This window comes from Cherax quadricarinatus, chromosome 30 (assembly GCF_038502225.1).
Source record: "Cherax quadricarinatus isolate ZL_2023a chromosome 30, ASM3850222v1, whole genome shotgun sequence".
Lineage (NCBI taxonomy): Eukaryota > Metazoa > Arthropoda > Malacostraca > Decapoda > Parastacidae > Cherax > Cherax quadricarinatus.
The window spans coordinates 12,482,447-12,626,319 of NC_091321.1; the positions used below are offsets into that span (position 1 = coordinate 12,482,447).

Consider the following 143,873-nt stretch of genomic DNA (forward strand, 5'->3'; position numbering starts at 1 on the left):
TGATTTTAAGCAGAAGCGTGCGATTGCTCGCCGTGTCATCCGTGACGCTAAACGCACTTGCTGGCGAGATTATGTCTCCACCATCACCTCTGCTTCCTCTATGAGTGCAGTCTGGAAAAAAGTTCGCTGCCCCTGTTTACTCCGTCCCTTCTCTCTTCGCCTTCATTCGCTCTTCGTCTTCTCTTCAATTACCACCTTTCTATGTTCATGTAGCATATCACTTTTCCCTACCCCCCTGGGAAGTTCCAGCTGTTCGAGTCTGTTCTTTCTCTCTCCCTTGCTCGAAAGCCCAACTGTCTACGGTCGCTTCCCGCTCTCTCTTTCTTGACCACTTTCACTCTCATTCTCATGTCATTGCTGTGTACACAGATGGCTCTAAGTCTTCTGACGGCGTAGGATTTGCAGCAGTGTTTCCGGACAGCGTCGTACGAGGGCATTTACTATCTTCGGCTAGTATTTTTACTGCTGAATTGTATGCGATCCTTGCAGCACTTATCCGTATTGCATCTATGCCTGTGTTATCATTTGTGGTTGTCTCAGACTCCCTTAGTGCTTTACAGGCTATAGAGAAATTTGATACACCTCACCCCTTAGTCCTCCGTATCCAACTTTGGCTACGCCGCATTTTTACCAAGCATAAAGATATTGTTTTTTGTTGGGTCCCTGGTCATGTTGACGTACAGGACAATGGACAGGCAGACACTGCTGCGCGGCCAGCAGTATATGACCTACCAGTTTCATATAGAGGTATTCCATTTACGGACTATTTTGCTGCAATATCTTCCCACCTTCACACCTGTTGGCAACACCGTTGGTCTACTATGCTCGGCAACAAACTTCAATCTCTTAAACCAAGTATAGGTTACTGGCCGTCTTCTTATCACCAGTGTCGAGGTTGGGAGACTACTCTCTCCCGTCTTCGCATTGGCCATACTCGTCTTACTCATGGATATCTCATGGAGAGGCGCCCTGCTCCTCTCTGTGAGAATTGCCAAGCTCCATTATCAGTCAGCTACATTCTGTTGGACTGCCCACTTTATCAACGAGCACTCAGAATTTATCTCCGTCATCGTCTTCGCTCCGCTGCTCTCTCTTTACCTTCCCTTCTCACTGATGGACCCACCTTTCATCTGGACTCTCTCATTGACTTTTTGACAACAACTGACTTACTTCACAAATTCTCTTCTTCAAGGGGGGCTCCTTGGCGTGGTGAAGAGGCTCTTGGTCTGAGGAATTAGCCCTGTCGGTCTTCTTCCTCAGACTGAACCTAATTACCCCCCATTCTCCCCTCCCCTATCCCATCCTCCCCTTTTTCCATTCCTCCTCCTCCTCCTCACCCCTCCATTTTGCCCTTCCTCTTTTTGGCCTTTGGGATTTCTCCCACAGGCACGCTAGTTCCTAGGTAGGGGAAAGGACACCGGGGTCCATCTCATTCCGTTGAGGTTCTTGGCGGTGGCGTAGTTTGCCGTGGAATCTGGATTGCCTGGGGATGTCCCGATCCCTCTCCGGTATCCCGGAGTGGCTTTGGGTGTCTTTCGGGCGACGGGTGTATCTCTGGAAGCCACCTTTCGGATGCCGGGGGTGGTGGCCGAAGGAGGTAGGCTTTGTGGCGGATATCCGGCCGCCCTCTCTTTTGTCCACCGAGGTAGCTCGGCAGATGTGAGGTTGCTATCCCGGATTGCTGGTTTACTGGCATGAAGGGTAGGGTATGGCTCGGGTTCCATGCTGCATCTGCGCTACTAGCAGTGCTGAGGTCCTCTTGGGCGCGGAGGGAGATTTCCGGCCCTTTCATTCCTCCTGGGAACTATTCCTCCCCGCTCCCCCCTTTTTTTATTCTTTTTTTTTATTTTTCTTTTCTTTTCTTTTCTTTTTTTTTTTTTTTCTTAAAAACAAAAAGCAAAGGAGTAACCTAACCATGGCAGCCCTAGTCCATGAACCCACTGCCCCCGGGCCCCTTCTTGATACCGCACCCCATTCTGACCCTGCCTTGTGTTTAGACCACTCTTCGGACACTCCTGATGCCCCTGTACCTCTTGCTGGTGCTGTTTCCTCACCCGCTTCAGGTACCGGGGCTTCGACTGACTCCTTCGATTTGTCTGAACTCCGCTCTCCTTTGACTATGCTTCCGGCTTCTCCTGCCACGGTACGGCAATTTTCAAATCGCCCGCCCATTTCACGCTGGACCAACTCCGGTCCTCCTCCTAAACGCCAACGTCAATCTCCTGATGATGCTCCTTCGTTACCTTCCCATTCTACTCGGAAAAGACTGACACGTCAAGCACTCCCTCTCCACGCTCAGTTTCGGACCACACAATGGACTAAATTCTTTACTTTAAGACCGACTTCTTCTTCTGCCTACCTTTCTGACCATAGTATTGGCAAAGCGCTCCTGCGTCATGTTGGTAGAGATATTTCATTTCATGCTCTCAAGAGCGGTATGCACATCGTCACTGTCCAGAATGCTACCCAAGCTCATGATCTTTCTCACCTTTCGAATATCGATACTACTCCTATCACTATTGAAAAACATCTTTCTCTCAATTCTTGTAGTGGTACTGTCATTCTGCCCCATACCATAGTCCAACAGAATTTCCAGTCATGTGGCAATGACATTTTTGAACAGCTGGAACTCCAGGATCTCCCAATCCTCAAAGTAGACACTTATGTCCTTCCTGCCCGGGGGCGGAGACGTTACCCTTGCAATGTGGCTCGTTTAACTTTTGACATCCGAGAACTCCCGTCCTCTGTATATGTCGCGGGACATCGGTTACAAGTTTGAAAGGTGATACCTACACCGCAACAATGTAGAAATTGCTGGCGTTTTGGTCACCCAGCGAAATATTGCAGATCTATGGCCGAATGCCCAGTCTGTGGTGCCGACAACCATTCTAATACATCTTGCAGTCAACCTCCATCTTGCCTTAATTGTAATGAAGCTCGCCCTTCGTACTCCCGCCGTTGCCAGGTCTACTTAAATGAACGTGAAATCCGTTGCCTCAAAGAGGCAGAAGGTCTCCCTTATGCTATGGCAGTTACTCATCTCCGCCTCCAAGGGAGACTACCCCGTGTTTCTTATTCTTGTGTTTCCAAACATCCCCCCACTTCTGGGGTCCCATCTTCTGCAGCCTCCTCTGTTATTACCCCTCCCATAGCCACTACGGCATCTAATCCTTTTGCTGTCCTTGGCTCTGACATCCCGACTACAACTCAGTCTGTTCTCACATCTTCGCTTCCTTCCTCACAAGCCCCAGTATCGACAAGACCTCGTACGACACCTAATACCAATCGCCCCTCTACTCAGAAGTCCAAAAAAATCCACATTGCTCAAATCTTCTTTGCCCCTTCCTTCCCTTCTCCCACCTCCACACTTTACCTTTCCAGTCTCTGTACCTAGTTCTTCCCCTCTCTCTGGCTCTATTACAAGTGTGGAGATTCACCCTCCTCCTCTTACTATGCCTTCCACCCCCGTCCCCTCCCAAGTTTCTCCCTCTTCTGCCACCTCCCAGGTTTCTGCCTCTTCTGTCCCCCCCCCCCCACACTTCATCTCCAGTCCCTTACACTCTTCCCTCCCCCTCTACTTTGGTACAGTCCATTACTGTCCCAATCTTTACTCACCCTCCTCCTTCTATCTCCAATATGGTCTCCCATACATCTTTGAATTCAGAAACACTTGAAGCCATTTCAGAATATATTGCAGAGACTAAACCTTCAATTGACGCTGATTCACTTCCTGTTCCTTCTCTTCCCTCTCCTCCATCTTCACAACCCCATTCTTCGCAACGCTCCGTTCCTTCGCTACTTGAACGTCTTCCAATGCCACCACACGTTGACTTTTCTAACCCCTCTAGTCCGTAGGTGCCTTTACCTACAGATTCCTGGTATTTTCTTCATCGCCAATCATGGCCTATTTACAGTGGAATATCCGCGGCCTCGGGTAATCGGGGTGAGCTTCAGATGTTGCTTTCCAGGTTTTCCCCTGTTGGTGCTTGCTTACAAGAACCAAAATTACACTCGGCTGTTTTCCAACCTATCTCAGGCTATAATTTATGGTATTCTTCGGATCCTTTCTCAGATGGGACCTTTAATGAAAGTGCCCTTCTTCTACGCAATGATATTCCGTACTGTCAACTATTTGTCCATACCTCGCTGCATTACACTGCAGCCCGTATCCACTTGAATAAGTGGTTTACAATATGTTCTTTATATCTCTCTCCTTCTCGGGCATTTTCTATCCCAGACTTTGCCTTTCTTGTTTCATCCTTACCGCCACCACTTCTGTTACTTGGTGATTTTAATGCCCACCATTTCCTCTGGGGGGGGGGGTCTCATTGTGACTCACGTGGCATCCAGTTGGAGGCTTTTCTCGCCTCTCACCCCCTCCATGTTTTAAATACGGGTACTCCCACCCATTTTGATCCTCGTACTCATACTCTCTCTTGCATCGATCTATCAGTCTGCTCTTCCTCCACTGCACTAGACTTCACCTGGTGTGTTCTACCAGACTTACATGACAGCGATCATTCTTACTTCTCCTTCCTATTCACCACCTTTCCGTAGCCCTCGCTGCCAATTTGATCGGGCAAATTGGGATCTTTACTCACACCTCACTGCTTTTAGTGAGGTTCCTTCTTCATCCTCCATTGATGAGCTCCTACACATCTTCTCGACGTCAGTTTATACCGCAGCTTCTCATTCTATACCCCAAACCTCAGGCAGGCATTCTCAGAAGTGCGTGCCTTGGTGGTCTCCTGCTTGTGCTCGTGCAGTACGTTTGAAACGTGCTGCATGGGGCAGGTACTGGTACAATAGAACCACTGAGAGACTTCTTGATTTTAAGCAGAAGCGTGCAATCGCTCACCGTGTCATCCGTGAAGCTAAACGCACTTGTTGGCGAGACTATGTTTCCACCATCACCTCTGCTTCTTCTATGAGTGCAGTCTGGAAAAAAGTGAGGAAATTGAGTGGTAAATACTCTCCTGACCCGGCTCCTGTTCTACGGGTCGCTGGTGTTGATGTAGCAAACCCTTTCAACGTTGCCATTGAACTTGGCACACATCTGGTCCATATTTCCCGAGGGCTCCATCTATGCCCCTCGTTTCTTTCTTCAAAGTCTGCCAGAGAGTTAGTACCCTTGGACTTTTCTTCTCTCAGAGAAGAACAGTATAATGTACCTTTTACACTTCAAGAACTGGAGGCAACGCTCTCAGCTTGCCGATCATCGGCAGCTGGGCCTGACGACATTCATATTCGTATGTTACAACATTTACATCGGTCAGCCCTTGTAGTCCTCTTACACCTCTTCAATCTTATTTGGGCACAAGGAGTTCTACCCCAGCTGTGGAAATCTGCCATTGTTCTCCCTTTCCGCAAACCGGGTACTACAGGACATGATGCCTCCCACTATCATCCCATCGCTCTTACTAGTGCAGTTTGCAAAGTGATGGAACGTCTCGTAAATCGACGTTTAATGTGGTATTTAGAGACACACAACAGTCTCTCCGCTAGTCAATATGGCTTTCGTAGGGGTCGTTCTACCATAGACCCCTTACTACGCTTGGATACGTATGTTCGTAATGCCTTTGTGAATAATCACTCAGTTATTGCCATATTTTTTGACCTAGAGAAGGCATATGACACAACTTGGAGGTACAGTGGACCCCCGCATACTGCACGCATTGCATACCGTACAATCCGCATACCGTTTGCTTTTTTCGCAAAAATTTTGCCTCGCATACCGCCCAAAAACCCGCTCTTCATCCGAGACGCGTCCAATGTGCGGCCTGAGCCACGCTCACATGTTCCGCCAGTGGCATTGTTTACCAGCCAGCCTCCGCAGTAACATCCAAGCATACAATCGGAACATTTCGTATTATTACAGTGTTTTTGGCGATTTTTTCTGGAAAATAAGTGACCATGGGCCCCAAGAAAGCTTCTAGTGCCAACCCTACAGCAATAAGGGTGAGAATTACTATAGAGATGAAGAAAAAGATCATTGATAAGTATGAAAGTGGAGTGCGTGTCTCCGAGCTGGCCAGGTTGTATAATAAACCCCAATCAACCATCGCTACTATTGGTGGTACAGCTGCTGCTGCTGCTGCACTGTCAGCTGCTGCTGCTGTTGTACCACCGTCAGCTGCTGCAGTACCATCTGCTGCTGCTGTAACATCGTCTGCTGCTGCTGTAGCATCGTCTGCTGCTGCTGTAGCATCATCTGTTGCTGCTGTAGCATCGTCTGTTGCTGCTGTAGCATCGTCTGCTGCTGTTGTACCACCGTCAGCTGCTGCTGCTGCTGTAGCACCGTTGTTGGTGTGGCTTATTGAGAATACCAAGAAACAATTAACCCCAGAGGATTTGCCACCCAGGATAACCCAAAAAAGTCAGTGTCATCGAAGACTGTCTAACTTATTTCCATTGGGGTCCTTAATCTTGTCTCCCAGGATGCAACCCACACCAGTCGACTAACACCCAGGTGAACAGGGAAAAATGCCTGGAACTAGTGCTCATATTGGTGAATTTAAAGCCAGCAAAGGTTGGTTTGAGAGATTTAAGAATCGTAGTGGCATACAGTGTGATAAGGCCTGTTCTGGAAGAAAATGCCAAACAGGACCTACAGTACTCAGGAGGAAAAGGCACTCCCAGGACACAGTGTCTCATCAGTCATTGCTGCATCTTCAATAAAGGTAAGTGTCATTTATTCTTCATTTAGTAGAGTAGTACATGCACAATATATATTGTGCATGTACTACTCTACTATTGTGCATGTATCCTTGTCTTTGTGTGTAGGAAAATGTATATTTCATGTGGTAAAATTTTTTTTTTCATACTTTTGGGTGTCTTGCACGGATTAATTTGATTTCCATTATTTCTTATGGGGAAAATTCATTCGCATACCGAACATTTCGCATAACAATCAGCCCTCTTGCACGGATTAAAGTCGCTATGCGGGGGTCCACTGTATAATATTTTGGCCCAGGCCCATTCCTTAGGCCTCCGAGGCAATCTACCATCCTTCCTTAAGAACTTTTTAACTGACAGACATTTCTGTGTTCGAGTCAACAATGTTCTTTCCCCGGACTTCGTCCAAGCTGAAGGTGTCCCTCAGGGATGTGTTCTAAGCACAACACTTTTTCTCCTTGCTATAAATGATTTGGCCTCTGTTCTTCCACCCAATATTTGGTCATCACTCTATGTTGATGACTTCGCTATTGCTTGTGCAGGCGCTGACTGTCACCTTATTGCAGTTTCTCTCCAGCATGCGGTCGACCGTGTTTCCACTTGGGCCACCACACATGGGTTTAAATTTTCAAGTACCAAAACTCACCAAATTACTTTCACTAGACGCTCTGTTATCTCCGATCATCCTTTGTATCTCTATGGCTCCCGTATCCCCGAACGTGATACAGTCAGGTTTCTAGGCCTTCTCTTTGACCGTCGGTTATCCTGGAAACCTCACATTACCTCTCTGAAGGCAACTTGTCACAGCCGGCTAAACCTTCTTAAAACCCTTGCTCATCTTTCCTGGGAAGCTGATCGTCGAACTCTGCTTCGCCTACATTCATCCCTCGTTTTATCGAAACTCGATTATGGTGACCAGATTTATTCCGCGGCCTCTCCTGCTACTCTCTCTAGCCTTAACTCTATCCATCACCAAGGATTACGTTTGTGCCTTGGTGCTTTTCGCTCTTCCCCTGTTGAGAGCCTCTATACAGAAGCGAATGTTCCATCCTTGTCTGATCGCCGTGATGCCCATTGCCTTCGCTACTATGTACGCTCTCACGATCTCCACAATCCTTCCATTTATAGAATGGTCACCGATATTAGTAGACATTCTTTATTCGTTCGCCGCCCCTGTTTGCTCCGTCCCTTTTCTCTTCGCCTACATTCACTCTTGTCTTCCCTTCAGTTACCACCTTTATATGTTCATGTAGCATCTCACTTTTCCCTACCCCCCTGGGAAGTTCCAGCTGTTCGGGTCTGTTCTTTCTCACTCCCTTGCTCGAAAGCTCAACTGCCTACTGTGGCTTCCCGCTCTCTTTTTCTTGATCACTTCCACTCCCATTCTCATGCCACCGCTGTGTACACAGATGGCTCTAAGTCTTCAGACGGCGTCGGATTCGCAGCAGTGTTTCCGGACAGCGTCGTGCGGGGGCTTCTACTATCTTCAGCTAGCATTTTTACTGCTGAACTGTATGCCATTCTTGCAGCACTTATTCGTATCGCATCTATGCCTGTGTCATCATTTGTAGTAGTCTCAGACTCCCTTAGTGCTCTACAGGCTATACGAAAATTTGATAAATCTCATCCCCTAGTTCTCCGTATCCAACTTTGGCTATGCCGTATCTCTTCCAAACATAAAGATATTGTTTTTTGTTGCGTCTCTGGTCATGTCGACGTACAGGGCAATGAACAGGCAGACACTGCTGCGCGGTCAGCAGTACATGACCTACCGATTTCCTATCAAGGTGTTACATTTCTGGACTATTTTGCTGCAATAGCTACCCACCTTCGCACCCGTTGGCAACAACGTTGGTCAACTCTGCTCGGTAACAAACTTCATTCTATTAAACCGAGCATAGGTTACTGGCCGTCTTCTTGTCATCAGTGCCGAGGTTGGGAGACCACTCTCCCGCCTTCGCTTTGGCCACTCGTCTTACTCATGGGTATCTCATGGAGAGGCACCCTGTTCCTCTCTGTGAGCAGTGTCAAGTTCCAGTATCGATTAGCCACATTCTGTTAGACTGCCCTCTCTATCAACGAGCACGCAGAATTTACCTCCAACGTCGTCTTCGTTCTACTACTCTCTCTTTACCTTCCCTTCTTGCTGATGGACCCTCCTTTAATCCTGACTCTCTCATTGACTTCTTGACAACGACTGATTTACTCCACAAACTCTGATGATACTTTTCGCACTCCCCTCAGCCCTTTCTAGTTCAGTCTCTTGCTGCCCTTTACCCTTTCACCATCCACTACCCCGCTGTTATCCGTAACCTATTACTCATCCATCTCCCTTTTGCCACCTGATGCCCTCGCCTCCTTCCTGCCCTGCAGCGCTGTATAGTCCTTGTGGCTTAGCGCTTCTTTTTGATTATAATTCACAAATTCTTATACCTTCAGCCCTTTCTACTTCAATCTCTTGCTACCCTCTACCCCCGTACTATCCCCTGCCCCGCTGTTTTCTGTAAGCTACTGATCATCCCTCCTGCCATCCAATACCCTCGCTTCCTTCCCTACCCTGCAGCGCTGTATAGCCCTTGTGGCTTAGCGCTTCTTTTTGATTATAATAATAATTCTCAGGAGGTTCAAGATAAAAATTTGCTGCATGAACCCATTTTTTAGAAAACATATTTTGTATATTTATCAGCTAATTATGGAGAATAAAAGACAAAAATAAGAGAGAAAACATTTTAAGTGACAAGTAATATTAGTAACAACGTGTTTCAACAGTATTAACATGTTAGAGACTAAGAATGATTGTTAAATAGGAGCCTTGATTGTGCACTATTCAAAGTCCTAACAAGAGAAGGAACCATTAAACATATGCACAGCAATCACAGAGGATCAGGTACAATGTTGTAGTGTCTTCACCCAGCATGATTACTCTTAGCAGGGAACTCTGTATTTAGTGCTATTTTCCACTATTATTTTTTTCCTTTAACACTTAGAGGATGGCTGCGGTCATTTTACTAAATCTATCAACATATGGTTTTCTATGTTTTGACCCTGAATGTACTGAGAATAAAGTTTTATATACTTTTTATCAAGTTTCCTGTTAAATTTTATATAATTCTTTAAATCGTTTTGGTGTTTTGATAACTACAGAGTTCCCCAATTATTCCTAGTATTGAATACTGATATCACTACTGATACTCAGGAAGTGAAATATCCAGGAAGAGCTTTGGCAGTGGGTTTGAACAAATATTTTCAAACTTTGCTGGAATGTCTACACTGGAAAAATATTTTAACCCTTAAACTGTCCAAACATAGATCTTTGTTTTTTTTACGTTCTTTCTTATGGAGAAAATCAAGGTCGGAGTGCTACGCGTGCAAATGTAGATCTACGTTTGGACAGTTTAAGGGTTAAACATCTCATAACAGGAAAAACAACAACAGAATGATTGTTTCATTTTTGGCATTAAAGTTGCAAAAAGTACTCTCATTTTCACAAATCCTTGATAAGAGAAAGCAATGGTAATTTGCTCTTTTGAACTGTTTTATTAGGGTGGTCATCAGTATCTGGAATAACAGTAGTGACACACCAGTACTCGTACCTGTACTATACCGTACTATACTGTATTCTTGTACAGAGGTATGTGTAGTTAAAATGTTGGCCTGCAAGCTTAAACAATACATGAAGTACATTTAAAATTAGAGTATAATATTGCTACAGAGTTCATTAGATATGCTAATACAGATATATTAAAATTCATCTTCCTTTCCAAATATTTAAAACATTCTAGTATCTTGGCATACTTTACAAATTTATTTACATTTACTGGATTTTACCATGCATCTGAGTGAATGTTGTTGCATTTTTTGGCATATGTTATGCTCATTGGTAGATGTGATATCTTTCATTGAATGCACTTCACTTGGTGGATATAATCTTATACGTAATCAGCATTTTCCTAAGTAAATGTTGCACTTAAGTTCTACTTGGTGGATGAAACATGACACCGATATACACTCTGACCATTTAATTAGATACACCTGGGGTAGGGTCTCCTTTTGCCCCCAGAACAACCTGAAGTCTTCATAGCATGGGTTCAACAAGATGCTGGAAACATTCCTTTGAGATCCTGGTCCATGTTGACATAATAGCATCATGCAGTTGCTGCAAATTTGTCAGCTGCACATTCATGCTGCGACTCTCCCATTCCACCACGTCTCAAAGGTTTATGCCAGATTCTGACCCTATCATCTGCATGTCACAGCAGAAACTTTGATTCATGAGATAAGGCAATATTTTTCCAATCTTCAACTGTCCAGATTTGGTGAGCATGTGCCCACTGTAGCCTCCATTCAAGAGTGATTAATTTACATTTATATCCAACATATTTTCTTGTCACTATTACATGAGATGTTAATGAACATATATTACCAAAAGTGATTAATGAACATTTCCCATTTATGCTATCTGTGACTACTTATTTTCCAGTCATTAGGTAGCAAGATGCATTAGTACAAAATATCTGCTCCGTTCACCAGTAGGTATAGTAGCTAATCACTGACAGCCATCATCCAAAATAATCCCTGAACATACTGCAGGATAAATGAGAACTGTACCTCTAACAGTATATGTTAATCATATATTGCTACCCTTATATGTATTATATATATTTACTTTATTACACTTCTAACATCATTTAACTTTCCCTAAACAATTTCAAATGTGCATTATTTGTCATATTGGTCAATAATGTGGATTTACTATTTTATTCAGAATTTCTAATAATTATTAGTAAGCAGAAAATTATAACATTTTGTCATACAAATATTTTTTTAGATTTAAGGAGTATAGATGTTTGTTACAGTCTTCTATGCTTATGTCTTCACCAAAAGGATCAAGATACATGTTATCTTCCAATTATTGTTATAATAACAATCTTCATGTATTACATTATGTTCTAATATATAAGCTAAAAATATATTGCAATTTATATTACTCATATTACTATTTAATTTTTCAGTCCAGCAGTATTCTATAGTAACTGCAAGTTACATACAGGGACAAATTACTTTAGCCCTTAAACTGTCCAAACGTACATATATGTGTGCTCGCATAGCGCTCCGAACGTAGATCTACTTTTTTTTTTTTTCCCACAAAGAATGTAAAATCAAACGTAGATCTACGTTCGGAGCGCTATGTGAGTAAATGTATAGCTATGTTTGGACAGTTTAAGGGTTAGTCTTGTACAGTATCTCACAAACATCACTTATAAAAATAAATCTAAATAACTATAAAGCTTAAGAAAATACTATATATAACCCTTTCACTTTTGGGACCCCTAAATTTAAAAGTACTGATAATGTCAGGGATTCTATTGAAATGGTTGAGAATCTTTTTCTGAACGAAATACATGAAAGTATAAAATTTGATGGAGACTTTTGGAATTGTGCAGGCACAAAGTTGGGAGTTGGGACACAATTTACACATCAGTGGTTTCACTCACTTCCTATTTTAAGCCAATTCCATTGCTCAGTTCAAACAAGGTCTTAGCGATTTTGCTAGTATTCCTTCCGTTCTATCGAATGAGCAAAAGAGCCACTCATTCAATTTTTGGAACTATCCTACAAAGTGCACAGAAGTCAGCAATTTTGCCAATTTGAAACAAAATTAAAAAATTTCAATTTAAAAACAATTCAAAATAAACAAAGCATCCCAGCCACTAAAGCAACATTTCCTCTGTTCATTAATCACATCCTCAGGCTAACTAATTTGAATTCATCATCCTATAAAAGATCAAAAGTTTTTACCTTATTTCTTAGATTTAATAAAACAACCAGGAATGACTGATCATGGTTTAGGGCCATTGCAATAATTAAAGCTAAAAATATATTGCAATTTATATTACTCATAAAACAGATTGGGGAAAGAGGGGGAACCTTGCTCATCCTCAGGAAAATCGTCAAAAATTTAATATTTCTGCCACTTTGAGCCTGATTTCAAGGTACTTCCAATATCATCTCCAGTAGTATCTCTTCTATTCTACCAAATGATACCAAGAAACAGTCAATAAAATCATAAAAACCATTCTAGAAAACACCTCAAATTTACTGTTTTAAAGCAAACCTAAGGTCATAGGCTTACTTTTCCCATCAAATACCACATGGGGGCAGGAATATTTTTTATACTGTGCACATTCACTGCACAGACTCATTCTCTTATGTCTAGGCTAAAATCAGCTCAAAACACAGATCTACATAAGTAATGCTGGTGTCAATAATCTTGATTTACATAAGAGATAGTGAAAGGGTTATATAAAGTAATTGTTAGGTTTAAAGCCTACCGACTGGATGATGGTCATTAAGGCTGCATAACACCTGTACACTGAAAATGAAGAAACTAACCACTTAAATATGGATTTACAAAAACAAATATGTACTACACCTCTCAGTAGACATTACATACAAAACCTGAATTTTTTTTTTCTTTACTGTGAGGCTTGTTAATGTACTGTTTTCACACACTAGGGCAGACAAGATCTTGAGTTATAATATCATGTGTCAAGCGTGCACACGATACTAAAATAATCAAAGTAAGCGCTTAACCTGAAAGAATAAAATTAGAAAAACTTATGCTAGTACCAGTGTGACTGATCCTTTATACCTAATCCCACATAGTGTAAGATTTAAGTAAATATATTTTCCTGCACTTTTAACTACATATACTGCACTACAGTATACATATGGGTTAAATATTACTCAAATTATTTACCATGTCTGAGTAATGGATGACTAGTGAATGCTCAAAATACATTCTCTAAATACTTTATTTTAATTATTTATCAGCTATAGCAATTTTCTTTGGTGCTGATTAACTTTCAAGTAAGAAGCTTTATCAAACATACCTTGATTCTGGTGAGGGGGCTCTTCATCCAAGGAATTGTATCTATCCTTCCCATGGATTGAAGCTGATTGCTTTCCATTTCCCAGGTGTTGTATTACCTCCAGCTTTAGTATGTCTGTGATTACACTAATAATCTTCTAGATACTGTAAAACTAACTATAAAATCAGATTATGAATTTTCCAGGAAATAGGTACAAAGTTAATCTGAATCACCTTAAAATATGGGGAGTTCAAGAAACAGCAGTTCAAAAACAAGCAGTTCTGAAAATATATCCAATACTATATATGGGAGCAAAATTGTAATCACACAAATTTACATAAGCAAAAAATCTGAATGATTAATTATGATACAAAATTATATAAGCTCAGTTAAGAACGAACTAGAATTTTGATTATTCAAAAACAAGGTATGCAGATTTTAAGTTACCCTAGGTTACATCATTATTATACATTTATGGGTGAGTGCTAAACCTGTAGGGTTCATACAACACCTGGGGGAAATGGAAGGCATTTAGACTCGCTTCAAGAAATTGAAGCACAGTTCTAATTCCATAGATCAGTGGCCCCTCACCAGGATTAAGAAACCTCCCTTGAGGAGACCCAAAGTAATAAGTCTAAAACACTCAAGAATAAGCCAACTATACAATAGTTTTGAAAGACAAAGCATTCATAATCTTAAAAAAAAAAATAGGTTCTGTTATCTATAATATGACCCTACTTATATACCAGTAACTAAATTTTAGCTCATTTTAAATACTGGGAATTATCAACAGATCCCGTCTTCAAAAGGGAACAAAACACGTACCTCCAGGAAATTCCTGATCAGCCAGGCTGATGCTGGACTGTATACTTTTAGCACACAGGCCATCAACCATGAAGCTTGATCTGGGACCAGGCTTCAGGAAGTAATGACCCATGGAACAACAAAGCCAGAAGTCAACAATATCCAGCACCCACTTAAATCAAAATACTACTGCAAAATTTTAAAATACATCTGGTTAAATTTGTAGGAGATAAGGGGACCAATGATGAATTATAGATTTTCCATGATGAAGCCACTAAAGCTATTAGTCATGGGGTAAAAAACCTTTGAACAGTAAAATCTTTATCATAGGAGTCTCTTTATGGATAAGATATGTTTCATACCATGTCAGCTGTACTAAGCTCATTCAACCTATTAACACAATTCTACATAAGAATCTTCAGTACATTTTGCAAACACCACCAATTACATATGAAACTGCCAAGTGAAATGAGACATCACATACAGTAACAGTGAATTCACTTTTAAGTAAAGCCCCTTATAAAGCCAGGGTAACTTGTATAACTTGTATTTCCTTTCATCATACATCATTAAAGTGGCAAGTTCAGTATCTGCTGATACTAAACCAATTGGGGTGGAAACCAGTGATATAGCCAGGTTCTAAAGTTAGAAGAGGAGCACAAAAAATGGCACCATGACACACCAAATAATTTTAAATTCATTATACATTTTTATTTTGTTTTTAAAATCAAAACACAAGGAAGACACAGTTTTAAATAAAGTACATAATTGTTATTTTGTTTTTAAAATCAAAACATAAAAATTTTTTACAGTAAGCTCATAAATCTCAAAATAATAATTTTTTTAACACATCAGCTGTTTCCCTCCATGGCAGGGTAACCCAAAAATAAAAAAAAAAAACTTTCATCATTCAACACTTTCACCATCACTCATACATAATCACTGTCTTTACAGAGGGGCCCTGATATGACAGTTCAGATGTCACTCCAAACAGCCAATATCACAAACCCCTTCTTTAAAGTGCAGGCACTGCTTCCCACCTCCATGACTCAAGTTCAGCTAACCAGTTTCCCTGAATCCCTTCACAAACATTACTCTGCCACACCCCAACAAGCTTGTCAGGCTCCAAAAACCATTTGTCTCCATTCACTCCTAACACGCTCACACATGCTGCATGTTCAAGCCCCTTGCACGGAAAACTTTTTACCCCATCCCGCCATCCTTTCTTAGGATGACCTCTACCCCTCCACTCCAGATTTATACACCCTCCAATATATTTTGATCCATCCTCTAAATGACCAAACCACCTCAACAACCCCTCTTCAGCCCTCTGAATCATACTTTTAATAACTCCACACCCCCTCCTAATTTCCACACTATAAATTCCTTGTATAATATTTACACCACACATTGCCCTTAGACAAGACATTGCCACTGCCTCCAGCCTCCTTGTTGCAGCACTTACAACCCATGCTTCACACTCACATAAGTGTCAGTACCACTATACTCTTGTACGTTCCCTTCTTTGCCTCTATGGATAATGTTTTTTGTCTCCACAGATACCTCAATGCTCAACTCACCTTTTTTCCTTGATCACTTCTATGGTTAATCACATCCTTCATAAAACCATCTGCTGACAAGCCTACTCCCAAATATCTGAACACATTCACTTTTTCCATACTTCCTCCCTCCAATGTGATATCCAATTTTTCTTTACTTAACTCATTTGATGCCCCTCATCACCTTGCTCTTTTCTATGTTCACTTTCAACTTTCCTCCTTTACACATGCTCCCAAACTCGTCCACAACGAGCTAGACAAAGAAGAACCTGAAGAAAAATTTAACATTGCAATAGTTATGTGAGCAGTTCCATATTATTGGTAAAGTTGCAGATTTTTTCACAATTCTAGAAGCACTCAGTGCTGTATAGCCCTTGTGGCTTAACACTTCTTTTTGATTATAATAATAATAATCTAGAAGCACTGCTCTGAAATGAGGTCTAGAGCAGCTGATGATGCCTTACCATCAGCTGTGTCAAATACTGAACCTATTGTAACATGAGATTTCCTTGTAAGTATTGTCTTGATGGCACACATATTATGGGCATTAAAAATGCACATTACAGTATATGTACATGGTATTTTTAACCCAGGATAATCCAAGCAATCCAAACAATGTGCCTTATTTCCATGTTTCAAGAGGAATTACACCCTGACTCAATTGTAATATCATAAGATTTCCTTGTATATAGTTTTTGAGGAGAAAAGCAATCAAAAGAAATAAGGGGAAAACAATTATTTGCATGAATTTATATTGTATATTTCAAGTGGAGTTAAGTATCTTCCCATGTTTTGAGTACTAAAAGCATCTTCCCATGTTTTGAGTACTAAAAGCATCTTCCCATGTCTTGAGTGCTAAAACACCTTGAAACACATCTATCAGCATAAGAAACTAGTACGTATGCAGTGTTTGACACTAAAATAATAATAATAATAATAAAAAAAAAAATTGCTTAGTGGAACTGAAACACTGTTGCTCACAGCACATCATTTTTCACCAACTTCAGCATGCCACAAAATGGTAAGTCACTATCAGAATTCCTTCTCCCCTGTCGTATTCTACTTAGAATTTTTTTTTTTAATCCATAAGAAAAAAATTTGCTTTTCATTTTCAAAAATTTGCCACAACACCTGCATTATTTTTATTTTTGGGCATGTTGCATTTAAAGGGTTCATATGGGTGAAAGTAACTAAATGAGGTTATTATTTATGAAAATCATAGTATGCACAGCATTTTAGGTGACTAATACTAATAGCATGCAAATGAGAAATAATGCAAGATGCCAAAAGTACTAAGCAACAATACAATGTTATGGAACTTGAAGTGGGTTATTTTGTAGTCAAAATTTTTATATTCATAAGAATAATGAAAATGACATAACAGTAGATGTACAGTAATACTGTAGTTAATTTAATCAGCTGAAATATAAAGTGATGAAAGTGTAATACTAATGAATCTGGCATTAATAAATGGTTTACATTTTGAAACACTGTACCTAGTTTATGGGATAAAATATAAGACAGTAATGTAAACCACTGGAATGATAATATTATTGATCAATTGGATGTTAAAAATTGTAAAGAAATGTTTTCAAGACTGACTAAGATTAAAAGATTAGAGAATTATTCTGAACTATGGTAAAAATATTCAAGTGTTTATTCAACAAATTTTACATTACTAAGGTTCTGGTATCCTGGTCCCGAACATCTGTTTAATAAATTTGTCATGTACATTAGACTGTATTAGTGGTGAATCTTGCATGCATGCAGCAGTGTGCTTAGAGAAATGGTATGGAGCCATCCAAAGGATGAGCATCAAGACAAGCATGGTGGCCTGGTTGTGGACATGGCTTCCACCCTGGATTCTCTTCATCATTCCACCGCCAATGGGGCTCATGACGAAACATATAGTCACCGTACTGAGCTAGAGCTTTCTTGCCAGGATTCCAAGGACCAGGTAACCAGTTGGAGCCCACACGTACAAAAGAACTGAGGTAGCATGAAGGTGGCATTTTCTTTTCGCTTTTGTTCAGTGTCAAGTTCTTCTGGATTGATTTTGCAACTTTAATTGGTGTTGGGATGTGTCCATGCTGAAGACACACCAGATTGTCTGGATATTTGTTCAGTTTTTCCAGTGTTCCCAATGATGGCATTGTTTTCCTGCCCCATAAATCCAATGCAAATCCCCCCTGACTAGTTGCATAAATATATTTACTTACAACAGATTTATTCCCTTTGTTGGCTTGATCACTAAAGTATGGAGAGAGACCAAGTCGTCTCATCCGTTGTTTATTTCTGATAAACACTTCTGCATCTGAATTTCTATAATATGCATCATCATCAAAATCCCAGGGAAGACCATCTTTAAATTTCAAAGCACCTAAAAGAGTACCAGAGCTAATTTCATATGGTACTCTGTTCTCTTTTGCAATTATATCAACAGTGTTTAACATTTTATTCTTCAGTTTTAAACAACATGGTGGAAGGATGTAATATCTTACTTTAATATTAGCACTACAATCGTAATGTACTTCTCGGCAATTGTACTCAAAACTTGTACCATTGTTAAAGGTAACAAAATTAAGTTCCCATTTCTGTGCCAATTTTCTGTATTGCCTCTTGATAGCCCACAGCTGTGCTCTTGCCTGTTTCCTTTCCTCCTTGGTTACACAGCTTCGGTCTGATTCTCTGTGCTGCTCCTTAGACCTGAGACTTCTTTGCACATGAAACATTACATCTGGACATGTCACTGTCAAGTAACCGTGTCTTTGCAGCCTTAAACTCCAATCAATAACCTGAGATCTGTGAGACATACTTAGATCATATGGCACATCAAGGAGAACCTTAGTTGCTGCTAAGAAAGAAGAAATAGTGACATCACAGAAGAGACAGGCAGCCCTGGAAAACTCATATCCATCTCTAAGAGTGAGACGCGAGTTCCTAATTGTTAAACGTGTGCACGTGTAGTCCCATGACCCATCTCGCCCACGTTCTGAACCACTTACAATGCCTACACCAATAGATCGGAGTCCTAGGGCCACAGAGAGCAACCTTGGAAGATCTAGGTCATCTGTGATGGCAGAAACACCATCCAGGACTAGAACAAAGGGGGTTTTAACAAACTTTGTCAAACTGCGAAGGTCACTTCGCCTCCATTTCTCACACTTCATCTGTGGAAAGAATTCAAAATCAGTGCTAAGAAGATGAGACATTATAGTCATTGATACTATATAATACACTAAATAAAATTTATTATTAAAAAATTATGCTGTAATGTGATAACTTTTCAATACACATTTTAACAGGGAAGCGCTAAACCTGTAGAGTCGTACAGTGCCTAAGGAATGAGCTCTATTTCAGCATCAAGGCAACTCTTTTTGAAAGGATAATTCCTGCACAAATAGCTAAAAATTATGAAGACAGATTCTAGTACAATACAATATTAAATCCTACTGAAAAGACCTCATCAGCTATAAGTGAGCTCCTGAACAAACTGAAGGGCATTCACAAGAACTATGACCTCATTTTACTGCATGTTAGGGATGACAGTTCTATAATCAGCAATTCTCTCTAGCCATAGAGCACCATGAGGGCAGACTCTTTCTTTATGTGGTGTCCTGGGAAACACTGGCTGAGGTTTACCATCCCAGGGCAGCTGAGGCTGCAGAGATGAAATGAACACTACCTCCAAGTGTTTCCCTGCAAATTGAGCTTGCCTCTAAGAGCTTTATTAATTCATGTGCAGCATGATTTTGGTGGAGTGGATAGAGGTAAAAGTGGACTTTTGCTGCAGGAGGAGAGCTAAACTCAGGGTACCCCTATTGTTTTTTAATGGCCCAGTGGTTATAGCACTTACTACAGTACCTCCACTTGTAACTAATTCCATTGTTCTACCACTCAGTATGTGAAGAATAACTTTCTATCATCCTTTCAGTGTTTCCTCAGTTTATTCTCTGATCTCATGTTTTGCCTGTTAATGGTGTCAGGAAGCTTAATCATTTCTTTTGTAGCCTTATATAATCTCAGATGTAGTTACATTATCATGTCTTCTTTTCCTGCCATCAGCCAAAGATGAAACATCCATTGCTTTCAAGCCTTTCTCTATAACCATTTTTTTTACCTTTGGGAGCTAGATTGAACTTTTTCAAGCCTGTCTTTTTTTTTTTTCTCGGGTGTGGACATATGTGAATTTCAGTTTTTCCCATGTCTATCTAAAGGCCATTTTTAAGTTGATCAGTGTTGCAGTGGTTTCTCATTATTTCATTTATGTAATCTGATGATATTATTATTATTATTATAATCAAAAAGAAGCGCTAAGCCACAAGGGCTATACAGCGCTTCAGGGTAGGGAAGGAAGCAAGGGAATTGGATGGCAGAAGGGAGGGGGGATGATCAGCAGGTTACAGAAAACAGCGGGGCAGGGGATAGTACGGGGGTAGAGGGTAGCAAGAGATTCAAGTAGAAAGGGCTGAAAGTATCAGAATTTGTGAAGTAAGTCAGTCGTTGTCAAAAAGTCAATGAGAGAGTCCGGATGAAAGGTGGGTCCATCAGCGAGAAGGGAAGGTAAAGAGAGAGCAGCGGGGCGAAGACGACGACAGAGGTAAATTCTGCGTGCTCGTTGATAAAGTGGGCAGTCCAACAGAATGTGGCTGACTGATAATGGAGCTTGGCAATTCTCACAGAGAGGAGCAAGACGCCTCTCCATGAGATATCCATGAGTAAGACGAGTATGGCCAATGCGAAGACGAGAGAGAGTAGTCTCCCAACCTCGACACTGGTGATAAGAAGACGGCCAGTAACCTATACTCGGTTTAATAGACTGAAGTTTGTTGCCAAGCATAGTAGACCAACGTTGCCAACGGGTGTGAAGGTGGGAAGATATTACAGCAAAATAGTCCGTACATGGAATACCTCTATAAGAAACTGGTAGGTCATGTACTGCTGACCGCGCAGCAGTGTCTGCCTGTTCATTGCCCTGTACGTCAACATGACCAGGGACCCAACAAAAAACAATATCTTTATGCTTAGTAAAGATGCGGCGTAGCCAAAGTTGGATACGGAGGACTAAGGGGTGAGGTGTATCAAATTTTTGTATAGCCTGTAAAGCACTAAGGGAGTCTGAGACAACCACAAATGATGACACAGGCATAGATGCAATACGGATAAGTGCTGTAAGGATGGCATATAATTCAGCAGTAAAAATACTAGCTGAAGATAGTAAATGCCCTTGTACGACGCTGTCCGGAAACACTGCTGCGAATCCTACGCCGTCAGAAGACTTAGAGCCATCTGTGTACACAGCAATGGCATGAGAATGAGAGTGAAAGTGGTCAAGAAAAAGAGAGCGGGAAGCGACCGTAGACAGTTGGGCTTTCGAGCAAGGGAGGGAGAAAGAACAGACTCGAACAGCTGGAACTTCCCAGGGGGGTAGGGAAAAGTGAGATGCTACATGTACATAGAAAGGTGGTAGTTGAAGAGAAGACAAGAGCGAATGAAGGCGAAGAGAGAAGGGACGGAGTAAGCAGGGGCGGCGAACAAATAAAGAATGTCTACTAATATCAGTGACCATTCTATAAATGGAAGGATTGCGGAGATCATGAGAACGTACATAGTAGCGCAGGCAATGGGCATCACGGCGATCGGATAAGGATGGAACGTTCGCTTCTGCATAGAGGCTTTCGACAGGGGAAGAGCGAAAAGCACCAAGGCATAAACGTAATCCTTGGTGATGAATGGGGTTAAGGCTAGAAAGAGTAGCAGGAGATGCCGCTGAATAGATCTGGTCACCATAATCAAGTTTCGATAAAATAAGGGTGGAATGTAGGTGAAGGAGGGTTCGACGATCAGCTCCCCACGAAAGATGAGCAAGGGTTTTAAGAAGGTTCAGCCGGCTGTGACAAGTTGCCTTCAGAGAGGTAATGTGAGGTTTCCAGGATAACCTACGATCAAAGAGGAGGCCCAGAAACTTGACTATCACGTTCAGGGATACGGGAGCCATAGAGGTACAAAGGATGATCGGAGATGACAGAGCGTCTAGTGAAAGTGATTTGGTGGGTTTTAGTGCTGGAAAATTTAAACCCATGTGTGGTGGCCCAATTGGAAACACGGTCGACTGCATGCTGGAGAGAAACTGTAAGGAGGTGACAGTCAGCGCCTGCACAGGCAATAGCGAAGTCATCAACATAGAGTGATGACCAAATATTTGATGGAAGACTAGAGGCCAAATCATTAATAGCAAGGAGAAAAAGTGTTGTGCTCAGAACACATCCCTGGGGGACACCTTCAGCTTGGATAAAGTCCGGGGAGAGCACATTATTAACCCGAACACGGAAATGCCTGTCAGTTAAAAAGTTCTTAAGGAAGGATGGTAGATTGCCTCGAAGGCCTAAGGAGTGGGCTTGGGCTAAAATATTATACCTCCAAGTTGTGTCATATGCCTTCTCAAGGTCAAAAAATATGGCAATAACTGAGTGGTTATTCGCAAAGGCATTACGAACATACGTATCCAAGCGCAGTAAGGGGTCTATGGTAGAACGTCCCTTACGAAAGCCATATTGACAAGTGGAGAGACTGTTGTGTGTCTCTAAATACCACACTAAACGTCTATTTACTAGACGTTCCATTACTTTGCAAACTGCACTGGTAAGAGCAATGGGACGATAGTGGGAGGTTTCATGTCCCGTAGTGCCTGGTTTGCGGAAAGGGAGAACAATGGCGGATTTCCACAGCTGTGGAAGAACTCCTTGTGACCAAATAAGATTGTAAAGGCGTAATAGGACTGCAAGGGCTGACTGATGTAAATGTTGTAGCATACGAATATGAATGTCGTCGGGCCCAGCTGCCGATGATCGACAAGCTGAGAGTGTTGCCTCCAGTTCTTGAAGTGTAAAAGGCACATTATACTGTTCTTCTCTGAGAGAAGAAAAGTCCAAGGGTGCTAACTCTCTGGCAGACTTTGAGGAAAGAAATGAGGGGCATAGATGGAGTCCCTGAGAAATACGGACCAGATGATTGCCAATTTCATTGGCAACATCTAGTGGGTTTGCTATATCAACACCGGCAACCCGCAGAACAGGAGCCGGGTCAGGAGAATATTTACCACTCAGTTTTCGTACTTTTTTCCAGACTGCACTCATAGAGGAAGCAGAGGTGATGGTGGAGACATAATCTCGCCAGCAAGTGCGTTTAGCGTCACGGATGACACGGCGAGCAATCGCACGCTTCTGTTTAAAATCAAGGAGTCGCTCTGTGGTTCTATTGTACCGGTACCTGCCCCATGCAGCGCGTTTCAAACGTACTGCACGAGCACAAGCAGGAGACCACCAAGGCACGCATTTCTGAGAATGCCTGCCCGAAGTTTGGGGTATAGAATGAGAAGCTGCGGTTAAAACGGAGGACGAGAAGAGGTGTAAAAGCTCATTGATGGAGGACGAAGAAGGAACCTCTTTAAAAACAGTCAGGTGTGAGTAAAGGTTCCAATTTGCCTGATTAAATTGCCAGCGTGGGGTGCGAAGAGGTGGCGAATATGAAGGGGAAGTAAGAATGATTGGGAAATGATCACTGTCATGTAAGTCCGGGAGAACAGACCAAGTGAAGTCTAATGCGGCGGAGGAAGAGCAAACTGAGAGATCGATGCAAGAGAGAGTATGAGTCCGAGGATCAAAATGGGTGTGAGTACCTGTATTTAAAACATGGAGGGGGTGGGTGGCAAGAAAAGCCTCTAACTGAATTCCACGGGAATCACAGTGAGACCCCCCCCCAGAGGAAATGGTGGGCATTAAAATCACCAAGTAACAGAATCGGTGGCGGTAATGACGAAACAAGGAAGGCAAAATCCGGAATAGATAATGCCCGAGAAGGAGAGAGATATAAAGAACAGAGCGTATACCACCTATGTAAGTGGATACGGGCTGCTGTGTAATGCAGCGAAGTATGAACAAATAGCTGATGGTACGGAATATCAGTGCGGAGAAGAAGGGCACTTTCATTAAAGGTCCCATCAGGAAAAGGATCTGAAGAATACAATAAATTATAGCCTGAGATGTGAGAAATAACAGCAGAGTGTAATTTTGGTTCCTGTAAGCAAACACCAACAGGGGCAAACTGGGAGAGTAACATCTGAAGCTCACCCCGATTACCCCTGAGGCCGCGTATATTCCACTGTAAAAAGGCCATGATTGGCAATGATAAAGATACTTGAAATCCGCAGGTAAGGGTTCCTACGGACTAGAAGGGTTAGAAAAGTCCACATGCGGAGGCAGTGGAAAATGTTCAAGCAGCGAAGGAACGGTGCGCTGTGAAGAAAGGAGTTGCGCAGATGGAGCAGAGGAGAGAGAAAGAGCGGAAGGTGGATCAGTGTCCATTGATGGTTTGGTCTCTGCAATATATTCAGAGATTGCTTCAAGTGTTTCGGAATTCAGAGATGTCGTATGGGAGACAATATTGGGAATGGTAGGGGGAGGATGAGTAAAGATTGGAACTGTATTGGACTGTACCAAGGTAGGGGGGGGCGAAAGGGTGGAGGGAACTGGAGAAGCGTGGCAGGGGACAGAAGAGACAGGAACCTGGGAGGTGGCAGAAGAGGAAGAAACTTGGGAGGGAACAGGGGAGGAAGGTACATTACGAGGAGGAGGGTGAACCTCTGCACTTGTAACTGAGCCAGTGAGAGGGGAAGAACTAGGGACAGAGACAGGGAGGGTAAAATGAGGAGGTGGAAGATGGGTAGGAGGTGTTACCGGACCTTTTTTTGACTTTTGAGAAGTAGAGGGACGATTGGGAAGAGGTGTCGTACGAGGTCTCGTCGACACTGAGGCTTGTAAGAGAGAACTCGAAGAAGCGAGATTAGACTGAGGTGTTGAAGTAGGGACGTCTGAGCCGAGGACAGCAAAAGGATTAGATACAGGAGTGATTATGGGAGAGGTAACCACAGAGGTGGGTGTAGAAGATGGGATACCAGAAGTGGGGGGACGTTTTGAAACACGGGAATAAGAAACACGTGGGAGTCTCCCTTGGAGGCGGAGATGAGAAACTGCCATGGCATAAGGGAGACCTTCTGTCTCTTTGAGGTAACGGATTTCCCGCTCGTTTAAATAGACCTGACAACGGCGAGAGTACGAAGGGTGAGCCTCATGACAGTTAAGGCAAGAGGGAGATCGATTGCAAGACGTATTAGAATGGTCATCGGCACCACAGACTGGGCATTCGGCGATAGATCTGCAATATTTCGCTGGATGGCCAAATCGCCAGCAATTTCTACACTGTTGTGGTGTAGGGATCACCTTTCGAACTTGTAACCGATGTCCTGCTATATAAACTGAGGATGGGAGTTCTCGGCTGTCAAAAGTTAAACGAGCCACATTGTTAGGGTATCGTCTCCGCCCACGGGCAGGAAGAACGTAAGTGTCTACCTTGAGGATTGGGAGATCTTGGAGTTCCAGCTGTTCTAGAATGTCGGTGCCACATGTCTGGAAATTTTGTTGAACTATGGTATGGGGCAGAATGACGGTACCACTACAAGAATTGAGGGAATGATGTTTTTCAAGGGTGACAGGAACAGTATCTATATGGGAAAGACGAGAGAGCTCACGAGCCTGGGTAGCATTCTGTACGGTAATGATGCGCGTACCGCTCTTAAGAGCATGAAAAGAAATATCTTTACCAACATGGCGTAGAAGTGCCTTGCCAATACTATGGTCAGAAAGATAGGCAGTAGAGGAAGTTGGTCGTAAAGTGAAGAATTTAGTCCACTGTTCAGTCTGAAACTGAGCGTGGAAAGGTAGTAAAGGACGTGTCGATCGTTTCTGAGAAGAACGAGAAGTATCATCAGCAGGTAATTGTCGTTGACGTTTAGGCGTGGGACCAGAGTTGGTCCGACGTGGAACGGGTCGGCGATTTGAAAATTGCCGCACCGTAGAGGGAGAGGCCGGAAGCATAGTCAGAGGAGAGCGAAGGTCTGATAAATCGAAGGAGTCAGTCGAGGCCTCAGTACCTGAAGCGGGTGAGGAAACAGCACCGGCAATAGGTACAGAGGCATGAGGAATGTCTGAAGAGTGGTCCAAAGACGAGGCGGGGTCAGAACGGGGTGCGGTATCAAGAAGGGGCCCGGGGGTACCAGGTTCATGGACTAGGGCTGCCATGGTTAGGTTACTTCTTTCTTTTTGTTTTTAAGAAAAAAAAAAGAAAGAAGAAAAGAAAATAAAAATAAAAAAAAGAAAAAAAAGGGGGGACCGGGGAGGGATAGTTCCTAGGAGGAATGAAAGGGCCAGAAATCTCCCTCCGCGCCCAAGAGGACCTCAGCACCGCAAGTAGCGCAGATGCAGCATGGAACCCGTGCCATACCCTACCCATCATGCTAGTAAACTAACAATCCGGGATAGCAACCTCACATCTGCCGAGCTACCTCGGTGGACAAAAGAGAGGGCGGCCGGATATCCGCCACAAAGCATACCTCCTTCGGCCACCACCCCCGGAATCCGAAAGGTGGCTTCCAGAGATACACTCGTCGCCCGAAAGACACCCAAAGCTACTCCGGGATACCGGAGAGGGATCGGGACATCCCCAGGCGATCCAGATTCCACGGCAAACTACGCCACCGCTAAGAACCTCAACGGAATGGGATGGACCCCGGTATCCTTTCTCCTACCCAGGAACTAGCGCGCCTGTGGGAGAAATCCCAAAGGACAAAAAGAGGAAGGGCAAAAGGGAGGAGTGGGGAGGAGGAGGAGGAAAGGAAAAAGGGGAGGATGGGATAGGGGAGGGGAGATTGGGGGGTAATTAGGTTCGGTCTGAGGAAGAAGACCGATAGGTCTAATTCCTCAGACCAAGAGCCTCTTCACCACGCCAAGGAGCCCCCCTTGAAGAGGAATCTGATGATAATCTTTTGTCAATGACTCCTAGTTCTTATTCTTATGTCTTTAGTATTTTAACTCACAATATATATTCTTTGTGTGGCTTGTCTTCACTTTCTCCCATTCCTGTTTACATGGCATTCATCCACATTATATTAATTATCAATCTCTTACTCCACTTGCTCAATCCATTTAGGTCTTCCTGAGAAAATATTGATATATACACTTATTCACTATGCATTACCCTTGGAGTCAATGTTTTGCACGAAGGCAAGGTCTTTCTAAGTCATGACTTGAAATGCCTCACCTTAAAGCAAAAGTTTGTTTAATATAGGCTTGCTCTGCTGTAAGTGCTTGAGGGGCTGACTTATTAGTAGAGATCAAATGAATGGAGCCTGACAAACCTATAGGAAAGAAAGAGTAGGGGAGATAGGATAATAAATAAAATGCTTAGAGGACTTTATAGGGCAGAGAGACAGGCTGTTTGAAAGGTGTGGACTGGGGATACACGAGTATCAATGGAAGCCAAAAGTGCCAATGATTCACATATAGCAGTAAATTCTTTAGGGCTGTCAGGAAGTGAAATAACCTAATTTTATGGATGGGTACAATATGGGCCATGAGGCAGGATGCTAGGCAGGGACAGGAGTTGAGACTACTCTACAACCACAACTAGATAAATACAGGGTACAGTGATATAGTGATAGAGCAATATGAAGAATTATGCCTCAGCCTTAATTAAAATACCATACTGTACTGTGCTTATGAAAAAATAAGAGCACCTGAACTCATCATATGTTTAAGTCTCTATTTAAATTATTACAGTTTGATTCTCTTTGAACTTAATAACCTTTCTGATATTCACTCACTTCATTATTTTTGTACATGCCTCAACAAAAATATATTGTTACCCTATATCACTTTTTTCTTAGTTATGTAACATCATTAAGTTCGTATAGTACCTGTCTTTATATTTTGTTCTACACAATGGGTTTTTTGTGTATAGATTCTGATGAACCACTAAGAAGACAATTATTACTTTTACCTCCTAAACCACCAGTTTAGGAGGTAAAAGTAATAATTGAAACTATTTTTGTTTCAACTCAATAAACCCACTTATATTTTTTATATAATGTGTGCTTTCTTTGCAATCTTAGGGAGTGTCCTCACAATGAGAGCTCAATCTCATGATCAACATCATCAGTTACCATAAGTACCTTTCAACTGTGTTATGGTAGGTCATGAAACTGGTGGTTTAAAAGGTATAGCTGATAGGTTATAATCCTTGTGGTCCATCAAACTCAATACAAAAAGTACCTTTCATTCTTCAAAAGGTGTAATTTATGCAACACAACGAACCTAACATCAAAGAAACCTTTCTTAACATACAAGTCTTACATACCACATATGTCTGAACAGAAAAAAATGTAATCCCCAAACCTGCTTTGTTAAAATTTTAACTGTTTAATGTCTACAAAGCATTACAAAACTGATACATGTATTTGCCTGACTAATCAATATTATGTTATATACCTTCCACTGTTAAGAAAGCTTATTCTACAAAGCACATCTATTCACTCATTCCTTTTGTCATAATACAGTGGTACCCCGAGTTTCGGAATTACTTCATTCCAGAATGCTGTTTGAGTGCCAATACTGAATGAATTTGTTTCCATAAGGAATAATGTAAATTAGATTAGTCCGTTTCAGACCCCCAAAAATACACTCACGAATGCACTTACACAAATACACTTACATAATTGTTCGAGTTGGGAGCAGTTCGAAACTCGGGGTAGCACTGTATTATAAAGCTTTATTATTCTATAGTATTTACATACATGCCTCCTCTCTTTTTCCTATATTAGAAAAAAGAGAGGAGGCATTTACCATCACTCGTGCCAAAGCTGTCTTTCCAGAAGGCCGTACACTGAATATCAGCATAAACACTAACCCTTCAGAGGACAGGCACTACTTCCTGCCTCCAGAACTGAAGTGCACCTAATTGGTTTCTCTGAATTTCTTCTTTTTCCTTGAAATAATGAGGTAATCATTTTGTTCATTCTTCACATGCTCTGCCATTTCTCCACATTGCTATCTGCACGAATTTGCCATAACCAGTTATCTCCCCCCCTCCCCTCTGTCCATCCAATGTTATTTCAATCACTGCCATCATCCACACCACATACATTTTTTATATTTTAACACAATACAGCTTTTCTTACTTATGGTAGCATTTATAAGTCATGTAGAAAATATACAAAACAAGGATTAATTATATCTACCAACCGTAGCAAGTGTTACACCAGACAGATGGCTAATATCCTCCACTTCTGCCTGCTTTTCCTCTTCCACACTCACAACAATGCTTATACTTGGCCATGCTGCTCTGGCTTGGCGTACCACACTCGTAATGTATGGCGGAGAGGAACTGCAGCCATCTAAAATAACTGTTACCTGGGTTGGCAATGGTGGAAGAGGATCACTACCCAAGTCTTCTAAGTCAGCTATGCCAGGTAAGTTATTTATTAGGTCACCTGGATATACTGGGTAGATTGATCGAACAGATTCTGAATAGTCTAGTTTGGAAGAGTGCTGGGGTTCCTCCTCATCTTCATTATATAATGTGGATTTGTCTTTAAAACTTCTTTGTTTCTCTAGCAATAGTTTTAAATTGTGAATTCTGGATTCTTCTAAGTTTTTCCTGTTTATTCTTTCAGAAAATGTCCTTTTCTCTAGGCTTTCTAAACTTTCAGATGTATATGAATTTAGTGCAAGTGTGTTTAATGAAGTATCATTTAACTTTTGAATAAATTCATTAAATGTTTGCTCACTAAAGTTATTCTTAAATTTATTGTAATAATATCTAAGTCTTGAGTTTAATCCATATTCTGATCTTCCATTTCTTATCAATTCATCCTCAGAAATATTGTGAAGTAGTGTTGAGTTACTTAAGAGAAAGCTGAGAGGTGCAGGAGTAAAGCCAGACTTAGGTGGTGGAGGGCCCCTAACTTTTGGGTCGTAACGAGAATCCAGTAGTGCTGCTGTTGACTCCAGCTCTGCAGCTACTGATAGTATGTGACCAGCTCCTGCAATATAAAGTGAAAATGATAAAACATAAGAGAGAATGAATGCCTAAGAAAACAAAAGGATCCAGAATAAGTATAACTTTTATACAGCAGTGTACTGTACATATATAATAAATGGTCATAACACACTTACCCAAATACAAAATCTACATATTGTTACAGTTTAGAGACTACAAAATATTAGCAACAATACATTATTAACCTTGCAAAAATCTTGAAGGATGCCGAGAGAACAAAATTTACCTCGGAAAAATTAAACCTGTGTTACTTATGTAAATAACTAAATCTAATGCAAAAGATCATCATTTAAATATATGCCATACTAAAACCTATACTGTATCACATATAAAACCTAAAGTAAGAAACAAAATACCTAGTGACCCAAAAGCAGCTTAATGATAATTTATAAGTTTTCAATTACAGTGGAGCACCAAAGCCTAATCAATCTAGGCCCAAAACAGTCTAAAGTTACAGTTGGTTCAAAGTTACTAATCATGAAAATCTAAGGGAATTTTTCAAGGAAAAGTTTGCAAGACAAGTACAAATCAAATAAAAAATTGTACTCACTAATTTCTGTTGTCTTTTTCCCTCTTGTAAAATGTCTGTGGGGGTTGCTATGTACAAAAGGTGCTTGATCTGTGCATTACAGTCAGTTGAACATGATGTAGCTACATCATGTCAAGAATAGGATCATGTTGCAATAGGGGTTAAATTATGTTCTTCAACCAATCTATTAAACTCCTCTAAATAACTGTCTATGCCAATTTGATCAGCAAAAAGGTCTTTGTTTTTTTCCATCAAAAAATGTCCCAGATATCTGAATGATTTCATTGCAACACTCGCAAAGCTGTTCACAAAACACTTTATAGACATCTTTGTTAGCAGGCACAAGTAAAGTTTTCCAATTAGCAGTTTTTCCATAATATCTTTGATCCTTTCTTTATATTATACACAAGTGATTCTTCAGTACCATGGTCTATTGACAGAAGAGTTACTTATCATACTGTCTGATTTCTTGAGTAATTCCATTTTTTCCCACAGTAAGGTAATTTAAATTGTTGCACTTGCTTCTGTTCAGTAACACAATGACACCTCCATTATTTTTTGGGGGTTATAAGGTCTTTTCTTGCTTCTGCTGCAGTTATCACTCTTACAAGAAACTACAGGTGTTGCTTCACCCAAGGTGGATTGTGTAAGAGATTGATTGAAAATTTTAATGATCTGAGTATAAGCACACTGCATCAAAGTGTGGGCAGCCAGGGAGTAACATGGGGCAATGGTTGTTCCACGAGCACTTGTGGCAGGGAAAAAAAAAAAAAGGTATTGACACCTAAGACCCACCTTCCCCTCACATCCCACTTAAGCCTACCTGAATTGCTGTTAGGCAATGAATGGCCTGCTCCCCGTGCCATGCTGGAATATCAGGATACTGCCAGAGTAATGGGTCATGTAATTTTAGAAACATCACAGTGAAGCTTCTGATAATCAGAAAAATCAATTCCAAATTAACAGTACTCTACTGTATTGCCATTTCAGTTTGTATTTATTGTATAGCTGTTGCAAGCTAGTACATTCACCAGGTGAGCCCCAGCCCGGGTCTTCTCAATGTGGTGACTTGACAAGGTTTAGTAACGTACCAGGGTGTCACTATAGCTCTTAGATAGTGTCAAGATTGATTGTAAGGAATTACATATGTAAGTATCATCTCATCATATATATTCTTTATATTGGAGCCATTAATGATGTCCAAATTTACTAGCTTTTGCAATTTATTTTGAGTGAAGTAGTTTACAAAGTATGCACAGTACTGGATATGTGAACATTAATTTATAAGAGCTAGGTAGCACGGAGATGCATTATAAAGTGGCTGCCCAGCTGGTGCAACTAATCAAAATAAAATATACAAGAATGAATCTTTGAAAGTTAATCAGTACAATTTATCTTTAAAACTGATTCTTAATTAATAGAGTAACTATATTAAATTTAGTTAATGTAACAAGTTACATTATTCATACTGTAACTACAGTACATGTATTATTAAAATTCAGCTGCTACAAAATGGCATTCCTTGTGCAGTACTTAATATTAAGAAGCTAAACAAAAATCTTGCAATATTTATAATGAAAATGCAGTACTCCTGTGCAACACTAATTAAAAAAAAGGGACCACATTCATAAACAATGACTGTAACATACCAAAGAAATGTTGCAATATTAGTGACCTTGGCACTGGTGAGGCAATATGGACGCTGTGCACTTCTTCAGGTCACTTTGGTTAAAAGCTGTTGAATAAGTGGATGGGTGATTTGTGTGACAACAGCGTGGGCAACACTAGGAAACTTTATTAAGAAAACATTTCACCTTTGCTGCAGGCTTTATCAGTCAATTACAGAGACAACAGCATACAGTAGTGAGCAAATTAATTGGGACAGGAGTAAATTTTGTGATTATCTCAAAATATGTCTTAGTCTCTTTCTTTATTAATGTAGTTTGGGCTTTCTTTCCATAAGAGTTTGCTATTGACTTTTGGTAACCATCCAGCTGTAGTGCTATCCTGTGACTCTCCTCAGTGCTACAACAGTTGTTGTTCCGTAAGTGAATGTGCTTTTGCTAAATTCTTCCCTTCAATTCATGATGGATGTTATACCAGGAAGCATGCAAGTATTGTAGCTCTTAGAAACATGCTGATTTGAGTATCAAACACATTGCCGAAAATTCTGAAGACAGCTGACAACACTAGTGATTATGGAATGCTGTGTTGAGGAAGATGCAGAAGAAAAACCAATGCAACACCTCATGATGACGAGGTTATCATAACAAATAGTGTGAAGGATCCCAAGAATGCCATCAAAGATCTACAGAGAGATTTGGCTTTAGCTGCTGTAAATGTTGATTCTTCAACTGTTCAACGAAGGCTCCTCGAAGTTGGCAGAACTGCCAGAAAGCTGGTAAAGAAAATTATTGACTGCTGCTATGAAGAAAAAACAGCTTCAGTGGGCACCCGATGAACGGAGAAAAGTTATATTTTCAGAAGTGGCACATTTTTGAAGTACACATGGATAAAGATCTGTGGTAGTGAGACAGGGCAAAGCCAAACCTCTTCATAATGGACACATTCAACAAGCACCAAAACACTCACCTAAGATGTTCTGGGGTAGTTTTACTGCTAATGGCCCTGAATGGCTTGTTACTGTTGAGGGAATGATGAACAGTGACAAATACAAGGCAATCCTGGCAACTCATTTGCTTCCCATTGTGGATAGAGATTTTCCTGATAGAGGAGGCATTTTCTTGCAGGATCTTGCTCCATGCCACACTCCCAGAAAAATGTTGACATTCGTTGAAGAGAGTGGACTACGCATTCTAAATTGGCCTACACTTAAATAGTATGTAAGTCTTATGATTAGTTTGTCTGAAATGCATTGCATAATTAGTGGCTTTCTTTTATGCCTGCATTTGTATCAAATTACTGTACATATGAACACCTACTGTAACTCTTCGTATGGCTCATAAGAAATAATAAAACAATTTTTTTTAAAGAGTAACTGTGATGACTCCCACTTGGTATCAAATTCACTATCTTTTCATCCTACACTTTTTTTTCCCAACACCCTAGTAATTCTTTCTTTTATAACCCAATCTATAAATACTAAAGAATCATGGTGACATCACATCCCTGTCTAAAACCTCATTCTATTCATAAAAACACTTACTATTTTTAACATTTATACAGTACTGTACTACCTATACCATACATTGGCAAGATCTTCCACACTGATCCTTTATTCACCCTTTCATGTGTTTTCTAAACCTATAAATGCAAAAAACAGTTCTTTACTCTTATCCAAGTATCATTTGCTTATATGATTCAGTTTAAATATTTGGTCTGAATTGTGGCTAACAGACAGGGCATAGACAGTGTAACCTGAATAAACCAAGGTGTGCATCTGATATACACTACACAAATAACTTACTTTAGTTCTTACTTTACAAATTAAAGAATTCACATTTATGTGATTACCCATTTGTGGTTACAGATTCGGATCTATCAGGGTGCCATACCATCAGTATTTAATCAATGGTACATAATTTTTTAAATATCCAATGGTTGCAACACTCACTACCTCCTCTTGAATCCTATTCCGTGGTGCTACCATACTGTCTGGGAAGAAAAGCTTAAATATTCTTATGGCACTGCTTTTTTTTCTTGGTTTAAGACCATGTCCCCTCATTCTCCATATTGATGACACTAAGAGCTCTTCTTTATTCTTCTGTATCTTTTTATGTCATTATGATGTCTTCTGTTTTCCTCTTATCATACAACAGGAGCATTTTTAATGTTTTCAACCTTTCTTAATAACTTAAAATGTATTTTGAGGCTCTGGGTGCCATTTTCATAGTTTATCTTTGTACTTTTTTCTCTCTTTTTCACATGATTTTCAATTTTTTTGTAGTTGCAGACACAACACCTCTGCTGCATACTCTAATTATGGCCTAGTAGGTACAGTATTGTTAGCATTTCCCCATCCACATATCTGAATGCTATTTTATAGTTTGCTAAAGTAGCATTTCTCACAGTTTCATTTTTATAGTCTTTTAGTGACAATCTTTTATCCATGATAACTCCTAGATTCCTCTCTGAGTGACAAAAAATATACTGCATTATGTATTACAATCTTCATGTGACCTGTTACTGCCTTTCTCATATCAAGATAAGACCATATAGTAATTTTTATTGTTTATTTTGTATAGAATCTTTGCATCATCTGCAAAGTTGCTCAATTAGTTACTTGCAAAACTGTATTAACACGATTGTAAACAACCTGTTGAACAGGGTGGGGTTCAAATCCTTGCAGCCAACAAGTCATTCATAATGACTCTGAAAGGAGTCTAATACCAAAAAGTTTAAATGCTGGAGCATGAAAACATTCATATCATCAGGCCCAGGTGCCGTAGGTTGGCACTCTGACAATGCTGACGCAAATTCAAGAGCAGTCAATGGAACATCAAGAGATGAAATCTATAACTTGAGCTAGAGCTTGCCACAACCATACTGTTGTGAGATTCATTTATGAAAACCTGCCTTTGTGGTCACAATGGGGGTAGGGGGGCACACTGGCCTACTAGTTTTAGGACTGGCTTGCCACAGGTTCATATCCTACTCCATTCAGTGGGTTGCCCAATTATTTTTTTTATTCCTCCTGCTTTATACAATTACAATTTTAATCATTTATAAATAATGGAGCAAGCACCGGTCCTTGTGGCACCCCACTGGTGATGCTTTCCTAAGAGGACATGTTCCTTTTATCAGCATCATTGATATTATTCTCTTGCACTCTACCTTTTAAGGTATGTCAGCAACCATGCTCTCTGATCAGTACACAAACTGTTAGTAGTAACACTAGAAACTTTGACTTACTTCTTGAATTTAAACGGGTTCATACCGCAGTCACTAGAACACTTCTCAGATTTCTTTTTCTGTTCCAATCCTGACACTAATAAAGGATTATAGTTCTTGCATAAAACTATTCAATTAAGAAAAACAATGAATCAGTTAAGTAGGTGACTTAAGTCATGGTGACATAAATAAGACACACAAAACTGAGAACTCTATATGTCAAGAGTATGTCTATAGGTTTATTCTTGGAAAAATTGTTGGGGAAAGCAGTGAATCAAAGTCATAGCTCCCTTCAATACCCCATAGTAACATGAAGCCTGGCATTAAGAGTATCTGCCTTCACTGCAAAACATGCTATAATACAATAAATGCACTAACGTCTGCTATAATGCATCAACATTTCCTATGATATAAGAGACATGCCATAATACATCTACAGCTGCTATAAGAAAATATGCCATAATACAGTACATATAAAGATACCAATACAACATATTTAAGAAAACAATGAAACTCTCCACTCTACTTTATAACAAGCATTTCACTATTACAAAGAAAACAATTACTGTTCCATCTAAGATGACACAAAAATTGAAAGCTTATCAATACACAAATTAGTCCAACAAAATATCTATAACAAAAAGCCCTGCCATTAACAAAACACAGTAATACATTAACTACAAAAAAAATCTGTCATTTCAGAATTTTGCATAACATCTATCTTTACAAAAATCTGATATACCCCTTGGTAATGGATACCAAAATGTAGTTTAAAAAGATATGTGAACAAACACCAGGACATATTTATTAGAAAACACTTCAAATCAAGGACTGATGAATAGTACGTAGCTCAACAGCTAGTTCAGCTCACACACTGAGGTTTGGGGAGCAATCCCCTGGTACGGCTGGAAAACCTTACGATATGTTTCCATAAGAAACCTGCTGGCTGTCCCTGTTCACCCATCAGTAAAATGGGTACCTGGGTATTAGTCGACTGGTGTGGATCACATCCTAGAACAAAACTGACCTAATTTACCTGAACTGCTCTGCATAACAAGGGGGCTTTCTATATGATAGTACAGTATGTAACTGATGTCAGCTAGGCCTGCATACCTCGTACATATACTTGTAGAAATAAAGATATTATTTATTATTATTATTATTAAATATGTCAGTGTGAAAGAGGACACTTATGAATAGTGTCTTTTTCACATTTTGTCGATATCACCATACCATTTTTTAATGTGTCATAGTGTGTGCCCACACGTCTTACAAACTGCTATTAGAGCACAATACAGAAGAACCCTTGAATCCACTGATTCGGTATCCGCGGTTTCAGTTATCCATGGTTTACTGTGGCCCAAAAATACCTCTTAATTTTACATTAATGTAATTTTATAATCTGAATGTAATCTTGCAAAGAAATAAACTTTATTTGTTTCTTTTGTTTGTTATAATAATTGCCCCAAAGTGCAAAGGTAGAAAAGCTGTCATTTCTTTAAAGCCTAAGAGAAGCCGTGAAAAAGTGATAATTCTCCACTTATTGTGCATAATTTATCAATTAAACTTTATAATAGGCATGTATAGGACTTTTATATTATACAAGGTCTGCTACTATCCACGGTTTCGGGATCCACGGTAGGTCTTTGGAATGTATCCCCCGCAGATACGGGGGTCCTTCTGTAATACTGTACAATATTTATCCATGGGGATACTGGACTAGCATTCTTTCCTATAAGCCATGCATGTCATAAAAAGCAATTAAAATTCCTGGAGCAAGAGACTAGTGCCCTCCTGTATTTTGAAACTGGGGTGTCTGAATGTTGGTGTAGTACAGATAAAAAAAGAACTGATTGTTAATATTATGAATTAAAAGAAGTTGGATGCCATAGCACTAAGTAAAACAAAACTAAAAGGTGTGGGAGAATTTCAGCTTGGAGGAATAAGTGGGATTAAGCCAGGTGTATCTGAGAAAATAAGAGCTAAGGTAGAAATAGCAGTAATATTAAATGATCAGTTATGGAAAGAAAAGAGGGATTATAAGTATGTAAACAAGAGTTATGTAGGTTAGAATGTAGGCAGAATGTGAGAAGTGATTTATAGTAAGTGTATATGCAGCTGGAGGCAAGAGGTGTGTTAAGTGAAGGTATAAGGAGTTTTGAACCAAATGAGAGAATTATTGCTATGAGGGACCTAAATACTAATGTGGGCAAGACAGCTGATGGAGTAGTAAGCAAGCTAGGATTGCCAGGAAAAAATGAAAAATGGGGGGCCCTTGATAAAATGTTTATTTCTTTATGCTGTACAGATAATGTAATTTACATGAAAAAATAATACAATGGCAGGCACAAAAGAACACCACTAATTATGCAATTTAGATATTAGTGAGTGTACGTGTCAGTCTAAGAAAGATGAGGTGAACCACATCAGCAAATAGGTCTGTGAAAGACAAAGTCAACCAAAGAATAGATGAGGGGGGAAAAAATGTGTGGTGTGTCCAGGCATCAGAGGAAAGTTTATCTGTGGAAGTAAAAAGAAAAAAAAAGGGGGGGGGGGGGAACATACTAAAGTACAGCAATGCAAACTCTTACACACGGTTATGAGACATGTTTTTTTTTTTTTTAACATTGCAGTAAGGAGTCTAGAAGCAGTGGAGATGTTATGTTTAAGAACAATATGTGGTGTGAATGTTATGCATAGAACTCAGAGCATAGAAATTTAAAGATGATGTGGGATTACCAAGGGTGTATATCAGAGGGCTGAGGAGGGGTGTTGAAATAGTTTAGGCATGTATAATGGAAGGAGAGGGATAGGACGACAAGAGGGTGTATAAATATGATGTACTGCATAAAGGTAAGAAGGTAAAAACGAGTCTTTGAGTTTCAGGGGTTTAAGCATCTGGCAGGCTTGTGTGAGTATGTTAAAATAAGACTGCATGGCAACTGGTTTTTAATTAATGGATGTGTTGCAGTGTGAGCAAGGTAACCTCTATGAGGGGACATAAGTCCTGGAGGTAAGAAGTGCAATGGCTGCACTCTGAAAGAAGGGGTGCAGATGTTGCAGTCAGAGAGGTAATGTGTACTGTGATGTCAGCACACTTATGGAAAGACTAGAACTGACTGAATGATAGAGACTGTGTCTTTTTCTTTCTTTGGGTCACCCTGGTTTGGCAGACAATGACCACTCAGGTAAAAAAAAAAAAAATACTACATTACAGCAAAACCAACCAATGCACAGTTTTATTATAAAACAAAACTGTCCAAAATATAATTTATTAAAAAACTAGAATTACATAAAATCTAGGACACTACAAAACCCACCACACCACAAAAATGCTATTATAAAACCTGTGGTAATACAGTAAAACTTTGGTATTAGCAACAAAGGTACTTGTGTAAATCAACTTTCTGAAGTGATCCTTTGGATGAACCTGCAAAAACACTTCTCTGTTATGGGTCATTTGCTGGGTTCCCACGGGTCAGCCAGTTCACAAGAGTTGAAATGTAAATATTGTATAGTACATAATAAATTTCCATATAATGTACTGTTCTGTACTACACAAATAAATGCTAATACTGCACTGCATACTGTACAATACAGTACATATGCACTGTAAACTGATTAAACAATGTCAACTTCTTAAATACTGTATGTCCTTGGGACACAAAGTTTGATAGTTTAATTATGTATGTATTCCATACCCATCTGACAGGGTTATGTATTCTAATTTTTCTGATGGCCACAGGCCTTTTTCATGAGTACAGCACTCGTGGGGATCTCAAAAATGCATCCCTTGTGTATGCCAAAGTTTTACTGGTGCACAAATAAAAAAACATTAAACAATTCCTGTTTTAATAAAATATTACACTGTACAATGAAGTTTGCCATAACATGACAGAACCTTTTAACTTTAAAAACCCTATATCATTACACAACAAAACTGCCAAAATACAATAAAACACCACAACACAACAAATCCTTCCATAAAAGCTACTGACACACAATAAAGCCTCCATTATATATCTAAGGTTGCCATAACAACAAAAGCTGCTGTAACTATAGGAATCAATAAATGCACTCCTGAACACAAAAAACAATGATTCAACTTGCAAATACCTTATGTCCCCCACATGGACTAATGTATTCAAGCATGGAGACCACAGCTACAGATGGACATCACTGGAAAATGTTTAATACAAAGACACCAGAACTAAGTTACCTTAAATATCATGATCTGCTAAAACTACTGAGCTAACCAATTTTTAAAAAAAGTATGACAGGACAAATCTTTTATAGAACAATCTGGGTATAATAAAAGCCAACCATTAGTATTAAGATGTCAAATGTAACACTAACAAAACAATAACTTGCAGCTTCCCAAGTGATGAGATTCACTTAGTTTTAACATTTTATGGTTCCCAATTTTCATGTTGGATATTATATGGGGCTACGGGGTTACTTGGAGTAGTGCAGACTGGGGTAACCCAACTAAGGAAAATCATTAGGAAATACCAAACAGGTAGTGATGAGTGCCAATAAGACATTTTCCAAGGCACTGTACAAGCTGGCCAAGCTGCATATATTTCTAATGGAGAATTTAGATTAAACATGAATGACCCTAGGTGGATAAATAATAGACTCAAACATCTCTTAGGTAAAAGAAACACATTTACAGGCAAATCAAATGAAGTAGGGGTCACCTTACTGAACAATACACTATTCAATTTAAGAGAAGTAAAAAAAATGAATAACAAAAGCCATAAGAGAATATGAAATAGTTAGTTACTGCAAGGAAATCATAGATCAATCCTAGCTCACACATTGAGGTCCGTGGTTCATTAGGATGTGCTTCTTTAAGACGCTTGCAGTCCATGTTCACCTAGCATTTAAATAGGTTCCTGGGTGTTAGTCGACAGTTGTGGGTCGGATCTTAGGGACAAAACTGACCTAATTTGCCTGACATGCTCTGCATAACAAGGGGCTTTCTATATCACAGTACAGTATGTCACTGATATTACTTAGACTAACCAGCAATGGACCCCAATGGAAATAAATCACTTTGACTTTTTGGGTTATCGTAGGTTCTCTACACATATGCTATGTATGATAATCTATGTAACTGTATTTGTGTATACAGTAGACCGTCGTTTAACACGATTTTGTCTCACATTTTTGTTACAGCACGGCTGAAGAATTGCAGCATATTTTTGTTTAACACTTCGTAAAATTAGTTTAACACGGTTGCATGAGGGAAAAAAGTTTTGAGCACGCAGTCGCCTGCCAGGCGGGATGGTCTGTGGGTTAGTGGGTTACACCACTGTGTCAACGGGGGAGACCTATCGCCATCCCCTGCCTCCCTAAGCCACCCACACTACCCTCATAATGAAGCATTTAATGCTGATGAGACACTTATATCAGTCAGCAAGAGAAAAGTGCACCGGGTTTCAAGACAGCAAAGGATCGCTTTACCTTGCTCCTTTTCGGTAATGCGGCAGGTAATTTCAAGTGTAAGCCCATGGTTATTTACCACTCTCAGAATCCTCGTGCTTTGAAAGGTGTAGATAAAAACACCTTACCAGTAATTTGGAAGTCAAACCAGTTAGCATGGATGACAGAGGAAATATTTATTGACTGGTTTAAGCATCACTTTATTCCTGAAGTCAAGTTTTACCTACACAGCAAGAACCTTGCATTCAAGGTCCTCTTCATTCTTGATAATTCCCGTACTCATTCACAAGCTTTGCTGGATGTGACCCCACATGTAAAAGTTGTATTTTTACCTCCAAATACATCTCTAATACAACCACTGGATCGCGCGCGGAGATAGTCATTCAAGTGTAACTATACAAAAAAAAGTTATGAAAAAACTAGTTGCATCAATGGACTCTGACTCCAACCTGGCAGTACTAAGGTTCTGGAATAAATTTAACACTGCAGATGCCATCAGCTATGCTAGAAGTGCATGGAATGAAGTGCCCCAATCAACAAGTTATGGCCTTCTGTAGTTAATTCTTTTGCTGGTTTTCCCTTGCTTGAGAGTCAGGTTCAAGAAATTGTTCAGCTGGTAAGGAGATTACCAGGTGATGGTTTTGAAAACATGAATGAAAATATGAATGAGCTCTTAGAAGATGATGATGAAGACAGGAGTCCAGGAGTCCAGAGGAATTGTTGGCAGAGCTCGATGCACAGATACAAGGGAGGGAGATAACAGAAGAAGATGAAGAAGAACCTGAAGAAAAACAGTTAACATTGCAGTAGTTATGTAAGCAGTTCCATGTTGCTGCTAAACTAGCAGACTTTTTCACTGAAGAGGACCCTGACAAATCTAGAAGCAGTGCTTTGTAACGGGGTCAAGACCAGCTGATGATGCCCTACTATTAGCTGTATAATGCACTGCAGGGTAAAAGAGCCCAGAGATCCATTACAGAATTTATGCACACTCCAATACAACCATCGACTTCAGTACCAGAACCTCTACCATCCACTTCTGCCGACAACCAACAGCCATCCACCTCAGCCCAGTAGGGCCACACCATCCATATTCATGCTCCTCACAATCATCCACAAACACCATTACCCACAATTTAAGGTAAGAAATACTATTATTTCTATTGCATTTGTAGTCTTAAGCAGTAATATATCATGACAATGCACTAGAATTACATATTCACTTTTATTTTGTAAGATTTGGAGGTCTAAAAAAAAAGTCGTTTGATTTTTTGGGGGGCTCTCAGGAACGTAACCCTATTTTTCCCATAAGGTCTTCAGTTTGTCTAACAGCGTTTTCAGGAATGTAACTACCATGTTAAACAATGGTCTACTGTACCTGAATAAACTTACTAGCACAACTTCTGTTGCTGAAACTATCTAGTATACAGTGATTCTCAGCCAGGGGTAAATTTACCCCTCGGGGGTAAAAAATTACATGGCAAGGGGTAAATATTTAATGTACCTGATAATTCAATAATACAGTGAAACCTCAAATATCGAACTTTCTTCGGTCCAGAAGGCTGTTCGAGTGCCTTTACCGAATGAATTTATTCCCATCAGGAATAATGTAAATTAGATTAGTCCATTTCAGACCCTCAAAAATGCACTTATAAAAGCACTTACAAAAATACACTTACATAATTGGTCGTGTTGGGAGCAGTTTGATTTTTGAGATTCCACTGTAATTCAATTAAATTTTTCTGACCTTGTTTTTCTGTTCCTTTTTGATGGCGATAAATTTTTTTGTATGGAAGTAAGGGGGTAAATGGAGAAATACATCAAGCTGAGGAGGTTAATGATGGAGGAAAAGATGAGAATCCCTTGATGATGTACTAGATTCAAGTACACCATCTAGTATTGTGTGTGACAAGTTTGCTGGTGTTAAGGGCCACCAAACCTTATGCCTTACTGAGCACTACTTTCTGAGATGCAGGGAATAAGTTGCCCAAATCTGGACAAGAATTATAAAGGAAACGAAGTGTCCGGAAAAAGAAATGGGAAAAGTAAGTTCCCAATTATGTCAGGTGGATCCTCTTGCCTAAATTTCAAAAGAGCCAACCACCCCATACTCCTCCACCTGAGTCAACAATAACAGGCCCTACCCAAGGCAGGGCTGATAATGACAACTGTCATTATCAGTTGAGTGAGACAGTAACACCCAACCAAGACCAACATATTAGCCCTTGTGTCATGCCGACCCTAAGCCTAAATACTGGCAGAGCCAAACGCCTCCCTGAATCAATAACTGTGTATAATTCATCAACTCGAGGAAATAAAACTAGATTGGAGTGGAAAACAAATCCCAACCACACAACAGAGCGAAAAAGTAATGGGAAGGACCTGGGAGTGATAATGTCATAGAATCTCACTGTCAAAGACCACAACAATGTCTCTACCACATCTGCTAGGAAAATGACAGGATGGATAATGAGAACCTTCAAAACTAGGGATGCCAAGCCAGTGATAATTCACCTCAAATTGCTTGTTCTCTCTAGACTGGAATACTGCTGTACACTAACAGCCCCTTTCAAGACAGGCGAAACTGCAGACCTATACTTCTACTTACATGTGCACTTTCACTGCACGTATAAGTAGAACAAAGCACCTAAATTACTGGGAATGGATGAAGTCCCTTGACCTGTACTCCATGTAATGCTGGCAAGAAAGATCCATGATAACATACACTTGGAAAATCCTAGAGGGACACTTAAGAGGCAACACAATAAGTGTCAGGGGCCCAAGACTGTTCAACTGCCTTCCAGCATACATAAGGGGGATTACCAATAGGCCCCTGACTGTCTTCAAGAAGATGCTGGCTGTGGTTCTTACATCAGTTTACATGTGGCTAGCAGTAACAGCCTGGTTGATCTGACCCTGATCCACCATGAAGCCTGGTCTCAGACTGGGCCGCGGGGGCATTGACCCCCGAAATCCTCTGAAGGTATACATCTTTCTACATCAATGCTTCTGCTGCATCTGTATTCGCCTGAAGAAGCCTACTGTGTAGGCGAAACTTTTCGGAATAAAGATAATTAACTGTTGCACATGAGTCTTACTTATCCTTCATTTCATTTTGGTACTTCGATAAGTCAAGGTCATCAGCTTCAAATCTTGGGTAAATTACTGGCAAAAACACCGATTCCTAAAATAGGGAATAAACTAAACTTCTCGGCACATATACACCTCCCTGTGTTACAAGTATTATGTACTATGTCCCAGGCACACCGTCACAAGACGCTCTGTTCCAGAGGCAGCGTCCCGCTGGTTCACTATTCGCTGAACCCTCTCCTAGGACACTGTGACAATTCTTTGCTTATGTTGTGAGTGAGGGGAGTGATAGAAAGGGTTGGAAAATATACCATTACATCTAATCATGTACAGTGGGCCCTCAGCTAACGATATTAATCCGTTCCTGAAAGCTCATCGTATGCTGAAATTATCGTAAGCTGAATTAATTTTCCCCATAAGAAATAATGGAAATGAAATTAATCCATGCAAGACACCCCAAAGTATGAAAAAAAAATTTTACCACATGAAATATTAATTTTAATACACACAAACTGACACTTACCTTTATTGAAGATCTGGTGATGATTGATGGGATGGGAGGAGGGGAGATGTGGAAGTTGTTAATGTTTAGAAGGGGAATCCCCTTTTCTGGGGTTACTTCCCTTCTTTTAATGCCACTAGGACCAGCTTGAGAGTCACTGGACCTCTGTCGCACAACATATCTGTCCATAGAGGCCTGTACCTCCCGTTCCTTTATGATTTGTCTAAAGTGGTTCACAACATTGTCATTGTAATAGTCACCAGCACGGCTTGCAATAGCTGTGTGAGGGTGATTTTCATCCATAAAGGTTTGCACTTCAAGCCACTTTGCACACATTTCCTTAATCTCTTTCTTCATATCCATAGTAATTCTCACCCTTTTTCCTGCAGGGTTGGCACTAGAAGCTTTCTTGGGGCCCATGGTGACTTATTTTGCAGGTACAATCACTAAAAATGCTGTGATAATATGAAATGTTCCGATTGTATGAGTGGATGCAACCGCACTGGCTGGCTTGTAAACACTGGCACCCACGGGACAACTGAGACACGCTCAGGCCACACGTGGACGCGTCTCAAATGAATCGCGTAGGGTGAGTTTTTTAGCGTTAGCTGAGGCAAAATTTTTGCATTAAAATGTATCGTATGCTGGATTTAACGTAAGGTGATGCCATCGTTAGCTGAGGGTCCACTGTAATATTATCTTTTTATGGGATGAACTCGTAAGCCAGTGGAAAATTTCTGTTAAATGATTAAAAGCTCCACGAATTAGGTCATTTATGACCAGTGTCAGAAAATTTTTTACTAATGCTGATATAAAAAAAAAACGATATCAGTACATAACTAATGATAATAGCCATGAATATAAACACGTGTATATCTCTTCAGATATGATTAAATAAACTAAATTCAAATTCTTTGTGTCAGATGTATTTTCTTTTATTAATCTTTCATGCAGGAGCGGCTAAATAAAAACAAAACACTAGCGTGTAATTCCGAAGGCTGACTGGCTCTATAATCCTTTCAAGACCACAGTATTAGTATAGAATTGTAATGCGTGCAAAAACGCCAATCCCAAAGGGAAATCTGCTCAAATGCAAAGCTTTTGTCTGACTGGTTAAGACACCTGAAATACATATGAGTAGAATAACAGACTACTCAACAGCAACATACTGCATGTGACCACAGAAAATATTCGATTACTGCATAAAAAAGGGCAGATATGGGATAAGATGGTGATTAATAACCAAGCTTTATTAATTACTGACAAAATTGCTGAATAATGACTCAAATGAAACTGTGTAAACAGATAATTGCAAACGGCTTGAAATTAATGGGGAAAATTGAATAAAAGAAAATATAAAGACTGATTAATAACACAAGCAAACTGAATAATAAATAATATAAGAACAGATTTTTAAGATAAAACTGAACAAAAAGAATATAAGTAACTTAATAAAATCCAGGGAGATTAATAATAAACTGATTAATATGATAAAGGCAGACTAATAATATACATGTATAGGGTGATTAATATGATAAGCACAGATTCAATACACAAATAACCCGCATTTAGGAGACAAACTCATGACGATATTTCAGCTCCCTTTCCTTCACGCTTCTGGACTAGTTAATGGTTCAATGGGACCGGAACTGTCATAAGTTTCAGGCCCTTATGTGTGGGTTATTTGTGTAATGTTGCAGTGTTCACGGTATTGTGCCTTTTTTATCCTTGAGCATAGATTGATAATAACAGACTGATTAATAATTATTATAGGGTGCAATTCTTAAAGTAAATGCTGATCAGCAAGATATAGGCAAATTAAAAAAGTCTCATTAATAATATAAAGTAATTAATTAATAAAAGATAAAGCTGATTTAAGGCTAAGACTGAGTGGTATTAACAAGTGTTTTACTACCATCCAGAGAGCATATATTAAAACCACTAGTTAAGACTCAGTCAGAGCAAAGTTAATAATATGTACACACACTGGGAAATGTGTCTACATGACTAATGCTATGCATAGTTTAATAGAAGAATGAGTGGCAACACTGAACCGAAGAAAAGCTTGTGTAAATATTGAGGTGTCCTAAATTTGTGTAAATATAGTTGTGTGTCCTGGGCTTGTGTAACCATACTGAGATTTGCTGAGCCTATGTGCAAATATATTGATGCATCCTGGGCTTGTGTGAGTATGAATAAGACAGATGTGCAACACTTAGGCATTTATCCTGCTTCTCCAGTCTCATACAAAGATATCCGACTGAAGAAGTATGCTTAACAGGCGAAACATATCAATAAAGATACCCAAGTGTTGTTTATGTATCTCATTTATCAATTTGTCAATATTGTACACCATTAATATTGTGTGAGAATACTGAGGTGTCATGACTATACATATAACTATAGTGAGGTGTATTGAGTATATATATAAATATACTGTGGTGTCATGAGCATATATATAAATATACTGCGGTGTTCTGAGTTGTATATATAAATATATTGAGAAGTCTTGGTCATAACCATGTGGTCATGGGACCTGGCTTAAGCAGGACACAATACGTATCTACCCTCTACCAGGATACACAGCAATCCACAACTGCAGACCATACCAAGTTGGGGGTGGTATTACTCATCAGTCCAAGACTGATGAAGCCACTGTGTGGCGAAACGTTTCCTGAATAAAGATTCCCATATGCTGCATAAGTGTCTCAATCTTCAACTTGTCGGTTTTTCAAACCATTCATCACAACTGTCAGACACGGCAGCATCATGGGGTCTTGTTACAAAGAATTCTTCAACACTTGTTCAACCTTTGGACGAAGACCTACTTCGACTAGTGGATGGTACCACTATGACCCCGCCTCCATCTGCTTCACGTCACCTCACTACAGTATATAAGCCACGTCTACGGCCCTATGCTGTACATTCTACAAGATTGATGGACTGAACACATCGACTCCAGGTTGAGGGACTGATTACCTCATTCTCCTCCTCTCCTTACGCCTTCCTCTTTGTATTGGACTGATGAAGCCACTGTGTGGCGAAACGTTTCCTGAATAAAGATTCCCATATGCTGCATAAGTGTCTCAATCTTCAACAGCTAACAAGATAAACGACTTCTTCTCAACCATAGGTTCTAATCTCGCCAATAAAATCCCACGTACAATAAAGTCAATAAAGTCCCCATGCCGGGGACTACCTAGATGGGAATTTCCCAAATTCCTTCTATCTTGCTCCAACTGAGCCCACGGAAGTCACCGAGATTATAAAGTTACTTAAAAATAACTCAGGGAATCTGTCTCATGTCCCACCATTATTGTACAAGAGAGCGGCCCATGTCCTCTCGCATGCTATCTCAATACTTTTTAACAAGATTAGATTTTGCCACCGAAGTGGCTAGTTTATTGTGCACCCCATATCCATCCTGTGGACGGTAGCGCGAGAGCATATGGATACACAAAAGGCCTAGGAACTAGGCCCCAAAGGGTTAACAGGAATACATATGGATTTATATCTACATATCTATAGTTCACATATCTATAGTTCAAATTAACAAGTCACTAGAAACTAGCAAATTCCCGAAACTACTCAAGACGGCAAGGGTTACACCAATACATAAAGGTGGTGACCCTACAGATTTAAACAACTATAGGCCAATATCAAACTTACCATTGCTATCCAAAATCTTTGAGAAACTCGTGCACAGGAGACTATATTCATTTATAACAGCACAAAACATACTCAACCCCTGCCAATTTGGATTCAGGAAAAATAAAAGCACTAACGATGCAATCATAAAAATGCTAGATCTGCTTTACACAGCATTGGAAAATAGGGAATATCCACTAGGAATTTTTATTGACCTAAGAAAAGCTTTGACACAGTAGACCACGGCATCCTACTCCACAAACTTGACCATTATGGTATAAGAGGCCATGCGCTTGCATATTTCAAATCTTACCTTACTAATAGGTATCAGTATGTCACCATTAAAGACACAGCATCAACAACACAGCCACTTGATACTGGAGTTCCGCAGGGAAGTGTCCTTGGTCCCCTGCTCTTCCTCATATACATCAATGATCTTCCAAACGTATCTCAACACCTGAACCCCATTCTCTTTGCTGACGACACGACTTATGTCATCTCTCACCCTAATCTTGCCACCCTCAACACCATTGTTAATGAGGAGCTGATCAAAATATCGACTTGGATGACAGCCAATAAACTTACGCTTAACACTGACAAAACATACTACATTATGTTTGGTAGCAGAGCAGGAGATGAGCAAATTAACATTAAGATCGACAACACTAATTGCCAGGCATAATGAGGGCAAATTCCTAGGCCTATACCTCGACAACAACCTGAACTTCAGCACCCATATCCAACACATAACCAAAAAAGTATCCAAAACGGTTGGGATCCTCTCCAAGATACGATACTACATGCCGCAAACTGCCCTTCTCACACTATACCATTCACTTATATATCCATACCTCACCTATGCTATCTGTGCTTGGAGATCAACTGCAGCAACACACCTAAAGCCAATAATAACCCAACAAAAAGCCGCAGTAAGAATAATCACTAAATCCCATCCCTGGCAACACCCCCCCCCCTCTTCATAGATCTAAATTTACTCCCTGTTCAGTACATCTACACTTACTACTGTGCAATCTACATCTACAGGACCTTAAATTCCAATATTAACCTTGACCTAAAACGCTTTCTTGATAGTTGTGACAGAACCCACAGGCACAACACCAGACACAAACATCTCTATGACATTCCCCGTGTCCGACTAAACCTTTACAAAAATTCAATGTATGTCAAAGGCCCTAAAATCTGGAACACCCTACCTGAAAATTCTAAAACTGCAGACACATTCATCACCTTCAAAACTACCATCAGAAAACATCTTATCTCCCTGATACACCCTGTCAACTAATTACACGAATACCACCTGGTGGTTAACACTTACACTCACTCACCCATTTGACCATAAACAGAAATATCAATCTCAATCTCAAAATAATGAATCTTAACTAGTCATAAGTTGGCCTGTGATACTCCAATACTGAAACTATGTATAGTGCCAAAACAAAAGCATTCACACTGCTAAACTCACAAACTAGTATTTAGTCACTTAGCCACAATACCAACTTACCTCATAATTTTGTAATATTTTAAACCTAAGATTTAATCTAAGTCTGCCCGAAATGCCTAGCCATACTAGGTGTTCTAGTGGTACACTCTGTAATTATTTTACTACATGTAAACCACACAATAACCAAATTCTGTAAACTCAGCATTGTAATCCTTATAGAGAATAAACTTTGAATTTGAATTCGAATTTGAATGTGTCCTGAAATACATATAAAATATACTGAGGCACACTGCAAATTTGTCACGTGCGATTTTTACATAGCATGAGGCCAATACAAGAGTTTGGTTATGTGAGTGTGTGTTCGTGTTGAGGTGTACTAATGTGCACACTTAAGACTCGTATAGAGATGGTATAAAGGATGGTTATATGAATGTACTCGGCGAAGTGTACGTATCAGGCGCACATACACAACTATATAGAGGATGGTTATGAGAGTACATGTACTTGGTGAAGTGTACGTAACGTGCACACATACACAGTATAGCGAGACTTGAATAACTATAGGCCAATATCCAACTTACACCCTCTCTCCAAAATCTTTGAAAAATAAATCCATAAGCGTATCTATTCCTACCTCATCTCCCACAACATACTCAACCCCTGTCAATTTGGGTTCAGGCCTAATAAAAATACTAATGATGCTATTATCCACATGCTAGAACATATTTATACAGCAATAGAGAAAAAAGAAGTCCCACTGGGGATCTTCATTGACTTACGTAAAGCTTTCGATACAATTGACCACGACTTGCTCCACATAAAATTGTCGCACTATGGTATAAGAGGGCACTCCCTCAACTACCTAAAGTCATACCTCAGCAACAGAAGCCAATATGTGTACACAAATGGGGCAAACTCTTCAGCACAGCCAATTACAGTTGGTGTCCCACAGGGAAGTGTCCTAGGCCCTCTTCTCTTTCTCATATACATAAATGACCTACCAAATGCATTGCAGCTACTCAAACCCACACTATTTGCAGATGACACTACATACGTCTACTCTCACCCGAGCCCAGTCATGCTAGCCAATACTGTAAATACCGAATTACAGAAAATATCAACCTGGATGAGGACCAACAAACTTACTCTAAACATTGACAAAACCTACTACATTCAGTTTGGTAACAGAGCTACAGATGTGTCTCTAAACATAATGATAAATGGATCACCTACCACAAAACTCAGAGGGAAAATTCTTAGGAATCCACCTTGATAATAGACTCAAATTTCAAACACATATACAACAAATTTCCAAAAAAATTTCCAAGACCGTAGGCATACTATCGAAGATATGGTACTATGTTCCACAGTCAGCCCTCCTGGCCCTATATCACTCACTTATTTACCCCTATCTCACCTATGGAATTTGTGCATGGGGCTCAACAACAATAAACCATCTCAGACCACTAATCACCCAACAAAAGGCCGCAGTCAGAATAACAAATTCCCACTACAGACAACACACTCCGCCAATATTCAAAACACTAAACCTACTCACAATTCAAAACATCTATACTTAATACTGCACCTACTACATACATAGAACACTTAACTCTGACATAAACCTTCTCAAACATCTCCTTACCAACCTTAACAGAACACATGACCATAACACAAGGCACAGATCACTCTGATGTTCCTTGTGTCCATCTCACGCTATGCAAAAACTCAATGCACATAAAAGGCCCTAAAATTTGGAATTCATTACCTGTGAATATAAAAGAAACACTGTCTGTTTATAAATTCAAGTCTCTTCTCAAAAATCACTTACTCACAACTAAATAAATACTGAATAATTGTATCTAATAAATTGTATCTCATATATGTATCTCATTATTGTATCTCATAAATGTCAACCTGTGACCCAATCAAACTTTGTTACTATTTAACTTCATTACCTAACAGAATACTCCATTCTACTGATTACACAGCAACACAGTAAATGACCATATGACCTGTATTTGTAATACTCATTTGTACTAAATTGTTATCTGTTTTACAATAATTTTTGTACCACTGAATATATCATTGCTTAGTTAATCTTAAGTTAATTTTAAGCCTGCCCATAATGCTCTGCATACAAGGGGCTTTGGCATGCTGCACCTTAAAAATTGTATTCCTTGTACTTCTCTGTATCATGTTCAAATTAATAAATAAATAAAATATGGTACATACGAAGGTCATAGGAGAGACGGATGAGAGTGGAAGCTACGTAGCGGCGTAGCTGTATAATGGCGTCTGGTCCTAGAGTCTCCTCCTTCACGCTCCCTCCACACGCCCATAGCCCACCCACACACACACCTGCAGGGGGTAAAGATAGAGATAGGGGGCTGTTAGTGCCAACTCAGGAACATACTTATGGGAGGTTTATAGCTTGAAAACAACAGCTAGTGCAACTCATGTCGAGGCGCCACACGCTTTCCCCGCCAGAAAAGACTGCGAACAAATTTGGTTTTAGGGAAACACAGTGAGGCTGACAGCGCAGTAAATAAGACGGTAAATGTGCCTGGAAAACAGCATGGAAGAACTTTGATCATTTTCTCATTATGTGATGGCCCTCTCATGTGAACTACATTGCAAAACGCTGTTATTAGTTTCTGCGGGTTTAGCTCTTAACAAAAACAGAAACAACAATTGTTGCAGCTTGTCAGTGATTTCATACAAACAAATAACATTTCTTATACTAAGATACACACTCAGTGAAAGTCTGAGGTCGATCAGAAAAAGAATTCTTAAGGCAAAAACCTGAACCGAAGTTACACTACTTTTTTGGGGGTGGGTGCCCGGGAGGAAGGAATAGGTACCCAAGGTAAAAACCGCACAATTTATCACCAATATTTTTCTATAACAAGTATTTCAATAATACTGTTTGTAAATTCAAACGTAGATTACCAAAATAGAGAAAATCTTATCTTACTAAAACATGTGAAAGCTAAACACGTTCTAGGGCTGGCCTATCCGAGACTATTCAAATTCAAATTCAAATTCAAAGTTTATTCTCTATAAGGATTACAATGTTGAATTTACAGAATTTGGTTATTGTGTGGTTTACATGTAGTTAAATAATGATTACAGAGTGTACCACTAGAACGCCTAGCATGGCTAGGCATTTCGGGCAGACTTAGTTTAATTATTTATTTTAAAATATTACAAATTATGAGGTAAGTTGGTATTATGGCTAAGTGACTAAATCCGCATGACACCGAGCATTATGCAACGTGTGCAGCCAGTTTGGTGTAGTTACTCTGGTATGTTGTACCTGCAACGACCACACTCCATTACCCGCAGACAATAAAAATACCGATTACTTTCCATAACACTACCAGGGAGCTACAGTTAAACGAGCACCTGCCAGCTAGTTTAATGACCACATGTAAACAACCACCAGGAAAATACATGTAAACGATCACCAGACGGCTGCAGTTAAACGACCACCAGAAAGCTATAGTTAGACGAGGAGGAAGTATCTTGATCCAAGGAAGTGGACTTGCTTTCCCTTCCTTGGATCGAACCGGATTACCTCCCAGCTCCAGGTGCTGTGTGACCCCTATGGGTTAACGTTTTTTCCCTTATTAAAATAAAAAAAAAGTGGAGAGGGGAGGAGCCTGAAGCAGGTGAGAGGAAGGAGAAGAGACAACGCTGTCATCAGTATAACTCACCTCAAAAATTATATTGGCTGTTATCTGTTCACAAGGTTCTATTTTCTTTTTACCGAATCCTTTCGGCTGATAATAAACGCAGAATAATGTGTACACACACACACACACATATAATATATATATATATATATATATATATATATATATATATATATATATATATATATATATATATATATATATATATATATATACCTGGAGAGAGTTCCGGGGGTCAACGCCCCCGCGGCCCGGTCTGTGACCAGGCCTCCTGGTGGATCAGACCCTGATCAGCCAGGCTGTTACTGCTGGTTGCACGCAATCCAACGTACAAGCCACAGCCCGGCTGGTCAGGTACCGACTTCAGGTGCTTGTCCAGTGATTTTCGTGTGCAAGTTTGGTACTAATCCCTCTTAAGATTTTCCAAGTGTATATTATCATGTATCTTTCTGGCCTGCGTTCCAGGGAATACAAATCAAGGGACTTCAACCGTTCTCAGTAATTTAGGTACTTTGTCGTACTTGTGTACCGTGAAAGCTCTCTGTACATTCTACAGGTCAGCAATTTCGTCTGCCTTGAAGGGGACAGTTAGTGTACAGCAGTATTCCAGCCTAGAGAGAAAAAGCGATATGAAGAGAATCATCTGGGCGTCTCTAGTTTCGAAGGTTCTCATTATCCCTTATATCATTTTTCTAGCAGATGAGGTAGATACACTGTTGTGGTCTTCGAAGGTGAAATCCTGTGACTTTATCACTACCAGGTCCTTCATATTGTGAAGCGGATCAGATCAGAAAAAGCATTCTTTAATTACTGAATATAAATGAATAACTCTATTTATTCAATAACACTGGCAAACTGGGACTTATGCCACCCATAACAGCGTGAGTCTTGTGTTCAGAAAACTACACTAGTTTAGAAAATTTGAATCCGATCAGAAGATGCATTCTCTAGTTATTGCACGGATTCCTCAGAGTCCAATCTTATTTAACAATTTTACTGCATTATCATATTTGTCTGCATACAAACAAAACTTAATGTGCACTATCCTGGCCCACTAAATACTGACGCCACTCCGAAAAGTTAAACTGAGATTTATTTAATGTGGTTTAACAGGAATAAAAATTCCACATTGTTTTACATATAATACGTCAAATCTGCAACTACACACTTTAATTTCACTCTCCACCGTCATCTAATTAATGAGGGCAACTTTTACGAAATTCTGAAACTACACCACTGAGGGTTTTGGAAGCTATCCGAGCCATTCCAGGATGCTGAGATAGGTTCAACAGATTTGATCATAGGGCACCTGCACATCCCATTGGTTCCTAGAGCCTGGTCCTCGTTACAGTACACAAATGTTCAAAATCTTAATCCGATCGGATGTGGGATTCTCGAGTTAAGAGCGAAACAAAATCGAAAAGTTATAGGAAGAAAATAACAAGAAAACAAGGCAACTATCTACAGGTCCCCATTCGGGGATTCCTAAATAAACGATCATGTTGAGTTGCTTAACATCTCGTAAGATGGCAGTGAATAAAAGTTAAGCTCCTTCCATCTGTGTATTACAGTGATGTATTATACTGCATCATAATTACAGAGGATGGGGGTTTGTTCACAAATATGCATTATACGTGCTTGAGGAAGTTTTGTTGCAAGGCAGCAACATTCACACTTCACGTATGAAGCTTCACTAACCCCACACGTCACTCCATCAGTTACTCCAGCAAGTAAACTCCACAAAGTCAACTTCACCAGTTACTACAGTAAGCCACTCTTTTAGTCCAACAATCAAGTCAGTCTACCTGATAACTACCAGTTCAACCACCGGGTTCCACTACCAGCTAACCAACTCATCATTCTACTGGCCAACATTAGCAGTTAGACAAAACTACTCCATTAGTTCAATCTGCAAGATGGATTCAGGTAGTTAAGGGGTTGTTGTAGGTTAGAAAACACCTTACAAAGTGCTTTATGCAAGCCTACACGCAACTAGCCTTCATTACACGCAACTTGCCTACTCTACACACTACCCACCGCCTGTACACACAACACACCGCCCCTACACGCAACCCACAGCTACTAAGGGCAAACTTCTTTCTTAAAACGCCAGACACATTCTATGTATCTGCAGAGGTAATCTGTGACATATTACTAACGCGAACACGCACACCTGAATATTTTTTACTCCGCCCTGTGACTATTCTTGTGACTGATTTTCGTAGCTGTGTATGTACGTAGGTCTGTGACCAACACGTTATACAGCTCTCTCTCTCTCTTTCTCTTTCTTTCTTTCTCTCTCTCTCTCTCTCTTTCTCTCTCTCTCTCTGTATATATATATATATATATATATATATATATATATATATATATATATATATATATATATATATATATATATATATATATATATATATATATATATATATATATATATATATATATATATATATATATATATATATATATATATATATATATATATATATATATATATATATATATATATATATATATATATATATCAAGAAGTCCAATATTTTACTTTGCTCATTTCTATTGAGAGAGAGAGAGAGAGAGAGAGAGAGATTATTATTATTATTATTATTATAATAAAAAAGAAGCGCTAAACCACAAGGACTATACAGCGCTGCAGGGCAGGAAGGAAGCGAGGGCATCAGGTGGCAAAAGGGAGATGGATGAGTAGTAGGTTACGGATAACAGCGGGGTAGTGGATGGTGAAAGGGTAAAGGGCAGCAAGAGACTGAACTAGAAAGGGCTGAGGGGAGTGCGAAAAGTATCAGAGTTTGTGGAGTAAATCAGTTGTTGTCAAGAAGTCAATGAGAGAGTCAGGATTAAAGGAGGGTCCATCAGCAAGAAGGGAAGGTAAAGAGAGAGTAGCAGAACGAAGACGACGTTGGAGGTAAATTCTGCGTGCTCGTTGATAGAGAGGGCAGTCTAACAGAATGTGGCTAATCGATACTGGAACTTGATACTGCTCACAGAGAGGAACAGGGTGCCTCTCCATGAGATACCCATGAGTAAGACGAGTGTGGCCAATGCGAAGGCGGGAGAGAGTGGTCTCCCAACCTGGGCACTGATGACAAGAAGACGGCCAGTAACCTATGCTCGGTTTAATAGAATGAAGTTTGTTACCGAGCAGAGTTGACCAACGTTGTTGCCAACGGGTGCGAAGGTGGGTAGCTATTGCAGCAAAATAGTCCAGAAATGGAACACCTCGATAGGAAATTGGCAGGTCATGTACTGCTGACCGCGCAGCAGTGTCTGCCTGTTCATTGCCCTGTACGTCGACATGACCAGGGACCCAACAAAAAACAATATCTTTATGTTTGGTAGAGATACGGTGTAGCCAAAGTTGGATACGGAGAACTAGGGGATGAGATGTATCAAATTTTCGTATAGCCTGTAGAGCACTAAGGGAGTCTGAGACTACTACAAATGATGACACAGGCATAGATGCGATACGAATAAGTGCTGCAAGAATGGCATACAGTTCAGCAGTAAAAATGCTAGCTGAAGATAGTAAATGCCCCCGCACGACGCTGTCCGGAAACACTGCTGCGAATCCGACGCCATCTGAAGACTTAGAGCCATCTGTGTACACAGCGGTGGCATGAGAATGGGAGTGGAAGTGATCAAGAAAAAGAGAGCGGGAAGCTACCGTAGGCAGTTGAGCTTTCGAGCAAGGGAGTGAGAAAGAACAGACCCAAACAGCTGGAACTTCCCAGGGGGGTAGGGAAAAGTGAGATGCTACATGAACATATAAAGGTGGTAACTGAAGTGAAGACAAGAGTGAATGTAGGCGAAGAGAAAAGGGACGGAGCAAACAGGGGCGGCGAACGAATAAAGAATGTCTACTAATATCGGTGACCATTCTATAAATGGAAGGATTGTGGAGATCGTGAGAGCGTACATAGTAGCGAAGGCAATGGGCATCACGGCGATCAGACAAGGATGGAACATTCGTTTCTGTATAGAGGCTCTCAACAGGGGAAGAGCGAAAAGCACCAAGGCACAAACGTAATCCTTGGTGATGGATAGAGTTAAGGCTAGAGAGAGTAGTAGGAGAGGCTGCGGAATAAATCTGGTCACCATAATCGAGTTTCGATAAAACGAGGGCTGAATGTAGGCGAAGCAGAGTTCGACGATCAGCTCCCCAGGAAAGATGAGCAAGAGTTTTAAGAAGGTTTAGCCGGCTGTGACAAGTTGCCTTCAGAGAGGTAATGTGAGGTTTCCAGGATAACCTACGGTCAAAGAGAAGGCCTAGAAACCTGACTGTATCACGTTCGGGGATACGGGAGCCATAGAGATACAAAGGATGATCGGAGATAACAGAGCGTCTAGTGAAAGTAATTTGGTGAGTTTTGGTACTTGAAAATTTAAACCCATGCGTGGTGGCCCAAGTGGAAACATGGTCGACCGCATGCTGGAGAGAAACTGCAATAAGATGACAGTCAGCGCCTGCACAAGCAATAGCGAAGTCATCAACACAGAGTGATGACCAAATATTGGGTGGAAGAACAGAGGCCAAATCATTTATAGCAAGGAGAAAAAGTGTTGTGCTTAGAACACATCCCTGAGGGACACCTTCAGCTTGGACGAAGTCCGGGGAAAGAACATTATTGACTCGAACACGGAAATGTCTGTCAGTTAAAAAGTTCTTAAGGAAGGATGGTAGATTGCCTCGGAGGCCTAAGGAATGGGCCTGGGCCAAAATATTATACCTCCAAGTTGTATCATATGCCTTCTCAAGGTCAAAAAATATGGCAATAACTGAGTGATTATTCGCAAAGGCATTACGAACATACGTATCCAAGCGTAGTAAGGGGTCTATGGTAGAACGACCCCTACGAAAGCCATATTGACTAGCGGAGAGACTGTTGTGTGTCTCTAAATACCACATTAAATGTCGATTTACGAGACGTTCCATCACTTTGCAAACTGCACTAGTAAGAGCGATGGGACGATAGTGGGAGGCATCATGTCCTGTAGTACCCGGTTTGTGGAAAGGGAGAACAATGGCAGATTTCCACAGCTGGGGAAGAACTCCTTGTGCCCAAATAAGATTGAAGAGGTGTAAGAGGACTACAAGGGCTGACCGATATAAATGTTGTAACATACGAATATGAATGTCGTCAGGCCCAGCTGCCGATGATCGGCAAGCTGAGAGCGTTGCCTCCAGTTCTTGAAGTGTAAAAGGCACATTATACTGTTCTTCTCTGAGAGTAGAAAAGTCCAAGGGTACTAACTCTCTGGCAGATTTTGAGGAAAGAAACGAGGGGCATAGATGGAGCCCTCGGGAAATACGGACCAGATGTGTGCCAAGTTCAATGGCAACGTCGAGAGGGTTTGCTACATCAACACCAGCGACCCGTAGAACAGGAGCCGGGTCAGGAGAGTATTTACCAATTTCCTCACTTTTTTCCAGACTGCACTCATAGAAGAAGCAGAGGTGATGGTGGAAACATAGTCTCGCCAACAAGTGTGTTTAGCTTCACGGATGACACGGCGAGCGATCGCACGCTTCTGCTTAAAATCAAGAAGTCTCTCAGCGGTTCTATTGTACCGGTACCTGCCCCATGCAGCACGTTTCAAACGTACTGCACGAGCACAAGCAGGAGACCACCAAGGCACGCACTTCTGAGAATGCCTGCCTGAGGTTTGGGGTATAGAATGAGAAGCTGCGGTATAAACTGACGTCGAGAAGATGTGTAGGAGCTCATCAATGGAGGATGAAGAAGGAACCTCACTAAAAGCAGTGAGGTGTGAGTAAAGATCCCAATTTGCCCGATCAAATTGCCAGCCAGGGCTACGGAAAGGTGGCGAATAGGAAGGAGAAGTAAGAATGATCGGAAAATGATCGCTGTCATGTAAGTCCGGTAGAACAGACCAGGTGAAGCCTAGTGCAGTGGAGGAAGAGCAGACTGATAGATCGATGCAAGAGTATGAGTACGAGGATCAAAATGGGTGGGAGTACCCGTATTTAAAACATGGAGGGGGTGAGAGGCAAGAAAAGCCTCCAACTGGATGCCACGTGAGTCACAATGAGACCCCCCCCCCAGAGGAAATGGTGGGCATTAAAATCACCAAGTAACAGAAGTGGTGGTGGTAAGGATGAAACAAGAAAGGCAAAGTCTGGGATAGAAAATGCTCGAGAAGGAGAGAGATATAAAGAACATATTGTAAACCACTTATTCAAGTGGATACGGGCTGCAGTGTAATGCAGTGAGGTATGGACAAATAGTTGACAGTACGGAATATCATTGCGTAGAAGAAGGGCACTTTCATTAAAGGTCCCATCTGAGAAAGGATCCGAAGAATACAATAAATTATAGCCTGAGATAGGTTGGAAGACAGCCGAGTGTAATTTTGGTTCTTTTAAGCAAGCACCAACAGGGGAAAACCTGGAAAGCAACATCTGAAGCTCACCCCGATTACCCCTGAGGCCGTGGATATTCCACTGTAAATAGGCCATGATTGGCGATGAAGAAAATACCAGGAATCTGTAGGTAAAGGCACCTACGGACTAGAGGGGTTAGAAAAGTCAACGTGTGGTGGCATTGGAAGACGTTCAAGTAGCGAAGGAACGGAGCGTTGCGAAGAATGGGGTTGTGAAGATGGAGGAGAGGGAAGAGAAGGAACAGGAAGTGAATCAGTGTCCATTGAAGGTTTAGTCTCTGCAATATATTCTGAAATGGCTTCAAGTGTTTCTGAATTCAAAGATGTATGGGAGACCATATTGGAGATAGAAGGAGGAGGGTGAGTAAAGATTGGGACAGTAATGGACTGTACCAAAGTAGAGGGGGAGGGAAGAGTGTAAGGGACTGGAGATGAAGTGTGGGGGGGGGACAGAAGAGGCAGAAGAGGGAGAAACTTGAGAGGGGACGGGGGTGGAAGGCATAGTATGAGGAGGAGGGTGAATCTCCACACTTGTAATAGAGCTAGAGAGAGGGGAAGAACTAGGTACAGAGACTGGAAAGGTAAAGTGTGGAGGTGGAAGAAGGGAAGGAAGAGGCAAAGAAGATTTGAGCAATGTGGATTTTTTGGACTTCTGAGAAGTAGAGGGGCGATTGGTATTAGGTGTCGTACAAGGTCTTGTCGATACTGGGGCTTGTGAGGAAGGACGCGAAGATGTGAGAACAGACCGAGTTGTAGTTGGGATGTCAGAGCCAAGGACAGCAAAAGGATTAGATACCAGAGTGGCTATGGGAGGGGTAACAACAGAGGAGGCTGCAGAAGATGGGACCCCAGAAGTGGGGGGATGTTTGGAAACACGAGAATAAGAAACACGGGGTAGTCTCCCTTGGAGGCGGAGATGAGTAACTGCCATAGCATAAGGGAGACCTTCTGCCTCTTTGAGGCAACGGATTTCACGTTCATTTAAGTAGACCTGGCAACGGCGGGAGTACGAAGGGTGAGCTTCATTACAATTAAGGCAAGATGGAGGTTGACTGCAAGATGTATTAGAATGGTCGTTGGCACCACAGACTGGGCATTCGGCCATAGATCTGCAATATTTCACTGGGTGACCAAAACGCCAGCAATTTCTACATTGTTGCGGTGTAGGTATCACCTTTCGAACTTGTAACCGATGTCCCGTGACATATACAGAGGACGGGAGTTCTCGGCTGTCAAAAGTTAAACGAGCCACATTGCAAGGGTAACGTCTCCGCCCCCGGGCAGGGAGGACGTAAGTGTCTACTTTGAGGATTGGGAGATCCTGGAGTTCCAGCTGTTCAAAAATGTCATTGCCACATGACTGGAAATTCTGTTGGACTATGGTATGGGGCAGAATGACAGTACCACTACAAGAATTGAGAGAAAGATGTTTTTCAATAGTGATAGTAGTATCGATATTCAAAAGGAGAGAAAGATCATGAGCTTGGGTAGCATTCTGGACAGTGACGATGCGCGTACCGCTCTTGAGAGCATAAAATTAAATATCTCTACCAACATGATGCAGGAGTGCTTTGCCAATACTATGGTCAGAAAGGTAGGCAGAAGAAGAAGTCGGTCTTAAAGTAAAGAATTTAGTCCATTGTGTGGTCCGAAACTGAGCGTGGAGAGGGAGTGCTTGACGTGTCGGTCTTTTCCGAGTAGAATGGGAAGGTAACGAAGGAGCATCAGCAGGAGATTGACGCTGGCGTTTAGGAGTAGGACCGGAGTTGGTCCGGCGTGAAATGGGCGGGCGATTCGAAAATTGCCGTACCATAGAGGGAGAAGCCGGAAGCATAGTCAAAGGAGAGTGGAGTTCAGACAAATCGAAGGAGTCAGTCGAAGCCCCGGTACCTGAAGCGGGTGAGGAAACAGCACCAGCAAGAGGTACAGGGGCATCAGGAGTGTCCGAAGAGTGGTCTAAACACAAGGCAGGGTCAGAATGGGGTGCAGTATCAAGAAGGGGCCTGGGGGTAGTGGGTTCATGGATTGGGTTCTCCATGGTTAGGTTACTCCTTTGCTTTTTGTTTTTAAGAAAAAAAAAGAAAGAAAAGAAAATAAAAATAAAAAAAAAGAATAAAAAAAGGGGGGAGCCTGGAGTTTACCTGGAGAGAGTTCCAGGGGTCAACGCCCCCGCGGCCCGGTCTGTGACCAGGCCTCCTGGTGGATTAGAGCCTGATCAACCAGGCTGTTGCTGCTGGCTGCACGCAAACCAACGTACGAGCCACAGCCCGGCTGATCCGGAACTGACTTTAGGTGCTTGTCCAGTGCCAGCTTGAAGACTGCCAGGGGTCTGTTGGTAATCCCCCTTATGTGTGCTGGGAGGCAGTTGAACAGTCTCGGGTCCCTGACACTTATTGTATGGTCTCTTAACGTGCTAGTGACACCCCTGCTTTTCATTGGGGGGATGGTGCATCGTCTGCCAAGTCTTTTGCTTTCGTAGTGAGTGATATTCGTGTGCAAGTTCGGTACTAGTCCCTCTAGGATTTTCCAGGTGTATATAATCATGTATCTCTCCCTCCTGCATTCCAGGGAATACAGGTTTAGGAACCTCAAGCACTCCCAATAATTGAGGTGTTTTATCTCCGTTATGCGCGCCATGAAAGTTCTCTGTACATTTTCTAGGTCGGCAATTTCACCTGCCTTGAAAGGTGCTGTGAAATTGCCGGGGAGGAATAGTTCCCAGGAGGAATGAAAGGGCCGGAAATCTCCCTCCGCGCCCAAGAGGACCTCAGCACCTCTAGTAGCGCAGATGCAGCATGGAACCCGTGCCATACCCTACCCTTCATGCCAGTAAACCAGCAATCCGGGATAGCAACCTCACATCTGCCGAGCTACCTCGGTGGACAAAAGAGAGGGTGGCCGGATATCCGCCACAAAGCATACCTCCTTCGGCCACCACCCCCGGAATCCGAAAGGTGGCTTCCAGAGATACACCCGTCGCCCGAAAGACACCCAAAGCTACTCCGGGATACCGGAGAGGGATCAGGACATCCCCAGGCAATCCAGATTCCACGGCAAACTACGCCACCACCAAGAACCTCAACGGAATGGGATGGACCCCGGTGTCCTTTCCCCTACCTAGGAACTAGCGCGCCTGTGGGAGGAATCCCAAAGGCCAAAAAGAGGAAGGGCAAAAGGGAGGGGTGGGGAGGAGGAGGAGGAATGGAAAAAGGGGAGGATGGGGAGGATGGGATAGGGGAGGGGAGAATGGGGGGTAATTAGGTTCGGTCTGAGGAAGAAGACCGACAGGGCTAATTCCTCAGACCAAGAGCCTCTTCACCACGCCAAGGAGCCCCCCTTGAAGAGGAGAGAGAGAGAGAGAGAAAGAGGAACCGGTAACTTGTCAGAGTAACATAAATATTTCAGCATTTTTTTTTACATCGCGGATACTAACAACGCCACGCCTTGTGAAAACACGCAGGGTATGTGCAACGCGAGGTATATCATCAACATTATGTATACTGCGAGGTGTGTATGTTCCAGGGTACATACACTGAGATGTGTATATCATCCAGAGTACATACACTGAGAAGTGTATATCATCCAGGATGTTTTATTTATATGCTGTGGCCAATGAATTCACGTCACTGTAAACGAACTTCATAAATAAGTCTAAAGTCTACACAGGGAAAAGTAAAGTAGACAGAGGCCTTATTATGAGCTATTCATGGTGGCTATGTAGGAGTATAGGTTCCATTTCATTCTTTAAAGCAATGCAATTGTTTCTCCACTTCTTTTCTTATTCTTGCATGTTTTTATTTACAACTTTTTCTGATTATCCTCATCTTTTATGTTGTTTCTCAGGTACTGTTCTTTTATCAAGCCATTTTGTTCTATTCCTTTGCATCTGGACATTCTTGGATGCTCAAAACATGTTTTTTTTCTTATTCTCTCTCTATACGACTCAACTGCCTCCGGGAATTTCTTCATTCCTTGCAAGGCTTTCCCTTTTGAATCGGTGCCTCTCCTATTTCTTTCTTAAGCTTCATTTCCAATAGGTACCATAATCATTTTGTTTTTGCACTGGATGATCACCGGCCCCTTTTTTTTTTTATCCTGTGCTTGTTCATAAACCACCATATTATTCTTTCCATGAATTTTGCTGTCCGTGTTCCAGGTTCCCTGTGGAGCGTCCTAGTTAACACGAATGGTTTCCTTTATTTCTTATGTCATTAATTGGTGAGCTGTGATAATGGTTGTGGGTAGACAGGAAAAAATAGGTAAGAAAGTTAAGCGGCCTAATATCTCACAAAATCATTAGTTTTGCTTTAGCTCTCCTTGGTGTCTCGTCTCAACTGCTTTGTCAAATGTGTATCATAATCTTATTGTTTTTATGTCCTCTCATGGTCACCTACTGTTCCATGGAGGGATTATATACTACTGCCAATAATATTTTAAACACTCCAACCATTATTATTTTTGCTATGTGATTTCCAAGTTTGCCATTTCCTCGACTCCACTGTTTTCTTCTCCCTTTCCTTCCACGCTACTTTAAACCCACCATGAAACACCGTTTTTGGTAAGCTCCGTAAGACTTATCATGTCTAGTCTCTTCAGGTATTATCTCCTTCAGGTTTCCACTACTATTTGGGATTCTGTCTGCATTTGTGCACCAAAGTTTGAGTCTTGTATGTGTCATCTTTCCATTTCTTGTTGTGTGTGTGTGTGTGTGTGTGTGTGTGAGAGAGAGAGAGAGAGAGAGAGAGAGAGAGAGAGAGAGAGAGAGAGATATGACTAGAGTATGGATGACTCGAGTATGGAACACATTCGTACAGCATAATGATGTCAACGAGATAAAGTCAAATGATCAAATGAATATGCTGGCCCACAGATGGCTCCAACTTAATCCTGTTCCCTACTTGTATGTCTCATAACAATAAAAATGCTTTCCAATGAGCTGATGTAGGTAACAGCTCTTAGCTTGTCAATAAAGTTAGGAATCCTTAACCTGTAAATAGCTTGTCAATAAAGCTAGGGATCCTTAACCTAACCTCGTCAAACCCTGTGTAAAAAGAGAGAGAGAGAGAGAGAGAGAGAGAGAGAGAGAGAGAGAGAGAGAGAGAGAGAGAGAGAGAGAGAGAGAGAGAGAGAGAGAGAGAGAGAGAGAGAGAGGAAGGCGGGAAAGGTTAGTGAAGGAGCAAAGATAGACATTCTGGACTAAATTTCCATGTTGCTCGTGACTTATTATCCAGCGTCAATCATGCGAGCTTTCGAAAAATCTAAAATCATAGCAATTATTGCAATAATAATCGTACCTCTTTTTGAGAAAGGACTTTTTCTTTGCCTTTGATAATTAATACATTTTCCCTTTTAAATCGTTATATTTGAGATACGAGGATCGCTTTCATGTCTAAGGTTAAGAAATAAAAACTGAAATGACGCCACTATTCTAAACTAAAACTTTACCTATATAACAGAGAAAGTATTTATGGCACCTAATCAAATCATGAGACACAGCCTAGACTAAACTTCACTAGCTTGAAGTACGATAAGAAAATATGCGCAAAAAAGTGCAAGAGCAAGCTAGCGAAAGGAGAGAGAGAGAGAGAGAGAGAGAGAGAGAGAGAGAGAGAGAGAGAGAGAGAGAGAGAGAGAGAAGAGACGTGCGAGCTTTCGCACCCCCATGCTAAAAGGACTGACTAAGTAAACAAGCTCATCCAACACAACAAGCTACATGAAGCCGTGCACCCTGCCACCACCCACCCTGTGTCTCTACCCAGCAGCCTCAACAAGCTCCAGGTGACGGTAACTAACTGCACCGTTATGTCTTTGTAGAGCGTGGGGGGGGAGGGGGGGACGGGGAGTGCGGGTCCAACACGGATGAAGCAGACAAGGAACGTAATGTATGTGCAAACATGGATCCTAAACCGCGTGTGCGGTTGCGTGTGTGCGTAACGAGTCAGTCAACTTGCTTGCGTGTATGCAATCATTAACATTAAACAAGAATTAAGCTGGATGTCAACTGCAAATATAAGTCAGAAATGTATCCTGGGTGAATGGATACTTTATTCCAAAGGTCACCTTCTCCTTACCACAGAGAGAATATGAATAACACACTCCATTATTATTATTATTATTGTGGTTGTTGTTGCTGTGTTGTAAAGAAATATATCCTGCTTTAATCTGACAGACTGAATGTAGAAGCTTTCAAAGGCCTCAAACCATTTCCAGAATTACCAGGTTTAATTCCCTCAAAGACGATTTTGGTAACTGCACATTGTTGGAAAAGAGAGAGAGAGAGAGAGAGAGAGAGAGTTCTTACTAGCTGCAAGAACTGTGTCACAACAGGCACGAGGAGGTGCATTTCCTTCTTAAACCAATAAAAGGCTGTGGCCCCAGACAAGTTAAGCCCAACATTGTTGAGATGTGCAGACCAGCTTACAGCACCTCTAACTCACATCTTTTAGCACTACCTAATACAGTGTAAATGGCCCTCTCTGTGAAAAGAGGCAAATGTAGTCCCTGTTCACAAAAAGATGAGCAGAGCAGAAATCAGCAACTACAGACCAGTGTCACTCCTGTCAATCACTGGCAAGATCCTTGAGACAATCATCTCAAGACAAATGACAGAGTTTTTTGACTACCACTCAATATTTTGTGACCGTCAATATGGCTTCAGCAAAGGTTACTCAGCTGCTGATCTGTTGTTAAACCTCTCCACTAAGTGGCACCAGTCACTGGATGAATCTAAAGTCAGCTGTGTGATAGCACTGGACATTGCTGGTGCTTTCGACCGAGTGTGGCACCGGGGCCTCTTAGCAAAACAGCAAGCTCTGAGAATTGCAGGCTCTACGCTGTTTCCTCAGTGATTGCCTTCATGGTAGATCTCTAAGTGTAGTTCTCAATGGAACGGAATCAACAAGACATCCTATTGGGGTAAGTGTTCCACAAGGAAGCGTGCTGGGACGATTGTTATGGAATGTCTACTTCAATGACCTTCATCTCGTCCCAGAATCCAATGCATATGCAAACGACTGTACACTGACATTCACTTATCCAAGAGAAGAAATGCCAGCTGTTATAAGCTACATCAATCACCAGCTAAGAGCTATGTCAGCTTGGGGAAATAAATGACAAGTAACATTTGCACCTGAGTCAACACAAATGATGATGGTCTCTAGGCACCATGATGGTAATGCCGGTGCAGTAGTAAGGATGAATGGGAGGGTGTTGGCACCTGGGGAAGAAGTTGATATCCTTGGGGTGAAATTTGACTCCAAACTGAACATGAAGAACCACATTGTAAATCTTGCAAACAAGGCAGCCAGGAAGCTTACGGCACTTCGCCGCATCTCACATCTGCTTGACAGTAGGGGTTGCAAGATCTGTATGAGGCACAAGTACGCTCACACCTTGAGTATGCTCCACTTTCTTGGTTTGCCTGCCCCCCCCCTTCCTCTCATCTGCGACTGCATGAAAGAGTAGAGAACAGAACAAGACGTCTCATCTCTCGCCTGGACCAATCTTGGATAGATCTGTCATTTCAGCAGAGCCTTCAACACAGGAGGGATGTGGGAGGCCTTACTGTTATGTACAAGGCCAATATTGTCAAAGTACCACATTTGGATCCACTTCGAGGACAGCGTGAAGCAAGCTTATATAACACAAGACGGGCAGAAAGCAGTAACTTCACTCTGGCTGTACCCTTCTCCAGAACATCACTTCATCCGAGATCATTTATCCCCAGGATGACTCGAGTATGGAACACATTCGTACAGCATTATGATGTCAATGAGATAAAGTCAGTTGATCAAATGAAAATGCTGGCCCACAGATGGCTTCAATTTCATCCTGTTCCCTACTTGCATGTCTCATAACAATAAAAATGCTTTCAAATGAGCTGATGTAGGTAATAGCTCTTAGCTTGTCAATCAAGTTAGGAATCCTTAACCTGTAAATAGCTTGTCAATAACGCTAGGGATCCTTAACCTAACCTTGCCAAACCCTCTGTGTGTGTGTGTGTGTGTGTGTGTGTGTGTGTGTGTGTGTGTGAGAGAGAGAGAGAGAGAGAGAGAGAGAGAGAGAGAGAGAGAGAGAGAGAGAGAGAGAGAGAGAGAGAGAGAGAGAGAGAGAGAGAGAGAGAGAAATATGAAGAACATAAAAATGCTCATAAATGAACCATATGGAACATACAAAAAAAACCAGCAAATAAGAAAGAAGACACTGTATGTAAAGAAAGGTAAAAGTAATATGAAGAACCCTTCCATATTAAAAATAAAATAAAAAAAACTTTAGTTTCACATAATATAAAAACAATCGATGCTCTTTAACTCCAGTAATTAAACATGAGAAGATGGAACCGTAGAGTTTTTTTACGTGAACTCTGCCAATGTTTTAAGTAATGAGAACATTTACAGCGCCGTTAATTTTGGCATTGTTAAGGATGCTTGTACCTCATCATATAGCCACGTGAAGAGTATCTATATATCACTACAAGGCCACGTACAATAATTTATACCGCAGAACTAAGAAACGGGAGATTCGAAATGGACGATTCACATGATAAAAATGATATAGCATGGATGATGTAAGAATGATACAATACGTACGATGCAATACTAACCATGCAACATATACCAGGTAACAAATACGATGCGAGACGGACCAAGAAAGGTCATTATAAAGTTGTAATACTATGCTGTCATGCCCCAGAACTCTAATGATTTAAGTGCGGATGATTAAGATGAAGTAGGGAAACACTCCACGGGGACTCCCTGAAAGAGAGAGACGGAAAGGGAGAGAGCAAACACCTGTGTTAGTCCGGTACCCATCTACGAATGAGGTTAGAAACTAAAGTGTTTCATGAGCAAAACAAATATTTCTTATAGGGGCGAAAAAGATTTAGTCGAAGGATTCACTAGGTGTTTATGACTGAAGTAAATAAGAGTCAGAGGTAATTACCCTGACAACATTGAGGGTAATCAAACTAAAGACAGCTCACATCAATTAAAGTTAACTGGCAAAAAATACCGTACAACAGACAGAATGTGGAAAATACTGTATATATTTTCCAGAAATTCAGTATTTATATGTAAATAGATGGCCATACTGTATTTAATAATATTTGTCATAGAAAACGGAAAGCCTGTGTCTGCGCAGACGGGACTCGCCATCTTGGTTTTGAATTTTGTACAAACGTTGGTGTAATGGGAAGAATTTTTCGTGCTCTAGAGGTTAAAATTGTGTTGACACCTCTCAAATAGGAGGCGAAACTGGTGGATGTGCATTCCTGCATAACTTGAGATATCAGACGACTGGACAAGACAGCTCCAGGAACCTCAGATAAGCTCTCTAGATTTGTGTGTAATTCTGGCCAGCATTATTTTCATAGATTTAGTTAGAGAGAGGTTTTCTGAGTATGATACACATTAATCTCCAGTCAAATTGGTGAGTGATATTAAGATATATTTTCCTTCTGTTATGTAATTGTGTATAAATATAACCATTTATTATTTTTAATATACAGTCCACAAATTTATATATTTACCAGTATTCCTGGTGTATGTATATTTCATTTAATTAATAGGTCCAGAGCAACTTGTGGTTATGACAGTGGTAGGTATCGAAGGGGGACATTTTTTGCGACCTAGGTGTCCTAAATTCCTACTTGTCTATGTAACATTGATAAATAATAATTATCTTTGTTATCATTTACTGTTATGTACATAATTAGTTACAATCAGATAAATGCAATTTTCCACACAGAATACGTAAAACGCACTCTCAATATTGTACAATGAGTAACAGATCTAAACCATATAACATCACATACATAAATACTTGTTAATGTATAAAAGCACACAGAAAACATGCAACAGAGAACATGTAATGGAAAACGGATATACATCATCCAGCAAAAAGACACGAGGGAATGGTGTAAAAACGAACTCACAGACGACGTGCAAAGAAAAATGGCAGAAGACATTACAAATAAAATGTAAGGAACCAATTACAATCAAATAATAACTCATGCAAATTACCAGAAACATTATTTAACGTAACACGAGGGATAACAGGTATATCTTGGTACTTCTAATTACAATTAGGTGACACTACACATGAATGTACATCCATCTGGGCTTTCTTCTATATTCTTAATAGTTCTTGTTCTTTATTGCCTCTTACCTCCATGGAGAAGTGGAAAAGAATTTTTCCTCAGTAAGCCATGCGTGCCGTAAGAGGCGCCTAAATTTTCGAAAGCAAGGGACTAGTAACCCCTTCTCCTATACAAATTACTAAATTTAAAAAGAAAACCTTCGATTTTCTTTTTAGGTCACCCAGCCTTGGTGGGATACGGCCGGTTCGTTGAGAAACAAAATTATTTAAAGTAATGTGAATTTCGTCTCAAATTCTTTAATCAAAAGTTTTTAAATATCCATCAGAAATTAAAGCGGATGGAAGTTGGAGGGAGGGAGGGAGGGAGGGAGGGAGGAAGGGAGGGAAGGAGAGTGAGAGAGAGATTCATGGTTTTATGATTTTGCAATTATATTAGAGCCCCATATCCATCCTGCCGTGTGCACAAGACTTCACTTGAGTGGACTAGACCAAACTAAACTGAAACAGTATAAATATAGTACATGTATATTTATACTGATTACATATTTATACTGCTCGACAGGATTGCAGTGCTTTGTTTATTCATCTCAGGAATACAGGACATTGTACAAACTGGACTAACTATATTATTCAATTTGATATTGTAGTCTTAATAATCATCGCTCACAATATAAATATAAGCTGGGGGGAAGGGAGGGAAAGGTGCCAGATATTGACTTAGGACGCTGAAAACAAAAAAAAAGTACAGCACCGAAAGGAAATAGGAATTAAAAAATATGTAGTGGTAGTCAGGAACGGAAAGATAAAGTAGGGAAGAAAAGACATCATGGAAAGCAGGAGGGAGAAAGGGGAGCAGGTGGTGAGGAAACTGCGGGTCTGTAAATCTAACTACAGGGACATGGGGAGGTGGGAGGAGCAGCCAGCACCTCTAAGCCCGCATATCCTCCCAAGGTCGTATCCACTTTCCTCTTTCCCCATCTTTCTCCCTCCCTCCCTCCCTCCCTCCCTCCCTCTCTCTCTCTCTCTCTCTCTCTCTCTCTCTCTCTCTCTCTCTCTCTCGTTCTTTTTCCTTTTGTTCATACACTCCTTCATGCTCCCCTTAATGAGACATTTGCTTAATTAAGTTACCATGAGCATCTAGCTCCCCGCCAGTGACATACCAACTAGCACGTTGGCATCACTACTACAACAGCTGCTACACCGTTTACTACAGACCTGGCATTTTTGATACACCGACCTGATATCACTGCTACAAGAGTTGCAACACCTGGCACTGCTGCTACACTAGTTTCTATACGCTCTCATGTGAGGTGTAAAAAATAATTCGTAGTGTACGTAAATGCACAGGGTATTAACGTTATGCCTGGTTTGATTTTATAGTCAAAACTACACAAGATACGTTATAATGTAACGCTATGGTGCTTATGACATGCTGTAAGGTAGTGTTAATTGTTGACTAGACACATCCTAATGGTCTGTAAACCGAGAAGTGGTGGTTATTGTTGAATACATACACCCCAATGGTTTGTATGTTGAAATGGGTTTATGTTGCAGAAACAAACCCATACCACAGGTGTGCTGTGCTGATAGGGTGTTTCAAGTGGCTAGGTCCATAGTGTTTGCCAGATGCGATTTGATGCAGGTAACATGCGTGAGGCACGTCAAGGCACACGAAGTGGGCAAGGTGATACAGGAAATATGCGTGAGGCACGTCAAGGCACACGAAGTGGGCAAGGTGATGCAGGTAATATGCGTGAGGCACGTCAAGGCACACGAAGTGGGCAAGGTGATGCAGGTAATATGCGTGAGGCACGTCGAGGCACACGAAGTGGGCAAGGTGATGCAGGTATGCGTGAGGCACGTGAAGGCCCACGAAGTGGGCAAGGTGATGCAGGTAATGTGTGAGGCACGTCAAGGTACATGAGGTGGGCAAGGTGATGCAGGTGATATGTGTGAGGCACGTCAAGGCACACGAAGTGGGCAAGGTGATGCAGGTAATGTGTCAGGCACGTCAAGGCACATGAGGTGGGCAAGGTGATGCAGGTAATATGTCAGGCACGTCAAGGCACATGAGGTGGGCAAGGTGATGCAGGTGATATGTGTGAGGCACGTCAAGGCACACGAAGTGGGCAAGGTGATGCAGGTAATGTGTCAGGCACGTCAAGGCACATGAGGTGGGCAAGGTGATGCAGGTAATATGCTTGAGGCACGTCAAGGCACATGAGGTGGGCAAGGTGATGCAGGTAATATGTGTGAGGCACGTCAAGGCACACGAAGTGGGCAAGGTGATGCAGGTAATGTGTCAGGCACGTCAAGGCACATGAGGTGGGCAAGGTGATGCAGGTAATATGCGTGAGGCACGTCAAGACACATGAGGTAGGCAAGGTGATGCAGGTAATATGTGTGAGGCACTATATCTATTATCCGTTAATAATTTCCAGAATCATCGCCCTCCGCGGCACGGTCTACGATCAGGCCACGTAAATTAGAAAGAATATATTAAAGGAATACGACCAATTAGGAAACACAAGAATTTAAGTAGAAGTTTGTATGAGTCTCATGTCATCTTACATAGTTTAGTCAAAGAAAACACCATTATCCCTGCACGCGCAACAAAATTTAACAGGTTCGTTTCTTGCTCATATGACATGATAATACCTCCCTGGATGGTTGATGTCTACAAGACTACCGTACTGTACTACTTACGTTTCACACTCATAAAGAAGGGTAGTTAAGTTGCTTCCATCCAGAGCATAATTATGTGTCTACATTATCTACAAAACACACCTACAAGCACTATAAAAGTATCTTCGCAATATGATTCGCTTATACTCCTTTCCTATATTTATGAAGAATAAAACTACCTTCCCAGACATTTGCGCGGTGTACAGGAAACGAACGTTTTCTGTGGCTATTAAGGTTTCTCCTAAATTTACATGCCAGAACAGTATAATCTTCTGTTAAATTACGTCCAGTAAATATTAGCATTTAAATATGAGGGAATGCTATTTGAGAATCAAATTCTTATGCGTGAAAAATTATCTTTAATTACTCTTGCATATATGAGATGAGGAACTAGAAAAACATTACCCACTGCCTATTTATAAAGTAATCTCATACAACACTCCATTCTCCCTCTTCAACTGGGTATTCAAGAAGTGGAATCAATTGGACGAGGTGGTGGAAGCAAACATCGCAGTTTTGAGCATGGGTACGACAATGCAGGACTAGTAAAAGCAGCCGTCTACAGTTAAAAGGATCCTGAAGCAGAGACTCGGCCCCCGTCCCCGGCTCAACAATACGCATACAAGGATAAAAATGTGCTAAGTAAAATGCGGTTTAATTTTTCATGAGCTAAATATTGTTTATTTAATCTATCGAGTTATTTTGATAGTAATATAAATTATACAAGATGGCAAACAAAAATTTACTTACATTTTATATAAAACTTCTGAAAATTATTTTAAAATAAAATAATATTGGATAAGATTTGATTTAGAAATAAATAGAAAATAATGATGAGAGAAAATGTCTTCATTGGTTGATATCATATTGAGGTCTCGCAAGAATAGGTGCTCACTTTTACTTGATTAGTTTACAACAAATAATTAACCAGAAGGAATAAATATATAAGCGAGGCTATTTGATCAGCAGCCGGGAGTCCAAACCTAACAAGACAATGACACGCCTTGCCAGACGTGCCAACTTCATTACCAATTTCCTTGTGGTTAAACATAAGTTTTTATAGGTCAATTTATGTTAACCTATAACAACCTAACCTATAAACCCGTCGCTGCCCGACTGGCAAATTGTTCGTTACCCAGGTACCAGGCTAATACACTCGTAAATACATGTATATACAAATATTTGCCGATGATGCAAAAACCTTAGGATATTGATAGAGCCAGAGAAATAAAAATGTGAAGCTGGAAATTTGTATTGGTAAACACTACATAATGAAAATGGCTGAAACGATAGTCAGCATAAAGATATTTTGTACAACATTTAATATTATGCATTATTATTATTATTAATATTATAACACATTGGCCGACTCCAGTTAGATATTAATTAAAACAAACACATGATTGTTGAATCTAATCAAAATTAATAAAATGTGTACAGAAATATCAACAAGCTCAAGATACGGGTTGGTGACCCTGGTAGTGTCGACCAAGACTATGCTGCTTTGCACTTTCAAAATTTATAAGAGTTGTTTAATAAATCATGTATTAAGAGAAACTTCTCAAGATATGTAATAAATTAATAATGAAAAAGCGAGAAATTAAAACAAAATTATATGAATATAATTCTATTTATCAGCAATTCATCTGACGTTCAATTTGTTAAGGAATTAAATGATTAAGAATTGCATTTTTTCAGCATCGAATTATTGCTTCAGTATATTAAATATTAAGAGTTAACATCTTTTCTATTTTTCTTGAATTATCTTTATAACTGCATACTACTATTTATATCATATATTATTATTCAGGTTTTTTAAAAAAATTAAAACATACACTAAACATAATTAAAAATAATAATCGACGGTATATGATTAGTTATCAATGTTATTGTCACTGTAAATGTTAGAATAGAAATGCCAGAGGCTATCTTCATAAATGAAACACTTAAAGTATATATGGTATATATGAATGTTTCAAGAATTACGCAATTACTTATTAACCACTTTATCTGAAACTACATGTTTCGTTTTATAGTAAAAATGATTATTACTATTTTTTTATTATTATTATAATAAAAAAAGAAGCGCTAAGCCACAAGGACTATACAGCACTATTTTTTTTTATTATAATCAGGAAGAAACGCTAAACTCACAGAACTTTTATAATGACTGGGAAGTGGAAGGCAATTAGGTTCAATCGTAGGAAAGGGAGAAGACACCTAATTCCTTGGATCAAGAGCCCGTCACTGGCATCAAGGCACAGCGCTTAAAACACAGGATAAACATGAATGATTTCCATCTACCTACCAGGGGTGAAATGTAGGATACACAAGCGAGTATAGTGTTGGTAACCAGTTTCGTCTTTTGATGGCTACTACCCACCTTACTCGACCAGCGATTCCAACATTCTTGTGATAAAAGAAGACGGAGTCCTTTATGCCACCTATTTGAACAAGCCACAATCCAACAAGTCTCAGGATTGAACAAGCCACAACAAATTAAGTCGCAGAATTGAACAACCCACAACTCAACAAGTCCCAGGATTGAACAAACCACAATCCAACAAGTCTGAGGACTGAACAACCCACAACCCAACAAGTCTGAGGACTGAACAACCCACAACCCAACAAGTCTGAGGACTGAACAACCCACAACCCAACAAGTCCCAGGACTGAACAACCCACAACCCAACAAGTCCCAGGACTGAACAACCCACAACCCAACAAGTCCCAGGACTGAACAACCCACAACCCAACAAGTCCCAGGACTGAACAACCCACAACCCAACAAGTCCCAGGACTGAACAACCCACATCCCAACAAGTCCCAGGACTGAACAACCCACAACGCAACAAGTCCTAGCACTGAACAACCCACAACCCAACAAGTCTGAGAATTGAACAAGCCACAACAAAACAAGTCTGAGGATTGAACAAGCCACAACACAGCAAATCTCAGGTTTGAACAAGCCGCAACACAACAGGTCACAGGAGTAAACAAGCCACAACACAACATATCTCAGAACTGAACAAGCCACAACACAACAGATCTGTGCTTATCCTTCACAAAGACGGTTTTATGCGACTCTCGTCAAGTAAACACAGCATCTTTGTCACAAGCTTGACCGCCAATATGCCCGACGATCACACTGAGTCGTCACCAGCAAATATCCACTGGGAAAATGTGGGAGTAGGAGGATGTGGGTGTGTGGGAGGGGAATGTGCAGGAATGATGTGAGTGTGGAGGGATAATGGGAGTGTTTAGGAATGGATGGAGGGAAGCGTGTGGAAGTGGGAATTGGGGTGTGTATAAGAGAATTAGCTGGAATTTGAAGGAATGGAAAATAGGTGAGAGTGGGAGATGAGGAAAAGTAGAACAGTAGGTGAGGGAGAGTGAGAGGTAAGAGAGTGCAAGGTAAGGGGGAGTGGGTGAAGAAAAGTGAAATTGAGGTAAGGGAAAGGCGAGAGCGGGGGGGGAGGGGTGGAAGGGAGATGAGAGAGAAACACGAGGGAGAATGGGAGGAGGGTGAGAGGGAGGTGTGCGAGGTGGGAGAGGTGAGCAGTATTGACCACCCACCCACTTCATCTGCAGTGCACCCCCCATCCTCCCTAATCCTCCCAATGGTACGCGCTGCTTGGAAAGAGGAACAGGAGGGAAAAGAGAACAGGGGTGATAAGGAAAGGAGGGAACATAAGAGGAGAAAGAGAAAAGAAAACAAGGGAAAGATAACACAAGAACAAGAACTAAAATAGAGAACAAGAAGGGAAAGAGAACAGGGGAAAAGAGAACGAGGGAGAGTAAACTGGGAAACAGAGATGGGGAAAAACAGAAGACCGAGGGAGAACAGGAAGGGAAAGAGAGAGACGAGTAAAGCACTGCAGATACACAGTCATAAACACTAGAGGAAAACACAATTACAAACACTGCAGGTACACAGTCACAAACACTGCAGGTACATTCACAAACACTGCAGGTACATTCACAAACACTGCAGGTACATTCACAAACACTGCAGGTACATTCACAAACACTGCAGGTACAGTCACAAACACTGCATGTACACAGTCACAAACACTGCAGGCACACAGTCACAAACACTGCAGGTACACAGTCACAAACACTGCAGGTACAGTCACAAACACTGCAGGTACAGTCACAAACACTACAGGTACAGTCACAAACACTGCAGGTAGACAGTCACAAACACTGCAGGTACAGTCACAAACACTGCAGGTAGACAGTCACAAACACTACAGGTACACAGTCACAAACACTGCAGGTAGACAGTCACAAACACTACAGGTACACAGTCACAAACACTGCAGGTAGACAGTCACAAACACTACAGGTACACAGTCACAAACACTGCAGGTACACAGTCACAAACACTACAGGTAGACAGTCACAAACACTGCAGGTACATACAGGCAGCAAGAGGTTAAGGACTTAAACAAAGAACAGCTTCATATTTGGCACTAGTTAATTACGTGTATATAATACTATTACATAAAGCTCATTTTATGTGTATAATATTATTACATAATACTCACTGCATATATTACATAATACTTACTGCATATATTACATAATACTCACTGCATATATTACATAATACTCACTGCATATATATATATTACATAATGTTCGTTGCATATATATAATATTATTACATATTACTCACTGCATATGTATATTACATAATACTTATTGCATATGTATAATATTATTACATAATACTTATTGAAGATGTATATTATTACACGTGTATCAAAAATTATTGTAATGTATAATATTTATTATTTTCACAGTGACTTTTGAGACTCGCTTCTCATAACAAACACTTCATATATGAGAGTTTTTTATCCTCACAGCTCACCCAGGGGCCATATTTTCTTGATGACAGTCTGATCAATCAGACCGTTGTTACTTGAAGCCCAAAATTCTGTAAATACTTCCATCTTCGAGCCCGGCCAGAGGCCATATTTTCTTGTTGACTGTATGATTAACCAGACTGTTGTTGTTATTAACACTAGAATTCTTATCCATGAAATATAAAAATAAATAAAATTTTTGAATGACTAAATTTTCCCTGTTATATATTACGATAAGAAATGAATAATGGCGAACCGTCATTATCCAATTCTTATCGTAATATATAACACTAAACTATTCAGACAAAAATGATAATAAATAAATGATACGGTGAGCTATAATTAAAATTAATTAACCAACAATAAAAAGGAACTAAGTCCAATAAACTGAACACAGTGAACACTTAAAAATCAATACATGAAGATTATTATTGCTGTGGGGAAGCGCTAAACTTGTTTGATTCGAGAAAATACGACAATAGCTCTGATTCCCTGGATTAAGAGTCCTTCACCAGCCTTAGGAGTCTATTCAGAGTTATGCCTTCAACACCAAAAATGTGTGACCTCAAACAATGAAAAATTCAAGGTAGGTGGAGCTTGCACAAGACACGAGAAAAGAACATACACTCTTGTGAGTTTCAGGTCCAAGGTGCAGGCTTTTAAGTTATATATGGGTCTCCTACTTTAAAGAAATATTAAGACTAGATAGCTAGTTTCCTGACAAGCCTCAGAAGCGTACGAGAAGCTAGCAAACTTAACGACTGCCTTCAGGGGCCTCAACAAAATGCATTTCAAGACACTGTATACAAAGTATGCAACACCAGCATGGAGGCCACAAATTCAAATTCAAATTCAAAGTTTATTCTCTATAAGGATTACAATGCTGAGTTTACAGAATTTGGTTATTGCGTGGTTTACATGTAGCAAAATACTAATTACAGAGGGGGCCACTAGAACACCTAGCATGGCTAGGCATTTCGGGCAGACTTAGATTAATTCATAACTTTAAAATATTACAAATTATGAGGTAAGTTGGTATTATGGCTACAACGTATCAAACGTACAGAGGCTTTACAAAATTCAAAGAAGATTGTGTAAAAATTAGTCCTGAAGCTGAAGAAAATGCACTATCGGAAGAAATAAAAGCAAATGAATCTAGCACCCTTATGAGGAAACCCAAAAGTTATAATAACATACCAGACACTCAAACTGACATTAACATGAAACATAAAAATACACACATGCAAGGAGTGGGAGCAGGAGAGGGCATAAATGATACTTGAGACACAAATGAATCACAATGGTTAGAAAACACTGCTTCAGCCTCAGGGCGACAAGAAAGTGGATCAAGCTGAGAGAAGAAATTATAAAAATCATACTCTACACAATTTCAAGTTATAATAAGGCCCATGGTAATGGCTAACAACTCCAGTCGATTGCAAGTGGCAGGGCCAGGACCTGAGGCTGTTTTGTGTAAAAATAGCTGTGAAACCTGTAGTAAGAACATTTCTGACAATGTAAAAATTTATACCTCACAGAGAAGACTTTACACGGGTAAATTATTGCAAGTCTTGTTGATTCAAGATCATTTAAAGGTCATACTCATCGAACTAAATATTTGACTGAACATATAGTGCATAAGGCTGTCTGCTTGTTACAAGCAAACCAGGAGAGTGCCTATCGTGGGATTGGCAAGATTTCAAGTTGAGGGTAAGTTAGCTGCCAACACAAACTCCTGCCTCATCTTAAAATGTTGGAACATCCCCAAGATGTCATCCTGTTACCATTTATCCTGTTTTCCTCTACGTATTTGCCATTGTTGGGAGGAGGAATAGGAGGACAAGGACGAAGACGACAAAAATTAATAAAAAAAGATATCCTAATGATTATTTAAGGTGGTAAGGTTATTAACACAGGATAACCGGGAAATGTGGCTTATTTACAATGAAGTCCTTCCCAAGGGTGCGACCCACGACAACCATTTCCTAGGTACCTGCTTATAGCTCGGCAAACATGCGCTCACCTCACCACTCGTCGGAGAATCAATCTATTATTTTTCTTTAGTTTGTGAACCGATTGCATTTTCACCGAGTTACAGGAGTTTTTGAACAATGCTATATTTTAACGTCAAATCTGCACACTAATACAAAAAGGCAATTTGTTAATCATATAATTTATAAAAATTAGATTAGTGCTTTTTGTGAATAATTATAATGATACTATATAATGATATATAAGAACAATATTATTAATGCAATTAATAATAATATTATTATACATGGCTAACACCGAGAGATGTAAATCTCTTAAGAGTTTAATTTAATCCCTATTCTACGGATTAAAGTATCATTTATTGGCGGTAAAATCCAATTAACCATTATTATTATTTAATAGTGTGAGATAGTTACCGGCATGGAGGATGAAGAAGACGGTGAGAGTAAGTGAGAGTAAGCAACAAGCCACGAGTGGACGCACTCCTGAGAGTGCTGCCCGGGGCAGCCGTCCACGACCAACCCACACCATCACTGCTCTGCTAGTCACTCCTGCAAACATATACCAAAACTTCATTACCTCCAGTATAGCTCACGCGACCAGAAAGTATTTCCCTTTCTTACTGAATAGCATCAGTCGGCTATGGATATAAATCTAAACAAAATGAAGTACGATAAATTGCTCGTTAACAACAAGAAAAAACTATATAACTAACAATAATATCTACATGTGTTTCAGTCCATGCGCAATCTGATCAAAGTATCCCTGCATCATATAAGCCCAGTCCTCTCTACCTCAGTGCATGCAAAGGGAATGTGTTTATATGTTTGTGCGTATGTATATATGTTCACTTTTTTTTTAACAAATCAATTTAACAAACCAAGAACTGTTATCCTACCTCAGTTCATTTCGAAGACCCATCCCTATTTGAGGTATACTACCCGCCACAGGATGCGACCCACACCAGTCGGCTAACACCCAGGTACCTACTTGCTGCTAGGTTTATATATATATATATATATATATATATATATATATATATATATATATATATATATATATATATATATATATATATATTATATATATATATTATATATATATATTATATATATATATATATATATTATATATATATATATATATATATATATATATATATATATATATATATATATATATATATATATATATATATATATATATATATATATATATATATATCAATAACAACACTGCACTAGCCAAGGAGTCAAACCCATGCTGTTTTGGCCCGCCTCATGTCCTTAGATGGTGGGTACATCATCTAGCTTGGCTGGATGCGCCATCGTTAAGGATTGTGTGGTCTAGTGGTCTAAAGCGTCATGCGTTTTCTCTCACCATGAGGCGAGCCACAACAGCATGGGTTCGACTCCTTGGCTAGTGCAGTGTTGTTATTGATCAATACCACTTGTTCCGTGGGTAATATTTGTTAATTTTTGTCTATGCACGCATATATGCAGATGTATATTCATCATGAAAACAGACTAATCCCAATGAAACTCGCACAAGTTATGCTACTATGAAAGGAAACACAGCATACCATCGTACATTAAAAAAATCGACATTTTAAATTCGGCATAATATTTATCATTTAACCCCCGTGGCTTGTCTTGCATAATTATTATTATTATATATACATATATATACATACATATATATATAGGTAAGTGAACATGGGTGATTGTAGTTGGTGGTTGTCTTAGATTATGTGTGTGTACAAGATATGTTTTCAGTTGATGGTGAACATGTACTAAGTGTTTGCGTATTAGGTTTGTGTTCATGCATTTTTTTTTAAGCGCCAAATGGGGAGGGAGTTCTTGGTTATAGTGATTTGAGGGGATTTCTATAAAAAGGATGTTAGATGGTGATGTTAAACTTAGTTTCTGGTGATTTTGACGGTGATTTGGTAGTATTCAGTGGTGATTTGGTAGTAATCAATAGTGTTTTGGGAGTATTCGGAGGTGTTTGATGGTGTTTTTTGAAGGTGTTCAAATGATGTGCAGAGTATTTTTTGAAGAAGATCAGTGGTGTTCAGAGTTGGTTCAAAGTTAGTCAGTGTGTTAGATATGGTAATGTCTCATGTCATAAGTGTATGAGTTAGTTTTTTTTTTGTGCTAATGTTGTAAAGTCTGGAGAATGAGGGAGGAGTTTGGGGGGATGAGTTGTAATTTAATGAAATGTGTAAGTGTGAATGAGAATGTGAATTGGTGGGTGAGTTAGAGAAGACAAAATGTTATGTGATCTTAGTAAAAGTATAGATAGTTTTAGTGATCTTCGTTATGATGATGTTTTAAGAGAATGTGTACAAAAAAAATGTGTGGTCTTAGTGGTGGCGTTATAGAATTTGGCAAACGTCTTGATTGTGGTGATCTTAGATATTGGAGATATAACAGATATGTGTTTGTGTTAGTTTTGGTAAAATGTCTCATGTCATAAGTGTCTGAGTTAGTTTTTGTGTTAATGTTGTAAAGTCTGGAGACTGAGGGAGTAGTATGGTGGATGTGTTGTAATTTCAGTTAATGAAATGTGTAAGTGTAGATAAATTAGAGATGATAAATCTTATTTGGGAGTAATCAAAATGCTATTTTGGAAGTGCATCAGTGTTGTTTGGAAATGTTCAAAGGTGTTTATGTGAGTATTCAAATGATTTATGAGAGTGTTCGAAGTAATCTTGGGGTTGTTCTGTAGTGAGATGATAAAGGTTGTGGTTGAGAGATATTGAGAAAAGGTGGCCTCAAATGATGTATGAGAGTGTTTTGAAGGTGTTCAAAGTAAAGTGAGGTGTGTGTGTGTGTGTGTTAGGTGGTCATAGAGTTTTGTGAATATCTTGGTTACAGTGATTTTAGTGGATTTGAGTAGGATAAGTTAGGTTAGGTTAGGTTAGGTTAGGTTAGGATAAGTTAGGTTAGGTTAGGTTAGGTTAGGTTAGGTTAGGTTAGGTTAGGATAAGTTAGGTTAGGTTAGATTAGGATAAGTTAGGTTAGGTTAGGTTAGGTTAGGTTAGGATAAGTTAGGTTAGGTTAGGTTAGGTTAGGTTAGGTTAGGTTAGGTTAGGTTAGGTTAGGTTAGGTTAGGTTAGGTTAGGTTAGGTTAGGTTAGGTTAGGTTGGTTCGGTTAGGTTGGGTTGGTTCGGTTAGGTTAGGTTAGGTTAGGTTAGGTTAGGTTAGGTTATGTTAGGTCAGGTTAGGTTAGGTTAGGTTAGGTTAAGTTAGGTTAGGATAGGTTAGGATAGGTTAGGTTAGGTTAGGTTAGGTTAGGTTAGGTTAGGTTAGGTTAGGTTCGGTTAGGTTAGGTTAGGTTAGGTTCGGTTTGGTTAGTTAGGTTAGGTTAGGTTATGTGTGTGTGTGTGTGTGTGTGTGTGTGTGTGTGTGTGTGTGTGTGTGTGTGTGTGTGTGTGTGTGTGTGTGTGTGTGTGTGTTAGGTGGTCATAGAGTTTTGTGAATATCTTGGTTACAGTGATTTTAGTGGATTTGAGAAGGGAGATGAGATGCATTTGTGGATGTGAAATGTGATTTTTGTGTGTGTTCAGAAGAGGTGTGATGGGAGATGGGTGAGTGGATGTGAAGAAATGCGGGTGAGATGGAGAGGTGTGTTGGGAGATGGGTGAGTGGATGTGAAGAAATGCGGGTGAGATGGAGAGGTGTGTTGGGAGATGGGTGAGTGGATGTGAAGAAATGCGGGTGAGATGGAGAGGTGTGTTGGGAGATGGGTGAGTGGATGTGAAGAAATGCGGGTGAGATGGAGAGGGGTATGGGGAGGGTTGTATTAGAAATTTAATGAAATATGGGGAGATTTTACTGAAAATAAAGGTAATGTGTGAATATTTTAAAAAGAAATTATAGAATTGAAAAGTTATGATATATTGGAAAAGAATGGATGGTGTTGAAACATGTCGCAATAGTTGGGTAGTGAGATTAGTTGATGCGAGTATAATATCAATTTATGTGGATACAAGGACATGGGTATGGAGAGGATTTTATTAGAATTTTAGTAATGTAAAGAGGAATGTGTATTACATTTAAGATTCAGTAAAAAGAAGGGGAAAAAAAATTGTGAATAAATTGGTAATTGATGAGGGTTGTGGGTAATGTAGTCGAACTAGAGATACCAAAAAAAGATGATATAAGTGGGTTGTTTTTGTGACTTTTTCTGATGAAATTAGTTAAACGAGAAAAAATTGTGGGTTGTTGGTGATGTGGGTTGTGGGTGATGTGGGATGTGGGTGTTGTGGGTTGTGGGTGTTGTGGGATGTGGGTGTTGATCTTAGTTTATGGTGATTTTGGTGGTGTTTTGAGTGTATTCAGTGGTGTTTTAGTAGTATTCAGTGGTGTATTTGGGAGTACTCAAATGGTGTTTTGAGGTTATTCAAAGGTGTGATTATAAGTTGAGGGTTGTTGTTGTTGTTGTGACTGATGAAATTAGTTAAAACGAGAAAAAAAATTGTGGGGTGTGGGTGATGTGGGTTGTGTGTGTTGTGGGGTGTGGGTGTTGTGGGTTGTGTGTGTTGTGGGGTGTGGGTGATGTGGGTTGTGGGTGTTGTGGGATGTGGGTGTTGTGGGTGAACTAGAGCTACCGAAAAAGGTGTTATAAGTGGGTTGTTGTTGTGCCTTTTTCTGATGAAATTAGTTAAAACGAGAAAAAAAAATTGTGGGGTGTGGGTGTTGTGGGTTGTGGGTGTTGTGGGTTGTGGGTGTTGTTGTCGAACTAGAGTTGTTGAAAAGTGGTTATAAGTTGTGGGTTGTTGTTGTGACTTTTTCTGATGAAATTAGTTAAAACGAGAAAAAATTGTGGGGTGTGGGTGATGTGGGTGATGAGGGTTGTGGGCGATGTGGGTTGTGGGATGTGGGTGTTGATCTTAGTTTATGGTGATTTTGGTGGTGTTTTGAGTGTATTCAGTGGTGTTTTAGTAGTATTCAGTGGTGTATTTGGGAGTACTCAAATGGTGTTTTGAGGTTATTCAAAGGTGTTTTTGAAGGTGTTCAAATGATTTATGAGAGTACTTATGAAGGTGTTCTGGGAGTATTCAGAGGTGATTTGGGGGTGTTCGAATGATGTTTTTGGAGTATTTAATTGTAATTGATGGTGTTTTTTTGGTGATGTTCAAAGTAAAGTGTTTGAGTTAGTTTTTGTGATAATGTTGTGAAGTCTGGAGACTGAGGGAGGAGTTTGGGGGGGATGAGTTGTAATTTAATGAAATGTGTAAGTGCAGATAAATTAGAGCTGTCAAATCTTATTTGGGAGTATTCAAAATGATATTTTGGAAGTGTTTCAGTGTTGTTTGGAAATGTTCAAAGGTATTTTTGTGAGTATTCAAATGATTTATGAGAGTGTTTTGAAGGTGTTCAAAGTAAAGTGAGGTGTGTGTGCGTATTAACTTCGTAATATGTAAAATTGTGACTAGTGAATTTATCGAAAAGTGGTTATAAGTGTTGTGGTGACTTTCTGATGAAATAGTTAAAACGAGAAAAAATTGGGGATTATGAGTGAAAATTGTGAGGTGTTGGTTGGAGTGTGAGGGTTCGGGAGGGTGGGGAGGAGGAGAGAGAGAAGGTTACTTCGTGGGGAGTGACCTGAGATGAAATAGTTAAAACGAGAAAAATGTCTAGACTTGTGTTGTATTTTGTAAAGAAATTGTGGATTGTTGTGGGTATTAACGAAAAAAATGTGAAATTATTTGGATTATCCTGGGTTAAGAGTGAAAATGTTTTCCCTATGTTGTATATGAAATGTGTAGGGGTAAGTCGACAAGATTCAGTCTGTGTGTGGGGTCATCGCGTGACGTCACTGACCGCCGAGTAAACACACTTTTTAGTTCATTTAACATTAATGAGAGGAATACTGACGTCACACTTGTTTAGACCTGTAGTAAGAGAAAGTACCATGCCCCATAGGAGGAGTTCATTTGAATGCTTACCCTGAGAGGGGGGAATCCAAAAACTTGATCCGAGGAGATGGAGTCTTTGTATTATCGAGAAAAACTTTGATCCGAGGAGATGGAGTCTTTGTATTATCGAGAAAAGCTTGATCCAAGGAGATGGAAACTTTGATTTCGAGAAAAACTTGATCCGAGGAATTGGAGTCTTTGTATTATCGAGAAAACTTGATCCAAGGAGATGGAGACTTTGATTTCGAGAAAAATTTGATCCGAGGAATTGGAGTCTTTGATATCGAGAAAAACTTGATCTAGGAGATGGAGTCTTTGTATTGTCGAGAAAAACTTGATCCGAGGAGATGGAGACTTTGTATTATCGAGAAAAAAAAATCGAAAAAATTTGGGATGGGGGTGAAAGTGGGAGGGAGAATCCACAAACTTGATTCGAGGAAGTGGAGAGCACAATAAAATGAAATTAAAAAAAAATTCGAAAAAAATCGGAAAAAAATTCGGGGCGCGGGGGCGATCCGGACGACGCTGCAGAAGGTGCAGCAGAAGGCGCGGTCGGGCGCGACGGCCGGGCGTGAGGGACGCGGGCGGGCGCGAGGGGCGGGCTTGGGGGCGCGGGGGCACGGGTGGGGGGTCGCGGGAGCGCGGGCGTGGGGGCACGGGGGGGGGGCAGGGTCGTGGGTCGAGGGCGTGGGTGGGGGTCGTGGGCGGGGCTAAGGTCATTAGCACATAGGTGTGAAAAAGGTCATTAGCACATAGGTGTGAAAAAGGTCATTAGCACATAGGTGTGAAAAAGGGACCGCTCAGCCGCAGCCCTTTTCAGGAGGGACCGCTCAGCCACCTCCGGTACTACTTATATATATACAGAATACTGTTAAAATTTAAATGGTGTAGGTTTGAACGGCTTTAAAAGCCTTTGATTTTTTCTGCCTGATAGCTTTATTTTTTTGGGGTTCTTAAGTATATGATACCTCATAATTTTTTATTAATAACATTAGAAAATTAGAGCTTCAAAATAATAAATCTACTTATACGACTCAATAATTCTCATTCTTGCATCTTCCTCACGCTGGTTATTACAATTATTCCAGTCCAATTTCCACAAACTTCTGCTGTGCTCTACATAAAGTCTATGCCAAAGAACCACATTTTTCTCACTTCACGAGGTCTCGGCCGAGGGGAAGGTGTGGGGGTACACATTTTGAGTGAACTTCGCTCACAAGTCACCATCCTGACCTTAATGATTAATATGATGTAAAGATAATTATAAGCAAACTAAATTTGTTAGAAAGGCATGGAGGGATGGAATGGGGTATGTTTAGTCTCCTCTGTACCAGTATATATATCACTATACCTTTACCTCTGATGAGTTCCCAGAGTTTTTCTACTCCCACTATAATCCCCACAGATGTAGCACTCTATGTTAATGTATTTATAATTAATAGGGAAATTATTACAAGAAATAATCTTAAATACAAATGCACTTCATACTTCTCTTTATTATATTACGTGTTTTCTTTTCTCGTCACCTCATATTCTGCTTTTCTTCCCACCTCCTCACCGAAAAACCACTAGGCCCCTGTGCCACAGAATAATTACTGCCTCTTTTAAAGATTTCCTAGGTAGATTCAAGTAATAAAGATCACTATAGGTTTTCTCAGCCACAAGTGTCCTCATCCCTCGCATCATTTTCCTCCTTTCCCTCCACGTCCTTAATTACTTGATAGCACAACATCTGAGTGGTTTCCGGTTAAATGTACTTCTGTATTTTTAGGATAGTCTCTTTGGTCCAGATGAAAGATCAAAGATCTAAATTAGATTTACTCTGTGTTTGTTTTAATTTACCATTTCTTATCGAATAAATGTGCATATTAGTTTCTATATGATGACTTGTGAATGCCTCTTCTGAGTCCCTTCAAATCTTCAACGCTAATATTTAACTGTTATTAACTTATGTCGCACTCTGTACTATTCCAATCGCATGCAGACGGACAGGGGTCAGAGGTTATGGAATACGGGGATACTATTCTCAGATCGCACAGCGACAGAAATGTTATTATTATTATCCCAGGAAAGCGCTAAACCTGTAAGGGTCATACAGCGATTGTTGATCTATCTCAGTCGAATAGGAATAACAAATTTTTGAGAGAATAAATTTAGGAATCTGTAGATACAAGCGCACAAGAATATGTCGAATCATATTGTCCTAGTATCGTTTTTGGGGTTTTATTTATGGTCAGTATGTAGCCTGATGTCAGTGTTCCATGGTTCTTAAGTGTTAAGTCTAGTTATGAGACAAGCGCTTTAAATACAAATAAATGAGCGCACACACAGTACGTGTTAACGAACCCAAAATAAAGCACATGGAACACATTTCTTAAGCAAACACTGACTTCGTGAGAGGGAGTCATTACTGAGTGAAGGATTTAAACAACAATTTAGCATTCAGCAGCAATGGTCGTGCCAGACATGCACCTCACTTCTTTTATTTTGTCTGTGTTCACAGCTAATACTGAAATTAGTTACTAATCTCGAGTCACGCACCATTTTATGTAAAATACAGCCATGTTACTCATGCCCCACCTACAATTATTTCTCGTGCAAAATTTTATTTGGGAAATATAAAAAATTATATTTGTTTCTACACTAGCTGCAAGTCAGAGCCAATCAATCATTAGTATCGAGTTGTGTAATGTTTCTGGTCATTCGTAGGAGAGTAGCAGACACATTGGAGCGTAAACAAAGGCGCGCCATTCCCATGTCTACCGCTTGCCGAGTAAGTTAAAATCAGGTTAGGTTATTTTACAGTAGGACCTAAACTCAGTATTACAGATACTTATTTATAAAAGGCTAAACTGAAAATGGGAGCCTTTAAGAAGCAAAATAATTAAAGTTAAAAGCAATAATATATATATATATATATATATATATATATATATATATATATATATATATATATATATATATATATATATATATATATATATATATATATATATATATATATATATATATATATATATATATATATATATATATATATATATATATATATATATATATATATATATATATATATATATATATATATATTAAACTCAATGATAAAACAATGAAAAGACGAAAAAACGGTCAAGACAATATAACAAAGACATTCACTTAAGTTTGCGTTATGAGCAGGGAGTGTAATGGACTAACCTGAGAGAGATGAGTGTCACACAGTGCCAGGCTGTGCCTGAAGGTGACGCCCACCATGACACCTCACACATCCTTCCTTCTCCATGATGTGCCTCTCCCTACGCTCTCCATGACCCGCCTACACCTCGCTTCCAGTCTTGGATAGTGCACTGTAACACCACATACACATGACAACTTACAGGCGGGTTACAATAATATGGTTTGTGTGGGTGTGGGTGAGGGTGCGTGGAAGTGGGCAGAGGAGTGAAGCGTTGTACGTGCCACTCCTCCAGTGGTCAATATAACACTGGTGACTCCTGCCTCGCCCTCGCCTCCTGGAGCCTCTCTCTCTCCTTCCCTTCTGCTCCACACAGCTATGGAAAATTACCTCAAATTATATTTCCATACATAACTTTTGCTTTTAAATCTTTAATATTTCCTCAGCGGTGTGTAAGCCATGAGACATGATGTATTAGATAATGCTAAAAAATTTTAAACATAAAAACAGGTTAGTGATTCAATGTTACAATATTTAAAAAGAAAGATGGTGATACAAAATTACAATGTATTTTTTGTTCAAACGGATCAAAATTAGTTAGCGATACAGTACTACAATATTTAGTTTTGAATCTCTTTAAGGAAGGGTGAGGGATGCCTTGAGGTTGGTAGCAGTGATCTTGATCCAGAGAGGTGGAGATGCCCCTATCCTGGGATCAAATCTGATTGCTTCCTCTTTTTCCTGGCACTGTATGACCAGTTTATGTAACTGTATTTATGTGTACCTATACCTGAATTAACTTACCAATGAGATTAATTTCTGAATGTGCATGGATGAAGCTACTAAGTATAACCCCTCAAGGAAGGTTCCTTGATGTTGGTGAGGGGCTCTTGATTTAGGGAATTGGATCTGTGCTCCAGTTCCCCGAATTAAGCCTGAATGCCTTCCACATCCCCCCCCCCAGGCGCTGTATAATCCTCCGGGTTTAGCGCTTCCCCCTTGATTATACTAATAATGCTAAGTATGTGTGTGGATAATATATCTACTACACTATTATAATAAAAACGAAGCACTAAACCCACAAGGGCAGCTACTACAAATGAGTGTCAGGGATGTCTGTGGTTAATGTACCTATTAAAAATTAATGTGGGGTGATGTGGTTGCTGCTGTATGTGTACACACACACGGGGCCAGGAGCTATATGTCTCGACCCCTGCAACTACAAATAGGCGATTATACACAGACACACACATATGCATGCCTGCACTTTTGGGATATTGGCTTGTTGGATATATATATATATATATATATATATATATATATATATATATATATATATATATATATATATATATATCATTAACAGAGCTGCGGCTGGCCAGGACTCGATCCTGCATTCCATGTCTAGCCGTGTGAGAAATGATCATAGTACACATCACTCTATCCACTCGACCACAAATTTTCGGAGAATTTGTGGTCCAGTGGATAGAGTGATGCGTGCTGTGTTCAGTTCTCAAAGGGCTAGGCATGGGAATGCAAGATCGAGTTCTGGCCAGCCGCGGTTCTGTTAATGATTCAAAATCACTTGTTTCTTTATGTATTAATATTATAATCAAGTGTGTGTAAAGGTAGAAAGTTGAAAATGAACATAGAAAAGAGTAAGGTGATGAGGGTATCAAATTATTTAGATAAAGAAAAATTGGATATCAAATTGGGGTGGAGGAGTATGGAAGAAGTGAATGTTTTAGGATATTTGAGAGTTGACGTGTCACCAGATGGATTTATAAAGGATGAGGTTAATCATAGAATTGATGAAGGAAAAAAGGTGAGTGGTGCATTGAGGTATATGTGGAGGCAAAAAATCTTATCTATGGAGGCAAAGAAGGAAATGTATGAAAGTATAGTAGTACCAACACTCTTATATGGGTGTGAAGCTTGGGTTGTAAATGCTGCAGCGAGGAGGCGGTTGGAGCCAGTGGAGATGTCCTGTCTAAGGGCAATGTGTGGTGTAAATATTATGCAGAAAATTCGGAGTGTGGAAATTAGAAGGTGTGGAGTTAATAAAAGTATTAGTCAGAGGGCTGAAGAGGGGTTGTTGAGGTGGTTTGGTCATTTAGAGAGAATGGATCAGAGTAGAATGACATGGATTATTATTATTATAATCAAAAAGAAGCGCTAAGCCACAAGGGCTATACAGCAGAATGACATGGAGAGCATATAAATCTGTAGGGAAAGGAAGGTGGGGTAGGGGTCGTCCTCGAAAAGGGTGGAGGGAGGGGGTAAATGAGGTTTTGTGGGCGAGGGGCTTGGACTTCCAGAAAGCGTGAGTGAGCATGTTAGATAGGAGTGAATGGAGACGAATGATATTTGGGACCTGACGAGCCGTTGGAGTGTGAGCAGGGTAATATTTAGTGAGGGGATTCAGGGAAACCAGTTATTTTATATAGCCGGACTTGAGTCACGGAAATGGGAAACACAATGCCTGCACTTTAAAGGAGGGGTTTAGGATATTGGCAGTTTGGAGGGATATGTTGTGTATCTTTATATGTCTATACTTCTAAACTGTTGTATTCTGAGCACCTCTGCAAAAACAGTGATTATGTGTGAGTGAGGTGAAAGTGTTGAATAATGATGAAAGTATTTTCTTTTTCTTTTTGGGTCACCCTGCCTTGGTGGGAGACGGCCAACTTGTTAAAAAAAAAAGCACTAAACCCACAGGATTATACAGCACCTGTGGGAGATGTGGAAGGCATTCAGACTTAAATCAGGGAACTGAAGCACAAATCCAATTCCCTAGATCAAGAGCCCCTCACCAGCATCAAGCTGTGTATATATGTATGTATTGCAAGAGTGGCACTGATACTACAGTTGAGATGCCCCTCCAAACTGCAAATATCTCCAACCCTCCTTAAGAGTGCAGGCACTGTATTTTCCACTACCAGTACTCAGGTTCAGTTAACTGGTTTCCATGAATCCCTTCACAAAATGTTGCCTTGCTCATGCTCCAACAGCTTGTCAAGTCCCAATAAGCGTTTACCTCCACTCACTCCTATCTAACACACTCACATGGGATGTCTAACCACGGTCCTGACAACAGCAGGTATAGTGCTATACCACTGGCCGACACTTATAATAGGGACGTTTTACAGATAGCGCTGTTGTGTCATGTCTACAACAGTGGCCACCATCTATGATCCAACTGCCCTTTCCCATAGTACATCTGTTCTTATATTTCTCAAAGTTGTATGGTCTATAAACTGAAAATTTGTAATGAATGAATGCCAGTGAATAAATGCAAGAATGGACAGGGACTCAAAACATGGTTCTGATTGGTAACAGGTCCAGTGCTGTACCACTGCACCAAGAAGTCCTTTGGAGAGTGGTTCTCATTTTTCAGAGGAAGAGGTCTGGGAACCAGACCCCTCTAATTTCTTCACTGTCAGAAGCCGATATCAAAAGTGCTGACAGTGTCGGTATTTAAAAAAAAATCTGAAATGGTTGAAAATCTTTTTCTGGAGGTAATGACACCAAAATTATGAAATTTGATGGAAAACTTACAGAATTATGCTGGCACAAAGTTAGCAGTCTGGGCACAATTTATGCATCAGTGATTTCACCCACTTTGAGCCCAGTTTAAACCAATGTCATTGCTCATCTTTAAGCAAATTCTTGGCTATTCTGTTCTGTCGATTAAGCACAAGAAACCATCCATTCAACTACCAGAATTATCCTATAAAGTTAAAAGCTACAAGTAATTTGGTCAACTTTACACAAAATTAAAATAAGATCCAGTTTAATAACAGAGTCCAAAATAAACACTGTGGACCTTCCAGGCACTAAATCAACATTTCCACTGTTGAGTAATCATGTCTTCAGGCCTCTAATATATTACACTTGCCCTCCATTTTGAATTTCTCATCACAGGAATGACTGGTCATGGTTTACAGCAACCCAATAATTGAATCAGATTAGTAAAAACTCATAAAATAGAATGGGGGTGTAAAGGGCCTTACTTATCCTCAGGTAAATCTTTAAAATTATGGGGCAACACTAAACCCGTAGGGATTATACAGCACTTATGGAAGGGGGGGCCCGAAGGCATTCAAGCTTAATTCAAGGAATTGGAACACAGATTCAATTCCCCATATCAAGAGCCCCTCACAAGCATCAAAGAACCTCCTTTGATCAGAAATTGTTAAAAATCAAATTTTTCTGCTACTCCTGGTCCTAATTTCAAGCTACTCCTGGTCCTGAATCCAAAATTATCTCTATTTCAGGAATACATCTTCCTCTTTATCAATTATTGTTATAATCAAAGAAAGCACTAAACCGACAAGGGTCATACAGCACTGCAGGGCAGAAAATAATGCTGGGGCTATAAACAGCTAGGATGAGAGGGGATCAGAGGTGAAGGGAGAAAATGGTTGGAAGGAACGCTAAGGGCTATGTGTCAAAGTTTGTACAGTAAAGCAGTTGCTGACAAAAAGTCAAAAAGTGAATGTAGGTCAAAGGCTGGACCGTCTGCAAGAAGGGAAGATAAAGTAAGAGTGGCAGGTCGGCAGCATCGTTGGAAGCATATCCTCTGAGCTAACTGGTAAACCCGGCAATTAACAAGAAAGTGAAGAACTGAAATAGGGACCCGACAAATCTCACAGAGGAATAGGGCACCTTTCCATGAGATACCCATGGGTAAGGCATGTATGGCCAATGTAGAGCCAGGAAAGCATAGTCTCCCATCCTCTTTATCAAATGATACCAAGAAACAGCCAATGAAACCATTAAAACTGTCACCCAAACACAAGGTCAGAGGTTTGTTTTTACCATCATGCACAGTATGGGGGAAAAAAATTTTGTGCTGTGCACACTTACTACACAAGACTCATTCTGTTTTGTCTAGGCCAAAATTTATTGCTTGCAACTTATATGAGAGAGCCAAGCTCAAAACATAGATCTACATAAGTGACCCTAGCATCAACAATGTAGATCTATGTATGACAGTGAAGGGGTCAAGCTGCTGTCAAACCACTTCCTCTGAGAGGAAGCATTTGACAGCCCCATCCTGACTAGAGACAGGATGGGTGCTCCCCAGATTTCTGTAAATGCTTCGTCTCACTCTTCCCATTATTTGGGCCTGAAAGTGAAGCATATGACACACTGCTCTGGTTAGACAGAGGACTTGTGCCTGTGGGTGTGATTTGAGTTCTTTGAGTTGTGCTTCTGGTCCTTCCCAGCACCAGAGTATACAGAAGCAACTGTGGCTGTGGCACCTGACATCTGGGACATCTACAGAGTCATCTTCAGAAATGGGAGCAATATCAGAGCCATGGCCAGGGCCAGCCATATTAGGTTGAGTCTCGCTCTTGGCTGTTGCCATAAATTTTGTCCTTATAGAAATCATTGGGAGTCACTTTCACAGGGACACCAGTGGAGGAAGGATGTGTCAAGACAAGATTTTTTTCCATTCTGTGATATATATATATATATATATATATATATATATATATATATATATATATATATATATAATATATATATATATATATTTATATATATATATATAATATACAGGAAGGCCCCGCTTTACGGCGTTTCACTTTACGGCGTTCCGCTAATACGGACATTTCAAATTATGACCAAAACTCACTATACGGCTCCCCCCACCTGACTTTCTAATACGGTCACCGTGTCCCACCCTGTTTGTTTACATTCTCCATGAGCTCAGTAAGCACTAAGTCTCTCCATTTTGTCTGGAAACTCCAAAATTTCAAATGTTTTTAAAAGTTATTTCATATTTTATATATACTCTGATAATTATACTTATGTATACCTGTACCTAAATAAACTTACATACATCAAGTCATTTAAATGTCGTATATTACGTTAATATACACATTTTCATTAATCCATGATATTTTTTTCAAAATTATATAATAAACACGATGCATAACATATAAATAAGATAAATACACCCCACAGTAGAATAAATAAACATAAATGTGAGATGTGAGCAGACGACTTCCACAAGTGACGCCATAATAACAATAGTCACCGAGTCTCATTAAATGTCGTATATTACGGTAATATACACATTTTCATTAATCCATCCATGATATTTTTTTCAAAATTATATAATAAACACGATGCATAACATATAAATAAGATAAATACACCCCACAGTAGAATAAATAAACATAAATGTGAGCTGTGGTAGCAGATGACTTCCACAAGTGGTGATAATAACAATAGTCACCGAGTCTCATTAAATGTCGTATATTACGGTAATATACACATTTTCATTAATCCATCCATGATATTTTTTTCAAAATTATATAATAAACACGATGCATAACATATAAATAAGATAAATACACCCCACAGTAGAATAAATAAACATAAATGTGAGATGTGAGCAGACGACTTCCACAAGTGACGCCATAATAACAATAGTCACCGAGTCTCATTAAATGTCGTATATTACGGTAATATACACATTTTCATTAATCCATCCATGATATTTTTTTCAAAATTATATAATAAACACGATGCATAACATATAAATAAGATAAATACACCCCACAGTAGAATAAATAAACATAAATGTGAGCTGTGGTAGCAGACGACTTCCACAAGTGGTGATAATAACAATAGTCACCGAGTCTCATTAAATGTCGTATATTACGGTAATATACACATTTTCATTAATCCAGCCATGATATTTTTTTCAAAATTATATAATAAACACGATACATAACATAAAAAGATGATAAATACACCCCACAATAGAATAAATAAACATAAATATAAGATGTGGGAGCCTGGTTTGTTTACTCTGTGCCTGGCCTGTCACCTCTCATGTACTCATTCTTTCTCTCTCTCATTTATTCGTTTTATCTCATTTACTTACTCCTGACCCTACATTAAGACTACAAATATTTTAAGGTAAGTAATGAGTGAACTGTATATACATTTTATCGCTCTGGGATGCTTAAATATCATAGAATAGTATGTGTGGGTGGGGTGGCCTGGTGAGGTAGCCTGGCTATTACAATACCTACCACACTTGATTTCTTACAATAAATACTACTTGTCTCACCCTAGATTAAGACTATAAATATTTTAAGGTAAGTAATGAGTGCACTATGTGTGTATTGTACCTTTTTATTGTTTTTTGATGCCTGGTTCTATTGCTAACTTAATATATGTTAGTGTAAACTTGTTATCTAGTGTTTGTATGCATTTATAAGTGGAAAAAAAGGGTGTTCCACTTTACGGCGGTTTCCGCTTTACGGCGGTAGCCTGGAACCTAACCCGCCGTATAAGTGGGGCCTTCCTGTAAATATATATAAATATATATAATATAAATATATATAAATATATATATATATATAAATATATATATATATAGAGAGAGAGAGAGAGAGAGAGAGAGAGAGAGATAGAGAGAGATTGATGAATCCAAAGTCAGATGTGTGGTAGCACTGGACACTGCTGGCACTTTCGACTGGGTGTGGCACCAGGGCCTCTTAGCAAAACTGCAAACTCTGGGAATTGCAGGCTCTACGCTATGTCTCCTCAGTGTTTACCTTCATGGTAGATCTCTAAGGGTTGTTCTCAATGGAATGGAATCAGCAAGACATCCTATTGGGGCAAGTGTTCCACAAGGATCCCATGGATCCCAGGATCCCATGCATATGAAGACGACTGTACACTGACATTCACTTATCCAAGAGAAGAAATGCCAGCTGCTCTAAGCTACATAAATCACCAGCTAAGAGCTATATCAGCTTGGGGAAATAGATGGCAAGTAACATTTGCACCTGAGAAAACACAAATGATGATGGTCTCTAGGCACCATGATGGTAATGCCGGTGCAGTAGTAAGGATGAATGGGAGGGTGTTGGCACCTGGGGAAGAAGTTGATATCCTTGGGGTTAAATTTGACTCCAAACTGACCATGAAGAACCACACTGTAAATCTTGCAAACAAGGCAGCCAGGAAGCTTACAGCACTTTGCCGTATCTCATGTCTGCTTGACAGTAGGGGTTGCATGATTCTGTATGAGGCACAAGTATGCTCACACCTTGAGTATGCTCCACTTTCTTGGTTTGCCTGCCCCCCTCTCATCTGCGACTGCTTGACAGAGTAGAGAACAGAGCAAGACGTCTCATCTCTCGCCTGGACCAATCCTGGATAGATCTGTCATTTCAGCAGAGCCTTCAACACAGGAGGGATGTGGGTGGCCTTACTGTTATGTACAAGGCCAATATTGTCAAAGTACCACACTTGGGTCCATTTCGAGGACAGCGTGAAGCAAGCTTCTATACCACAAGACGGGCAGAAAGCAGCAACTTCACTCTGGCTGTACCCTTCTCCAGAACATCACTTCATCTGAGATCACTTATCCCCAGGATGACTCAAGTATGGAACACATTCGTACAGCATTATGATGTCAACGAGATAGTCAGTTGATCAAATAAAAATGCTGGCCCACAGATGGTTCCAACTTCATCCTGTTTCCTACTTGTATGTCTCATAACAATAAAAATGCTTTCAAATGAGCTGATGTAGGTAACAGCTCTCAGCTTGTCAATAAAGTTAGGAATCCTTAACCTGTAAATAGCTTGTCAATAAAGCTTGGGATCCTTAATCTAACCATTGCAGTTGGCAGAAGTACAAGGCAATGAAAAATGGTGATCCCATTCCATAATTCCCCAAAGCCAAGTCTAATGAATGGGGAAAATCCTTACTATGTAAGTTAAATTAGGGAGGGGGATTTCAGTTCGTAAGTCATGCTAAGCCACTGAAATTCAGCCACCACGTTGAGATTATTATTATTATAATCAACGGGGAAGCGCTAAACCCGGAGGATTATACAGCGCCTGGGGGAGGGGATGTGGAAGGCATTCAGGCTTAATTCGGGGAACTGGAGCACAGATCCAATTCCCTAAATCAAGAGCCCCTCACCAACATCAAGGAACCTTCCTTGAGGGGACCACGTTGAGATGACAGCATCAATGGGGGATATTTAAATAAGGAGAAATGGTCAAAAAAAATTGGAAAGACGAGGCAGTCATGAGGTAGTAGAGCACTACCTAAAAATTACAGACCAGTAGCCTTAACCTCTCTCATCATCAAAATCTTTGCAAGAGTGATGAGACAGCAGGTTACAAATTTCATGGACCAACACAACCAACATAACCCAAACCTGCATGGTTTTAGAACAGGATGATCATGTCTGTCACAGCTGCTGAACCATTATGACAGAATTACGAAGGCACTGGAAGACGACCAAAACGCAGATGTGATTTACACAGATTTTGCAAAGGCGTTTGGCAAATGCGATCATGGAGTGATAGCACACAAAATGAAGGTCATGGGCATTATGGGAAAGGTAGGCAGATGGATTTTCGGTTTCCTAACACACAGAACATAAAAAGTAGTAGTGAACAGGGCAAGATCCAGCATCAGCATGGTCAAAACCTCAGCACATAAGGCACTGTCCTGGCACCTCTGCTGTTCCTCATCGTCATAGCAGACATAGACAAAAACACCCGGCACACTCAAAGAGGCAGAAGGTCCCCCTTATGCCATGGCAGTTTCTCATCTCCGCCTCCGAGGGAGACTACCTCGTGTTTCTTATTCCCGTGTTTCAAAACGTCCCCCCACTTCTGGGGTTCCATCTTCTGCAGCCTCCTCTGTGGTTACCTCTCCCATAGTCACTCCTGTACGTGTATCTAATTCTTTTGCTGTCCTAGGCTCAGACGTCCCTACTTCAACGCCTCAGTCTGTTCACGCTTCTTCGTGTTCTCCCTCACAAGCCTCAGTATCGACGAGACCTCGTACGACACCTCCTCCCAATCGTCCCTCTACTTCTCAGAAGTCAAAAAAAGATCCTTTAACCCCTCCTTCCCTACTTTCACCTCCTCATTTTACCTTCCCTGTCTCTGTACCGGGTTCTTCCCCTCTCACTGGCTCTGTTACAAGTGTAGAGGTTCACCCTCCTCCTCGTACTATACCTACCTCCCCTGTTCCCTCCCAGGTTTCTTCCTCTTCTGCCACCTCCCAGGTTTCTGCCTCTTCTGCCCCCTTCCACGCTTCTTCTCCAGTTCCCTCCACCCTTTCGCCCCCCCCCTACCTTGGTACAGTCCATTACCGTTCCAATCTTTACTCATCCTCCCCCTACCATCTCCAATATTGTCTCCCATACGACATCTCTGAATTCCGAAACACTTGAAACAATCTCTGAATATATTGCAGAGACCAAACCATCAATGGACACTGATCCACCCTCTGTTCCTTCTCTCTCCTCTCCTCCATCTGCGCAACTCCTTTCTTCACAGCACACCGTTCACCTTCGCTGCTTGAACGTTTTCCGCTGCCTCCGCATGTGGACTTTTCTAACCCCTCTAGTCCATAGGAACCCTTACCTGCGGATTTCAAGTATCTTTATCATTGCCAATCATGGCCTATTTACAGTGGAATATATGCGGCCTCAGGGGTAATCGGGGTGAGCTTCGGATGTTACTCTCCCAGTTTTCCCCTGTTGGTGTTTGCTTACAGGAACTAAAATTACACTCTGCTGTTCTCTCTCCCATCTCAGGCTATAATTTATTGCATTCGTCAGATCCTTTTCCTGATGGGACCTTTAATGAAAGTTCCCTTCTACGCAATGATATTCCGTACCATCAGCTATTTGTTCGTACTTCGCTGCATTATTATTATTATAATCAAGGGGAAGCGCTAAACCCAGAGGATTATACAGCACCTGGGGGGGGATGTGGAAGGCATTCAGGCTTAATTCGGGGAACTGGAGCACAGATCCAATTCCCTAAATCAAGAGCCCCTCACCAACATCAAGGAACCTTCCTTGAGGGGTTCGCTGCATTACACAGCAGCCCGTATCCACTTGCATAGGTGGTATACGCTCTGTTCTTTATATCTCTCTCCTTCTCAGGCATTATCTATTCCGGATATTGCCTTTCTTGTTTCATCATTACCGCCACCGATTCTGTTATTTGGCGATTTTAATGCCCATCATTTCCTCGGGGGGGGGGGGTCTCACTGTGATTCCCGTGGCATTCAGTTAGAGGCTTTTCTTGCCACCCACCCCCTCCATGTTTTAAATACAGGTACGTGTACTCACACCCATTTTGATCCTCGGACTCTCACTCTCTCTTGCATCGATCTCTCAGTCTGCTCTTCCTCCGCCGCATTAGACTTCACTTGGCCTGTTCTCCCGGATTTACATGGCAGCGATCATTTCCCAATCATTCTTACTTCCCCTTCATATTCACCACCTCTTCGCATTCCACGCTGGCAATTTGATCAGGCAAATTGGAATCTTTACTCACACCTAACTGTTTTTAGAGAGGTTCCTTCTTCGTCCTCCATTGATGAGCTTTTACACCTCTTCTCGTCCTCCGTTTTAATCACCGCTTCTAATTGTATACCCCAAACTTCGGGCAGGCATTCTCAGAAATGCGTGCCTTGGTCTCCTGCTTGTGCTCGTGCAGTACGTTTGAAATGCACTGCATGGGGCAGGTACCGGTACAACAGAACCACGGAGAGACTTCTTGATTTTAAGCAGAAGCGTGCGATTGCTCGCCGTGTCATCCGTGATGCTAAACGCACTTGCTGGCGAGATTATGTCTCCACCATCACCTCTGCTTCCTCTATGAGTGCGGTCTGGAAAAAAGTACGAAAACTGAGTGGTAAATATTCTCCTGACCCGGCGCCTGTTCTGCGGGTTGCCGGTGTTGATATAGCAAACCCACTAGATGTTGCCAATGAAATTGGCAATCATCTGGTCCGTATTTCTCAGGGACTCCATCTATGCCCCTCGTTTCTTTCCTCAAAGTCTGCCAGAGAGTTAGCACCCTTGGACTTTTCTTCTCTCAGAGAAGAACAGTATAATGTGCCTTTTACACTTCAAGAACTGGAGGCAACACTCTCAGCTTGCCGATCATCGGCAGCTGGGCCCGACGACATTCACATTCATATGCTACAACATTTACATCAGTCAGCCTTGCAGTCCTATTATGCCTTTACAATCTTATTTGGTCACAAGTTCTTCCACAGCTGTGGAAATCTGCCATTGTTCTCCCTTTCCACAAACCAGGCACTATGGGACATGAAGCCTCCCACTATCGTCCCATTGCTCTTACCAGTGCAGTTTGCAAAGTGATGGAACGCCTGGTAAATAGACGTTTAGTGTGGTATTTAGAGACACACGACAGTCTTTCCACTCATCAATATGGCTTTCGTAAGGGACGTTCTACCATAGACCCCTTACTACGCTTGGATACGTATGTTCGTAATGCCTTTGCGAATAACCACTCGGTTATTGCCATATTTTTTGACCTTGAGAAGGCATATGACACAACTTGGAGGTATAATATTTTAGCCCAAGCCCACTCCTTAGGCCTTTGAGGCAATCTACCATCCTTCCTTAAGAACTTTTTAACTGACAGGCATTTCCGTGTTCGGGTTAATAATGTGCTCTCCCCGGACTTTATCCAAGCTGAAGGTGTCCCCCAGGGATGTGTTCTGAGCACAACACTTTTTCTCCACGCTATTAATGATTTGGCCTCTAGTTTTCCATCACATATTTGGTCATCATTCTATGTTGATGACTTCGCTATTGCCTGTGCAGGCGCTGACTGTCACCTCATTAGTTTCTCTCCAGCATGCAGTTGACCGTGTTTCCAACTGGGCCACCGCACATGGGTTTAAATTTTCCAGCACTAAAACCCACCAAATTACTTTCACTAGACGCTCTGTCATCTCTGATCATCCTTTGTACCTCAATGGCTCCCGTATCCCTGAACGTGATCCAGTCAAGTTTCTGGGCCTCCTCTTTGACTGTAGGTTATCCTGGAAACCTCACATTACCTCTCTGAAGGCAACTTGTCACAGCCGGCTGAACCTTCTTAAAACCCTTGCTCATCTTTCATGGGGAGCTGATCGTCGAACGCTCCTTCACCTACATTCCACCCTCATTTTATCGAAACTTGATTATGGTGACCAGATCTATTCAGCGGCATCTCCTGCTACTCTCTCTAGCCTTAACCCCATTCATCACCAAGGATTACGTTTATGCCTTGGTGCTTTTCGCTCTTCCCCTGTCGAGAGCCTCTATGCAGAAGCGAACGTTCCATCCTTATCCGATCGCCATGATGCCCATTGCCTTCGCTACTATGTACGCTCTCATGATCTCCGCAATCCTTCCATTTATAGAATGGTCACTGATATTAGTAGACATTCTTTATTTGTTCGCCGCCCCTGTTTACTCCGTCCCTTCTCTCTTCGCCTTCATTCGCTCGTCTTCTCTTCAATTACCACCTTTCTATATTCATGTAGCATCTCACTTTTCCCTACCCCCCTGGGAAGTTCCAGCTTTTAGAGTCTGTTCTTTCTCTCTCCCTTGCTCGAAAGCCTAACTGTCTACGGTCGCTTCCCGCTCTCTTTTTCTTGACCACTTCCACTCTCATTCTCATGCCATTGCTGTGTACACAGATGGCTCTAAGTCTTCTGATGGCATAGGATTCGCAGCAGTGTTTCTGGACAGCATCGTACGAGGGCATTTACTATCTTCGGCTAGTATTTTTACTGCTGAATTGTATGCCATCCTTGCAGCACTTATCCGTATTGCATCTATGCCTGTGTCATCATTTGTGGTTGTCTCAGACTCCCTTAGTGCTTTACAGACTATATAGAAATTTGATACACCTCACCCCTTAGTCCTCCGTATCCAACATTGGCTACGCCGCATCTTTACCAAGCATAAAGATATTGTTTTTTGTTGGGTCCCTGGTCATGTTGACATACAGGGCAATGAACAGGCAGACACTGCTGCGCGGTCAGCAGTACATGACCTACCAGTTTCATATAGAGGTATTCCATTTACGGACTATTTTGCTGCAATATCTTCCCACCTTCACACCCGTTGGCAACAACGTTGGTCTACTATGCTCGGCAACAAACTTCAATCTATTAAACCGAGTATAGGTTACTGGCCATCTTGTTATCACCAGTGTCGAGGTTGGGAGACTACTCTCTCCCGTCTTCGCATTGGCCATACTCGTCTAACTCATGGATATCTCATGGAGAGGCGCCCTGCTCCTCTCTGTGAGAATTGCCAAGCTCCATTATCAGTCAGCCACATTCTGTTGGACTGCCCACTTTATCAACGAGCACGCAGAATTTACCTCCGTTGTCGTCTTCGCTCCGCTGCTCTCTCTTTACCTTCCCTTCTCGCTGATGGACCCACCTTTCATCTGGACTCTCTCATTGACTTTTTGACAACAACTGACTGACTTCACAAATTCTTATACCTTCAGCCCTTTCTACTTCAATCTCTTGCTACTCTCTACCCCCGTACTATCCCCTGCCCCGCTGTTTTCTGTATCCTACTGATCATCCCCCCTCCCTTCTGCCACCCAATACCCTCGCTTCCTTCCCTACCCTGCAGCGCTGTATAGCCCTTGTGGCTTAGCGCTTCTTTTTGATTGTAATAATCATAGAATTGATGAGGGAAAAAAGGTGAGTGGTGCGTTGAGGTATATGTGGAGTCAAAAAACGTTATCTATGGAGGCAAAGAAGGGAATGTATGAAAGTATAGTAGTACCAATACTCTTACATGGATGTGAAGCTTGGGTGGTAAATGCAGCAGCGAGGAGATGGTTGGAGGCAGTGGAGATGTCCTGTATAAGGGCAATGTGTGGTGTAAATATTATGCAGAAAATTCGGAGTGTGGAAATTAGGAGAAGGTGTGGAGTTAATAAAAGCATTAGTCAGAGGGCAGAAGAGGGGTTGTTGAGGTGGTTTGGTCATTTAGAGAGAATGGATCAAAGTAGAATGACATGGAAAGCATATAAATCTATAGGGGAAGGAAAGAGGGGTAGGGGTCGTCCTCGAAAGGGTTGGAAAGAGGGGGTAAAGGAGGTTTTGTGGGTGAGGGGCTTGGACTTCCAGCAAGCGTGCATGAGCGTGTTAGATAGGAGTGAATGGAGACGAATGATACTTGGGACCTGACGATCTGTTGGAGTGTGAGCAGGGTAATATTTAGTGAAGGGATTCAGGGAAACCGGTTATTTTCATATAGTCGGACTTGAGTCCTGGAAACGGGAAGTACAATGCCTGCACTTTAAAGGAGGGGTTTGGGATATTGGCAGTTTGGAGGGATATGTTGTGTATCTCTATACGTATATGCTTCTAAACTGTTGTATTCTGAGCACCTCTGCAAAAGCAGTGATAATGTGTGAGTGTGGTGAAAGTGTTGAATGATGATGAAAGTATTTTCTTTTTGGGGATTTTCTTTTTTTTTTTTTTTGGGTCACCCTGCCTCGGTGGGAGACGACCGACTTGTTGAAAAAAAAAAAAAAAATAATAAACTGTCATATCTGAGCGCTTCTGCAAAGACAGTGATTATGTATGAGTGATGGTGAACGTGTTGAATAGTGAACACGTTTCTTTCTTTTTTGGGTCACCCTGCCTCACTGGGAAACAGGCAACACATTAAAAAAAAAAAAAATCTAGAAACAAGATGAGCAAGTTTAACAGAATGCTTGAATAGTGTAACAGAAAAGATAAGACTAACCATAAGTACTCTCCTAAATAGCAATGCGATAGATCATATTTTTGTTGCATGCACTATATTTCCTTCGCTGAAAGGCAATAAAATGTTCAGATCACTTAGGGTAATTAAAATACTTTCTAGTTAATCCATTTTACTGGGCACAGGTACCATAGTATAACATAGTAAGGGACAACATTTCTACATCACATGGCAGAAGACAGCTGCCAAACAATGAACAAACATACATACATACAAACAAACCATCACACAACATCCGTCTAGCTACATTGTTGAGGCACCTCCCATACTTGCACAGTGCAGCAAGATGGTGCAATGTGCCAGTGGAGGTGTGGTCACTCTCAGCTTCTTCACAATTTAATGTTTATTTCTCAGTTTTCTAAAGATGCCAAGCGCTGTATGACCCTAGTAGGTTTAGTGCTTCTTTTTGATTACAATAATAATACTCTAAAGATGCCATCTTATATGTTTTTAATAAGTACATATGACATTAATACTTATATAGTGTACAACTGACTAAGCTTATAAGAATATGCGCTAATTTTATTACACGATAATCAAAGAATTATCTTTTTATGTAATTTTTATGCAATTTTCACAGTGAAATACTAATATAAATAACTTCAAATACTAGCAGTTGTAGTAAAACCATGTCACCTTATTTTAAAAGTAATATCTGACTATAAATGATTCATCAAATAACTGCTTAAACATTTCAGAAAATACTGCAGAATTAAAATCAGAGATGCCAGCAAAGCCTTCTATAAAATGCATCATACAGAATGTACCATTTTATCCAACAACAATTTATGAAGAAGCTGAAGAAGGGCCCAGTGTCCAGGTGGTTTGTTTACAATCATACATAATTCAAAGTCGTCTGTGCCCAAGTTATCCCAAGGAAGCATGTCTCGTTTCATTTACAAGCATAAGCCTACAGACAACATAAGAGGTACTTTAATGATTGTTTGCTGCCTACTGGCCTGAGACCCTTAAAAAATGACCATTGGTCCAGTGTTAATATAAAGGACATTCAAGTCCACCATATGCTGCTCCTGTAGTTGGTTCCACCACTCATAAAATGGAACTAATGGCATACTCTTTCATACAAATTGTATGTCATACATCCTGAAGGAAAATTGCAAAGATTTAAATAGTTCATTATGAAGACATGAAGATTGTGAATAAAGTAATAGAACTCAAACCCAGTAATATGTACTTACACACTATGTTACTGCCCCAACTCAACTCAGAAAAATTTAAAAGTAAATAAACCTTATTAAAATATTGTAAGATTATTCCACAAATATACTAAGGGATTTTTCATAAAAACACAAAAGAACTAGTAAAGAAAACCATTAACCTTGTATATCATCTTATTTAAAATTCCAACTTCATTAATTATGTAAACACTCATTCAAACTATATATATATATTTATATATTACAAACCATAAAATGAATATATTCTCTCAATATTTATATATATACTGTATACTGAAGTAATAAATATTATCTCTGCAAAAATCAAAATTTATATGGTATTTCTTATCGCTGTATTGTAATTTCTCCACAAAAAAGCTGTGCAAAGCAATGCAAAGTGTTACCTAAAAATTTTCACCAGCATTAGGCTGATATTAATTATTGTTGTTAAAAGTTTCTCTGGCTTTTGTTAATTGATATCCTGATCAAAGTGCTGTCCCTGATAATGCATGGCGATGCTGCTTGTACAATAACTTTCAATTAAATCCGAGGGTCTAATGTGCTCCCACTATGCAAATTTATGAAAGAATACTCCAGCTGCTTTAGTTCTCCAAACTTCTGAAAACATACTGTTTTATAACAATTCTTATAAAAAAAGTCATCCAGTATATGAATCTCCTATACTGAAATAAACAATAAAAAATAAGAGAGGACTACTTTCTTGCATAATCAAGCACAGTAAAATGTGACGAGCACCTGTGATTTTGGGCCATTTTATTTATTTGACAGCTTTATGGAATGCTATTAAACTGTGGAGTCCAGTATGCTTTCAAGAAAAGCTAGTGGATGAAAGTTTCTTAAATGTCTATTAATAATAATGTGATCCAAAAGGCTGCATCAAATCACCAGGTCACATCACATATTCACACTGTTGAAAGAGATACTATGAAGGTACCCCATGACTGTTCACTTATCATTTAATGTGCACATCATGTTGTGACTAGATCAGCCATTACGGGCCCTATGTAGAGGTGGAATAAAGTTCAGTTATCCTCTTAAAAATTGGAAACTGGAACTCCTACGTCAATGCATAAGGCACATAATCACAAATCTTGATAAAATTATTACATATGAAGAATTTTTGGTTATGGATGATGGAAGCAGAGACTTGTTTTTTATTATTGCAATGAAAGACAATTAATTTACTAAGCAGAAAATGAACATCACTACTGATTTCCATCTACAAATTATTCTGGTTTTAGTACACCTCAAGTTAGAACAGAGTGGACGTAATATTCCTGAAGTGTGAATGTAAAGGTGTACTGTACACGCTTCATGAAACACCTTACCCATTTTGGTCTTGGCAACTTTATTACTTGATAGTTTCAAAAGATTTTCACCATCGCCTAAGCACAATGTCTTAGTTTTCAAGTTCTCAGTTGCTAAACTGACATTTTTCTGAATGGAGACTATCATAACCTTTTTATTGTATACCTGACCCATCTTTTACAAAAAGTTCCCCTCAAGATTTGACTTCTCTACACAACCATATTAGTATTTTTCCTCTTTTTTTTTTTATTTTAGTAATTGACAAACTTTGTTTATCTTTCCCAGAACTCCATCAATCTCATTGGTTGTAAGGTCCAGTTTTCACAAGGCAACAATACTTGGACTCTTGATTTCTTATTCATGGAGTGTTGGTAGTGTAGCTTTGTATTAAACCAATAAGAGGAGGGAGATGCCAGAAAAGTAAACTGCTCATCATCATATATGACTTATTTCTTTAAGGACTATTTTCTTTATCTTAACCAAAGAAAATTGCCTTTAGAGAACAACCATCTGGAAGTAAAAATACCATATCTAGTTGTACACTCATTTCTCATTTGATCTGCATATGGCTGGGCATTATCAAATATTAAGTGGAGTATGAAGAGGGACATAAATAATTTTTTTAATTTTCAAATATTGTATTAATCTGAGAAAATTTGGAATTGATTGCATTAAAAAGATGTTATAAACTTACAAGGAAACTATTCATATTATTTAGTGTAAAAGATAATTGTTTCAATAACAGTTATAATAAACTCAAGTATTAAGAACCATCTTCATAACTAATGACCTGATTAAACTTTTATTTTTTAATTAGCACTACAATTATCAATTTATACCCTTCTTTATAAAGTCACATATTGTATACAAGAACTTGGGAAGTTTTTCAATTAATGTTATACAACACTGACAGCCTCTGATATTTAATGGCTAGTCACATATTTTGTAGATTCAGTTATGATTCAAATACTGTACAGTATGACCTTATTCCTAGAGTCTATGAATATATAAACAATGGATATCTGGAATTTAGGTTGATAATTATCGGAGGTCTCCAGAATCTTCATCGTCGATCATATTTTGAATTTCTTCTTCCCATTTTTCGTTGTCCTTTCCAGCTCCACCCACCACCTCGTATTCGCCCAGCTCCTCTCCAAGTTCTTCACGGAGCTCCTTCTCCCAGTCCTCCTCTGGCACAACAACAACAAACGTCAACAACACTGGCTCACTGACCCCAACTTTTGGCTCAAATATGGGACTGGATTTCTTTGAAAGCAATTATGAGTTCAAATAAAAGTACTGATCTACCCTAACTACAATTTCATATATTCAATATTCTTCTTTACTGCACCCACAACAGGGTGGACAAATACATTTTTGACTGCCACAAGTGGTTTATTTTTCTATATAGCACATTCCATGATTATTTATGCAACAGAGCTGAACAAAGCACCATACAAGCCATTACTTCATCATATGATTTGGAAAACTTGTATGAAAAACTGTTGTACAGAAACTTAGTACATGTAATTTGCATTTCATTACAGAAATCTTTTAAAACAAATCATTAATTTATTCCTAATATGTCAATTTTTCAAAAGAAAGTAACAGACTGAGCATTTTAAACATTCAGATCATTTTTTAAAAGTAAGGTTTAATTCGAGAGTAATTTATGATTTTTTATCCGTTTATGCTAACAAGTTCATAAAGGACTGTTGTGAGGGTATGATGCTTTCTGCATGAGCATGAAAAAGTTATCCAAGTATGAACGCTTCCCATGAACTGTGAGCCATAAGTGAGGAAAATGTGGGTCCATACAAAAAGCTTGTCAAGACTTTAAATTTTGTATAATGATCAAAATAGAACATATATCATTATTCTAGACTGCATTCACAATTAAAAAATCACTACTGTTCTTTTATGTCTTGAATTTTCAGGGTGTAAAATGATGTCATCCTTTTGATATTGTTATGTTCCATTTTGAATCAGTTGCCTTAATAGTATCGAGCTGTGCAAGTCAATAAATAATAAGTAAGGTGAAAACTATTGATAACATGTTTGCTTTACACTGGTGGAAATCTGTGAAGCAAAACAAGCAAGAGCAAATTGTCATTGTCAGAAATAAGAGTCATTGGTATGTATGTGAGTTATATACTGTACCATTAAAGTGATATACACAAGTACTTTTTTTAATTCATAAGAAAGAACAGATTTACTCCAGCAGTGAAAATAATGAATCTGGAGGCTTGAATGTTGCACAATATAAAACATGTATTATTGCACTTAATGTGCTATAACAGTAAAATGATTGAAACCACAACATTATCACATATGGTATTTTTCATGAGAGAAAACAGATAATCTAGTTACAATATAAATCTGCATTTTATACTAACTTTGCAAAGCTTTAATAATTATTTTATACTTTAATTACAATATGATGAGCTAGGAAACAGCCAAGCATATAAAAATATATAATTTTGATGAATTACATGAAACACACACACATTGGGTAAATGAGATGCAAACAATAATAAAAACCACCAGAACACCACTAACAAAACCCAAAGAAAAGCATGCAACACTATTTCCACTAAACACATTTCTATAGATATTCATTAGTTCATGATACTCTGAGTAACATTAAACCATGAAATATCTATAAAATAAGAAACTAAAATGTTTTGATAAGTTTTTCAAAATGTAACTAATGTAATACATTCACTACTCTAAAACCATCCATCCATGCACACAGTGGAAGTTAATACTATGATGGCATAAATAAGTAAAGTTGTGGTATAAATGACAGCATATCATTCCACTGTAATAAATATATCCTGGTCATTAAAACTTATAAATGTATAATAAATAGCTGCAGAAAACAGAGCTATAGCTCAGCATCTACCCCAACATGCTAAACATTTACAATCACTCAAACTATCCCAGTAAAACATCTACATGCTCTTGCGCAAAAAACCAAGTAGTGCCAGTGGGACAAAAGGAGGATCGAGCGAACTGTCTCGACTCTTAGGACCACGGAGGGCTGGCTGAAATGAGACAACAACGACGACACTGTTATCAACCCTACACTTGATCTAAAATCTATAATGAGGAAAGTATCAGCTTTGGCAAGGATGTCAAGTTAGTATGTACATGGAAATGGGTCACCCTCTTTATTAAATTTGTAAACTGAATATAAAGCATAACAAATTATACATAAAATAATAATTCATGACCAAAAAAATACCTTTGATTTCAGAGAGGATATAGAAATATAAATTAATGCAACATGGGCCATACCCAGCCAGACATCCCACAAAATCTGAGCCTATCCTACAGCAACATCCACTTCCTACACACATGAGCACTCACTCGTACTGACCCCTTGAGATGGAGCAGCCCTCACCAAAGGAAGTGTTAGAGTTTAACCTACAAACACACAGAAAACACAGTGTTAGACAGTCTACTCTAGCTTTATTAGGCAGACAATTCAGATATTAGTGGCATCTGGATGTAATGGCACATTCTATATACACTTGTGTTATATGCAATACAAGTAGTGTGATATGATGTTTGAGGATTCTATACCAGCCTCTCCTAAGTCACTGAATTAAGTACAGTGCACACAAAATACTCCATCCTTAATATATTTGTGCATGTATGTTATGTAATTTGTATATAGATTTCTAAAAACAGCTGAAAGTGTAAACTTAATACCTAAAATAATACAGCAGTAAAAGTAGTGCTACTAATATTATCACACATGCTCGAATTTAACCTGACAAATGTGTATGGGTTGACCCCTGACATTTTGAAAAAAAAATAGAATAAAATCACATATTTCATGTATGTCTACCCTAGTTTTGTGGGGTTTTAAATGGGGTTACATTGATTTGACGCAATACATAATCTAGCCAAAGTTTGGAATAAGCACTAAAAACTTAAAAATAGTGCCAAAACCTTCGCAATATTAGTGGTAAAAACAGAGAAATAGTCAGCCCAAACACTTGATAAACATAAGAATCATGGAGTGCTGTGGTAAACCTACTTGCTCATGTTAGGAAGGTCCAACACAAACCCAGTCATTTCATGTGAATTGAGGTGCTCTGCAGCAAACTCACTGGCTCATGCTTGGCAGGCTCTAATCACACTCAACATGTTTGTCTAGCAGACTGGTAAAGAACTGTAGCTATTACTAATGCCTCTCTCTAAAGAGAATTGAACTTTCCCTCAAACTCATCTCCCAGGTGGGTCTTCAGGCCATCCATTACCCTCCTCTACCCATTTTTTAGTGTGCCATTGATTTGCCATTTTTTGTCTTACAGGAAAGAGAGCAAGAGAGTAAGCAAAAGACAAAAAGTTGGAGATAACTGTCAAATCTGTGATGTACAATACTTTGTGAACAATGCCTTCTTTATGCTGCCTCATTGAAGAGTTTTTTTTATCAATTTTTACATGTTTGTACAATTACCAGTATTCACTGACACTGCCACACTCTCTGACCACTGAGACATTCCTAGAACTGGCTCAGTGACAATAAATGGCTGGAGCACTGCTGGTGGCCGTGATTGTACACACATGTGCGTAAGCGTGTCCACGTGTCTCACTGTTATAACCATATTAATGTTCAGGGTTTCCAAATAGCCTCCCTGAGTGTATAAATAAACTGTTTAAATGTAAATTGTTAACATATAATTTTAAGGTTTTCCTGAATGCTGACAGTGAGGCAGAACCTTAATTTACATGTAGAGTGCTTCTTAAATAGAACAAATAAAGAACCTTTTTTTTTTCAAGAGCTCTATATTCATCAGGAATCAAATCAAGGATGCAGGTATCCACTATATTTCCACTGTTCAATTAATGCTTTGTACTTGAAAATGCTGTCAGAAAGTAATAGTTTAAATACTTAACCAATGTTCAAAATGGTTTTTCAAATAATGTACAATGTCTACAACTCTACAATCTTTAAAGAAATTCAAAGATCTAGTTGTTGGTATCAGTGAATTTGGCCAGAATAAAAAAACTGCATTAATTACAGAGCCATTATATGCAGCATGTTTTTCTGCTTTATATGTAGAATATGATGCAAAATAGCTCTAGGACTTTTGTATTGCAATCCATACATCATCAGGAGCTTGCAATGTTGCAGAAATGAGTAGGAAGTGCAGGCAGATTCATTCAGGGAAACGACTCGCGATTATTGCATAATGTAGAATATAAACTCTTAGATGAAAAATAAGGCATAAAAAGAATTTGTTTTATGATCTTCATGCCAGGTTCGGTTTTGTATTTGAGGTCATGAATCCACCCGGATAATTCAGGACAAAGACTCGGGGTGGTCTGATTGTCCATCTGTTAGTCATGAGAGACACTAACGAGAGACACTAACAACCTATCTGACTAGTTCTGAGTGTCAATAAATTGTTAATAAGCTTCTTTTTAGATATAAAGGTCTCAGTCTCGGTCTCTCTTGGTCTCTCTCTCTCTCTTTCTTTATGAGGTTTTTTGCTGTGAAAATTTTATATTAATTAACCTATCTGTACTAGAAATTTGCTATATGAAGTGAAAATTCACTTATTTATGATGGGAGTGAATGACTGCTAAGATGTTTTCCATAAACTTTTATCTAGCACACTCGGAAGCCTGCTGGGATGCTCAAACCTCTAAAACCCAAAGCCTCTTGTACTCCCCTCTAACCATGCCTAGGGTGACCCCTCTCTCTTCTACCTTTCACCTTAGATTTACATACCCTCTTTGTTAACCTATCCCAGTCCATCCTCTCAACATGCCCAAACCACTTCAACAACCCTTCCCTCTTCAAACATTTTTGCCTCATTAATACAGGTAAATGAACACAAATTGTTTACTCAATACAATAACTATTTTAAAGAAGTGCTCTGGGTGTTTGAAAGTACTTTCTCAGACATATGACCAACTGTGGCACTTCAGGAATGTTTATCCTAAGATTATAAGGATTTTACTGTATGTAGCTGCATTAATTACTATGGGAGATTCCAGGGGATGTGTGGCTGTCATTTACAACCCATTACTAAACAGAAGATGACTCAGACAGAAATATCACAGACACAATACAATACAGCAACAACAAACATTTTTGAAAAATTGTAAAGGCAGGAAATTAAGCCATAGCAAAACTAACAGTAGATGGGGTTTTCAACTATTAAAATATAAACAGGGAGAATAGCGACCCACGTGGGGGGTCCAGAGACATGGAAGAGAAAGTTGCTTGGTTTCCAAGAAAAGATGTAATTAGAAAGACAATGAGATTAAGAAAGAATGATAATCTGGCAAGGATGGACATTGTTTCACCTCAATTAAAACTGATGTACAGAAAACTGAATAAAGAATGTAACTGGGAGCAAGCAGTCATTGTCGGCTGATATTCTGCTACCTGGTGAAAGTGAAATTAAGAAAAAGAGAAGTTGTAAGATGCAAACTGTAGGCTAGTGTCCCTAATGAGAGTGATGCATAAAATGATAGATTATAAGGAAAAACTTGTTAAACATCTAAATAGTACTAACTTACTTCTTTCAACACACCGGCCGTATCCCACCGAGGCGGGGTGGCCCAAAAGAAAAAACGAAAGTTTCTCCTTTTACTTTTTTTTTTTTTTTTCAACAAGTCGGCCGTCTCCCACCGAGGCAGGGTGACCCAAAAAAGAAAGAAAATCCCCAAAAAGAAAATACTTTCATCATCATTCAACACTTTCACCACACTCGCACATTATCACTGTTTTTGCAGAGGTGCTCAGAATACAACAGTCTAGAAGCATACACATATAAAGATACACAACATATCCCTCCAAACTACCAATATCCCAAACCCCTCCTTTAAAGTGCAGGCATTGTACTTCCCATTTCCAGGACTCAAGTCCGACTATATGAAAATAACCGGTTTCCCTGAATCCCTTCACTAAATATTACCCTGCTCACACTCCAACAGATCGTCAGGTCCCAAGTACCATTCGTCTCCATTCACTCCTATCTAACACGCTCACGCACGCTTGCTGGAAGTCCAAGCCCCTTACCCACAAAACCTCCTTTACCCCCTCTCTCCAACCCTTTCGAGGACGACCCCTACCCCGCCTTCCTTCCCCTATAGATTTATATGCTTTCCATGTCATTCTACTTCGATCCATTCTCTCTAAATGACCAAACCACCTCAACAACCCCTCTTCTGCCCTCTGACTAATACTTTTATTAACTCCATACCTTCTCCTAATTTCCACACTCTGAATTTTCTGCATAATATTTACACCACACATTGCCCTTAAACAGGACATCTCCACTGCCTCCAACCATCTCCTCGCTGCTGCATTTACCACCCAAGCTTCACACCCATATAAGAGTGTTGGTACTACTATACTTTCATATATTCCCTTCTTTGCCTCCATAGATAACGTTTTTTGACTCCACATATACCTCAACGCACCACTCACCTTTTTTCCCTCATCAATTCTATGATTAACCTCATCCTTCATAAATCCATCCGCCGACACGTCAACTCCCAAGTATCTGAAAACATTCACTTCTTCCATACTCCTCCTCCCCAATTTGATATCCAATTTTTCTTTATCTAAATCATTTGACACCCTCATCACCTTACTCTTTTCTATGTTCACTTTCAACTTTCTACCTTTACACACATTCCCAAACTCATCCACTAACCTTTGCAATTTTTCTTTAGAATCTCCCATAAGCACAGTATCATCAGCAAAAAGTAACTGTGTCAATTCCCATTTTGAATTTGATTCCCCATAATTTAATCCCACCCCTCTCCCAAACACCCTAGCATTTACTTCCTTTACAACCCCATCTATAAATATATTAAACAACCATGGTGACATTACACATCCCTGTCTAAGACCTACTTTTACCGGGAAGTAGTCTCCCTCTCTTCTACACACCCTAACCTGAGCCTCACTATCCTCATAAAAACTCTTTACAGCATTTAATAACTTACCACCTATTCCATATACTTGCAACATCTGCCACATTGCTCCTCTATCCACTCTATCATATGCCTTTTCTAAATCCATAAATGCAATAAAAACTTCCCTATCTTTATCTAAATACTGTTCACATATATGCTTCAATGTAAACACCTGATCTACACATCCCCTACCCACTCTAAAACCTCCTTGCTCATCCGCAATCCTACATTCTGTCTTACCTCTAATTCTTTCAATTATAACCCTACCGTACACTTTTCCTGGTATACTCAGTAAGCTTATTAAGTATACCAGGAAAAGTGTACGGTAGGGTTATAATTGAAAGAATTAGAGGTAAGACAGAATGTAGGATTGCGGATGAGCAAGGAGGTTTTAGAGTGGGTAATATATACAGGAGAAGGGGTTACTAGCCCCTTGCTCCTGGCATTTTAGTTGCCTCTTACAACACGTATGGCTTACGGAGGAAGAACTCTGTTCCACTTCCCCATGGAGGTAAGAGGAAATAAGCAAGAACAAGAACTAGTAAGAAAATAGAAGAAAACCCAGAGGGGTGTGTATATATATGCTTGTACATGTATGTGTAGTGTGACCTAAGTGTAAGTAGAAGTAGCAAGACGTACCTGAAATCTTGCATGTTTATGCGACAGACAAAAGGACACCAGCAATCCTACCATCATGTAAAACAATTACAGGTTTCCATTTTACACTCACTTGGCAGGACGGTAGTACCTCCCTGGGCGGTTGCTGTTTACCAACCTACTACCTACAAATAGTACAAACATCTTCACAATATAATATTATTATTTAGAAAAATGGAAGGTTGTGCTTTATAAGCCTTACAGTTGCATAAGATAGCCTAACAAAAGTCAGACAGGAAAGAAAGGGATGGGTGGACTCCATATTCCTAGACTGTAATTACCCATATCAGAAAACATTTCTTCACTATTAGAGTGGGAAATAATTTGCATGAATTGCACAATGACACAGTTGAGGCTGACTCTATACATTGCTTTAAAAATAGATGTAACAGGGCTATTTTATGCCAGTCAGTCATAAGTTGAGAGGTAGAACACAGAGCTGGAGAACTATCCCCCCACCCTAACCCACAAACTCAAATATAATGAGACACTTGTTGGTTGGGTGTGCAAAAGAAGAAAATTAAAGGTGAATACAGGAAAGAGTAAGGTTATGAGGATAACAAAAAGATTAGGTGATGAAAGATTGAATATCAGATTGGAGGGAGAGAGTATGGAGGAGGTGAACGTATTCAGATATTTGGGAGTGGACGTGTCAGCGGATGGGTCTATGAAAGATGAGGTGAATCATAGAATTGATGAGGGAAAAAGAGTGAGTGGTGCACTTAGGAGTCTGTGGAGACAGAGAACTTTGTCCTTGGAGGCAAAGAGGGGAATGTATGAGAGTATAGTTTTACCAACGCTCTTATATGGGTGTGAAGCATGGGTGATGAATGTTGCAGCGAGGAGAAGGCTGGAGGCAGTGGAGATGTCATGTCTGAGGGCAATGTGTGGTGTGAATATAATGCAGAGAATTCGTAGTTTGGAAGTTAGGAGGAGGTGCGGGATTACCAAAACTGTTGTCCAGAGGGCTGAGGAAGGGTTGTTGAGGTGGTTCGGACATGTAGAGAGAATGGAGCGAAACAGAATAACTTCAAGAGTGTATCAGTCTGTAGTGGAAGGAAGGCGGGGTAGGGGTCGGCCTAGGAAGGGTTGGAGGGAGGGGGTAAAGGAGGTTTTGTGTGCGAGGGGCTTGGACTTCCAGCAGGCATGCGTGAGCGTGTTTGATAGGAGTGAATGGAGACAAATGGTTTTTAATACTTGACGTGCTGTTGGAGTGTGAGCAAAGTAACATTTATGAAGGGATTCAGGGAAACCGGCAGGCCGGACTTGAGTCCTGGAGATGGGAAGTACAGTGCCTGCACTCTGAAGGAGGGGTGTTAATGTTGCAGTTTAAAAACTGTAGTGTAAAGCACCCTTCTGGCAAGACAGTGATGGAGTGAATGATGGTGAAAGTTTTTCTTTTTCGGGCCACCCTGCCTTGGTGGGAATCGGCCAGTGTGATAATAAAATAATAAAAAATAAATATAATATATTTTTTTTTTTTTTTTTTTGGGGGGGGGGGCCCCCCTGCTTCAGTGGGAAACAGCTGATGTGTTAAAAAAATTAACAAACTATATATTTTTTTTAACAAGTCAGCAGTTTCCCACCAAGGAAGGTGACCCAAAACGAAAGAAAAACCCCAAAAGAAAGAAAAAAATTTCATCATCATTCAACACTTTCACCATTACTCATACATAATCACTGTCTTTGCAGAGGCGTTCAGATACGACAGTTTAGATGTCCCTCCAAACTGCCAATATACCAAACCCCTTCTTTAAAGTGCAGGCACTGTACTTCCCATTTTTAGGACTCAAGTCCAGTTAACCGGTTTCCCTGAATCCCTTCACAAAATATTGCCGGCTCACACTCGAACAGTCTCTCAGGCCCCAAAAACCACTCGTCTCCACTCACTCCTATCTAACATGCTCACACACGCTTGCTGGAAGTCCAAGCCCCTCGCCCATAAAACCTCCTTTACCCCTTCCCTCCAACCTTTTCGAGGACAACCCCTACCCTGCCTTCCATCCGCTATAGATTTATACGCTCTCTAAGTCATATGTGTATATTGTAAATGAAAACAAGTAAATTATTTGTACACACGCATGCGCAACATACACATTAGTAACTCTTAAGTCTTCTAAAGATATTAAATTTAAATTTGGTGTAACTGGTGTAAGGGCATTTCTCCACTATTAATATTTCTAACATTTTGTTCATTGATCACAAGTGCTGCACAAACAAAAGTTGACCAATTTCAAGGGTACTGCTCAAAGGAGTCCTACTCCATGAAATACTGTATATATGCAGCTAACCTGACAAAAAATCATAAGGATTATTAAAATAAAGAACATTAAACGGAATCTATTCTCACTAGTAGTAGCTGAAGCCGAGTGAAGTATAAACGGACTAGTACAGATTTGCCTCATAAAACAAATGTATCATAGCAGCAAATATAGTTTTGTGAGAGCATTTATTTAAGTATAACATATGCAAATTGTTCACCTCTTATGTTATTTATTTGGGCAATGAATATTCCTCTGAGTAGCAACTTCCTAAGCAAAAAATGCTGTATTTAGTGGTAAACAACATTAAAACTGAACAACTGAAATACATGAATACGTCAGTACTCTTGAAGCTAGCAATATATATTTATTGATGTGGTGTAGTGTAGATAACGAGCATCTTGCACTAAGAAACTGGTAAGATAAAACTGTTAGATAATCAGCATGTTAAATGTTAGTTCAGTCTGACTGATACAGAACAGACCTTCCTCATCATCATAAAAATTAAAACATGTAGATCTGTAGACTTGTAGATCTGAAAACAAAGGCAGTACTGGTAATGACCTCATCACTCCCACACTAAAGTAGTCAGTGACAATCAAATAATATGTATTGTATCTCTACTGAGAGCCAAAATGACATACCAGCCTGAATAGGAAAAAAATGAGGAAGAATACATAATTCTTAAGAATACAAGTTTTAAACAATTATTTACATTATAATTAACGTACTTAATCTATGAGATATCTTACTACTACTGGAAGTGCTCAACTTCATTTCATATTATTAGATACAGTACATGAAGTAATGTGTAGCAAACACGTTACAATGTACATTATAAAAATATTATCCACCATTATGTGTGAAATCCAATATTGATAACAGTACTGTATCAATTATATATGCTTCCTTGCATAATAAAATATTACTGTATTAGCACCAATTATTTATTCATATTTAAAATGTTTAAGAATACAGTACTGTAGTGACTAAAGCAATATGGTCATCGTAAGCTGAGTGACATTTTGATCAGTGTAATTTCAGCAAGTGACAAGGAATACACTTGGCAGCAAACTCAACAAGATATCTTTTTTCCCTTAAACATTGCATTATGTGGCAATAAGTAAACTGCACCCAGTTAAACCCTTTCACTGTCCAGACTCCCGAAATTCATACTGGTCTGAAATAGTAGAGAAGTTTTTTTGAAAGGTAATGATACCAAAAGTATGAAATTTGATGGAAATTTAACAGAATTACGTATGCAGGCGCAAAGTCAGCAGTCTCAGAACAATTTATGCATCAGTAATTTTGCCCAGTTTGAGTCCTATTTTAATCCAATTTCATTAATCCATTTGATCAAATTCTTGGCTATTTCATTAGCATGCCTTCTGTTCTATCAAGTGAGCACAAGAAACAGCCCATTCAACTACCCTATAAAGTGCACAGAAGTTGGTAATTTGACCAGTTTTACACAAAATTACAAAAATGCCAACTTAAAAATAGTCTATTAAAAACAATGTGGACATTCCTGGCAGTAAAACAACATTTTCTATATTCATCAGACATGGTCTTAGGCCTCTCTTGTATTTCACTTGTCTTCCATTTTGAATTCTTATTCACTCAAAAATAAGATTTACTTCACTTCTTGGATAATAAAATATAACCAGAAAAAATTGCTCATGATTTACAGCATCCCAATAACTGAACCAGACCTATTAAAAATCCATAAAACAGATTGGGGGTTGTAAGGGGTCCTTACCCGTTCTCTGGAGTATCTACAAAAATTGAATATTTCCACTACTTTGAGCTCTATTTCAAGCTACTTCCAGTCCTGAAACCAATCAGAGTCATCTCTGTTTTAGAAGAATGTCTTCCATTGAGTTAAATGATACTAAGAAAAAACAATTAAACCATGAAGATCATCTGAGAAAACACCTCAAAGTTGCTATTTTAAACTATACAAATGGTCACAGTTGTTTTTCTCATGCACTGAGTGGGGCAGGATTTTTTTTATACTGTGCACTCACTACACTGACCCATTCTATCATATCTAGGCCAACATTTATCACTCGCAGCTTATCTGAACGAGTTGACCTCATGACACAGAACTACGTTAGGGACCCTGGCCTCAATGATGTGATTCTACGTAATGGACAGTAAAAGGGTTAATATTTTTCTTTGCTTTGGCTTTATCAAATGCATATATTTTTAGTATATTTTCATTTGGTAAAGATTTGGTCAGTTCCTATAGATTTCATACAATTTGGTAAGGAAATGTGCCTTTTTATTTTTACTTACTGACAGTTGATAAACCTTGCTACATTCAACCTGATATACCTTTGATGAGTTTCGAGTCTTTCTACTCCTGGAGCCCAGCCATGGGCCAATCTGCTCCAGGAGCCTATCCCTATATTATGAACATTTACTGCATATCCTTCCTCTTAATGACTATGAATTTATCATTATTTGTTTTTATAATACTGAAGTACCTTCAACTTCTTCAAAATTATAAATAAAATACATCTTACTCTCTACAGTTCAAACTTTAGATTTTGTCCAAGTACAGATAATTCTTATTTTTTCATTTTTTAAAATGGAAAAATAAAAATTAACAACAGTAAACACTCAATTATTCAGACTAAGGCAGGAGAACATCCTCTTAATGAAAAATCCCATCAACTGATTTTTTCCTCTCTCTCTCTCTCTCTCTCTCTCTCTGTGTGTGTGTTTTCTAGCTAGCACATGAGCCTGTGGCCATGTGACAAGACTTTACTTAATGGGCATGATGGAGGGGGGCTGTCACTGTCACTGATTGTGAGCTGCCATTATTTATTATCACATTTCTCTACCGAGCCTAGACAGCATAACATTCTATTTTGCTGGAAATATTTGTAAAAGGTAGCTGAGAGTATATAACATAACTCAAAATAGTTTTCTTTCACACTTAGTTAAGAGACAAAATGACAAACAAAGTGTGATTACTTTCAGGAAAATATCAATTGTATTGCTTCATTTTAGCATGTGAATAAATAACTTTTAATAATTAATACTTACCTTTTATAACTTACTGAACTGTTATTAGTCTTATTTGGTTTGACAATTGCCATTTCTTTTACAGTTATTTCCATGAAAATAAATCTCGTGTTTGTAGCCGAATTAATGAACTACCAAAGCCAAACCGAATTTTGTTCATTCCATTTTGGAATTCTTTCCACTAAAACAAGGATTATCAAGGTTTCACAGTACTGTTTTCTTAAATAAACCTACATTAAACAAAATTATTTAAGAGCTCATTAGCCCTTCAATGATTTTGCATTACAAATTAATGAGATTTAATGCCTCTTAGTTTAAATTTCTAGCCTTACATATAAAAAATATCAGAGCCAGGAAAATATTAAGGATATGTATATAGAATTTATGTGAAAAATTACTGTCTTTACTTTCTATGGGTTAGTTATCAAGCTGTCTGTAAGGAGGCCCTCCACATTCACAAGTTCCAATTTCATGAGCTTCAAACATTCGCGAATGCCCAGCCGCCCGGATTTATGTGCTTCATGTTACGCTTTCATGTGTTTTTTGATTGATCGTGGTTCAATAGGTTAAGGAAGCAGTATTGTTAGGCTAAGTAAATGCTATTATTGTATTTCCCTACAATATATTTGCGCATCAAAATATTCGTAAACGCTACAGTACAATATTACTATATTTCCCTACATTATATCTGCGCACCAAGCATTCGCGAATGTTGAAAATTCACGAGGTTCTTGATCCCCTAACCCTTGTGAATGTGGAAGGCCTCCTGTAATAAAAATGGACATTTAATTGTGAAAATCTAAAAATGTAAAGAATAAACAGGTGGTGTAATACAATTAAAAAAATTTTTTTTAACACATCAACCGTTTCCCACCGAGGCAGGGAGACCCAAAAAGAAAGAAAAACTAAAAAAGAAAAACAAATACAGTACTTTCATCATCATTCAACACTTTTACCATCATATTTAAACAACTTTTATGGTAACAAATATTGGGTATATTACAACTTAAATATGCTCAAAATCCTTTACTCATTACAGTAATGCTCAAGAGACAGAATGAGAAAAGAAAAGGAATACAAAATTAAAACTTTCCTCTACTATAGATATTTATAGAAGGGCTTTTATTATTTTAATGGTGCTACTTAGGTCACACTACACATACATGTACACATTTATTTATACACACTCATCTGAGTTTTCTTTGATTTTATCTTAATAGTTCTTGGTCTTATTAATTTTCCTTTTATATCCATGGGGAAGTGGAATAAGAATCTTTCCTCCGTAAGCCATGCGTGTTGTAAAAGTCAACTAAAATGCCGGGAACAATGGGCTAATAACCCCTTTTCCTGTAAAGATTACTAAAAAGAATAAGAAGAAGAAAATTGTCAAAGTGGGAAGTCTGAATGTGTGTGGATGTTGTGCAGATGATAAGAAAGAGATGATTGTGGATGTTATGAATGAGAAGAAGCTGGATGTCCTGGCTTTAAGTGAAACAAAGCTGAAGGGGGTGGGAGAGTTTCAGTGGAGAGGAATAAATGGGATTAGGTCAGGGGTTTCAAATAGAGTTAGAGCTAAAGAAGGAGTAGCAATAATGTTGAAGGATAAGCTATGGCAGGAAAAGAGGGACTATAAATGTATTAATTCAAGGATTATGTGGAGTAAAATAAAGATTGGATGTGAAAAGTGGGTTATAATAAGCGTGTATGCACCTGGAGAAGAGAGAAGTGTAGAGGAGAGAGAGAGATTTTGGGAAATGTTGAGTGAATGCGTGGGGAGTTTTGAATCAAGTGTGAGAGTAATGGTGGTTGGGGATTTTAATGCTAAAGTGGGTAAAAATGTTATGGAGGGAGTAGTAGGTAAATTTGGGGTGCCAGGGGTAAATGTAAATGGGGAGCCTTTAATTGAGCTATGTGTAGAAAGAAATTTGGTAATAAGTAATACATATTTTATGAAAAAGAGGATAAATAAATATACAAGGTATGATGTAGCACGTAATGAAAGTAGTTTATTAGATTATGTATTGGTGGATAAAAGGTTGATGGGTAGGCTCCAGGATGTACATGTTTATAGAGGGGCAACTGATATATCGGATCATTATTTAGTTGTAGCTACAGTTAGAGTAAGAGGTAGATGGGAAAAGAGGAAGGTGGCAACAACAAGTAAGAGGGAGGTGAAAGTGTATAAACTAAGGGAGGAGGAAGTTCGGGTGAGATATAAGCGACTATTGGCAGAAAGGTGGGCTAGTGCAAAGATGAGTAGTGGGGGGGTTGAAGAGGGTTGGAATAGTTTTAAAAATGCAGTATTAGAATGTGGGGCAGAAGTTTGTGGTTATAGGAGGGTGGGGGCAGGAGGAAAGAGGAGTGATTGGTGGAATGATGAAGTAAAGGGTGTGATAAAAGAGAAAAAGGTAGCTTATGAGAGGTTTTTACAAAGCAGAAGTGGTATAAGAAGAGCAGAGTATATGGAGAGTAAAAGAAAGGTAAAGAGAGTGGTGAGAGAGTGCAAAAGGAGAGCAGATGATAGAGTGGGAGAGGCACTGTCAAGAAATTTTAATGAAAATAAGAAAAAATTTTGGAGTGAGTTAAACAAGTTAAGAAAGCCAAGGGAAAATATGGATTTGTCAGTTAAAAACAGAGTAGGGGAGTTAGTAGATGGGGAGGTATTGGGTAGATGGCGAGAATATTTTGAGGAACTTTTAAATGTTAAGGAAGAAACAGAGGCAGTAATTTCATGCACTGGTCAGGGAGGTATACCATCTTTTAGGAGTGAAGAAGAGCAGAATGTAAGTGTGGGGGAGGTACGTGAGGCATTACGTAAAATGAAAGGGGGTAAAGCAGCTGGAACTGATGGGATCATGACAGAAATGTTAAAAGCAGGGGGGGATATAGTGTTGGAGTGGTTGGTACTTTTGTTTAATAAATGTATGAAAGAGGGGAAGGTACCTAGGGATTGGCAGAGAGCATGTATAGTCCCTTTATATAAAGGGAAAGGGGACAAAAGAGACTGTAAAAATTATAGAGGAATAAGCTTACTGAGTATACCAGGAAAAGTGTACGGTAGGGTTATAATTGAAAGAATTAGAGGTAAGACAGAATGTAGGATTGCGGATGAGCAAGGAGGTTTTAGAGTGGGTAGGGGATGTGTAGATCAGGTGTTTACATTGAAGCATATATGTGAACAGTATTTAGATAAAGATAGGGAAGTTTTTATTGCATTTATGGATTTAGAAAAGGCATATGATAGAGTGGATAGAGGAGCAATGTGGCAGATGTTGCAAGTATATGGAATAGGTGGTAAGTTATTAAATGCTGTAAAGAGTTTTTATGAGGATAGTGAGGCTCAGGTTAGGGTGTGTAGAAGAGAGGGAGACTACTTCCCGGTAAAAGTAGGTCTTAGACAGGGATGTGTAATGTCACCATGGTTGTTTAATATATTTATAGATGGGGTTGTAAAGGAAGTAAATGCTAGGGTGTTTGGGAGAGGGGTGGGATTAAATTATGGGGAATCAAATTCAAAATGGGAATTGACACAGTTACTTTTTGCTGATGATACTGTGCTTATGGGAGATTCTAAAGAAAAATTGCAAAGGTTAGTGGATGAGTTTGGGAATGTGTGTAAAGGTAGAAAGTTGAAAGTGAACATAGAAAAGAGTAAGGTGATGAGGGTGTCAAATGATTTAGATAAAGAAAAATTGGATATCAAATTGGGGAGGAGGAGTATGGAAGAAGTGAATGTTTTCAGATACTTGGGAGTTGACGTGTCGGCGGATGGATTTATGAAGGATGAGGTTAATCATAGAATTGATGAGGGAAAAAAGGTGAGTGGTGCGTTGAGGTATATGTGGAGTCAAAAAACGTTATCTATGGAGGCAAAGAAGGGAATGTATGAAAGTATAGTAGTACCAACACTCTTATATGGGTGTGAAGCTTGGGTGGTAAATGCAGCAGCGAGGAGACGGTTGGAGGCAGCGGAGATGTCCTGTTTAAGGGCAATGTGTGGTGTAAATATTATGCAGAAAATTCGGAGTGTGGAAATTAGGAGAAGGTGTGGAGTTAATAAAAGTATTAGTCAGAGGGCAGAAGAGGGGTTGTTGAGGTGGTTTGGTCATTTAGAGAGAATGGATCACAGTAGAATGACATGGAAAGCATATAAATCTATAGGGGAAGGAAGGCGGGGTAGGGGTCGTCCTCGAAAGGGTTGGAGAGAGGGGGTAAAGGAGGTTTTGTGGGTAAGGGGCTTGGACTTCCAGCAAGCGTGCGTGAGCGTGTTAGATAGGAGTGAATGGAGACGAATGGTACTTGGGACCTGACAATCTGTTGGAGTGTGAGCAGGGTAATATTTAGTGAAGGGATTCAGGGAAACCGGTTATTTTCATATAGTCGGACTTGAGTCCTGGAAATGGGAAGTACAATGCCTGCACTTTAAAGGAGGGGTTTGGGATATTGGCAGTTTGGAGGGATATGTTGTGTATCTTTATATGTGTATGCTTCTAGACTGTTGTATTCTGAGCACCTCTGCAAAAACAGTGATAATGTGCGAGTGTGGTGAAAGTGTTGAATGATGATGAAAGTATTTTCTTTTTGGGGATTTTCTTTCTTTTTTGGGTCACCCTGCCTCGGTGGGAGACGGCCGACTTGTTGAAAAAAAAAAAAAAAAAAAAATTAAAAAAATTATTCAAAAAGTATGATATTACTGTAAATTATTATATATTTGTATGATTTTTTTTTTCTTAACACATCAGCCAATTCCCACCAAGGCAGGGTGGCCAAAAAAGAAAAACTTTCATCATCATTCACTTCATCACTGATTTGCAAGAGGGGTGCATTACAATACAGTTGTAAAACTGTAACATTAACACCCGTCCTTCAGAGCGCAGACACTGTACTTCCCATCTCCAGGACTCAAGTCAGGCCTGCCAGTTTCCTTGAATCCCTTCATAAATGTTGCTTTGATCACACTCCAACAGCATGTCAAGTATTAAAAACCATTTGTCTCCATTCACTCCTGTCACATATGCTCAGGCATGCATGCTGGAAGTCCAAGTCCCTCACACACAAAACCTCCCTCCAACCTTTCCTAGATCGACCCCTACCCCGCCTTCCCTCCACTACAGATTTATACACTCTTGAAGTCATTCTGTTTCGTTCCATTCTCTCTACATGTCTGAACAACCTCAACAACCCTTCCTCAGCCCTCTGGACAACAGTCTTGGCAATCCCGCACCTCCTCCTAACTTCCAAACTATGAATTCTCTGCATTATGTTCACACCACACATTGCCCTCAGACATGACATCACTGCCTCCAGCCTTCTCGCTGCAACATTCATCACCCATGCTTCACACCCATATAAGAGCGTTAGTAAAGCTATACTCTCATACATTTCCCTCTTTGCTTCCAAGAACTAAGTTCTTTGTCTCTACAGACTCCTAAGTGCACCGCTCACCCTTTTCCCCTCATCAATTCTATGATTCACCTCATCTTTCATAGACCCATCTGATGACATGTTCACTCCGAAATATCTGAATACATTCACCTCCTCCATACTCTCTCCCTCCAATCTTTTGTCACCTAATCTTTTTGTTATCCTCATAATCTTACTCTTTTCTATATTCACTTTCAATTTTCTTCTTTTACATACCCTATGAAATTCATCCACCAACCTCTGCAACTTCTCTTCAGAATCTCCCAAAAGCAGTGTCATCAGCAAAAAGCAACTGTGACGACTCCCAATTTGTGTTTGATTCTTTATCTGTTAACTCCACACCTGTTGCCAAGACCCCGGCATTCACTTCTCTTACAACCCCATCTATAAATATATTGAACAACCACAGTGACATCACACATCCTTGTCTAAGGCCTACTTTTACTGGGAAATACTGTCCCTCTTTCCTACATACTCTAACCTGAGCCTCACTATCCTTGTAAAAACTCTTCACTGCTTTCAGTAACCTACCTCTTATACCATACACCTGCAACATCTGCCACATTGCCCCCCTATCCACCCTGTCATACACCTTTTCCAAATCCATAAATGCCACAAAAACCTCTTTAGCCTTATCTAAACACTGTTCATCTATATGTTTCACTATAAACACTTGGTCTACACACCCACTACCTTTCCTAAAGCCTCCTTGTTCTTCTGTTACCCTACTCTCCATCTTACTCTTAATTCTTTCAACAACAACTCTACAATACATTTTACCAGGTATACTCAACAGACTTATTCCCCTAGAATTTTTGCACTCTCTTTTGTCCCCTTTGCCTTTATACAAAGGAATTATGCATGCTCTCTGCCAATTCCTAGGTACCTTACCCTCTTCCATATTTTATTTTATTATCACACTGGCCGATTCCCACCAAGGCAGGGTGGCCCAAAAAAGAAAAACTTTCACCATCATTCACTCCATCACTGTCTTGCCAGAAGGGTGCTTTACACTACAGTTTTTAAACTGCAACATTAACACCCCTCCTTCAGAGTGCAGGCACTGTACTTCCCATCTCCAGGACTCAAGTCCGGCCTGCCGGTTTCCCTGAATCCCTTCATAAATGTTACTTTGCTCACACTCCAACAGCACGTCAAGTATTAAAAACCATTTGTCTCCATTCACTCCTATCAAACACGCTCACGCATGCCTGCTGGAAGTCCAAGCCCCTCGCACACAAAACCTCCTTTACCCCCTCCCTCCAACCCTTCCTAGGCCGACCCCTACCCCGCCTTCCTTCCACTACAGACTGATACACTCTTGAAGTTATTCTGTTTCGCTCCATTCTCTCTACATGTCCGAACCACCTCAACAACCCTTCCTCAGCCCTCTGGACAACAGTTTTGGTAATCCCGCACCTCCTCCTAACTTCCAAACTACGAATTCTCTGCATTATATTCACACCACACATTGCCCTCAGACATGACATCTCCACTGCCTCCAGCCTTCTCCTCGCTGCAACATTCATCACCCATGCTTCACACCCATATAAGAGCGTTGGTAAAACTATACTCTCATACATTCCCCTCTTTGCCTCCAAGGACAAAGTTCTCTGTCTCCACAGACTCCTAAGTGCGCCACTCACTCTTTTTCCCTCATCAATTCTATGATTCACCTCATCTTTCATAGACCCATCCGCTGACACGTCCACTCCCAAATATCTGAATACGTTCACCTCCTCCATACTCTCTCCCTCCAATCTGATATTCAATCTTTCATCACCTAATCTTTTTGTTATCCTCATAACCTTACTCTTTCCTGTATTCACCTTTAATTTTCTTCTTTTGCACACCCTACCAAATTCATCCACCAATCTCTGCAGCTTCTCTTCAGAATCTCCCAAGAGCACAGTGTCATCAGCAAAGAGCAGCTGTGACAACTCCCACCCTGTGTGTGATTCTTTATCTTTTAACTCCACGCCTCTTGCCAAGACCCTCGCATTTACTTCTCTTACAACCCCATCTATAAATATATTAAACAACCATGGTGACATCACACATCCTTGTCTAAGGCCTACTTTTACTGGGAAAAAATTTCCCTCTTTTCTACATACTCTAACTTGAGCCTCACTATCCTCGTAAAAACTCTTCACTGCTTTCAGTAACCTACCTCCTACACCATACACTTGCAACATCTGCCACATTGCCCCCCTATCCACCCTGTCATACGCCTTTTCCAAATCCATAAATGCCACAAAGACCTCTTTAGCCTTATCTAAATACTGTTCACTTATATGTTTCACTGTAAACACCTGGTCCACACACCCCCTACCTTTCCTAAAGCCTCCTTGTTCATCTGCTATCCTATTCTCCGTCTTACTCTTAATTCTTTCAATTATAACTCTACCATACACTTTACCAGGTACACTCAACAGACTTATCCCCCTATAATTTTTGCACTCTCTTTTATCCCCTTTGCCTTTATACAAAGGAACTATGCATGCTCTCTGCCAATCCCTAGGTACCTTACCCTCTTCCATACATTTATTAAATAATTGCACCAACCACTCCAAAACTATATCCCCACCTGCTTTTAACATTTCTATCTTTATCCCATCAATCCCGGCTGCCTTACCCCCTTTCATTTTACCTACTGCCTCACGAACTTCCCCCACACTCACAACTGGCTCTTCCTCACTCCTACAAGATGTTATTCCTCCTTGCCCTATACACGAAATCACAGCTTCCCTATCTTCATCAACATTTAACAATTCCTCAAAATATTCCCATACATTTATTAAATAATAGCACCAACCACTCCAAAACTACATCCCCACCTGCTTTTAACATCTCTATCTTTATCCCATCAATCCCAGCTGCCTTACCCCCTTTCATTCTACCCACTGCCTCACGAACTTCCCCCACACTCACAACTGGCTCTTCCTCACTCCTACAAGATATTATTCCTCCTTGCCCTATACACGAAATCACAGCTTCCCTATTTTCATCAACATTTAACAATTCCTCAAAATATTCCCTCCATCTTCCCGATACCTCTAACTCTCAATTTAATAACTCTCCTCTCCTATTTTTAACTGACACATCAATTTGTTCCATAGGTTTCCTCAAATTGTTAATCTCACTCCATAACTTTTTCTTATTTTCAACAAAATTTGTTGATAACATCTCACCCACTCTCTCATTTGCTCTCTTTTTATATTGCTTCACCACTCTCTTAACCTCTTTTTCTCTCCATATACTCTTCCCTCCATGCATCACTTCTATTTTGTAAAAACCTCTCATATGCTAACTTTTTCTTCCTTACTACTCTCTTTATATCACCATTCTACCAATCGTTCTTCTTCCCTCCCGCACCCACTTTCCAGTAACCACAAACTTCTGCTGAACACTCTAACGCTACATTTTTAAACCTACCCCATACATCTTCGACCCCATTGCCTATACTCTCACTAGCCCATCTATCCTCCAATAGTTGTTTATATCTTACCCTAACTCCCTCCTCTTTTAGTTTATAAACCTTCACCTCTCTCTTACTTGCTGCTTCTATTTTCCTTGTATCCCATCTACCTTTTACTCCCACTGTAGTTACTAGTAAAAAGTGATCTGATATATCTGTGGCCCCTCTATAAACATGTACATCCTGAAGTCTACTCAACAGTCTTTTATCTACCAATACATAATCCAACAAACTACTGTCATTGTGCCCTACATCATATCTTGTATACTTATTTATCCTCTTTTTTTTTAAATATGTATTACCTATAACTAAACCCCTTTCTATACCAAGTTCAATCAAAGGGTTCCCATTATCATTTACACCTGGCACCCCAAACTTACTTAACACACCCTTTCTAAATGTTTCTCCTACTTTAGCATTTAAGTCCCTTACCACAATTACTCTCTCATTTGGTTTAAAGGTTCCTATACATTTGCTTAACATCTCCCAAAATCTCTCTTTCTCTTCTCCTGGTTCATACACACTTATTATGACCCACTTTTTGCATCCAACCCTTATTTTAATCCACTTAATCCTTGAATTTAAACATTTATATTCCCTCTTCTCTCTCCATAACTGATCCTTCAACATTATTGCTACCCCTTCCTTAGCTCTAACTCTCTCAGATACTCCTGATTTAATCCCATTTATTTCTCCCCACTGAAACTCCCCTACCCTCTTCAGCTTTGTTTCAATTAGGGCTAGGACATCCAACTTTTTTTCATTCATAACATTAACAATCATTTCTTTCTTATCTGCACTACATCCACAAACATTCAAACATCCCATTAGTAAATAATATACTAGTATTCAAAAAATTTAAGAAAGTGCTGCAGTGGAGAGGCCCAAGCATTTCAGGATAAAACAAGTCAGACAGAACTAGCTCAGGTGATAGTTTCTCCAATGTGTTTTGTATTGAGCAATTCCTGAAAATGACACTTTTTCATTTACTCACGACTATTCAAGTACCAATTTCTAACCCTTAAACTGTGTCACACCTGGGGGGAAAAAAAATTACTTGTTTGCTCTTTTTTGTGTCTGTGTGTATACCTGGAGAGGGTTTTGGGGGTCAACACCCCCGCGGCTCGGTCTGAAATCAGGACTCGTGTGTGCATGTCCGTTATTTTTTTTAAATTAATTTTCCTTACAGAGAAAAGAAAACTGAAATCATGGCGAAAAAAATTATTTGTTACTCATTGACAATATTGGCATAAATGCATATAGCAGTAATTATGTTTTCAGTTTATTAAATGTGTTTCAAGGTTTTTTAGACCTCGAAACATGGGAAGAAGCATAGCTTGCTTGGTTCCAACTACAATATTTACTATAAAGAGGAAGAAATTATTGTTTTTCTTACTTATATTGACAGTTTTTGTCTACCAACAATTTGTACAAGGAAATCTTATGATATTTCAATTGTTTCAAGGTGTAATACTCATCAAAACATAGAAATAAGTCACATTATTTGATCAAGTTTACAACTGTGCATTTTGTCTGAATTCTACTGTTAGTATCATGAAAATGTAATAAATTTAGAACAAATAATGCATCTTCCTGCCAGTTCTACACCCTGTCTGCTAGTAAGTATGAATGTGATGGCAAGACTGGTCCTGGCTGTTGTTAACATGTGCTACTAAGGCATAGTTAACCATACTGCAGTGCATGCACTTCCTTCTCCTAGATTTTTCTCAAGGCATGAACTGGTGGTATATAACCCAAACAGTTGAGCTGAGACCTAACAATGACAGCAGGTGGTATATCTGAAGGCATACAGTGTAAATGTAAATTACACTAGACAGTATTGTTCTCTGATGTATGGCATATACTGAAGGGTTAAAGGGATGTGCTGCATTATAATCGTCCTTTTTTCTTTCAACAAACCGGCCGTATCCCACCAAGGCAGGGTGGCCCAAAAAGAAAAACAAAAGTTTCTCTTTTTAAATTTAGTAATTTATACAGGAGAAGGGGTTACTAGCCCCTTGCTCCCAGCATTTTAATCACCTCTTACAACACGCATGGCTGACGGAGGAAGAATTCTGTTCCACTTCCCCATGGAGATAAGAGGAAATAAACAAGAATAAGAACTAGAAAGAAAATAGAAGAAAACCCAGAGGAGTGTGTATATATATGCTTGTACATGTATGTGTAGTGTGACCTAAGTGTAAGTAGAAGTAGCAAGACGTACCTGAAATCTTGCATGTTCATGAGACAGAAAAAAGGACGCCAGCAATCCTACCATCATGCAAAACAATTACAGGCTTTCGTTTAACAATCACTTGGCAGGACGGTAGTACCTCCCTGGGCGGTTGCTGTCTACCAACCTACTACCTAGGATTATAATCTTCATCCATTTATAAATATAAAACATTTTAACACTAGGTCAAGGCCTGGACAAGGGTTGAGCTGCAGGGGCACTGACCCTCGGAACGACCTCCAGGTAGGTGAATGTTGTAGAATTAAACTTTACAGTGGTAACGTGATGGCTAAAAATAATGGGAATGATGAAAACTTACTATATGTGATTTTATATATTAAAAAAAAATGTAAGTAATATACAGTGATTTTTTTCATGATGTGGGAACTACGACTTCTTTTAGATAAAAATCACAAAATACAGTATAACTGTAATTATTCCTTTTAAAGGCATATCTAATTGCTGACACAATATTCTGTTTTCAGTTGAGTGCAACAAGTACTACAACATAAGAAATCAGGAACGAATATTCTCCTTTACTTGTCAAAGATAAGGATGCCTGTTTAACAAACTTCTACATGAAGTACATTGCACTGAGATCAGAGCTGTCAAATGATAATGAATAACGGTGTCTGTACATGTATATGAAGAAATTAATTTTATTATACAAAAGTCAGTGTTAAAATGAATACTTACTATTATAAAAGTTACTAAATTTATATTAAAATACGATTAATTATGACCATACCTGACAATACAATAACCCATTCCTCAAAATATACAAATTATTTTCCTGGCTCATATCATCTACTTAAAACTGAATACATGAAGCATACCTGAGGGTTTGGTCAGGTTGGAGATCCCTCGCTTCACCTCCTCCAGGTCTTTTGATGATGGTTGAAAAGAGTCTGAGACAAACTCGCTCTCTCCTCCATGACTAGGGCTGTCTGGGTGGTCCACATCATCATCCTTACCCTTTGTTCCTGAAGAGATATTTACACTGAAAAAACCAAATGCACTTTGTAGGAAATTTCAACTTCATGGGGCCAGGTTTTGTAGATTTGCATCTGTCTTACAGCTGTTAATCCCTTGTTAGGGCTTACAGCCATAAAATCCTATGGTGATGAACTTGCTATATATATATATATATATATATATACACACACACACACTCATACATACATACATACACATATACAGTGGTACCCCGAGTTTCGTACAGCTAACAACTCAAAAAATTATCTAAGTGTATTATTGTAAGTGCTTTTGTAAGTGTATTTTTGGGGGTCTGAAATGGACTAATCTAATTTACATTATTCCTTATGGGAACAAATTCGTTCAGTAACGGCACTCGAACAGCTTTCTGGAACAAATTATGTACGAAACTTGGGGTACCACTGTACACCCACACACACATATTTTGTACAATCATATACAATTTGGTACATTAACTGTTTCTTTGATGCTTCCCAAACCTTACTTAAAATCAAACACATGCACACCACCCAAACACATACACCCACATGCCCACAACCCCCCCCCACACACACACACCCCAAACCCACACAACCACACACACACCCCAAACCCACACATGCACCCCAAACCCACACAACCACACACACACACCCCAAACCCCCCCAACACACACATCCACACACACACCCACATGCCACAATTCTTCAAAAGTAGACATGATAAGGCCAAATTGGCCAGAAGTCAGTGGTGCCATCAAGGCGGTCAAGGAGGCAGAGCCAGGAGGTAAGTATCGACTCCTGCAAACACAAATTAGAGAGTATGCAATTTCTATTTATGGTAAATTTTTTCCTTCACTCTTTTTCTTCTCACATCATTTGCATAAAAATATTTGATAGCAATACAGTATATGAAAAAATGCTACTCTAGTACTAACTAAGCAAACCCAGTTCAATACGGTCATCCATAATGCAACATGCTGATGTGGTTTGACTAATATTTTTTCTAGCCTATCATAAGTAAAGTTCGTATGACATGTTTGCCAATCATGTGGATGTGCCTCTGCAGACATAAATCCATTTTCATCAAACTCTCTCTTTTGTAAATAACTTAATATGATTCCATTTTTGTGCCTCAGCAAACATTTTAGTAATGTGTTTATTTACACCTTCAATGCCATGTTCCAAATGGGAACTTTCCTTCCTTGAGGGTGGGAGTCTTGAGTAGATCGTCTACAAGCATATCAGCCACCTCCAAATGTTAGCCTCATGCAGAAATGTTTCAACATTTGTTGAGGAACTTTACACAATGCTCTGGTCATCCATTTAGTGAAGCAATCACCAACTGCACTGAGAATAAAAGATGTTTGGAAAGGATAAGGACTGCTAAAGTACAACATAAAAGGAAAAGAATAGAGAAGGCAGAGGAAGACAACAAGCACAAGAAAGAGGAACTAGAAAAAGAATGTAAATATGCACATTGAGAAAAATGTACCTAAAAAAAATTGTGAACCAATGTCTTATTCTGCCCAATTAAAATTTCTTAATATTTAAATTTCTTCTGATTCAGAGTTCATGTGTAACATTTAATATTTGTAGTGATATAGTTATTTTAATTTTTTTTAAAACACTGGCCATTTCCCACCAAGGTAGGGTGACCCACAGAAAAAAAGTACATTCACCCTCACTCATTCTGTCTTAATAAAACTGCATGGACATCATAATTCAAATAGCCCACCAAAGTGAAGTATACCCATCCATCCTTCCTGATGCAAGTACTGCACCTCCCACCATTATAGGTCTAGTCATGCTACCCACTTTCTTCAAATCTCCTTAAATATTTTATTTTGCTTTTACTCCCCAAAACCTTAGTCTTTACTTATTTTTCATCATGTACAGAAATCACAGTAAACTACTCACACTTGCACACCCTATCTTTGTTCATGACTTTATACACACCCACATATACAAATATACAGTAAATACAGTACAGCAATATACATACTGTAGTTTGCTGAATTATAATGAATAAGACTGTACTATCTTATAGATTATGCTCTTGTCTGCCTCCCCTATTCTATTCCCTAATATACAGTATATGAAATAAAATACATTAATCATTTTATTCAAGAAGTCAATCAATAAAATGTGCAATAGGTCCATTTAGTCCCAATTTATGGTAAACACAATAAAGTAGACCCAAAGTATTATCATTACTAGTTAATTTATTTCATAGTAGTGACAAAAGCTATATATACCCTTGTCTCCACTAGAAGTTGTCTTGTTAGCAGCATCCACACCCTCCCTCTCCAGTGATGACAGCTCTGTACTCTGCCTGATGAGCCCAACACGGTAGAAATAGTTCCTCCAGAAGGTTTCTTCATTAATTCTGTCAAATACATAGCATTATAGCCAACAGCATCATTATACCATCATCACTGTTAACAAATACCAAGATTAGGTACAATTAGGTGTATCATGAGAAATGTTCTAAAATGCATAACTTGAGTAATTCTCTAAAACATAAGTAAATTTTGGAAATACTGACACAAAGATTTAAAAGAGAAATTACATGCACACAGGCCTATGCAGACATCTAAAAATACTACGTGACCAAACACTGCATATATGTACTGTACTATAATAAAGTACTATTACAATCCAATGCATTAACGACAAAAAAAAAAATGTTTGAAATGCTAAATGAACCAGTTTTTTAATTTGGGGCATAAAACTGAACTATCAACACAGGGTGTACTATCCATAACACTACTGGTAAAATACCAAAGATACAGTACAGTGTATGTATACCTATAAGGGTGTACTTGAAAATTATGAAAGAATGTGAAAGAGTAAAACAGAAATGAAAAAGTAAGGTATAGACAACAAAGATTAAGAAAAGATGCCAAGGTTACTCAAGATGTGAGTCGAGGAGTACAATAAGAAGATAAGAATCACTGCAGTAGGTCTACAGGCTCATGTCAAGGTCAACTGAAATAAAATAATTTTGATTGATAAATATATGATATATCACCTATTGTTTAACCCTTTCAGGGTTGGTGCCATACTAGTACGGCTTGCACGCCAGGGTTGGTGCCGTACTAGTACGCATAAATTCTAGTGCCTTCAAATCTAGGGAGAGAAAGCTGGTAGGCCTACATATGAAAGAATGGGTCTATGTGGTCAGTGTGCGCAGTATAAAAAATATCCTGCAGCACACAGTGCATAATGAGAAAAAAAAACTCCGACCGTGTTTTTGGTTTAAAACAGCGACTTTGCAGTGTTTTTCGTATGCTATTTATGGTTGTATTCTAGTTTTCCTGGTCTCATTTTATAGAATGGAAGACATATTATGGAAATTGAGATGACTTTGATTGGTTTCACAATGAAAAGTACCTAGAAATTGAGCTCAAAGTAGCAGAAATGTTCGATTTTTGCCAAAGTTCAAATGTAAACAAATCATGTCACGCGTCCAATACATGACAACTGGCGAGTCTAATATTCTTTCACAAGTGCGCTGATATTATTTATACCATTTCTACATGAATGCAGTAGTCTGTATAACATAAATCTTCTATTTTTTTGTGAGAATAAAAATTCAAAGTGGAAAGCAAAAGAAATGTAGAAGAGGCCTGGGGACATGAGGAATCAACAGAGAAAATGTTATTTTAGTGCCAAGAATGCCTGCCTTGTTTTTTCTTGACCCTATTTGGAAATTGGCATCTTTTGAAATTTGTGTGAAATTGGCAAAATTGACATATGGACAGATAGACTGAGGGACTTATATAAAACCCTTGAGTAGATCCTTCCCACTCCAGGAACAGTGTAAGAAAACAATATGAAACATAAAATAAGACATTAATATCCGATAATTTGAGGATTAAATTTAGTAGCCAAAATATCGAAGTATACAGTTTAAAGCTGGGGATTAAAGATTAATATGTAATTATGAGGCTGAAGTTCAGGAGGTCTGAAGATGAAGATTACAGCAGGAATGAAATCTTTTCAGAATCATACACAAAATACTTTGATGGTCCTTAACAAACAGTTACTAATTTTATGCAGAAATGTTTATATGATGAACTTCAAGGATGAGTAGAAATTGAACACGTGCACTTACTAGAGTTTTATTATTCAATTTTGTCATTTCTAAGTAACCTACTCAAAACATAAGAGTTTGATATAATACAAGGAATCAACAGCAGCACTGGCTAACACATTAACAGCATCTGGATGATACTTTTAATGATTTGGAAAAAGACACTTATGTACTCTTCAGTACATTTATAAGAGGAAACATTTTGCGATGAGTGTCGTCTTCAGTCCTGAGGACTGAAGACGACACTCATAGCAAAATGTTTCCTTTAATAAATATCCTGAACTGTACGTAAGTGTTTTTTTCCACATCTTGTCAGTATCACCATACCAATTTTCTGCTAATAATTCGTAAGGAAATAAAGAGGCAATAATATTTTTACAGAAAAAATATGTGGAAAAGTACAGGGCTATAAATCTGAAGGTAACAAATGACCATATGCTGCCACTCAGTACAACAATGATGAGCACATGCACATTCTTAGAAATTTAGCAAATAATCTCACATTTACCCAGAGGTTTCATCAGAAAATGACTGGTGGTGATTTAAGACAATCCATATGTCCTTTATCAGAAGTCTACCTCAGCTTCGTTTTTAAGTGTGAATGAGTATGCCGAGACAACTTAATAAAGAGAACAAAACTTTTCAACACCCTCCATTCATATGTAAGAGGAATTACCAACAGACCCATAACTGTCTTCAGAAGGTAACTTGCTTGTTCCTCAAATCAATTCCATCAGCTGTGCTGTGGTGCATATGCTGAACAGTCTAGTTACTCATGCCATCCATCTGGAGGCCTGATTTGGGACGAGGGTGGTGACCCCCAAAACTGTCTTCAGGTACATTTTTGGTAAGCAGGGCTTTTGCAGTTACCAACAATGTAGAGCATAAGTGTTTAAATCAGTTTAGGAAATTGGCACTCAAACACAGTTCAATAACAACCTAAGCCTTTGTAAAATACACCAGCACTGAAAGTTTGAATCCTATCAGAAGAGTGGTTATTAAGTTATTGCATAGGAACTTAGGAAGGAAAAAACAGAATCCCAATAACCACTATAGGTATCCCCTTTTGGAGGATACCCAAAAATGCTCCTTCATTGAACCAATCAGCTTCCAATATTAAAATGTGCTTAATATGACAGAAAATGCATAAGCCAAGACCTCTGCAATCTCCTAACATCCATTAGCATAACCTACAATGAAAACAGATTCTTATAAAAGGAACATAAAATATTTAGATGTTTAAATATCATCATGCCACATGCACAATAAAGAGTAACCAGGTACAATATTAGTAAATAACAATGGATCAAACTGTACATCCTCCCAACAAAGTGACAGCTCCTCTTGAAAGAGGTCAGATACCCACACCAAACTTAATTCTGTTAAACTTTATTGAAGCTTTTGAAGTTACTGGTGGCAAACTAGGACTAATAATAATAATAAGCCACTGAACTCGAAAGGTGCCAGCAGTTGCTATTCTATGGTAAGCCATTGGGCCCAGAGCTACCATACTTGCATATGAGCAAGTAGACATTATCATCTACAGCACTACATGTGAGCAGTTTTTTCTTGTCATGCCCATGACACAGGTCCAGTGGCATCACTGAACAAGTCATCATATGACAAAGACCCACATTAGGTGCTTTTATCTGACGAATGTAATGACAACAATTCTTTTAAAAAATAACAGCATTTATATTTATTTCAGTATGTACATGTATTTGCAAACATTTACAAGAGACGACAGAGTCCAGATACCTTCATTCTAACTTTAATGCACTTACGTCTTAGGCACCAGTTCGAAACGCATCTTCTCCAGGTTGGGATCAGCTGCAAGGGTGGCCTGGGCAACAGGCAGGAAGGCCTCTAACTCGAATTCAAAGCTCACGCCTGTAGGAGGGCTACGTACAAAATTCCGTCGATCCTGGAAGGCAAGTTTCTTGTTAGTCCATATAACTCAAAATTTAATATAACACTGTAAAGTACAGGACAATCCTGATTATGAAGACAACAGGTATTATTAAACATGTCCTTTACCTTATTAAAAATGTGAAAAGCATTGACTAAAACCATAATATTTCCCATTAAAGCTTGCTAAACATGAGCTAGATGAAAATATAGTACATATGCTCAGTCAACAGTTTATTAATACATAGCATATTTATATGAGATATATTCACATGCAGTATATTCATGTGCAGGTATTTATGCCACGTGAGTTTAAAAAAAAAAAAAAGCACACAAACACTTCATTACCTCTTCAGACTATTAGTAAAGGAATATAGAACTTGTATTAATAAAGAAGAGACAAGAATAACAAAACTGGTTTAGTTATGCATGTAAACCAGAGCATTTGTGAAATAAAATTTTCAAACAGAATGGCAAGGCCATTTATAATAGCCAGCCTTAATCATAGATGATCTAACATGAGTGCTGCTGCATGATTTACCATTACTATACTACAATGGATTTAAAAAGAAAATACATAAAGCAAAACTGCTTCTAAACCAATATTTCAAGCGATCATAAGGTACTCGAGGGAAAATGGTGCCAGCCAGCTGGCCATGAAGAGCCAGGCACTATTCTAGTGGACTATTATTATTTTTATTAATATTATGATGATGGGAGGAATAGGAATGCTAAACCCATAGGGGTCATACAACATCTGGGGGGAATGGTAGGTAATGAACTTTGATATAAGGAAGCAGGGCCAGATTTAGGGGAGGGGCCCTGGGGGCCAGGCCCCCCACCATATGATGAAAAATATTATGACACATTATAATGAGAATTGAATAGATCGCAAAAGAGAGAAAATGTATGCAAAAGTTTGAATTGTGGTAGGATTGTCATGTTTAGTCATCTGATCACTGGTGTTACATCATCGGTGTGAGCGCATCGTCAGCTGCACGATGCGAGGATGACTCACAGCACATCATCATCCTGGGTGTGCAGGGCACTGCAGTATGAATGACTGCTTGATCGTGGTCAGTAAGTGAACAACAGTGTGGTAGTGAGAACAGGCTACAAACAAGCATGAAGCAAGGTCAGCTTGTGAACCTGACAGTCATGAGCATAGAATCTGACATCCTGCGCTTGTTGGATTTTGATGGAGTCATCAGAGACTTTTCCATCAGAAAAGCACCGAATGTACCTGGCTTATAATATTCTATCTGACTGAAGATAACTCCTCACAAGTCTGTACAATACTTTTGAGTTACATTTGCAAATGAACCGAAAGGGTGCTAAAATACACTATAAATCCAATTTACTGTTTTATTTCTTCATCTTAAGAGGATGGTACGTATACTGAGAGTGGCAAAAGTTTTCCAAGGAGAAACTTTAAAGTCTTCTAGCCATTAGAGTTAGACCTTTTTAATGCAAGGGGCCTCCCACTACCTAAATCCAGCACTGCAAGGAAGGGATGGTCATGTCCACTTCCATGGACCAAGAAGCTCCTGTGAGGGGATATTCTCTTTGGATTAATAAATGGCAAAATGACCACAATACCAGGATAAACCTCATACAGTATTTCACAAGTGTGGGCTGGGGAGGAGGCAGGTCTCGGCAGGGAGGAGGGGTAAGGAGATGTGTACTGTGGGGGAGGGTTCAGATTTAGGTTGTGGTAGGCTTTCCAAGACGATTCCTGGCCCGGGTCTTCTCTACGTGGTGACCTGGTAGTGGATCCCGAAGGAGTGAGGAGTGTCGAGTTTGTGCTGTTTACAGCCCTATGGCATGGGCACGATGAGAATTCCTGTCAAGTGCAGTACCGTTTACAACCCTATGGTGGGGGCAGCCCTATGACAAGGGCATGGCGAGTCTTCTTCAGGTCAAGTGGAGTACCGCTTACAGCCCTATGACGAGCGTGGTGAGCCTTTTTAGTGTTAATAGTAGTACCGTCTACAGCCCTACGGCGGTGGCAGCCCTATTACGGTGAGTCTTCTTGAGTTCAAGTGGTGCCAGGGCTGATGTTTTCGCTGGTATGAGGCTTTCAACTCTCAAGAGCTCTGCTCTGACATTAGGGTCGCAGCCAGAGTGTCAGAGCAAATCAGGAGATTCTCTGGAGGTGTGTTGAACACCTAGCGTCTGACAGAAGTGGTGGGGACGAGGGCGGAGACAGATGTGGGCAGGGAGATGGAGAAAGATGTGGGCAGAGGGGTGGAGACATGTGTGGGCAGAGGGGTGGAGACAAGTGTGGGCAGAGGGGTGGAGACAGGTGTGGGCAGAGGGGTGGAGACAGGTGTGGGCAGAGGGGTGGAGACAGGTGTGGGCAGGGGGGTGGAGACAGATGTAGGCAAGGGGTGGATAAAGATGTGGGCAGGGAGGTTGGAGACAGGTGGGGGCAGGGGGGTGGAGACAAGTGTGGGTGGAGGCAGGTATAAGTCATGGGTGGAGACATTTGTAGGCAAGGGGGTGGAGAAAATGAGGGCAAGGGGTTGTGGAGACAGATGTGGATGGGGTGGAGATAGAGGTGAGCGAGGTGTTGTGAAGACAGTTAATTTTGCTGAATATTCCTTCTCGGTATAACTATTAACGAAGCTCTCCACCGCCTGAATTTATACTTGGTCATATTTCTGTGAGGCTGTGATGTGAGTATATTGTCTCTGAGACTGTCTTTGATTAGTTCATCATTATTTGTGAAGACGAAGTTAAAGTGCATTTTCATTTCTAGTAGATTCTGTTATCTGTTGGTTGAAAGCAAACATCACAGAGTTCCATTACCTCTCTCACAAGAATCTGTTGGGCTAAGGTACTCCAGGCACGTTGATGTTGTTGTTTGGTTTAGAAAGACACGTAAGCAAACACTATAACATATTTATTAGAAAACGTTTCGGTCCTGGGACCTTGATCACTTCTAACATACAGAGGTAGGAAGACATTATATATAGGCGGAGAGTGAGGTGTGACGCACGTGACCTGAGGAATGTCATAAGAACATGAGAATGGAGGAACACTGTAGAAGGCCTACTGGCCCATGCCGAACCAGACCTCAGACGCCGACGGTGCCTAGAAGCCTCACTAATCGCCGTCACCGACACTATAGAACGCAACACTGGAAACTACAAAATTTCAAAAACATTGGCATACATGATACTTAAGCAGCACCAACCCAACAACACAGGAGTCACGTGATTTCATCGTCTACCCGTCCTCATCATAGGCAGAGGTTGTTTTTGATAAGGACCTGCCTCGCATGGGCCAGTAGGCCTTCTACAGTGTTCCTCCATTCTTATGTTCTTATGATATTCCTCAGGTCACGTGCGTCACATCTCACTCTCCGCCTATATATAATGTCTTCCTACCTCTGTATGTTAGAAGTGATCAAGGTCCCAGGACCGAAACGTTTTCTAATAAATATGTTATAGTGTTTGCTTACGTGTCTTTCTAAACCAACTTGTCGGTATTTATTACCAAGGTTTATACCATGTTGTTGTTTAAAAGCTTCCATTTCACATTTGAAAAGGTTGAAATCCCTCAGGAGGATATTTGTTGTAGGATTTTCAAGGTTTTCGAGGAAGCTATCTAATTTCCTTGTCTGTTCCGTGAATTCTTCATCAGTTGCTGATAGTGGTTTATACACAAGGATAATTACTAAGATTCTTGTTCTCCAATTTTATACCTAGTACTTCCACTGATGAATTCAATATTGTAATTTTTCAGTAATATCTTACTGTCCAAGCCATCCCGTCTGTGTTTCTATGACTGCTCCAAGCACAGTATTTGCTTCGGTAAAGAGTTTCCTTATATATTCAACTTTATTTTTAAAACCATGACTGCTGGAACATTTGGGTTTTCTGTGGGTTTTGCCAGTGCCTCTGATACAGGTGCGGGCGGGGAAGGGTTGAGATAGGCGAGGGCGAGGATGACAATAAGACAATACTACTTACGGTAGAGAGAGCCAAAATCTCCTCCTTCAGACTGTCTTCATCAGGGTAGCCGACCCAGGGTGGCAGAGCCTCACCACCTTTGCCACCTTTAGCCTTGATGAACGCTTCCTGTTCCTTGTTGAACTCACTCAGCAGTGTCTGAAACACAACACACAACTATTAACTATCACCACAACTTAGAAGTGTCTGAAACACTTATTAGTATTATTACTACTTCACAACTGTTGTTATTAATACATGTGCAGTTGTTAATACTAATAAGAATACAAATAGCACAATTACACAACTAAAAACAGTGGCGCAATTAGCATTTTAATAAATAATAAGCATAAAGGATCTAAGACCTTTCAAACTGCTCCTTCAAATATATAAGGAATTACCCACGACCTCTGTCTTGGAGAGGTAGCTAAAAACAGCTGTTGATCAACCAGGTTGTTACCCACCCGAGACTGCATGTCTATCTAGTGATGGGTCCAGGGATGCTCACCACCGCGGCCCTGGCTTAGTGCCACACTATCACAGTCCTTCATAATATCTATGCAGTGCCACACTATCACAGTCCTTCATAATATCTATGCAGTGCCACACTACCACAGTTTAACAACTACTGTGACACCACACTCGCTGTTTCCTAGGCAATACTTCCTCAATGACTTTCTGGAAATATTTTATGTTCATTGTGAAGATGTACAGTACGTGTGTGTGGAAGGGGGAGGGAGAAATACAGGTCAAAAGAGAGTAGGAGAGGTAGGGAGAGAGAGCGAGCAGTGGAGGTGCCGTCATGCAGAAGTGGGCAAAGCGTCATGGAACAAAATAGAGGCACAATAGTGAGACCATAACAAAGGTGTTGGTCTACCCTGGGACAAGCGCACGCACGCGCGCGCACGCACGCGCACGCATGCACACACACACACACACACACACACACACACACACACACATCCATTGTTTCTCATGTCACACTGGCGTCCCTCTGTTCCTGTATTCTTTCTTTCCGTGTCATCACTTGTCGGGTCGTTCTTATCTGTTGCCCTTTCTGGCCATCTGTTGCCATTTCTGGCTATCTGTTGCCCTTTCTTGCCATCTGTTGCTCTCTCGCCATCTGTTTTCCTTTTTTGTCATTTGTTGCCCTTGCAGTTTCTTGCCCTTTCTTGTCATCTGTTGCCCTTTCTTGCTGTCTGTTGCAGTTTTTTTTCATTTGTTGCCGTTTCCACTTGTAATCTGTTGCCGTTTTTCATGCTGACGTGAGCCCTACAGTAGGGCTGCTCACGTCACTCAAGACACAGTTTCAGTACTCCGCTGGAAGCACTAGGTTAGGAGTGACTCTCACAGAAGAGTTTCAAGGTGATACCATAACTCAGACACGATGTTTACGAAAGAAAAGTTACCGATGTTCAGACAGTGAATGTTTACTTCAGTTCCAGCACTAGAGTGAGGGAGCTGCAGTTGGGAGGCCTAGTTGAACTGTGACATAGGCGCGCTTTCGGCAACAAAGCGATGGAAT

At 39.9% G+C, this 143,873-nt stretch overlaps 2 protein-coding genes across 9 annotated transcripts in view; both read right to left on the reverse strand.

Moving 5' to 3' along the window:
• Nucleotides 1–9,388: 9,388 nt before the first annotated feature.
• Nucleotides 9,389–88,586, reverse strand: LOC128692491 (uncharacterized). Of its 2 annotated transcripts, XR_011392609.1 has the most exons (6): nucleotides 88,273–88,586; nucleotides 79,568–79,702; nucleotides 51,626–51,751; nucleotides 29,044–29,843; nucleotides 13,569–19,080; nucleotides 9,389–13,269 (listed from the first exon to the last, which is right to left on the reverse strand). XR_011392609.1 is itself a non-coding variant. In XM_070089913.1 (5 exons), the coding sequence occupies exons 2-5, from the start codon at nucleotides 79,680–79,682 to the stop codon at nucleotides 17,689–17,691; spliced, it is 2,433 nt and encodes an 810-aa protein (XP_069946014.1). In that variant the 5' UTR covers nucleotides 79,683–79,702; nucleotides 88,273–88,586; the 3' UTR covers nucleotides 9,389–17,688. The 2 variants fall into 2 exon arrangements, 1 of the variants encoding a protein (XP_069946014.1); XM_070089913.1 differs by having other exon boundaries at nucleotides 9,389–19,080.
• A 15,374-nt stretch (nucleotides 88,587–103,960) lies between these two features.
• Nucleotides 103,961–143,873, reverse strand: part of Sap47 (Synapse-associated protein 47kD) — a 319,381-nt gene continuing 279,468 nt past the window's right edge. For 3 of the 7 annotated variants that reach the window (XM_053781886.2, XM_053781883.2, XM_053781887.2), the window contains 6 exons: nucleotides 142,370–142,507; nucleotides 138,269–138,408; nucleotides 134,644–134,774; nucleotides 132,248–132,394; nucleotides 117,728–117,778; nucleotides 103,961–107,562 (listed from right to left, as the gene is read on the reverse strand). In XM_053781886.2, the coding sequence (XP_053637861.1) occupies nucleotides 107,414–107,562; nucleotides 117,728–117,778; nucleotides 132,248–132,394; nucleotides 134,644–134,774; nucleotides 138,269–138,408; nucleotides 142,370–142,507 (756 nt within the window). In that variant the 3' untranslated portion in view covers nucleotides 103,961–107,413. Of the gene's footprint in view, nucleotides 107,563–107,695; nucleotides 109,420–109,744; nucleotides 109,802–117,727; nucleotides 117,779–132,247; nucleotides 132,395–134,643; nucleotides 134,775–138,268; nucleotides 138,409–142,369; nucleotides 142,508–143,873 lie in introns of those variants that run through there. The other 4 variants (XM_053781889.2, XR_008407616.2, XM_053781884.2 and 1 more) reach the window with 4 other exon arrangements.

Bases quoted from the DNA above. Each gene is read 5' to 3' on its own strand.
- LOC128692491 (XM_070089913.1), bottom strand. From the start codon at position 79,682: ATGGTGTGGGTTGGTCGTGGACGGCTGCCCCGGGCAGCACTCTCAGGA. The intron at 29,844-51,625 runs GTATGTACCATA...TTTATATTGCAG, and splicing joins CCGTCTCTCCTATGACCTTC to GAGCTGGTCACATACTATCA. The intron at 19,081-29,043 runs GTTGGTAGATAT...TTCTTTCCACAG, and splicing joins CTGGTGTAACACTTGCTACG to ATGAAGTGTGAGAAATGGAG.